This window comes from Aptenodytes patagonicus, chromosome 10, assembly GCF_965638725.1.
Source record: "Aptenodytes patagonicus chromosome 10, bAptPat1.pri.cur, whole genome shotgun sequence".
In the NCBI taxonomy this organism is placed as follows: Eukaryota; Metazoa; Chordata; class Aves; order Sphenisciformes; family Spheniscidae; genus Aptenodytes; species Aptenodytes patagonicus.
In genome coordinates, this window is record NC_134958.1 from 22,827,667 (window position 1) to 22,943,114 (window position 115,448).

At 45.6% G+C, this 115,448-nt stretch overlaps 3 protein-coding genes across 5 annotated transcripts; 1 reads left to right on the forward strand and 2 right to left on the reverse strand.

The window, feature by feature from the left end:
• Window positions 1-5,212: 5,212 nt before the first annotated feature.
• On the reverse strand, window positions 5,213-16,612 carry CD276 (CD276 molecule). The gene is made up of 8 exons (XM_076348553.1): window positions 16,579-16,612; window positions 13,806-13,953; window positions 11,984-12,334; window positions 11,289-11,585; window positions 9,959-10,099; window positions 8,225-8,266; window positions 7,703-7,738; window positions 5,213-6,343 (listed from the first exon to the last, which is right to left on the reverse strand). The coding sequence occupies exons 2-8, from the start codon at window positions 13,852-13,854 to the stop codon at window positions 6,321-6,323; spliced, it is 939 nt and encodes a 312-aa protein (XP_076204668.1). The 5' UTR covers window positions 13,855-13,953; window positions 16,579-16,612; the 3' UTR covers window positions 5,213-6,320.
• An 18,486-nt stretch (window positions 16,613-35,098) lies between these two features.
• On the forward strand, window positions 35,099-91,989 carry NPTN (neuroplastin). Of its 3 annotated transcripts, none has more exons than XM_076348554.1 (8): window positions 35,100-35,225; window positions 63,935-64,103; window positions 68,501-68,595; window positions 77,764-77,897; window positions 79,472-79,745; window positions 89,816-89,837; window positions 90,383-90,456; window positions 90,900-91,989. In XM_076348554.1, exons 1-7 carry the CDS (start codon window positions 35,138-35,140, stop codon window positions 90,441-90,443), a joined length of 843 nt encoding a protein of 280 aa, XP_076204669.1. In that variant the 5' UTR covers window positions 35,100-35,137; the 3' UTR covers window positions 90,444-90,456; window positions 90,900-91,989. The 3 variants fall into 3 exon arrangements, with proteins under 3 accessions (XP_076204671.1, XP_076204669.1, XP_076204670.1); XM_076348555.1 differs by having other exon boundaries at window positions 89,828-89,837; XM_076348556.1 differs by lacking the exons at window positions 89,816-89,837; window positions 90,383-90,456; window positions 90,900-91,989 and adding an exon at window positions 80,076-83,043 and having other exon boundaries at window positions 35,099-35,225.
• A 115-nt stretch (window positions 91,990-92,104) lies between these two features.
• REC114 (REC114 meiotic recombination protein) lies at window positions 92,105-114,346 on the reverse strand. Its single transcript, XM_076348679.1, has 6 exons — window positions 114,173-114,346; window positions 113,567-113,656; window positions 99,583-99,666; window positions 97,056-97,268; window positions 95,136-95,198; window positions 92,105-92,266 (listed from the first exon to the last, which is right to left on the reverse strand). Exons 1-6 carry the CDS (start codon window positions 114,344-114,346, stop codon window positions 92,105-92,107), a joined length of 786 nt encoding a protein of 261 aa, XP_076204794.1.
• Between the last annotated feature and the right edge of the window lie 1,102 nt (window positions 114,347-115,448).

Below are 115,448 nucleotides of genomic sequence, written 5' to 3' on the forward strand. Positions count from 1 at the left end.
AAATGGAGCCAATTTTGGCCAGCAACATGGCAAGGGCTTGGTTAGGCTCCCACAAGCATTTCTCCCCTGGTCTCCCCCATAACATCAGCGTCAGCAATTCCCCAAAACCCAGGTCCTGGAGCACCACTCAAGGTGGCAACGTTCAGAAATGGAGAGCATTTTAACTGCAAAATCCACCTGGGCTCTGGCCCGTGTGTGTTGGCAGTCTGTCCGTGCTCGATTTCATGGGTATCTGCGCTGGGTAATTGTATATCGAGTAATGAAGGCATCATAACCGGCTTATTTGCATAGAAAGCAGAGGTACAAAAGCTGATCTTCCCATAATAGCAGCTGATAAGTGAATGGCAGGCATAATCAAGAGATTAATTGGCCCTCGTGTGTTAATTATGCTAATTGGCACAGCTGCTCGTGTGTCCAGTACGATGACTAATGGCTCTACATCGCCCAGCTGGATGAAGAGGTTGGGGGTCACCCAAAGCTGCTTGCCATGGTGGCAGAGCCCAGTGAGCGGGGTCCCCTCAACACGGGGGTGATGCCCTGCACACACCCGCTCTTCAACGGTGCGGCTGACCAAGCCGGGAGGGGTTTTTTAGCCTGAGTGGTTGTATTCATGGTGTGTTTCTAATGGTGCTTTACGTGGGCGCCCAGGGAGATGGGGTTTACTGGCTGAAGCATCTTCCTCCCGGTCTGCTAGAATCTGCGGGATGGGTTTGGGGTGGGGTGACCTGCACCATTTGCTTTTAGGGGAGACCACAGTGATGAGCTGGATGAGCAAAGCTCCCACCAAGACCAAGGGGGTGCACCCAAATTCCTGGTGGGATCCCCTTCCCTTGCTGGCCCATGCATTAGGCATTTGCTGTTGTCTCCCCGAAGCATGAATAATACCACACACATGCACACCATCCTTTTCTGGCATGATCTCCGTGTCCCAGCCTTGCCCTGATATTTTTATGAGTGATGAATAAATGATACCACAAGAAAAACCTCTCCGGCAGCTCAAGCCCTCTTTATTAATTCAGCAAGCAGTGGGTCATCTCCAAACCCAGCTCATCCCTGCGCTAGGTTGGTGTCTTTTACTCCGCAGGCTGGGTTTGCCCGGGGGGGTTCCTGCAGCCGAAGGCATCCAGGAGGATGGGAGGTGATGCTCGTGCTGCCCACAGCCCCATCACCTGGCCCGGCAGCAGGACACGGCACTGAGGGTCCAGGGGTTGATTCACCAAACCTCCTGCAAACCATCTCAATAAGGAACCGGGTCTACGTGGACGGGTGCCCGCACCCCACGCACCTTTGTTCCTACTCCAAAGGGAGAGGTGCAGCTTACCTAGAAACCCAAGGAGCCGTGTACAGCCCGAGCCCCGTGTCTCACACTAACACAGCCCGAAGTTTCTCTGCTCAAAGGTGTGTTTCTCACACCTTGCAATAGCTCCAGCCAAAAGTTGGCAGGTCAAAGCACCGGGAGCGGGATGGTGCGAAATAAATTCAGGCGTCTGGGATGAAACGGGGATGGGAGATTCACTGGTTTTAAAAGTCTGAACCTGTTGTGTGGGGAACAGCTTTTATTCTCGTTTGGGTGCAAAAAAGATCAACAGCCAGCAAAAAAACCAAACCCATCCACCACCTCCCGGCTCTCGCGCCGCAGCGAGTGCCGCATCCATCACTGTAATCTGTATTTAATAGCTCTGAAGGAATAGCCCTTTCCATCTGCAAAGTCCTCCAACTATTGATTTCCTCCGGGAATGAAGGACACTGGGGGCCATTTGCCGCAGTGGTCTGTCCTTCCCTGGGCCAACAGGAGCTCAGGGTCTTTACTGAGCCCCTGCTAGAAGGGGAAGGCCAGCAGTTGCGTACGCCCCATCCATGCTCCTTGGAAAGCCTTCGGCTGAGCAGGACGAGTCTCACGGTGGAAGTCTTTGATCCATGCTGTAGGAAGCAATATCACGTCCTCCCTTTGGGATGGGTCTCCTCCTGAATTTTTCATTTTTATACACAACTTGACCACCTGAGATGAGAAAAATCATTTCCCTGTTGGGCATGGAAAAGAACTGCACTGTCAGCACTTTTTCTCTAGATGGCACATCCGAAGGCATCTGTTTATTTACCAGGGTGCTTTTTCACTGGAGTGTTAAATACTGTATTAATAAGGGAATTGAATACTTCTCTGGCACTGTTTAAGCAACATCATCTTACCTGAGACACCACATGTTTCTTTAAGGCTCATTAAGCAACACCAACCTCCCTTCGCCGGTCCCCGAGAAAATGATGCTATCACCGAGCCCGCAGCGCAGCGGCTCAGGTCCCACTTGCGAAAGCATTGCCGGGGGGTTTGTCTCACCCACCGTGAGTAATGATGGTAAAATGACATTGAAATGCCACCCGATCGTAAAATGACATTGAAACGTCGCCCCAATTCCCTTGTCCCCACGCCATGCTTCAGCTGCGCATCCCGAAGAGAAACAAACCCTGCTTGGCTAACACGGGAAAAGAGGGGAATTGGAGTTTGAAAATGATATTGCTCATTAATTTTCCTGGTTGGAGACAACTTCTTAATGCCAGGTAGGGGTTTTTTAAGCAATATCACTGTTTCCTTTCAAATCTCTCTTAAATGACTTCTGAGTCACCGTGATAAATACTCCCTGCGCTTCCTTTCTGCTTCAGATCCCTTATAACTGCTGATGGATAAATTGCTCGAGTTACCCGGGATAAATCACACAGGATAGCCAAATCTGTAATTAAAATGTCTCTCAACTCCTCCATTAACTCTGACTTAGCGGGACCAGATGCATTGCGGCTGCAGGGAATAACCCGCTTGGGACTGGGCTCCGAAAAATGGGTCCTGGGAGGGAGAAACTGGCTCTGGAAGTGCCGACTCCCTGCCGTTCCCTTGGGAATACCACGTCGCTCTTCATCCCCCATCAAAAGGATTTGGGTACCGGGATCGATGGCACAAGTGGAGTTTTTCAAGGCCTTTTTTTGCCAAAAAGGAGCTTTTGAGTGTGCCAGCGCTTTGCATTGGCTCCGACTTGCCCATGGAAAGCAAATTCCCCGAGCAGACCTAGCACGGAGCTGAGTGGTTTCTCCATCCCAGTTGTTGCACTGGGAGGAAACAAAAGGGAAATAAAATAAAAACTGGTTGTTCACAACAAATCCTGGATTTTTAGACCGATTTAAATCTTTTTCGGATGTTGCTTCCCAGGAAAAGCTACGAGCAGAGGTAGAAAGTGATTTTTAAAATTCCTTCTCCCTAAGACGAGCTTTCCCCCAGGCTCAAGCCCATGTAGAAAATGGTGCTTCTTGCAAATCCTTCATCTCTGGAAAACAACACTGACCCACGCCACAGGGCCGGGGCACCCATGGGTGCTGAGCAGCTCTTGGGTCCAACCCACCTTGCAGGGTTTCCAGAGCATCCCTGCTGCCTGCAGGGACATGGCCCCATCCGTATACCGGGGCAGGACAAGGGGACAACAGGGACAGGGAGCAACGCTGCCCCAGCACTGCAGAGGCATCATCCATCCCACCCCATCCCATCCCATCCCATCCCACCCCATCCCATCCCATCCTCCATCATCCAGCCCATGCGGTCCTTGGGGGGAGGCAGCAACAAGGCTCAGCATCTCTATCCTCCCCTCCCTCCGTAATTAGGCCAATAGAAGAAGCAGGAGCCCTTTATTATTGATGGGGAGAATCGAGCTGCTATCGATCGGCGCTGGGGAGAGACTCGCCCAGGCGCTTTCTGAAATAACCTGCCAAATGAGATTTTTTTGTTGTTTTTTACCCATCGAGGGTGTTCGGATGAACTCACAGCCTCGCCTGCTCCCAGGAAGGATGGGAGCAAACACGAGCAAGCTCCGGCAGCCGAGCCGCTGCCAGCTCTCAGCGCCAGGTCCTTCGCGCTCTGCATCCCCGTTAAATCCCACTTTCCTGGCTGCCAGGTTTGCCGTTATCTGGGAGTAGGTGGAGAAGGATGTTGGGGCTTTCAGGGGATGGAAAAACCCCGCAGAGTGAGCGCAGCATCGTGTACATGGCCAACCAGCCTCGTCCCTGCCCGGGTCTCATTCACAGGACCCAAAACAATGTGTTGGATTAAGGAGACCTTGAAGAAGACGATGGATGGTTTCCACCCCCAAAAAGACCCATCACCTGGACAGCCCCAAAAGCAGGATGGCACTTGGGGACAAGGAGGACAGCTAAGCTCCTCCTGAGGTGCTTTATCCCATGCCAAAGCACAGCGCATCCTCCCAGGGACAGCAGTGAGCGGCTTGGCCCCGAGCAGCAGCTCGTGGTTCACAACAGCTCATCAGCCTCAACCACCTAAGCAATATTTTCCTTGGGCTGGCACAGCTTAATCCTGATTTTCTCCCTCACCACCCTCAAGATCTCCCTTCCCTGCATGGCCCAGGCTGCATTTTGCCTAAAAAACCCCTGAAATCTGTCCAAAGAAATGCCCGGAAAGCTCCCAGCTGGAGGAGACATCCCCAGGGATGCTGGCACCATCTCAGGACCTTTAAAGACATCCTGGACGTGGGCACAACTCATTCCGCTGCCCACCAAGGAGCTGGGGGCTGTTAACGGCTTCATTCCCGCAGCCCAGTGTCTGGGTGCTAAATAATATTAATGGTACCTCCTGGCACTTCGTTAAAAATTGCACCGGCGCTCAATTCAGGCCGTAGATCAAAACCCCTAAATGAAATCACCATCCATCCCCTCCCTAATCCGAGTTTGATACCAGCACACTTTCCCTTGTCTCCTTTTTAGAAATATTTTTCTATTGAAACGCAGAGCCTGGCTTCACGCCCGGGGAAGGACAGCTAAAAATAATCCTCCGCAGGTGATTTAGGAAGGCCCCTTCCCCACCAGCCCCCATCAGCCCCCACTTGCATCCCATCGCTGGGATTAACCAGCCTGAATTTCAGAGTGATCTCAGATGGATGGCGACGTCCCTTCAGGATCTTGCTCTTCGTTCTGCTGCTCGAGGTATTAAAACAAAGAGGGGGGACGAGGGCAGGCACCTCTCCATCGCTGGAGTGGCTTTCTCCCCGCGCCGGGTGATGGACGAGGGCGGCACAGTGCAAGGCGCTGTGCTGGCAGCAGGGGAATCAAGGGACAGATGGGGCTGGGCTGAAAGGTGGACATAAAGGTTTCACTCTGGGAATTTCAATATTTAAACTAATTACAGCCAAAGCTGCATCCCGGAGACCACACCGAGCCCGGAAAGCATTGTCCAAAACAACCCCCGAATTTATTTGTCAAGGCACAAAAATCCCCTTCAGATTCTGGATTTTAAATAACGACGAAAACCAGCGGAAGAGCCATGGAGGGGCACAGCGAGGACTTCTCCACCCACCGGAGCGGGACCAAGGACACGCCACCCGGTTCACCCCGGCAGCTCGGGTGCCCCCATGCACCCTGCAGGTACCCAGCGGCGGAGGGAGGACCCCCAGGATACACATGGGGGCAAAGACCCCCGATCCCACGGGAAACACAAAGGCTCGACCCCATGCACCGGCCAGGTTCATCCCCACCAGTGCTTTAGACCCCAAAGCATCGGCTTTGTCACTACGGGGAGGACAGGGGGGCTTCACCTGGCCGGCAGGTCCCCCCCCAAGCCCTGCCTTTCACCCCCCCTCAAAAAATCCCCCAGATTAGCTCGAGGCAGGGGATAACCAGCCCAATGGGATTTTGCATTTAAGGCAAAAATAAAAGTCCAGCGGGAACCACAGTGGTACAACGTGAAAAAATAATTGTCCCCATACGTCCCCGGAGCGGTGAATCCATCGGGGCCGAGAGCACCAACTGTCCCCCTGTGCCTGGGGGTCCCGCAGGTCCCATCCGTCTTCCCAGAGCCTCCGGGGCTCCATCGGTCACTCCCAGGGACCTCGCTGAGCCCATCACCCCTCTCGAGGCCTCTGGGCTTGGAAAGGGCACCGAAATTTGCCCTGGAAGGCACTTGGAAGGCGGCTGGCTTGGCTGCGGCCACGCGGGAGCGGGCACAGAGGGTGCCAGCGGGAACGGTTGACCCCGGTTGCTCTAAGCCCCACGTGGGGACGGAAAGACAGACAAGGAGGAGCCTCCTCCCCACAGACACCGTCCCCGGGAAGGATGCACCAGTCTTTGGGGCTTGCCAGGGATAAAGAGATGCAGCCTCTCTCCAGCCCCAGGGTGCCCTGAAGATGTGGCCAGGGTGGGAGGAGGGTGACAGGGCATGGGACGAAGGGTGGCAGCAGGTCCGTGCCCTCCCCAGGGGACCCAGAGCTCGTCCCCACTGGGGACATCTCAGCTGGTCCAGGGCACAGGGCGCTGCTTGGGGGGTGTCCCAGCTCCCATCAATCAATTTCTTGCTCGTTATCTGGGGGAAAAAATAGAAGAAATAAAAATTGGCAAATAATAATAATCCACAGGTCCAAATTAGTGAGTTAATTTGGTCACCGGCAGCTCCCGTCTCTCCCTGCCCTGGAAAACTGGGATCACCCAGCAATCCTCCCCGCTCCCAGGGCTGATGCCAGCCCCAGGCAAATACGACCAGGCACATGTAGGCATGTTTTTATCCCTCCACCCATCCTCCTGGCTAGAACCGCCCCCCGCAGCCGGCAAACCCTGGGAGATGTTATTATTCAAGCTTCGTTTCTGCTGAACAAGTGGTCAAGGAGCAAGCGGGCGATGTCTCGCACATGGGGTTAAGCAAACAGGCTGCACCGGGGATGAAAAGCCAAGGGGCTGGCAAGCCGAACACGGTCTGCGGCGGCTTGCGAGGGGGAGATAAGGGCAGGGAGGAGGGGGAACAAAAAAAAAAAAAAAAAGAGGAAAAGTGGAGCCGGTTGATGCTTCGCTAAAGGTGTAAAGGGGAAGGCGAAAAAAAGCTTTTATAAACCTATCGGGGTGGGGGGAAAAATGGCATTAGAGAAAAAACAGGGCTGTTAATAAAAGAGGAAGGGAGGGTTAAATGAGCAGCGATTCACCACCAGCAGAGGCCAAGCCTCTGTCTTTAATAAGAAAGGAACTAAATTAAAAGATTGAGATCTTGGGAGGAGGATGAGTCAGGGAAGAGCGGGGCTGACCAGGCGTGGAAAGTGCTGGAGCCCATCACCGGGCTGGGATGGGTGACGGGCTGTTGGCAGCACCGAGCCAGGAGGTTGGGAGAAGATACTGAAAGGCAGAAACAGGAGCTGGGACTCCAATTTTCATGAATTTCCACCAGGAATACAGCACCAGGCTGCTGCTGGGGAATTCTGCATGGGGAGGGATGAAGCTCATGCCTCCCCCTCCGCGAGCAATTCCCCTCCTCTTAGCAAACCTATGGCAACGCCCAAAAAAGACCCAAATTCCTTGCAATGACCCCAGTTGGTGGCAGGAAGCTTTTCCCAGCCTCGAGCTGCCCAAGAAAAGGAAGGATAAGAAGAAACGCCACGTTGAAGCTGCCGGCCGCATCGCTCCATCACTGCTGGGAGATACGAGCAGCGGCCAGAGCAAGCGCAGCCCAAATTGGAGTGGAAATGGGTGCTGGGAAATAATTGATCTGGGAAAATTTGATTGACAACTGGGGGAGGAAAAAAAAAGGGAAAAAAAAAAAAACCACCACCAAAAACCCAGTGATGGATGATGGAGATGCAATAGATGCTTTACACTCAGATCTGAGCGTCATCTCCAGTGTGCTTAGCAAGAAACCTTCCTCGCGAGCCAGCCTGCGGTCCTAGGCAAACGCACTCACCGTCTTTGCTCTCTGCGCTCTTCAGTGGCTGCAGGGCTGCAAAAAGCAGAACAGCACGTGGTCAGACCCCACCGTGTGGGACGGGGGGGGGGGGCTTGCAAGGGAATGCCTCCCCGGAGGAAAGAGCTAAGAGCCCCATTTTGGGGAACCCACCCCAATAATTACACCCACCAATTTCCATCGCAAACCAGCCCCCGGTCCCTAAATCTCCCCGGCAGCGAAGGAGCCAGCATCCCAAGCAGGCTTGCTCCTGCGCCAGCAGATAAAGGCAATCACCGGGCATATAATTAACCCGTTTGATGACAGCAGAGCACCAGGAGCGCTTTTTTATTAAGAGATAGGGTGGCTTATCAGGGAGCTGCCAGCCTGAGGGCATGCGTTGAAGAGCGGGCGAGCACAGGGGGGCTGAGCACCGATGGAGGGTGCAAAGTATGCCGGGGTGTTTGCTTGTGTAGAGAACAGTGGCACGAGCACACGCTATAATGCACTCACGTATATAATAATCAAGCATCATGCACCCACCTGTCTTGGGTTCTTCCCCCTCCTCATCCTGCTCCTCCGTCCCTGCAAAAGAGCAAGCTGGAGCATGTGAAACATCTGCCAGGCTTCACCCCAGCACCCACCCTGAACCCCGCTTTCCCGGGCAGCCGGGTTTGCTGGCTGCCCCTTGGATCGCCGCTGTCCCCGGCTGCTCGGAGCCACTCACAATCACCGCACATCCCAGGCTCCGCTCGGGACCAGGCGCTGCCGAGCTGCTGGTGATGCTCAGGGAGGAGGTGACTGGTACCCACCTGCACCCAGCACCCCCTCCAGCACCCTGCGGGGGGTATTTCCCCCAGCACAAGGCTGTGCCGGGATGGCACATCCCCTACAAACAAAGCAGAAAAAGCCAGAGCTCCAGGCGACGCAGCGCAGCCACTCGCCTCCCTATTTATAGCACAGCCGCCGTCTGGAGCAGCGTTTGGCGAGGGGCTTAGCAGGGAGACCACGGATCCCCCGTCACCTCCGGGACATCCCATCGGCACCGAGGGATGAGCATCCCCTTCTCCCTCCTGCAGCACCCAGCAGGCTGCCAGGCTGTCACCTCATCTGGGAGCCCGGGAGCTTTGCACCCCACGTATAGGACCCACTGCGATGCTATTCCTGGCCAGAAAGACCAGCAAAAATTGCCGCTCCTGCTTCCCACAACTGCCAGGCTCACAGGCAGGGTCCCTGCCCAGTTTCTGGCTGACCAAGAGCCACAGCAAAAGGTTATTGCTAAGGGCGTGCAGCCATCAGTGCAAAACATCACGGGCTGGGAGCTGTGTCTTGATGCTAAAGGACTGAGGTCAGCTGGCCTCGGGCCACGGCTGAGTGTCACGGCATTGCAAATCCCTTGGCCGAGGAGAAAATACTCTGTTACAGAGGGGAAAAAAAGAAATATATATATATATTTTATATATATCTCCTGCAGATGATTCTCTGGGATCTGCCGGGCAAAAACCCTCTCGGTCCCCACCGCTGGGGACACCTGACAGCCAGGCATCGCGGTGGCATCAGCACCAACGTCCTCCCCAGCAGAGAGAGGAGGAGCGAAGCGGGAGCCGCCGGGGAGGGAGGCTGTGGGTCCCAGCCCCGCAGCACGATGCTGGCAGGGAAAGGCTTTGGCAGAGCTAGCGCCTCGGGAGTCAGCGAGAGAAAACAAATGGGGAACGCCAGCAAAGCTGCTTCTGCAGCCATTTTCAGAGCACAGCAGCTTTTTTTAAAGCAACAAAGCCCCCCCTTTTTGTGCAAACACCTCTCTATAATAAAAAAAACCCCAAAACCAGACAGGAGAAGGATGCAGAAAACAAGAGCATGGAGCATCTCTCTAATGCTATTTCCATGTGTCAAAGCATTTCCGTGGTGGCAAGTGCTAGAGGCACCTTCTCAGAGGAGATGCTCCACACGTGCCCAGGTGTGGGTACCAGACACACAGAGGATGCTCGGAGCAAGAAAGTGAAAGGGGGAGACACGCTGGGTGGGAGGAAAACCAGGTGTATGTTTGAAAGAGCCGCCTGGAGCGATGCATGCAGCCAGCACGGGCTCTCCAGTACGGATCTGGTGGTGCCCGCCAACCCCAGCAGCTCCGAGCATCCCTTCATCCTTTAAAAGATGCCACCACCCAGGCAAACCCATGCCAGTTAAGACTTGCCCTGGCTCCCCCAATCCGTCACCCTCCATCCATCTCCCCCTGCAAACCCCATCTCTTTTGAGGGGGGCTACCCGCCATATTACCTGCGTTTTCCTCCTCTTCCTCACAGCTCTGGCGGATTTTCTTCTGGCACACGTACGCCAGGACGGCGAGCAGCCCCACGACGCAGACGGCGAGTCCCACCGTCACCCAGAGAGCCACGGCGGGGAAGGCAAGGTGTTGGCCTTGCAGGGAGCGGGGGGCAGAGAAATACCACCACAGTGAGCACCACTGCCCGACCAGGGGGACGCATGCCCGGTATTCGGGTCCCCATGGACGGAGTCGGTGGCACAAGGGGTGGCTTTGGAAGCAAAACCATCGGTGCCTCTAATTACGGCCTCCCCCAGCAGGTCTGGATCCGGCCAGGGAAGCAGCAGGTTGAGTCACTCCCTAAAATACTTCGTTAACCTTTAAATAATTGCACTAATAAATTCAAATGGCAAGCTGACCCTTCACTTGCTAAGAAGCTCAAGAGAAGCATTAGATGATGCTGCACCCACTCCCTTTCCCCTCTCATCTCATGCCACAGGGCCGGGAAGGATGGGGACACCTTCCCCAGGGTCTGGGATGGCCTGGCAGGGACCACCAGGGCTTGGGGGGATATCTCCTGGAGTGCTGGGAATCTGATTTTTCCTTGTAATATTGCTCCTTCTTCAAATAAAGTCTTATCCCAAACCCTGACCCTCCACAGACGTCACCCCAAGGCTGACCATTTGCTCGCGCACTTGGGAGCCCACGCAAAAGCCACCCCCCTGCCCCCAACCAGCAGCATCCACACAAGTTTTCCTGCAAGAGTTTGGTGCATCCAGCCAAAAAGTTTATGCTCCCCCAGGGACCCAATCCAGTAAGTGCTGTACCAAGGGTAATTAAACGCTAATTAACGCTACCAGGGAGTGCACAAGGTTATAAAGAGCTCCAGGAGGGCAGCGGGAGGAGCTTGAAGTGAAGCCACGAGGCTGAACGCGCTTGATGAACTCCTCCAGCCTGTATTTCTGAAGTAAGATTGTTGCAGCTGGGATGGAGAACCCCAAACTGAGAGCGTCTCATGGCCACATGCTAGGGAGAAGACAACTACCGTGCCCTGTGCTGGCTTTCTGGGGTGGTTTAGACTTGGACAGGGCAACTAGCAAAGCTAGAGACTAAGAACTAGGGACGCTTGTTCTAGCTGGGATGCTGGTGTGGGGTGACGGGGGAGGACAGCACAGCCTCAAGTCACCCTTGTAGGTCCATGGGGAGAGAAGTAGAGTGGGGATACGGGGTAGCAACCCCCAGCATGGCTCTGGGCCACAGTAGGGATCCCGGTGCCACCACGGTCACCTCCTTGAGACAGAGCCCATCCCTTCCTTCCCCTAATCATGGCCCTCACTGGCTCACCTGTGATGGTGACGGAGGCTTGGGTCTCCTGCTGCAGCACCGGGTTTCGCACCAGGCAGGAATAGGTGCTGCTGGGCTCCACCAGTACCTGGAGTACGCTGTGCACATCAAAGAGACCTTCCTCATTGGCCACCTGGGACGTGGTGACGTTTTCTGTGATGTTGCTGCCCCGGCTGTCCTGCCAGAGGACACTGGCCTCGGGGTAGCCGCGAGAAGCATGGCAAGTCACGGCCGCCAGATCTCCTGGCTTCAAGTCCTTGTTGGGCTCCAGGTTCATATTGGGCTTGGAGTAGGGAGCTGCAAGGGAGAGGACAGCCGGCATGAGGTGATGGAGAAGACCAAAGGATCAGGATCTGGAGCAACCCAATGAGGTTGGGCAAGCCCCCGGACAGAGTCCTCCAGCTGATAACACCAACCAGCTGAAGCTTCCCCAGCTTTGGTTCATTTATGGTCATGCTTCCAGGTGGCCTCTCAACTGAGAGCCTCTCCATCATGGCAGGGAGGGGACTGCACCATCCCCCCAGCAGTATTTTGGGGAGATGCAGCTGGTTGGTCTCTAACAGAGAGCTGAATTCCTGGGGAGACCACGGCAAGGGTGGAGAGAGAAAGAGGCTCCACGAAGGACCAAAGCGTGATGAAGAACCCTTTCTCTTTGGGGGATACACGCAAAGACACCCCAACTCTCCATCTCTCACCTGCCACCTGCAACGTCACGGCCGCGCTGCTGTAGTCCCGGACCCGGACGAAGCAGGTGAAGCTGCCCTCATCCGAGATCTCCACGCGCCGGAGGAGCAGTGAGACATTGCCCTGGGCCAGCTGGTCGTAGAAGAGGGCCGTACGGTTGGCATAGCCCCCGCCCTGGTCTGCCAGCTGGTCCCGGCCACCGGAGAAGCTGTGGACCAAGCGCTTGGTGTCTGTCAGCTGCCAGATGAGGCTCAGGTCATCGAGGCTGAAGTTGGCCTCAGGGGAGAAGGAGCAGCACAGGGTGGCATCTCGGCCAAAAAGAGCTACCACGGGCTCATCAGGGACCTGGATCTCCATGGCACCTGCGGGAAGGTGGCGAGGGCAAAAGCATGTGGTGGTGAGACCCTGCAGAAGCACCTCCTTAATTCTCCATCCAGAAAACATCTAAGCAAATCAAGGGATGCCCACGGGACAGACCCAAGGGCAGGTGGCATCTCAGGACCCTCCCCAGCACCGACCCCCAGCCAAGCCCACCCTGCTGGCAGGGAGACAGCTCCACATTCAGTGCCAAACCTGGGGCATCACTGCCCTCAGCTGCCAGCTGCGTCCACGGGCACCCAAACCTGCACCCCCCCCCCCCCGGGACACGCAGCCCAGTTTCTCCCCACAGGGAGATGTCAGTGGGTGATGACGGCAGGGACACAATCCCACATCCCCAGGACGAGCCAGCGCCGTGGCCAGGCTGGCAGGCGCTAGATGGCACCAGTGCTCCAGCGCGATGCCAACTGGCGTGCCACGGCGTGATGCCAACCGCGTCCCAGTGCCACGGTGCGATGCCAACCACGTCCCAGTGCCACGGCGGGATGCCAACCCTGCCATTGCATCAGGGCACGATGCCAATCATGCCAGGGCTGCCAGACCCTCCGTGCTTGGAGCTGGTCCTGGGGTCCCCGTTGGCAGCGAGCAGCGACGTCCTCCAAAGCAGACCCAGGGGTGACATCCGCCAAAGCAGACCCAGGGCACCATCAGCGCTTCATTCACCAATTCCACCCAACCCCAAAACGGGGAGGAAAAGGGGGAAAAAAAAAATCTCGCCTCGGACCAAGGATTTGCTTTATATTCTGACCTCAACACCGTTGTAGAACACAGCAAAGCCATTACCCGCAGCAAATACCTCCCTGGGGACAAGGACAGCAATGAGACATTAAATTTTAAGCAAGAGCCCAAGCGGGAAGGATGAGGAGCTGCGGGAAGGAGCCAGGCTGGACGAGACCTGCCAGGGGCCGCAGACGGGCAGACAGGCAGGAGAAGAGCGCTCGGGCAGCCTGCCTGGCTCTTGGCAGACTCGAGAGCGTCACGTCTCCCTATGGCTAATCATAAATGCCAGTGGGTTTCAGGAATATTACCCAGCCTGGCCGGAACCGCTGCTGGCTGCTGAGCATCCCGAAAGGATTCAGTCCTGATGTCTCTCCCAGGTTGAGGTGCTGCAACCTGGGGGGCCAGGAGCTGCAGCGCATGGGGACAGACCCAGGTAAGTAAGAAACCTTCAGGATTTGGTCCTCCCATGGCTTCGCCATTCAGCTGTAGCATGCGGGAGGTGGTGTCCCCTGCTACAAGGGTGGCCCACATGCACCAGAAGCCATCACACCCACGGGGTGATGCCCTGGGCAGCTGGAGGACCACGAAACCAGGAGAAACACTTTGTGGGCGCTGCCACCAGGAACCACAGGTCAAAGGCAGCTTTGTCGGGACGAATGTGGCATTCAGGACATCTTCTTCGGGGTGGTGACACGCAGACCACACCAACCCCAAACCCTCTCCAGCCCCACTCACCTGCCAGGCTGAGCACCAGCGCTCCCAGGGCAAGCAGCGGGCAGAGCATCCTTGGTGTGAGCAAAGCCTGGGTAAGAAAGCAGAAGCGAGCACGGTCCTGGGTGTCCTTGTCACAGGGGGTCTTCTCTCTCGCAACAAGCACCCTGAGCTGGGGAAAAATAGAACAAAACACTGAGATGGTGCTGGGGACCAGGAGCAGAGAGCAAGAGAGGGCAGGAGACCGGCATCAGGCAGGGGATCCCATATACTAGCTGTCCTCTCCGGCTGCCACACGGCAACCAGAGCACCCACCTCGTCGTAAAACACAGGAGGGGGTTTGCCTCCCGCCTGGCACCGGCCAAGGGACCGGTGCATCCCCTGCATCAGGGAGCCGATGGACCCGGAGGCAGCTCTTGTGCCGGAGGCACTGGCCGGTGCCCGGGGGAAGCCACGTGAGCCTCTTCCCCTCCTCACTGCTTCTCCTCCCCTTTTGTTTCTCTCTTTCTCAGCTTTTCCCCGCAGCATTGGGCTGTTACATCCCTGTCCTCCAAGAGGAGGCAACTCGCTCCCGGTGTCCAAAATGGCTAAAAACCAAACATAAGAGGTTTGTAGATTCCTGGCTCCACCGGCAGCTCCAGGGCTGCGAGGTTCATCCCTGCTCGGGGCAGGAAAGTCTCTGGCACGAGGTTGCCCCGAGAAATGGGGAATAAAACCAGAGTATCTCGGAGCTGGATGTGGGGAGAGGTGAGGGCAAGCTGCCCAGCACCGCTGGCTACCGTGGCTCGCTTCCCGAGCAACCCTCCCTGGCTGTGCCAAAAGCTCGCCGGGTTCCGCGTGACCCGCATTCCTCCCTCGTAGCATAAATGAGCCCCGGATATCGCAGCCAGCGTCGCCGCTGCCATGTCCTATCGCTGTCCCAGCACATCCCAGAGCCCTGCTGCTCCGCCCAGAGCCTTTAGCGCCGACGGTTTTCAGTGCAATAGCCGTATTAGCAATAAATCGGTGTCGCAGCACCCGTTTCTCAGGGTGCAGCAGGAACAGCTTCAGTTGTCGACACCTTCCTCCTTAAACCCCCTTTAATCGGGGAAATGGCAGCCCCGAAGTTCTGCCCAGCCCAGCTCCCACGGGGGAAACTGAGGCACGGGGGGGGGGGCTGGGGAACTGAGGCACGGCTCTGCCCCAAGCACGCTGGGCGAGCATCTCCTCTCCTTCCCTCCCAAGCACGAGGCTCCTTCGGGGAAAACAAATTATCCAGCTTTTTTTCTTAAGCCATATCCCCGACTCTCGCCTTTTCCCAAGCGGACGAACCAGGAGCCAGCCCCACGCCAAACCCCAGGCAGCTGGGAAGGGGGGGAGCTGCGGTGGGAGATGGTGACAGGGCATCACTCAGCTGCCCGGGCAAGGGAAACCGTGACTCATCTCCCTCACGCTCGCCCTTGGAGCTCTTTCCTTTTCCTGGTGATGCTAAAATAAATTGTATTTTATAGGTTTTGTGACCTACGAGTCCTGACAGACTGTCTCAGAGGTGTCACAGGAAGGGGACACCCATGTCCCCAACCCTCCTTCTGCAGTCGGGAGTCTTTTGGTGGGCATCTCGCCTTTCCGTGACTCAGTTTCCCGACGGCTGCGGTGTCAGCCCGGCTGAAGGATGGGCTCTGCCCCAGACCTGAGCTTTCATCGCAAGTCGGGATATAACGAACCCCATGAACACGTCCCTTGGAAGAGGGACACCCACGTGCACAGCAAGCCAGGATGGCTGTACCCTCCAGAAACCCAAGGAATAATTAAATCCCCTATTGCAGCGGGACCCCGGGGACCATGCATCACCCATTCCCCATTTAATATTTACTATCACGCAGCCAAAACGTCGCTTTTTTAAAATACCCAGATTCTCAGCTGCCAAATTATCACCCTGAGATGGGTGGAGGCGTAAAGAAAACATCTGCTGGTCCAGAGAGAAGTCCTCGCCCACCCGTCCGGGTCAGTCCCCACTTTGCTCCTCTCCTGCCCGGAATTTCTGGCAGACAAGAGCCCGGCTCTGCTCTAGACTATTTTTAGTCCCCGCTTAACCTCTCGGTACGCAACAGAAGCTCCCCGCTTGCAAAGCGGAACCCTGCGGGGATGTGGGGCACGGCAAAGGAGGGGTGGAAAGGTGGGGTGCAACCCCCAAATCGCAGGCGGGGATTTGGGGTGCGATATTTGGCGGCAGAAAGGAAGGGACGGGTTATCCTTTTGCTCATCCCGAGGAAAAGAGGAACAATCACTTCCCCTCGGAGCTCGGGTGTTTTGTCCCACGCGTGGGGTGGGTTTTAGCTCTATACATTAAAAATGGCATTTTACATCGGATGGATTTATAAGCATCCTGGGATGCCGCCTTCCCTGCAGCCGCGCGGGAAACGGTGGGGACACCGCCCGCCCCCCACACCCCCCAGTAGCAAGAGGAGGGGACCCCCGACACCCCCCTCCCAACACCCGCCCGGGCTCCCCGAGACCCCCCCCCCCCGGCACCGGCTCTGCCCGGCAGCTCCGTGCCGCCCCGGTGGGGCGCGGCTCGGGGGGGGGGGAGAAGGGGGGAGCCTCATTCATTTCGCCCTCCCGGAACAAAGCCCGGGCTTCCGAGCCCCGTCCCGCGGGAAGGGAAACGGGAGCGGCGGCTCCTCCCGCCGGGCGCTGCGGCGCGGCCCCGCTCCCCGGCTGGCACCCCCCGACAGCCCCGGGCCCCCGCCCCCGCCACGTCCCCAGCGCCGCCCCCCGCCGGGCCGGGCCGGGCCGGGCGCGGGCCACGGGCACTTACCGGGAAGGCGGCGCGGGACGGGCGGGAGCGCGCGCTCCGCCGCGGGCGGGCCGGTCCCGGGGCGGCGGCGCCGGCCCCGATTGGCTGCGGCCGCTTCCTGCCGGGGTCCCGCCGCCGCCGCCGGAGGAGGAGGAGGAGGAGGAGGAGGAGGAGGGGCCGCGCCGGGGCCGGCCCGGGGTCTTGCGGGGGCGGCGGCGCGGCTGCGGGGGCGGCGGGGACTGGGGTGCACGGAGCCGGGGCATTGGGGAGCACGGAGCCGGGGCATTGGGGTGCACGGGGCCAGGGGATTGGGGAGCACGGAGCCAGGGGGGCATTGGGGTGCACCGAGCCGGGGGATTGGGGAGCACGGAGCCGGGGGAGCATTGGGGTGCACCGAGTCAGGGGACTGGGGAGCACGGAGCTGGGGCATTGGGTTGCACGGGGCCAGGGGATTGGGGAGCACGGAGCCGGGGGGGCCGGGGTGCACCGAGCTGGGGGATTGGGGAGCACGGAGCCAGGGGGGCATTGGGGAGCACGGAGCCGGGGCATTGGGGTGCATGGGGCCAGGGGATTGGGGAGCACGGAGCCGGGGGGGCATTGGGATGCACCGAGCCGGGGGGGCTGGGGTGCACAGAGCCGGGGGAGCACTGGGGTGCACGGGCCCGGGGGAGCACTGGGGAGCACCGAGACAGGGAATTGGGATGTACAGAGGTGAGGGATTGGGGAGCACTGAGCCAGGGATATTGGGGGGCACCGAGCCAGGGGATTGGGGTGCATAGGCTGAGGGAGTGGGGAGCACCGAGACAGGGGATTGGGGTGCATCAAGGCAGGGGCATTGGGGTGCATGGAGCCAAGGGATTGGGAAGCACCGAGCCGGGGGATTGGGGTGCATGGGGCTGGGGCTTAGGGAGCACCAAGCCAGGAGGATTGGGGTACACACTGAGCCTGGGGACTGGCATTCACGGAGCCAGGGGATTGGGGAGGATGGAGCTGGGGGATTGGGCTACACACTGGGCCTGGGCATTGGGGTGCACAGAGCTGGGGGATTGGGGTACACCGAGACAGGACATTGGGGTACACTGAGCCAGGGGACTGGGGTGCATACTGGGCCTGGGCATTGGGGTGCACAGAGCTGGGGAACCAGAGCATATGGAGCCAGGGGATTGGGGTACACACAGCCTGGGCACTGGGGTGCATGGAACTGGGGTACACACTGACTCAGGGCATTGGGGTACACCGAGCCAGGGGAACCAGGGTGCATTAAGCTCAACAGATTGGGGTGCACGGAGACAGGGAACCAGAGTGCACTGTGCCAGGGGATGTTGGGGTGCACAGAGCTGGGGGACAACGATGTACTAATCCAGAGGACTGGGCTACACAGAATCAGGGGACATTGGGATGCACAGAGGTGGGGGACCAGGGTGCACAGAGCCCAGGGGGCTTAGGTGTACGAAGCCAGGGCATGAACCCCTCAAAGCTGGGAGATGCAGACATGCAGACCCAGGGGACTGGGGTGCATGGAGCCGGGGGATTGGGGTGCACGGAGCTAGGGATTTTGGAGACCTCAAAGCAGGGGGACTGGGTGCATGGAGCCAGGGGATTGGAGCACTCATACCTGGGGGCCTTGGGGTGCACAGAGCTGGGGCTTTGGAGCCCTCAAATTCAGGGGACTGGGGTGCACGGAGCCGGGCCATGGCGAGGCAGGAGGGCTGAGCCATCTCCGGGGAGAACAAAAGGCAGCTGGAGTTTCCCCTGCGGAGACGCAGGCCATTTCCCGGGGAAAAACCTGGCTAATAATTTACCCACACCAGCTGCCCAGAGGCACCAGCAACCCCACGCCGCGCTCAGTGGAAGACGCTGCTGGGGCTTGGGGGGGACCCCCAAATAGTTGAGAGCTGCAGTGCTGGAAGAGGAAACCCATGAGGGTCCCCCATCTGGAAGAGCAGGACCTCAGATGCACGAGGCATCTGGGCAGCCTTCCTCTTGCATCAATCATGCAAAGGGACTGCAGTTTCCTTGGAAAAACCATCTCACCGCCTTTTGGAATTTGCTTTTCTGGGGGTGCAGCCCGGCTGGGCTCCAGGGGGACACCGCCATAACTCCCACAACCCATCGGGTTGCTTTTGGCCGGGGCAGGGCCGTGGGCGCCGAGCTTCCTCCCACGCTCCTGCACACAATGTCTCCTTTTATACAGCCTCGGGCAGGCGGGCACCCAGCGCAGCTCCCCAGCACGCACAGGGGGGATGCATCAGGACTGAGACCGGGGAAGGGAGCACGGCAGGAAAGGAGGAAGAGGAGGGGGAAGAGCAGGGCACCGGGAGGGAGCCGAGCTCTTTGTAAGGGCGATTTTTCAGCAGCACACACAACAGATGTTTCCCTAAAGGAAGCAGCTTCTTGTTTTTAACCTGTTTTTCACAGAGGGCCCCTCGACACCAGCAGCTCTCACCCTGTCCCTGGCAATGTCCCCGAGGCTCTGGTGGCTGCAGTCCGTGCCCCAGAGCCAGGTGTCCGCGTGGGAGGTTTGGGTCTTTCATTGCTCCCAAGCAAAGGAAGCTCCTCACCCTTTTGATTACAGAGCGAAAGCTGGAACAACCAAACCTGGAGAGCTTAAAATTACAAGGCAAATAAAAATAACCTGAAACATGCTACATTTAAAACCATTTGATTTTTTTTTCCCCCCTTGCAGGCAGGGAAGGATTTTGCAGCAACAGGGCTGGTAATAAGGCTGCATATCCTTGACCCGGGCACTGTGGGTGACAGCAGCAAGAACAAGAAAGGATGAAGTCAATATACCTCAAAAGCCTGCAACTAAATCGGGACCCCTGTGCTCCATTCACAGATGTGCCCTGCAAATCAAGAGGATTTCTCTTTCTGTGCCCAGCCTGGCATGGGTAGCGCTGGATGTGCAGAGCGGCTGCGTGATCCCAGCTCATGCTGGCTCCGGCTGAGGAGCTCCTGCAGACGTGAGCCATGTCAACCCTCTTCGCACATTGTCCCCATCCTTTTTTGGGGGCCGATGGAGAAGATCCAACCATCAGCCCCCGATGCTGCAGCAGGGAGACAGGGGTAGGTTGCAACGACCTTCCGCATGAGATGATTCCCTCTCCCAGGAGCAATGGGTCCATGGGCATCTCCAGCATCAAAGCTCAGCAACCCAAAAATGCAGGTGGAACCCAAGGGTTTCACAAAGACACACACACACACCCCCCCGAAAAAAAAAAAAAAAGACACAAACTCGCAGCACTGCCCAGGGCAGGGCTTCACACCATCACGGCTTCATCACTTTGTCCCTTCTCCCAACACTTCACATGATAAAAGCAGCATCGTGGCTTTGATTTCTTAACTGCAAGCGCAATTCTGCTCCTGTTAGGCTTTGAAGATACAAAGTGAGCATCTGAGCACCGAGAGCCTTCTTAGTTTTAAATACAAACGCACACAAAAAAAGTCGAAACTACGGAGCTTGGAAACAAAGGCAGATTTTTCAACATCAAAACTAGCTAAATATTAAAATCCATGCTGCTTGCAAGCCTGCTCATAATTAACAATGAAAGGGCTTCCGGGGAGGAATTTAAATAGTAGATGTTCTCCATCCCAAATGATTATTTTTGGCTAATTTTCCTTCCTCAAACCCTGCAGCACCCAAGGTATGTGCATAAAAAATGTGCATAATAATGAAGCTGACCAAAAAAAAACAAACAGAAAGGCAAAGAAAAGGGCTGCAATTTGCAAGTTTATTCTCATGCTCAGCCAGAATTTGATCAAGGAGAGGAGGGATAGCCAGAGAGGATGGAGGTGCCAGGGCAAATCTGGAGCCTCCCAACAAGGTGTCCACAGCATGCAGGTCAGCTCCATGCATCCCAGGGAGGCTTGCATGGCTGCTTCTCCTTTCCATCAACATCATGGAAATACTGCACAGCACCAGCAGTTTCCAGCTGCTAAAGATGCAGAAATCAAATACGCGATGTCCAGGAGGATCTCCTGCATTTCCTTCCAGCTCAGGGCATCTGGCACACATCGTCTTCACGATCAATTCAGTACAAGGCAGGGGGGTGGAGGGTAAATACCACCTTGGCTACGTGCAGATTTCCATTCCCCAAAAGCTGCCAAGATCATCCATTTTGGAGCACTTTGGAACTGAACATCAGCCAGATCCACGTGTTATCCAACTGTGTTATCTCTGTGGGTGCGAGGCTGAAGCTACTCCACTGCAGAATCCTTGGACATATGGAAAATGGCTCTGGTTCCTCTCACTGCAGACTCAAACGAGTGGCAAAAAGCAAAGGATATGGAAGAGTAGGAATGAGGTTTTGAGGCTGCTTTGAACCAAGAGGCAGAGCAGCGAGACAGTCCCAGGAACAGACACACACCACAACACTAACCTGGGGCTCCCAAACCTTTTTTTGATGAGGCTGCATCTGGATAACCTCAATCCTGCTCACTCAGGAGGAAGAGAGCTGAAGCGTTTTGGACGTGGCCATCCCAAGATGCAGGGTCAGGGCTGGGGACAGTGAGTCACTTGCCACCGGCCAAGCGCAGATGTTTTAGGTCCACGTGTGTGGCAGGAGGCTGCTTTGGAGAGAGCTCAGTGTTTTTGCAGCACACAAGGGTCATTCATAAGCAGAAAGCCCAGCAATGGACTCCAGATGCAGAACCACCCCAGTGGGACGCTAGCAAAACTGGGATGAGCTCCCAGATGCGGGTGCACGTCTGGCTAAGCCCTGATCCTGCACCTGAGCGGCACCCAGGTACGCACCAGCCCTTTCCCTTCTTCCCAAGCACAGACCCAACAGGTCCCCACCACCAGGAGATGCTCAAAATGGGGGCTTCGAGCCTTGGATTGTCCTTCAGTTCAGACCAGCTACTGCAAATGGTTCCCCCCTAAATTCAGGAGGGCTTTATCTGTCTTAAATTCCAGATGGGACCCAAGATGGCAATAGCCGAAGGTGCTAGAGGTCTTGGTTGCCAGTGCTGGTGCTCCCACAACTGCAGACGAACCAATCTTGCTGAACACTAGCCATTTTTATTTGAAGAGTTAGTGATTTAGTGGGATTAGCACCCCAAATTCACACCGGGGATGCCCAGTGCAAGGGAAGGGGTGGGAGCATGCACTGGGGAGTGAGAAAGAGGCCAGCACTGCAACAATCTCTACTTAGTTTTGCCCAGACTGTTGTGAAATTACCCTGAGGGGTCTGCAAGGGGTAACAAGGAAGGGTGAGCAAAGGGTTACCCCACAACACAGGGGTCTGCACCCCCTGGAAAATGCTTACGAAAGCCCATGTCAGGAGAGCCCTGCCAACACGTCAGCTAAGCCCACGCAGCCTTCCCAGTCACAGACCCAAAGGTATTTATTTTTTAAAATGGTATTAAATTTGCAGCAGTGGTGGAAGCAAGCCCTGCACTGGATCCCTTCATTAGACCCTGCCTCTGCTCTGCCGGGCACAACTCAGGCGAGATCCTCAGTGGGACCAGCTACTCCCCAGAGCAGAGCCGGAGCACGTAAAGGGTTTCTGCCTGGATCCGGGCTCCAGGGATGTCTGCCTGCCATTGATACCCTGAAACCACGTCACTCCCTGCCTCCTCACTTCACCCAGGGGATCTCAAGAGCAGGAAGATGAAGCTGCCCTGTTTGCAGAGGTTTTTCTGCAGCCTGCCTTGGAGCAGACACTGCAGGATAAAAAGGCTCCTCTTTGTTTCAGCTGCATTGCCTTTGAGGCACGCAGGGACAAAGCAAGCCGTTAGGCTGAGCTGTGCACCAGGCCCTTGGAGAGGACTTCCCTTCCCCTAGACATGGAAAATGAGTCTTTTTTCTTCCTCCTTTCCTCCCCCTTCGTTTCTGCATCCCTCCCAGGCATCCCCCAGCCCTTCTGCTCAGCCTTGCGGCCATCAGCATCTACAGCATGAAGCACCTCTCTCTCCGGCAGCTACCACCTCTGCTCTCCAGAAACCCCACTGGACTAAGGGAGGCTGGGACTCATCATCACCAAACAGCCAGCAAGGACAGTATGAAGAAGGAAAAAAGGGTTTTTTTTGCCAAATCTGAGAAATATGAGAACTGCTCCCCCAAATACATCGCCCCTCTGTGCTCAGCTCCAGGCATTGCCAAAGCCTTCATCTGTCCCAGAGCCACCCTCATAGCGGGACAGCCAGGGCCTGTCCCCCCTCATCATCCTCCAGCCGGCCTGTGGGTGCCAGCCTGGAAGGGAGCAGGCAGGAGCATTGCACCTGCAAAACATGAGGTCAGAGAAATGCCCCAAGCCCAGCACCGGGACCACGGGACACCCCAGCTCTGGTCCTGCCATGTGTCCTCTTTCATATAGACTAAGACAGAGGTGGGGGCAGAAATGGGAGGCTGCAGAGTCTGCCCTAACATGGGGTTAAGTTCCCATAGCACTGGCAGCTCCCTCCCAAATTTCACATCGCAGAGGCAGGAGGAATTTCGCAGCAGGGATGTCTCAAAGGCACATCCATGCATTTCCCCCTCTTTCCTGATAGATACTCCCGTTAAACCACACAGCTTTCATTGCTTTCCGATGACAGCAACGAGATGCAGCTTTCCAAACGCTGCCACATGGCCACCTCCTACCTGCTTGCCATCATCCCTAGCAAGCACGTTTACCCGGTGTCCCTATACCCATCATCGCTGCGTCATGGGCTGTCTCCCAACCACACCAGACGAATTGCCTGTTCACAGAAAAGCAGATAGGAGCGCAGGGTTTTCTGGTTCAGTTACAAAGCATGTACTGCATTTTGATCTCCCAGGAAATTAATTCAGTTCAGAGCAGGCTAGCTATCTGTAAATATTAGTAAGGTGTTTTCTTATCAGAGAAAAGTCACAAGGCTTTTCTTTTCCCCAGTAACACCTCTGCAAGATTACTTTCACTATGGCTTTCATCAATTCATGATCTGAAAAAAAAAAGTTTTATCTCTAAAGCCTTTCCTTAAGGTGTTTTCTTCAATAAACTCAAAAACCCACATTGCAACAATAAGCAAACTCCATGTAGGCAGCACAGCAGCAACAGCACAGCCAACCCCAAGTGCACACGCAAGAGAAATCAAGCAGAATAAATACCTGGGCAGTGCCAAAGTGGAGCCGCAGCACTGCAGGACAGGATCACCACGTCCCAATGAAAGCGGTGACACCACAGTCCCAGCCATGCAGAACTTCAAAAGATCATGCACCGGTGAAGAACAAACCACACACAGAAACCAGATTTGCCTAGGCCATTAGGTACTCAACCTGCTTACACACAAGATATGCTGCAAAGGATACGTGCCACTCACAATTTGTGAGCACACAAGCACCAGGTTTGCCCAAAAGCTGTGCAGACTCTTAATGGTTGACTCAACACTTCTGTTTACAATTACAAGGTATGTGAAGTTGGCCAAACCTTATAGCAGGGCACAACTGAGTTAATGCAAAGCTTTATGCTATTCCCCCACAAAATATAACTTTAATCAGCCATGGGGCTGACTTGATCTAACCAGCAGGGAGTCTGAGGCTGCATTACATCCTAATACTCTTTGGACCTCAGCTCCTGCCTGGGAGATGCCCACCGGAGACCGCGCAGGACCTGGCAGAGCCATGGGTGGCAGGTCTCACTTGGCAGCCTCCACCACCCGGTCGTTGGTCACCATCTGCTGCATGAGCTCCTAAGGCAGAGCCTGCTGTCAGCCTGCAGACAGACACACAGCCCAGACCTCTCCCGCACAGCATCCCCACCGCTCCAGCAACAACCTCCACAGCACAGCAGCATCCCTAAAGTAAAGGGACCACGATGTCATTAGCGTCCCCGCTGTTAGACACACCAAGTATCCCTTTTAAGCCCAGTTTCCTAGAGAAACTAAGTGCTGGTCACATTGCTGGCTGTCCCTCTTCTCCTCAGCAATGCACTAGCAAACTGTACCTAAGTCTGAAACGAGGTCAAAGCCTAAGGGGTGGTTTGGTTCCTACCAGCTTGGGTAGAAATTCAGCAGAAGGAGTCAGAGCAACGCACACAGCCCGGGGTGGCAGCCAGCTGGCATTGCAGCACATGTCCTGGCTGCCCATCAGCTGCTCCATCCTAGCCATAATCTGTGCCATAGCTGTCCTGAGAGGTCACGGGGGAGGAGTTATTACACCAGTGGGAAAGGGATGATCTGAAGGAAAATGAAGCCTTGCAAAGGAATAACCCCCACGCCGCTGCTCCCGGAGCTGATTTCAGGAAGCCGAGCGCTAGTGCACCACATTTCCAGACTCACCCACACATTTTTGGAGCCCACCCTGTGCTGCACAGAACAGAGCTTTTTCCAAGAAAAGCCCTTCCCAAAGCAGCTCCTCCATCTCAGCACCATCATCTTCCTCCTCCTCCTCCTCACTCTCCTCTTCCTCCAAGAGAGCTGCCAGCAAGGAAGGGAGTACAGCAACTGCAGAAGTCACCATGAAGCTTGTCTGCAGCTGATGCTTTAGGCTTATAAATTGCAGCTGTCCCATGGCAACATGTCAAATGTATCACGCACAAAATGCTGCGTTCACACCATTATCCCCATCGCAGTCCTCCCCACTGCCATCTGTTTGGAGCTGGGCCCCCTCAACAGGTGGCTGGTGGGACGGCAAGAAGAACCGTCAGCTTCTTAGGGGATCTTGCAGCACGGGATACACCGACTTTCTCTCAAATATCCTGCCGCCTGCTTAGGAACAGTCCCACAAGGAGATTCCCACTCACGAAGCCAGGCAAAGACGTTGTCACGACAAACTGAAGATCAGCTGCTCGTTCCCCCACGCTTTTGCAGCAGCTTGATAGGCCTCGGGGGAGGTTTGCAGCACGGACCCCCTTGACCCGCAGCAGGACCCAGCTGGGGATGCGGCCACAGGTCCTACCTGCCCTGCCTGACCCGAGCAAACTGCCCAGTCAAAGCCCCATCAGGAATACAGGTAGCTTCAGGACAGTTATTTGAGCTCATGCAAACACGTTTCCCTAGCAGCTTTTTTTTTTTTTTTTAACCTTTAGCCTGTGGTTTGTTTGCGCTGTGCTCAAATCGAGCCCGAGGAAGGGCAGATGTCAGCAGAAACCTGAAATAACCACATAACCTCTGCACCCTCCTCATCTGCTTTTTCTGGAGACCACATGGCCTCGGGACCGAGGTTTATCTGAAGTTTGGAAACCGTTCCCAAAGCCCACCAGCATCACAGGGTACAACGCCGTGTGCTGGAGCCTGGAGACCCTGAGGAGAGGATGGAGGGTGAAGAGATGCTCCTGGTCGCAGCTGCACAAGCACCCACCTCTGCTCTTAGCACCCCTGCCCTGCCGGAGCAGAGCCGTCCTCCACCACCCACCCAACCACAGGCTTTGAGAGGCAAACCAGCCAGGACTGCTGGCAAGGACCTCCGGAGATGAGATTTCCAGCCTTCCTGCCACTCTTCAGTCTCTCCCAGACTTGCCTCTTGCTCCTGGCAAGCTCAGAGCTGGTTCACTTTCCATGCATACATCATCCCCCAGGCTCAGCATCTCTCTATAAGGTCCATTTTAACACATCCTTTGCTCTTCTTTAAGGGCTGCCCTGCCCAGTTTATCATCTTTTTTCCCCAAACTAGTTCTGCTTTCTAAAAGCACATGGGAAGGAGGTTTCAGACTTTCCACTGAAGCTGGCTTTTCCCTCCGCCTATGCTTCCCTAAAACTGTAATTCAAACAACTTTAATTGTACATTATTTTCTTTCTGAATTGCCCCTATGGATAATTTATCTTCTTTTAGTGTAGCTGTAGGGAGTACAATCTTATCTTTCAGCTCCAGCAATGCTGACAATTTCCTATCTTCTGATGCCTTCTGCTCTTCACTATGTTGGGGCTTTGTTATATAGTTGATTAAAGCAAAATTGCTTTTTGCTGCAATTTTACTGCAATCTAACCCAGAAATGCCCAAAGAATTATAGTCATCTTTCACAATGCTCATCTGTCCGCTGCTGTGTAAGTCCTCCCTGCTCAGTCTGGAGCATCTCTTAATTCTGTACCAGCCATAAAGTTTGCCATCAATTAAACCTCCCCTATTGACACTCCTCTGAGCTTTTGTAGGTGAGATACTGAAGATATTCAGCTGAGCCCACAGTCACTCACTGCTATTCCCCATCATTCATTTTTTCCTATTGATAAAAATTCTGCTTGGAAATTACTTCTCTTTTTGCATTTGCATCCAGAAGCTTTTCCCATCCCTCTCCGCCACACCTTCCTCAGTAGCTTTTGTCTCTCAAAGGTGCAAAATGTCTGAAGCCCAAACATTATCCCCAACAAACACAGCATAAAACCTCCACGAGAAACCCCCGATTCTCCCCTTTTATCTCATTTCCAGGCCTTAGCAGGGCATGGCACTGACCAACACAGCCCCAGCCCTGAATCCAGTTCTTGAGGGTTATAAACAGATACTTTACTCCAGTTCACTCAGGGACTCTGGCTATCCCCAGTCACCTGGGAGGAGGTTTCTGGATCTGGATCGTGCATCACATATGAGTTTCTAGAAGGTTTTCAGCTGCTCATACACCATCCCTACTTTTCCAGCTCCCAGGGAGGGGCAGCCAAATGTGTCATGAAAACACCCCTTTTCATTGCCCCAACAATGCCTTGGAGTCTCACCAGGTGAGCCTATGCTTGCTGGGATGGGGACCCCAAGTTTCCACCTCCAGGGGAAGGGGCACAACGGGCCCCTTGCAGTATACAGGGGGTCCGTGGACAGTTATATTGAGGGGCACAGCTGGCAGACCAAGAGACGGACCCCCCCCCCCCGCCTGCTAGGAGGGGACATGCAAACCCCCGCTTCAGCCACCAGCGCATTCCTCCTCATTGCTCAGGCAAAAAGTCAAGTTCAAGGAATAGCTCCTGTCTCAGACACAAGGGTTGAGGCTACCGACAGCCCCCCAGACCTCACACCACACAGGAGAAAAGTTGGCCTTTGAATGGCAACAGACCCACTGCCTTCCCCAAGCGCTAGCGAGCAACAGCGGTGGGACTGAACCAAGAGACAAAGGTGACCACAGCACAGGCAGGGACCTCATCAAGAGGGAGCATCCTGCAGGATCAAAGCAGCCCCAGGGAAGATGCCTGCGTTGGGGGTCCATCCAGGAGCAGCAAGACAAAAGACAGGGCTACCTACAAGAGACATCTAGATCCCACCCCAGAAAGCCACTCAGGAGCCCAAGCCAGGACAGACTCACCCACCCCCCAGCTCAAACCAAGAGCAACTACCTGGCTCTGAGCTTATATGGGGCTCCTGGAGCTATGGGGAGAGGGTGTGTGCGTGGGGGTCCCAGGTGAGGCTGCTCAAGGCCATTAAAACCTATTAGTGCCCTCACGGCTGGACCCGATTCTTTCTCATGACTGGTATTTATTTTAGGTGTCATATTCTCAAGGGAGAAGGGAGCCTCAGGTTTCATTGAATCACTTTTATTAAACCGTTGCATCACTGGCTAAAATAAATGCACCCCAGGCCAGGACAGACAGCCCCATCTCAGAAAGCCTGACCAGAGGAAGCCAAGAGAGCCATTAAGGGTAGAAAAAAGCACGTCTAATCTGACCTGCATCACACAGGATCAGGAAAATAGGTTGAGCTGAGCTAATTGTATCATTTACCATACTGTAAAAGCCAGCTAATACCTTTAATTTTGATTTAGCTGGTAAAGGCTGACATGTAGGGGATGCTGAAAGTAAGTGTCATGCACAATGCGATAACCAGCACACACGACACATGTGGTCCGACTCTGCCCACCATCACGAGCAATCTGTGCTGCTACAGGCTGTTGTTTGTCAGCCCAGCACTGAACTCCTGGCCGGGCTGTTTCCTCTGTTGTCCTCTCAACGATCCAAGCCTGATCATTTCATTTTAATCATTGGTGTTTAGTCAAACGTATTGGCGTTTCTGCCTGTTTAGCTGTGCGTGGCTGGGACCCAGGGGGAGGCAGTGAGAGGACTGCGGTCGATGCGAAGCCATGACAGCACAGCTGTCATCGACGTTTGGGTCACCGGGCTGCCTCCAGCCCCCCAAAACCAGGCTTGAGCACCCCCACCGTGATGCCCGTACGTGGGTGCTCCTTTAGGAAGAGATGCGTGTCGTGGGGGAGCGGGGACCGGGAACCACGAGCCCAGGACGGAAGAGCAGAGAGCCAGAGTGGCACGGCCAAATACAGCCCTGACGAGGAGATGAGGGACCACGCGACTCACCGAGGTGTCCCTTGATGTAAAAAACAGCGTGCAGCGCTTTGGGGATGGCACAAGCTCTTCTACCTCTTGAGCAACCTGCGCCTGCAGGCTGGGTGACAAGTCCTGGTGGCACTAACAGCCCTGAGCAGCCCCACCTGGGACTCCCACCCACACCTGCCCCATGGACCTGGGAGCCCACTGAAGCTCAGCCCAGGGCCCTCAGTCCTCATTTGAGCTGTGCCCCTGGGGTGCTGGTCTCTAGTTCAGCCCCAGCTACACTTGTACTTAACTATGGGCTCTGTTGATCTGAATCCTGATCCAGACTGATTTCCCAGCTTGAACTCAGGTCTGTTTTGTCCCCTTGGACCTGCCTAAGGATCACCTGGCTGTGTCTGACCCTGGTTGCCCTCACCAGGATTGATCCTGACCTGTGGATTGATTTCTCAGCTTGATCTCAAGCCTACCTTATTGTTGTGAACATGCCTGATGTTTGGGACTCTTGGCTGACCCTGGCTGCCTCCTGCTCTCCTTACTCAGGTATCTTGGGACTGGTTCTCCCCTGCCAGCCGTCACGTCCCCCTTGCTTCCCCATCCTTAGGGAGCAGTGCCCTTGCTGCTCCCTGGCACAACACCCCTGCCTGCTGTGGGTACCCCTTGACCAAAGCCAAGCCTGATCCCAAAGGCTAACACAATGTGATGGGAACAGCCTGAGTAGCCTGTGGGGAACAGCCCCAGGACACAGAGATGTCCCTGCATGCAATCAAAAGAGCCCACTTCCCTGCTCTTCTACCTCTTCAGGGAGATGACGCTAAACCCTAGCTGCAGGCATTGCCCGGCCTGGCTCGCGTTCACCCTGAGCAAGCCCTGCGCTAATCCATGGGTGCCACCTGCCGTCTACTTCTGACGGCGTCATCTGCAACTTCACCTTTGCATCATGCAAATTGCTCCAGATGTTCGGGTTTTCCCCTGTGCCTTCTCGGAGGCCTCTCGCTGGGACCCACAGCCTGCAAGAGCAAGTTGGGGTGCAGCATGGCCTGTCCCCATGCATCCTGCCTGTGGCTGGATGGAGCTGCTCCCAACAAGAGGAGGAGGATAACGTTATCTCTTTCCTCGGGATAATGAGGTCAGGGAGTAGCTCTTCTGTGTCTGTAACTGGAAACTAAGCTATTGGACATGGTTCCCTAAAAAAAATGGGTGGAGAGAAACATTACTGCATGGCTGAGCTGGATGAAAAATTTGCAGTTGAGAGAAATAACTTCGGGGTTGAGTCAGAGAGAGGGGGGAAAAAATCACTTTCCTTTCTTTTTGTCCTTGCTCCTTTTCTGCAGAAAATAAGGTTAGACAAACTTCAGATTTTTGTCATAACAAGATGAAATCAAATATGCCGATATTTCTCATTGGACTCTTTGTTTACATTGCGAATCATTCTGACCAAAATTACCCTTTCTGTCACAATGTTTGTTTTGTGTGAAAAGACATTTCTTCTTAGAAAAAAAATCAGTTAAAACATTTTGACCAGTTCTGACAGAAACATTTGAACATGTAGGAGGATGGGAGATTGCTTGAAATAACCAAACTGCCATTACCCAGTGGGGTTGAGATGTGTAAAGCCAGCCTTCTGCAAAATAAGAAAGCACATCTATATTCTCTTCTCATAACTACCCTAGGGTCTTTCCTCTCTTTTTTCAGAAAGCCTGTTTCTCTATTTTACGAGCTTTTCCTTTGCCTCTCATTCCTCAGAGCACGTTTCTTTATTATTTTACAAGCTTTTCCTTTGTCTCTCATTCCTCAGAGCGCTCCTTCTTTTTCAGTTCAATCTTTCTCTGGCTATTTAAGATGAAAGCTTGTAAGGAGTCCCCTGTGCAGCACACCCCTGTCTGTAAGAAGAGCCAGAGAGCCTTTCTGGTGACTCACTGGGATGGGTGGCACCTCTGTCTGGTGGCTCCATTCTGTTATCTGATTAGGTTAATGGTGTTCCCCACCTGCCATTGTGCCTTTGGGGAGATTAACGTACATTAATCATATGTATAATCCAAAGGTCCTCTCGGGATGCTTCACCTCCAGCAGTACCACTTGCTGCAGAGCCGCGCACCTCTGCCATGCTGCAAGGCAGGCAAGGACCGCCGAGGGCCAGCAGCCGGAGTTTGAGTCTGGCTGCCCTTATATAATCATAGAATCATAGAACCATTAAGGTTGGAAAAGACCTCTAAGATCATCGAGTCCAACCGTCGACCCAACACCCCCAGGCCCACTAAACCATGTCCCTAAGTGCCTCATCTACATGTCTTTTAAATACCCCCAGGGATGGTGACTCAACCACTTCCCTGGGCAGCCTCTTCCAATGTTTAACCACTCTTTCAGTAAAGACATTTTTCCTCATGTCCAATCTAAACCTCCCCTGGCGCAACTTGAGGCCGTTTCCTCTCGTCCTATTGCTTGTTACTTGGGAGAAGAGACCGACCCCCACCTCGGTACAACCTCCTTTCAGGGAGTTGTAGAGAGCGATGAGGTCTCAATGTATATACATGCACACATGTATTGCATTGTGTTTGCTCGTTCATCTCTCCCCCCCACGCACAAAACAAACACAGCGTGTTATCTTGATCATGCACTTAACAATGCAGTCTTACAGCGCCGAGGCATTCTGGTTTGCAAGTACACCGCGTGTGTGTGTGTCTGTCTACGAGCTGATTTGAGCCTGTTGGATACGGATCTGTGTTTTCCCTAGCATGTCGCCCTCGAAGTATTAACCGATGTTATTCAGTGTTTCTCAGCCCTGAGAACAGCTGCAATAGCTGAGTTTCTCTGCTAGACGTCAGCGAGCGTTTCATGCTCCACCCTACGTTTTCAACTTGCCAATAATAGATTCAAAAGAAGGTGACTGCAAGTGAGACTTCTAGAGGCAAAGCTTTCTTCAAGTGCCAAAGCGTATCAATAAATACAGGGATCTCTTAAACACTTCCAGCTGCAAGACGACAGGCTCGAAGACTATACAGAAAAAAAGGATGATGCCTCTTTGCTGTTCTGCAATGCAAGAATTGAAACTCTTTCCTGAATTCACTGCTGCTGTTTTTTTTCTTCCTCTTTGCTCGTTTCGAATCCAAGATTTTCTGTCCTTCTTTTGCTGAAGTCCCAATGAATAATCAGAGAATAATCAAAATTGAGACATCCCAATTGAAAAGAAGTTGGGTCTTGATTGAAGGGAAAATGCAGGGATTTTGAGTTACTGTATTTGGAAACTTTGACATGTCTGAGTTCCCCCTGCCACTCACGAGGCCAGGAATCACCATACCCACACAAGCACCCTATACAAGACTCAATCTGCCTTTGTGAGACACCCCTTTCCTCACTATCAAGCCACTGTGTTGAATCCAGTGCTGGCAAATCCTGTTTTTCTCCACAACTCCACTATAAGAGCAACCTGTTGTAAGAGGATATACTCCTGCATGGTAGAACAACAGGTTTTTACCCTACACCAGCCACAGCTGGATACATGAGTATGGCAGGAATAGATCCTGCTATATATATATCAGGGATCTGTAGGAACTCTTTTTATGTCCCCCAAAAGACTCTTGAAGGCAACAGCAAGCTTCAGATCAGGTCCGTCAGCACAGTCCTCTTCTGGCCAGGGCGATCTTCTGCTTCGGTTTCTTGTGTTGTATGTTCGCAGCACCTCTGCGTCAACCACAAACCCACAGGTCAGCTCAGTCTGTGCGGCACCTTCGTTAACCACTTTGGGCAACCATCTCCGATCAGAGCCTTCGAGGGAAACCCCGGCAGCCGCGGCTCCGCGCTGCCAGCGAACGCATGTTCCGGGGTGAAACCAGCGGTAAGCAGGGCAGCGTGTCCCAGGGTTGTCCCCAGGACGGAGCCAGAGGAATGCGAACGTGACGGGTGAGTTATGCAATTGTGGGGAGAAGATCCAGCAGAACAACAGTGTGCTGAGCTGGTTACAGAGGGAAAAAAAAAGCGCCTTCTGCTAACTTCGGCCCAGGCCTCTGGCAGCATGAGTCACTGTGAGCTGCCATGGTTACGAAACAAGTATTACTGTGCAGATACAAACCATGCTCAGAGGCGAGTACATCGCTAACTAGTTCCAAACTTGGAAAACAGTCGAGTGTAGGTAAGGCCTAATACCGAGTGGGTGTTTGCAAAAAGGAGAGTTATAGCAAAATCCTCTGGAGCTCATATTCAGCAGGCAAAACAGCATGCAAAAAGCAGAAAGGAGGACACCGCCGTGTGAAACCTTGATTTCTGCATCTTTTTGCCTATTCCTTCTGATTTGCAAGGGCTACTGTCAAAACTGTTCCACAGAGAGGGAAAAAGAGGATGTTTCTGCACCATGGCAAGAAAACAAACAGTAGTGTCACAGATGATTCAGCTGGCACGAATAGTGAGTCATGGAAATGCACCATGGAAATTCTCCAGCGCAGGATGCACGGCACAGTGGAATATCTGATGCACATCAAATCTAGTACCACGGCATCCTTGGAGAGTTAGGGGCAGCCAGGATTATGTACAGCACTAGCACATGCCCAAATGTTTCTCGCATGTGACCTCAACCCTGTGAAGCTGCGGTCGTTAAGCCCATGATGATCATCATCAAAGCTCTGAAGCGCTGGAGCAGCGATTTCACTGGCTTCAAGTGAGCAGCAGGGTTTTCATGAAAAAGGTGTGTCAGATATTCCTTTTCAGTCTTTGAGTCACACCAACAATAAAAGGACTCGGAGCCTGTTCGGAGCCTGTTTGCTAGCGATCAGCTGAGAATAACCAGGCCAGGGTAAAGAATGAGGAATGCAAAGTCAAGCGGCTGCTTTGGGGGAAGAGGGGGAGCAAGGGCGCGATCTGTGCAGCCGCTGCAGGCTGTGCCCTGGTCGAACAAGCTCTCGCTGCTGCGGTGGAGTGGTGCAAGGAATTACGACTGGTTGGGATTTTCTGCTTTTTTTTTTCCAGCATCCTTCTCTGCTGGTCTGTCCCACGGTCTCCTGCAACTCTTGTATCTCCCCACTTCGGGTGTGCGTTAGAATGACGAGCTCACGTTCAGCACCAGGCTCCAGCCGTTTGTGCCATCCCATGAGGGAGAACAGTCGGAAATCTGGCTTAAATAGCTACATCAGGCTTACCATCGGCTGGGGTCACCAGCGCAGTACAAAGCAACCAGAGCACAAGGAGTATGTCTGACCCGGTATCTGTGTTTTACAGACAGGGAAATAAAGAGAAAACCTGCCCAGAGCTCATCAGGCAAGCCTCGAGGTGGAACCACAGTGACCTTTTTGGGACGCTTGGCCGGTCCGGTAAACCGGGAGTGAGCTTTTGTGCTTTCTGCCCTCGACTCCGCCACTAACCTGGGGCAAACGCCTTCGCTTCTTGCGGCCCGTTTCCTACCTGTGCAACAAGGACAGAGCCCACCCTATACTTGAAAAAACACGTTAACTTTTGTCTTTTCATATAAATGAGTAGTCTTATATGCTGGCAGTCTGTAGGTCCTAACCACGACCTGGCTCTTTGTCCCAGCCATCAGGCAGACACGCAGGACGAGGCAGCTCTTGTCCCGAGGCTTCTCAACAACGTGACTGCGTGTCTGCCCCCTTCGTTACTCACTTACTGCAAAATTTCATTTGGCCGTGTTGTATTTTTGTAAGAAGTGCAGCACCTCCACCGAGCAAACTCCATACAGGAGCCTGCTGGGGGGAAACATGCTGGTAAGGAATGATTGATAAAATGGTCTTTATTGGGATGGATTTTGCGTTCCTCCCACGGCCCCCGCAGAATGGCACACGAAACTCCTAAATCACCCCTGCAATTAAGACCGGAGCCAAACTACCGGCTGTTGGCCTGCCTAACCCGGTATCTGCCGGTACGGTAAGCCCACGGAGAGCAAAAGCGAGGAGGTGCGTGGCTCTCCTCAGGCCGCAGCTTTCCCGGCAGCAGGAGGGACTCCACTATCCCGCCCGCAGCGCCCCCGAGGGGACCGCAGCCTCGGGCCGGGCCCCCAGCGGCGGTGCGAGGCCCGGGCAGCCCGCCGCCGGCCCGGCAGCTCGGCGCCTCAGGAGGGGAGGCCGGGGCCGCCCGCCGCGGGGAAGGGGAGAACGGCGGCAACATGGCGGCTGAGGGGGGCGGGCGGCGTGACGCGTGACACCCCCACGCCCCCCCCCCCCACCCGGCGCCGCGCGCGCGTCGCCCCCCGCCCCGCGCGGTGCCGCCCCCGCCCCCTGCGCTCTCCGCGCCCCCCCCCCCCCCCCCCCCCGTCAAATCTCGCGAGAGGTGGCGGCGGCGTCGCGAGAGCCGGCGCTGCGCTGCGGTAGGAGGTCGGCGGAGAAGGACGGAGCCGGAGCCGCTTCGCTCCCGCCGCCGCCCGCCTCACCCCCGCCCGCCCCCTTCCTCCTCCTGCTTCCCCTCCCCGGCCGCGGACAGGAGGATGCCGCGCTCCGGGCCGCTCCCCGCCGCCCTCTCGCTGCTGCTGGCGACGGCCGCGCTCCTGCCGGGACCCGCCGCGGCGCAGAACGGTGAGGGCGGCGGGGGGGGGGGGGGGGAAGGAGGGGGAGCGTTGCTACGGGGGCGGCTGGTTGCTACGGGGGTGGCTACGGCGGGGGACGAGGGTCAAGCGGGGGGTGGACTCTGGGCTCCGCGGCCGCCCCCTGGGCCCGGGGTGGGGGCCCGACCCCGGGTTTGGGGGGGAACACTCCGTGTTTTCGGATCCCTCAGGGGAAGGGGGGGGGCTGACAGGGCCGCGCCGCGGTCGTTTCTTCTCGCCCCCCCCCCCCCCCCCCGCTTCTCCTGAGGCGTCTCGTGCTGCCGGTAAAATGGAACATCTCCTCCCGCCTACTAAACCTGCATCTGCCGGGCTGCCTTAAATCATTTATAATGCAATAAAACCGTAGTTCCTTAGCAACTAAAGAGGTCCTCTGATAGGAGCGTAGAAGAAGGAAAAAAAAAAACCCCTTCTTTCTTCCTTGTAGGATAGCATGAGCTAAATCTAGCGCGGCATGCCTCCTCCCTGATGAGTTTGCAGCCAAGTGCATGACAATTAGTGGCAGAACGAAGCGGGGCCAAGAGGCTGGCCCAACAGAGTGCGAGCCTCCTGCTTAAAGGAAGGTCCTGCAGCGCTTATAAAAATGCATGTCCTATCGTGCCATCTGAAGGAGAGCGAGCGAGCCGTGAAGGCAGGTGTTATCCGCTCCAGAAGTGCCCGAGCACAGTCTTTCTGGTGTGGCTTCTTATGCAGCATCATGGTGAAATTAATGTCAGGGATGCTTTGGCCTGTAAATGCTGTGAAGGGCAGAGATCTTGGCTCACAAGAGACACCGGGTTATTTGCGCTGGGAAAATTTACCTAGAAGGAAGGGATACCTTAGTAATATACCAATCCCATGCAAGGTTTCATCGTTTCATCCTTCTTTTTCTCTCCTTCCTTTCTGCTCTGCAGATATTATTCAGTCCTAGCGTTTTCCTTCCGTTGAGGTGAATTTTGCCTTGCTTCAGCTTCGCTGGCTGTTTGCTCTAGAAGAAACATTGAGGCTTTCAGCATATTCGACAATGATAGGATAGACGTAGATGAAAGAAATAATGCCCTGAAGATCCCAGGTCAGAACTATTGCCTTAGTATGTGCAGATTTTGCAGTGTGAAACCAGAACTGAGCCTTATGTCTGTTAAGCAAACAGAAGAAGCTTTGGCATCCACACTATATGAATGAAAACTGTAGGCTTTCTGCAATACGAGGGACTTTTTTTGGACCCTAAAAGAGTCTGGGCAAATTCCGCTGGAGTTCACTGGGAATTAGGGACCTGACTTTCGTGAGCTCCCAGGAATGTGCTAGTTGGGCCGAGTTAAAGTCTGGTTCTCCATTGCAGAGACGCTGTCTGCTTCCTGTGATAGCTGTGCCATCTGAGGATCATCTTGATAGGCTTAATCTGCCTGTGCTGTGTTTCCCTTGTGTTTGGGTGAAGCGAGGTGAGCAGTCTTCTGACATGCAAGTTAAATGGGTTGTGTGCCTGAAGCTGTTCCTGTGCAGAGTTAGCAGGCAAGGTGTCAAATGCCGGCAGCTGGTATAACAATTCCAAATAGCTGGTTGGTAGGCAGTGCAAACATTTGGTATTTGACAGTAGTTATATATTGGGAGGTCAGCAATGAAATAAATTTTGGGGATAGATGGAAGGCTTTAGCCTTTCTGTGTCTTAATCATGACTTCCATTCCTGACACGAAGCTAACCAAGCAGTAGCAGGTCTTGGCCTGATGTAAGACTGCAGACCCCAGGTGTGTCCTGAAAGCTCAGTTTTTATTTGGTTAACTAGGGTCATCCAAGCAATTAAGTGGTAAGGGGGACTCTGAGTATCTGTGCTGCTGTAGGAATTTACACAGATGAGTGAAAACCTACTTGGAAAGGAGTAGAACACTTTCAAGCGCAAGTGAAAGGTAGAGGTCCTTCTGAGTAAGGTTCATTGCTGCTGTTGGATTTTTACCCCAATTTGAATGCTGTTGTAACAGAATTTAAAGATTGTAGGCCCTGCCACAGAGGAACTGTTTTCTTTCAGCAAGTAATGGCCAATGAGATGCTTAATGAAACAGAACAATTCCTCTTTTGCTTTGGCATGAAGAATAGGTACAGCTGTTTCCCGAGCTGTGTATGCTCCTTTTAAGTCATTAGAAAAATGATGATGTGGTTTGAACAGGCATGTATGTCAGTGACAACTCCTTTAAAAAAAAAACACAACAACTTATCTAACACACAGGTGTGTGCTTTGAAGGTACACGGAAGGATCCCAAAGTGTATACGCAAGAATTGTGTTACTTACTGTTGATATGGAGCCGTCACTGTAGTGAAAGGTGATAGTCCAAGAGCTGTTGAAAGTACAGTAACACCACGGGAGTTTACGTTGATAAAGAAGTGATAATGTACTTGTTGAAACTGCAGGGCAGATCACGTTACCGCTCACCTGGCACAGAAAATGCCCAATGGAATCCTGCGTGTCTGTGGGAAGCAGACTTTTTTCTGCTTCTGACGGGAGATCACTGTGATTCTTCCAGAATTAATGTAATTCAGAATATTTTGAATCGGGCTCACCTATAGATTTAAGCTTACTAAAACTGTAAGTAGGTTTTTGACACTTGTATGGATTATTTTTAAAGCTCTTGCATAAACACCTAAAGATCACAGAAAAATTTGCATGTCAGAAATTTAACTTTTCCTGAGTATTCTTCTGAGAAACTTGTCAGGTTCTTTGAGGCTGCATTTCTGATGCACGCTAAGCTTGTCACTTGTATCCAGAGCGTAGTTTAGATGAAGTGACAGAAAGGAGGGTTAGAAGAGAGATGAGGAAGCATGAGGAGGAACAGCTGGAAAAAGCCAGTCTGTCAAGATGATCTGTGTTAAACCTGTAGTTTCCAACTGGTATTTGTTGGAAAATCACTTTAGCGCTTCAAAACAGACAGCATCCTCCTTATGGAATGGTGCTTGACTTGCTGTTTGGTGATGAATAACATGCCTTTTCCAGTTGCTGTTTTTTAACCTTTGCAGTATCTCTGTTCCTCTGGCTGCTTGTTTAAAAATGAAGACTTCAGTGTGCTAATACTTTCACCTTAGAGTGTTCGGATTTAAAGGAGCATGGCTGTATTTTTACTGTTGTCTAAAATAGGCGCTTGGACTGCCCCCATGAAATCTGCAGTGTTTCTTCAGCACACCAACATGAGTTGAATTGCTAGCAATTTTTCAGGTTCTTCCCTTTTCAGAGCTTTTGTCTGGTAAAGTGCACTTAAAACCAGACTTTATCATGTATTGTGTAGAGGAGGGAATTCTTAAACATCACATTTTTAAAACTGTGAATGCTGACTTCATAAAATTGTTTGGGTTAGTCAATGCTAGACATAAGTGGAAATAAAAACTAAGTTAGGTGGTACTTGTTTAGCTCTGCTCTCTTCCTCCTCTGTTTGGATGAATGAGAAGGAACTAACTAGCTGGCTAAAAACAGAACGTGGCTTTTCTGTTGGTAGAAACCAGTATAGCAATCACCACAAAATCAGGAAAGAGTAGCTTCTTAAAATGAGTTTCTTCTTAAAAGAGCAAGTGAAAAACCTTCCTTTTATCCTCGTGATGCTATTTCTGACTGCTGATTCTCATCCATTTTGCACTGACTGTATTCTGACATGACTTTAATGGTCCCCAGATAAAACTAAGAAACAGTTTCATACAGCATTTATGGAGCCTGAGTGTGGGCTGAGCATAGAGGAAAATGTTCAAAGTCCTGTTCTCTTTCCCACCATTGCTATTCTCCCTCCTCCTACAACTCCCGCATAGGAAACTTAAATACAAGCATTACGACTAATGTGTATACACTTGAAAATTGCACCGAATTCTCACAGATCTCGGCTAACTGGTAAAGAGGCAATAACTGCTCGTACTGACACTGCAAACAATGGTTTTAATTGTGTCCAGAAACAGTTCAAAGCGAGGGAACTACTTTTCAATGATGAAATACACTGAGAGTGTTAACTGTCCTTACAACATACTACTGTATGAAGACGACTTCTTGTTAAATTCATGAATGAGGTGCATTCTCCCCTTCACAATGAGCTGTTTCTTTTGCTGTAAGTACTATTTTAGAGGAGGTGATTGTAAAAACTTGCATTGTAAAGGACAATGCTAGCCTGTGATTCATCCTTAGGTTGTAAAGCCAAAGCATTCAAACTCTTAACTTCAAGTGCTGGAGGTGCTGCAGCTCCCACTGACGAACCTGTTAAGATTGGAAGTTAGATAAACTGTTTCTGCTTATCTATTAGCTGGAAAGATCTGTAAATCTAGCCTAAACCTGCTTTCCTATCATCTTAGGCTTTTTATTCTTTTCAGCCATGCAATTTAGAGTGGGGAGGAGGGTGTTACCTTCTCATCAGCAATTTGTGTACTTCTCCAGGTTAATTGTCGGGGTCGTTCTTGATAAGTTGCATTTTCCTGGCTGTTCCTGGTGCTTTTCTGTGGATTTTCTTCAGTCACGTTTTATGGAGTGTGCTGTGTAAAACTGGACACACTTCCAGTTGGGTCCAGACCAAGGTTCAGTGGAGTGGAAGGATCACTCAATGTGTCTTGCATATGGCATTCCCATTTGCATCACAAGACAAATGGTTTCTTACAGTAAAACATTTTTGACTTGTGTCCAGTGGGATCCTTTATGGTGGTCAGATCTTAGATTGCAGGACTGCTGCTTTCCATTCCTTTACTGCCTAAACCAAGTAGTCCTTAGAATGTTCTTATTGAGTGGCATCTCACCCACTTCTGATGTCTTCCCCCCGTTGTCAAAAGTACTATTTTATCCTCTCAAGCACCCACCCCTACTTTTTAGCTTGCTTTGGTTTTATCAGCCTGAAAGACCCTCTAGCCCGTCATCAGTCTTACTTCATTCTGTTTTGCATTTACTTGTCCATGTACTGTATCTCATAAAAAACACGCACGTGGTACACCAAGCTACGTTAATGAGATTTTATTTTTGGTTATGAGGCTCTTGTATAGGGCAGCGTTAAAAGCTTTACTAAAATTAGGAAACCTGTGTCTGTTCTTTCTCCTCTGGAGTCACCTTTGGTTTTTATTAACTTTATAGTAGGAGGTCGGATTGTCATGGGCAAGCTGATTCGAACCACAGGTAGGAGATACAGCTCTGTTCTTCCCTCCCCCAAGCCCTTCTCCATTTTTGTGCACTTCCAAGGAGATTTCTTCTGTTCTTCCTGGAGACTGAAATTGGACTGACTGGTCTGCGATTCCATGGTCTTCCCATTTTAAACATAGGCCCTGTCTGTCCTTTTCCATTCACCCATCTTCTGCAAGTACTGCAGGAGTTGAATTAAACCCAGCAGCTTGACACCCTCAAACTTTCCAAAGCAGCCTGTAATCTGGTTTTAGAGTTCTTCCCTGAGACAGTTTATTGCTATGATCATCCTTTTTTTTTTTTTTTTTTTTTGAATGGCATATGTGATGGCAGGAGCTCCTTCCAGTCTTTTCCACACATCTGAGCTTTCTGCCCACGCCGAAGTTGTGCTGAGGTTGTTCGCAGAAACCCACCAGTGGTTAAGGTGCTGCTCCTGCTGCTGGAGCCAGGGGCTGAATGTGCAGATTTACTGTCTGATACTGCACACAGATGCTTGAGGACAGCCTTTGCGTGTTTAGTCAAACTTCTTAGAACAAGCTGCTTATCTGTATTTCATAATAATTGTAGTGGCTTGTGATTTTTTTTTTTTCCCAGTTAATGCTGGAATGTGAAACCTGACTTGTATAAAGTTGGAGGAGGGAGAATGGCTGTTAAAACATAACTTGGGAGTTATCAAAGCTCCATCTCAAATATAATATCCAGTTGTTCAAATCGTGATAATTATCTGAAATGTTATTTGCATGCCTTTAAAAATCTTACTTGATATGTTAAATTTTTTTTCATTGTATAAGTTAAAGACTTTTTTGATGTCTTGTACTACGTGGTCTTTTTTTGGTGTTGAAGGAGACCGAGTCTGAACTAAATATAATTTCAACGTGGATTGAATGTCTCTATCTGTGTCAAAACTTGAAAGTATTTCTCCCCCAGTAAGAGAACTACTGTAGACTTTTAAAAATTCATGCCCTGTTGATAAGCTTGAAGCTTATTTGGGTTATCTGTGTGGTTGAAGTCACCACTTACGCACTGATGCAAACTCATTCAAGAAAAAAGACAATAACTTTTGAAGCTGTGAAAGGTTCTTCATCATATGTTGTCAGAAGCTGTAGATCTCTGCTATAATTAAGAATGAGAAGTTTTTGGAGAGCAAGATGTTGGGTGTGGTTGGTTTTTTTTTTTTTTTTCCCCACCGTTCGGTTCAGAATGCAATGGAAAACAGCATCATCGTGTCAGCGTAGTATTTCGGCTGCTGGAAGGTGTGTATGCGTGGGGGAAAGCGTGAACAGTGGGCTCTGATCTTGGGAAGCAGATGTTGAGTAAATATGACTCCAAGTGGCACACTGTTGAAGAGCTGTGGGATAGGAGAGCCTTTATGCTTTTCTTAATGGCTTTGATGTTGAAACGGGGTAGGATGGCGGAGATCTCCGCTTTGCAGCTGCTTTTGAAGGAGCAAGGAAGGGGCATTGTGTCTGTCGTCTGCTCTTTGGAGGTGTAGGTGGAACTTCAGTATGTAAGATGGAGTCTCAGGGACACAATGTTTATATCAACTGTGTTAGCTTTTGATATTAGGTTGGAAGCCTTTTGATACATCAAAGAAAAAACAGGGGCAGAGACGCTCTGAAAGAACAAATTTTCCAGGTGAGGAGGAAAATGCCCAAGACAGTAGGTGACTAGCTAAATGGATTTGCATTGTGAGACCTTTTTGTAGAGGAAAATTAGATCATAATGTCCTGTTCTGGTTTGAATAAAGAAAAAAAAGAAGGTCTTACCTTGCTCTAATTTGTATAGGCTTGTTTTACATTACATGTTTTAAAATGCCGCATTAATGAATCTATTGAGCCAAAGTGCTACTTAGTGTAGCTAAATAGTGTAGCTACTTACTACTTCCCACATTTTGTGAATTATTGCTAGCTTTGAGTGCACGTAGGGATCATGGTGGCTCTTGCTAGAGCTTGTGTGTGTGTTTGGAAACCTAAATGCATTTTCTAACAAGCATATTGAAGACATGAGAAAATAAGAGGAAGGGGAATATAATGGACTAGAAAAGGGAAGGCAGGAAAAGATGCCATCAGTCCAAAATTTCAGCAGTAAAAGTGGGTGAAAAAAGGATTTAATTCTGGGAAGCTGATAAAACTGACAAAGAATATATTTTAAATTAAAAAAGAGAAAATTGAACTTAGATGCCTAGAAAAGAGCTTGACAACGATTTTGGCAACGTGGTAGGCTCCCAACAGACATCATGGCAGACCAAAGGCAGACTGAAATAATTCAGTGAAGGCATACAGCAGGAGTTTGAAAACACAGATGCTTGAGTGCATTTTTAAAAAACAAGTAGATACCATATCGACTGATCACTGTTGGGTTTTTTTTTGGCCTAGTTTGTTAGAAAAGCTTTGTGGTAGTTAACTAGGATCATCTACCTTAGCAGGTTCAAGTTGTAAACATGGAAGTTGTAAACATGGAAATACTTTAATTCCGATCATATTCAAAACTCCTAATAATGAATTAAGTGATGCCAAACTGGTTTAAATGCAGTTATAAATTGGAGTTCAGCTGCCCTGTTTCTGTTAGTCTTGTTAAATTCATGCAAGTGTTGTAATGTTAAGAAGCTCTTGTCTTTCCGTGATGCTAAACATAGTAAGTAATGACTGACATAAGTGTTCAAAATATTACGTGATACCTTCTTGCTTGAGGAAAATCTGAAATTAATTTTACAGTCCAGAGCTTGAAAGAGCAATGAAGATTGCTCCAGAGAAGGTTGTGTAAGTTAGGGTTGCTTGGCCTGGAAAGGAAAGGAAGGTGCCTTGATACAGGATCTGAGATTGTGAAAGACATCATGAGGATTGGATATGGGTGTTCTTGTTTTCTGTTTTGTTTTGTTTTTTTAAATCTCAGTACAGTAAAGGATAATTAATAGAACTGTAGTTGAGAAGGACAAAGTAAACGCTGCATGGGGATTACTTTGATCTGTGATACCTAGCTTTCCATGGCACCGTGAAAGCTGGTCTCTTGTCTTGGGCACAGGACTGGCAAGGTTAGCTAGGCTACTGTGTGTGCAAGGATTAACTTTTCCCCTGAATTATCGGTGGTGTGAGGGTAGCCTGGTGGTAAAAATCTATAGTGTTACAGAAGACAGACCGATTTGAATTCCCTGTTTGAGCAGGTTGGAATCATTGTCACCAGGAGGTAATGCAGGCTGACGGAGCAAAGAATTAGAAGATCCATAGCAGACAGTTTTGCAGTATGTTGTTGGTCTTGTATTCTATATATCTTCAAGCAAGGACAGCAAATTTCCATTTGTTGTACTTTCGATTGTTAATTTCTGCTTGAGGTTTTCTAACCTGTATGTACAGTAGATAGTTTGCCTACAGCAACCTTTCGCGGGGAACTTAATGGCGTTTCGTCTTCTCTCCTTTGCTTTAAGCATCCAAGGTTGCAAGCAGCTGACTCCCACTCTCACATTTTATACTATTGCATATCTCTGTGATTTTTCTAGAAGCATGGTGACATATTAATTCACGTTTTGGCGTCTAGTTTGAAATGAGAAAAACTTAGATCACAGTATGTAACGAAATACTTCTTAGTTTTGCATATCAAACTAGATAACTTGCAAAAATTCTGTTCTAGAAGCAAAATTATGCATACAGTTCTTCAGATGTTGAGGAGCTTTGCAGGAGAATCAGTCTCTTCCAAAATTAAGATTTGTACAAGTAGACAAAACTCTTATTATAGCAAAATTTCGTAGTTGAGTCTTAATAATAAAGAGCATGCTGGGATGTTTTGTAGGAGAAGGAGGAAGTCTTTTAACTTCTGGATCCTCACTGGTGGGGATGCCTAAAGTTTCTGAGACCTCAGCAGATGTTGTCCTCTGCCACTTCAGACTGTCACCCCATACCACTGATTTTTACTCTCTGCAGTCCTGTGTAATCTTTATTTAGAAAGTGGGTGATAGAGCAGACAAAGATTGAAAACTGTTCTAATGAGTTTTGAGGAGGGGGTTAAGAGGTTGAGATCAAACAAAACCAAGAATAAATGACATGGAAGAAATAAATATGTGTGTGTGTGTATAGCAAGTCTGCTGAATTTAGTATAGTAAGAAATATGGTAACACGATGTACAAATTGCAGTTTTAAGCCAGATAGTCACCAAATAATGTATCACTCTCAGAAGAAAAGTTTGCTTATCCTGTGTTTCTCGAGTTTGTAGCTGAAGACTTTCAGTGTAGGCTCTATCAGGCAGCTTAGTTTACACTTCTGATAGACTACCTTAACGACTGTAGGAAATAAATAGGAAGCTCAGAATTTGGAGATACTATTTTATTCAGTGTTTGCATATGGTAAAACAAGTTCTGCAGCAAACTTCTTCCTCTTGTTATGACTGCCAGGCTACATAAACAGTGAGTTCAGCAGTTAGTTGCTGTTGAGGCTTACCACTTCACTAGAAGAGAGTTGCCTTGGGGAAGTGTTTTCAAAATCCCGAAGCAGCTGAATGTCGAGGTTTTGTGACTCGGAGCCAGTCTGCACCTGGTCTTTGGAAGTCACCTCTGGATGGACTCTTCCGTATTTATGTATGTTGGGAAGCTAGGGCTTACCTGGTCTGGGGGTTTTTTGTTGTTGTTTTTTCCCCCTATATTTTGATGCTGGGCCGGGGGGAGGGTAGTCTGACAAAGTGAGCAGAGCTGTTACTGGCTGCTATGCCGTATATGACCCATCCTGTTAGAAACAAGTGATTTTTATTTAACCTAATGGTAAAATCTGAGTGTGTTTCAGGTGTACTGGAGGACTTGGTGCAGATACTTCCAAAGGGCAGGTTGAAGAACTGTCTTTGGCAGCTATTTGAACAAATAGACATTTTGGTTATACTTGAAGAGCTTTCCTTTTGTACAATTGCTCTAAATCTGCACTGAGAGAAATACGTTCAGGTTGCTGCTCCCTGTGTGCTTCATTTTGCTTTAAGAAGTGGTATATTTGGTGCCTGTTTGGTCCCCATAATCTAGAAACTAACACTGCCAGTTATTTCCGTCTATCTTATTTCACTTGGGGTACTTGCCCTTTTGCTCTTACAAGCTTCACCCCTTTGCGCAGGCCTGGGGATGACCATCGGTCTCTGGTCTGACACCGGTGTTTTCAGAACTGCCAAAAAAAAGTTGCATTTCACAAAATTGTCTTTTCTCCCTTCTGCTGTACTTGGGTTTGTGTTTCTGTTGATGACTAGCACCCATCATATAATGCTTCAGATCATGTTCACCTTTGGATTTCCCCTTCCAGTGTAAGTGCTATCACCTCTGACCCTGTACTTCTGGAAGTATTTGAGCTTTATCCTATTTGTGCCAATTCTTTTTTATGCAAAAGGGTTGGGAATGATGCTTGAGTACCTAGCTGGGAATGATGCTTGAGTACCTGGCTGTAACCGTTTGGTACTGTGAGAGCTTTTCTGCTTGTTGTCAGACATGACTGTAGTCTAAATGTTTTCATTTCCTTCTATTGTGTTATTTGTGTTTAGATTGGTTACGGTGCAACTCTCCCCATTTTTTCCCCTGTAACTTTGACAGAGAGGACGGCATGTGGTAATGCAGCATGCCCTTCCCGGCTGTTTGCTTCCAGAAACAAACTGCTTGAAGTGGACGGGACAGTTTGCATCTATCCCCAGTTTTGGGGGCACTGAACCTAATATGAGACTTAGATATACAGTATCGATGGTTTGCTTTCGGATTTAATTTGTTAAATTTTTAACTGACAGGTTTTTCAGCACTTTGCTACAAGTTCTGTAGTGCTCAGTAGCAACGTATGGTCTCACTTAAGGGTACAAGATAGATTTAAGCAAAGCTGCATGTTTTGGGTCTCAGACTCCTGAAGCTCCTATTTTTAGCAATACAAGGATCAATTTAGTGACCCCAATCTTGAGCCATATGGAGTAAGAAAAAAAAGTCATTTTTGGTTCTAGGAAGGGAACTAGTTGGGAGAATGGAGCAAAAATGACAGGACAAAGCGAAATAGCTTTTAAGGAGCTATAAATAACGGCCAAGGCAGGAACTGTAAAAGGGCATGGATGAATATGGTACTGCTTAGAGTAGTCTCTTTCCCTGTACACCTCCATCTTCATTTTCTCAAATCTGGCTTTACGTAGATATAATAGGGTGTGTGGCTTTTTAGTACACAGTAAGTGTGCGTGAGTTACAGTTGTTTGTCAGTGCCTACATTCACGTTTTTCAGCAAAGCATTATCGCATTCTTTTTTGTTGTGCCTTTATTTATGCCTCTTCTAGGCAGCAAATTAACTGCAGAGATCATTTATCCTTTTTACAGCACCTACCAAATGTTAACCTGGCATTGGCTGCCCAGTCAGTACCAGTACAGGCATGCCTCATCCTGCATTGCTGCGCTCCTGTTCTGGGGCCTCAGTGTGACAAAAAGAAGTGGATTTATAGTTCCCGAAGGGTTTTCCAAGTATTACACTGTCGTCCTCTTTTTGCAAACTGAACCAGAGCTCTTGCCTCTCAAAGATGGAAAATTACTAAATAAAGCTTTTCAGTTTCTTTGTGGAAATGTAAACTTGGTCTAAGATGGCAATGAAAACATCACCTCTGGTTTAGGAAAACCCTCAGCAGCAAACTCTTGAAGGCTGACAGAAGATCACTACGTTTGCCCTGTTCTTACATTCTTGCCATGACCACCGCTGTTAAAGGCCTGGTACAGGATAAATTCTTTCAGTGCTTTCGTCTGGTCTCTAGTAAGGTGTTTAAAAAACATCTTTTAATGCCGTTGTAAAATGACTGCAGAATTGAATGAATGTGGTCTTTGGTTCAAGAGCATGTGAAAGACTTCTTAGTGTCGTCATCATGTTAAGTACGACAGCTCTTTAACAGTGCTGTGATATAAAGTAGATGAAGTACCTTTTTTACTTGAGTTTAGGGAGATGATTCAAATTAAATTTTAAACATTGTTTAGGTCACCATTTATACTCTTCTCAAATACCATGAAATCTCTAAAATGTAGTTAAACACACTTTTAAATATACCTCGGCTGTGGGTCTGGATCCCCTGGTATCTAGAGTAGGCTGGACGTGAGTTCTCCTAATGGTTCAGGCATGCTGGATCTTGCCACTGACTTCTGTGTAGTACTTTTTTTCTTTCATATCTCATCAGTTTTATGGTGAAGTCATCTCAAACCCTTGCCTTTCAAGCTTCTAGTTTTTACTCCCATCAAGCTATCTGCGTAAATGCATTGTATCGGTGATGTGGTGGTACTGCTGCTGAGTTAAAAAAATCAGAAAAATTTCCGAATTAATGTTTAAAGACCGCTTAGTGAACTGTTAGGGGGCTTCACTTCTTTCATTCCTGCAGAAGCCTTATGGCAGGTACAGTTTTGGGGTGGTTTTTTTTTCCCCTATAATTAGTATTGGTAGCGTGGTGGTGGTGGCTTTTTAAATTTTCCTCTTTATACTGAACAAAGGAACAGGTTTCTGTCAGTATTTTATGTCAGCTCCCTTTTATGCTGCCTACTTGAAGAGTCTAAATCTGCTTGGCCCTTAATTGGATTGCTGCTTTTGCTGCAAATGAAATAGGAGTAGGGGAACCTTTGGACGATCAGCACAGGAGGGCTCCAAGTTGTGCTTAAAGCTATAAGGCTGACTCTCCTTGCTAGAAAACCCAGAAGCTCAAAAATGGACCCCTTTAACCACAACTGGCATTTTTGGGGGTTTTGTTGCCCTTCAGCATGTCATTTGTGTGAGGCATGGGGACAAAGTCAGGAGATCTCAGTGGCTCAGTTCCCTGTGATGAGGAGCCTTTGGCTGCAGGAAGGTGGCTTCTGCGTGTGGGTTAGGATGCACAGTGTGGGTAATCACTAGTTAGGCTTGCATTAATCTTGGCTGATACTGAACTTGAATTTCATCTCATAAATAGCGATATTTGATGCTGTAGAGGAGCTGCCCTCAAGTTTATTTTTGTATTAATAATCTAAGTGGTGTCAGTAGGCCATGTGAGATCAAACCCCCGGTCCAAGGAAGGATCTGATTTATGATGTAACCCCCATGCAGCTGCGTGTGCTGGCACAAAGTGGTGGGAAGGGCAAGGCTATGTCTATTGGCATGTCCTATATACGAGCAATAAGTGTTAGTAGACAGCTTGATGTGGATGTCTGAGTTACAAAGCCTTCCTGTGGTCAAAGGCATGTTCTTAGAGTAATAGACATGTCAAAACAGGGAGAAGCTGAACTGCGCTGTAGAAGTGGCTTGGGGAAAAATATTATTCAAAAATGCAACTTGGAACAAGCATCTCTCAATTTCCGTAAATCTGGCAAACAAATTGTGGTAGCCCTGCTACATTTTAATACATTTCCTTCCTGCCTTCCTCTTCCCCGTAACTGGAATATAGTACAGTGTTCTCCTGGAGAATAGCCTGTCTTTGGGCTGTCCGCTGCTGCTTGTATACGCTGCTTGTCTGACCAGGCAGATGAACACCTGACCTGCTAGAGGCGTGTTTACTGTGAAGTTAGCAGTTAGTAGGCAGTAATTCTCTCCAGCTATGGAGAGCATAAACTTTTGAAGTAAATAAAGCATCCCTCCTCTAACCCCATCTCCTGCAGTGGGGCCAGTATTTTACATAATGTTATTAGGCAGATCTTGCTCTGTTAGAAGTTGAACTCTGATTTACATTTGAAAATGTATTGTACCTTCTGCTAATAGCGTTTCATGTGCATATAGAGGGTTTTTTGTTTTGTTTTTTTTTTTTCCCCTGAATGACTTGTTCTCAGCCCTGCCTGGGATTGTGTGATCTCTTACATAATCCAACAATTCTGTAAAGGGCATTTCTTTTAAAAGGTCGGTGTATTGAAATGTCCTGCTTCTTCATCACGGATGACACAGCAGCTCGTACTTCTGCAGAATGCATAAAAGGAGAAAATAGAGGTTTGCCATTCAGTATGTGCTTCCTTTATGCTAGAGAGAAGTGTAATCACTCTCCTTTCAAACACACGTTTGTTGGATCAGGAAAGGTCAAAGCAAAATTGAGGAGTACTTTAAACCTTTAGCTCTCTAATGGCGTAGTCTAAGGATTTTAAATAATCTGAACACAAGATATTTTTTGTTATCCTCACCAACATTTTGCAGTGTTTTCAATAGCTTTAGGGTGCAAATCTGGTGGTCTTAAAATTTTTTGAGATCTTTAGCATGCAGGCTTCAGTTGCTGTGTTACATGTGAACGCTGGACAAATTTAAATTGCTGTCTACTGTAACTCAGCTTTTCAGTGTTGCGAAGCTGAATTCCTTCCCGCTTATTTCCAGGGAGTGGGGTCCTAGTTGTTAACAATTTTTTTTTTTAAATATACAGGAGCTTTTCTGCTCCTGTGTGTTTTTGCTTTAGAGAAATTCTTGTATATTCCTTAGCTACAACAGTAATATTTCTGTAGTGACCTAAAAAAAGGAATTAAAACTAATAAATGCTGGCTGGCTTGCTTATTTTTTCTCCCTGCATGGATGATTGTAAGTCTTTTGTCCCTAAGTTGTGCCAGGGAGAAGCATAAATGGAATGCCTTTTCTGAGGATGATGCAGGCTTCATCTTTGGAAAAACCTTAGAGAAACTAGTCTACAAATTCTCCATGGAAGGAAATCTCTTGTGATAAATGCTTCTTGATGCGTTGAAACCAGCTTCCTGACAGCGTGCGCTCTTTTGAAGAACCTGGCATGCAAAAGCAGCATTTTGCTACACAATTACATAGTTTTAAAAAGGCTTGGTGTAGCATCCTGGGCTATGCCAGCATCAGGCAAGCCAACGGTCCCAGTTGGTTCAGGTGATTAGGTTGGGTGCCTGATACCAACAGCCAGTTTGAGCGTTTGTTCTGTAAGCGTCTGTAGATGAGGGGATGTTTTTGCCTTCAGATTAGAATAGTTTATAGCTCAAGGTCTTACTAGAGGGAGAGCGTGGCTACTTAGTGAACCTGATTACCACTTATATGTCTGCTTTGAATCCTTAATCAGTTGACTAGAGAATGAAAACTGCCTTAAGTCACCTGACTCTTGCATCAATCCCACAATGCCGAGCCCTTCAGTTTGTAGTCAGCCCAGGGGAACGCTTTCTAGCCATACGTGTAGCATTCAGGAACGTGATGATGACAAACCTCTTTAGGATTTTAAGGTATTATAATATTAAGACTGGCTTGCATTCTGCTGGCGTTGCCCTGAGTCAAGATGCGTGTCCTCCGTGAGGAACGACTTGTTGTTTTTCTGGAATCAGTCAAATGGCGTTGTCATCCACATTTGTTTAAGTGGTGTTATGTAAGTTGTTGGTCTCCACGAACTGCCAAATGAAGTTACCCAGACTTGCCTTTTTTTAAAGCACGTGATTGAAATACCACATAGCTAAATATAATTCCGTTTAGGATGTCATCTTCTGTGCTACTTGCGGTGTACGTGAGCTACTCTAAAGATGGCTAGGAGTAGTTCTTGACTGATGTCCTTTAATGGTTTCTTTGAAATATGAAGAAATGTGCTTTTTAAGGCGCTGAACAAATGAATGCACTTACTGTTGATCTGGATACCATTAATTGTTTCACAGGCAAGTTGACGCGTGCTTCAGACTGATCAGAGCTGGCTTCATAATGTCTCCATCGATCTATTGTTTATTTGGAGAGTGGTGGTCCGAGCGTTACAAGCAAATGAGGGACTTTCTACACTTCCTATAGAAGAGAATGCTACAATATCATGTCTGCAGTGATATTTAAAAATGTCTCTCCAACCAGGATGTCCAAAGCAGAGAGAATCACTTTAATAAATAAACTCACAGGGCAGAGCGGCTTGGAGCTTTTTAGTTTATACTCCTTCAACGCCTCTAAGCAGATGGGCTTAAAATAAAAAGCAAACTTTCATAATGAAGAAGCTATAAATTGAAAATAGAGCTTGCACTCAGTGGAAAATGAGCTATGATAGGGACTGCAGGACACACTTTAGGGAGAAGCCTGTTTAAAAATAGCATCTTTTTACCCCATGTCTGCTCCTCAGGTGTCATCTGAATAGTTAGTTGATACAAGTAAAACACTGCTTTAGTTACCAGCACTTTTAAGTCCTTTGCAGAAAAATATAGGAGTCGGTGAGTTATACATCCTTAACAAAGTGAGCAATTAAATGTTGCTATCGAGGTTTGCTTACCGTTTTAAAGTGGAATGTATTTCAGGTTTGTTCCATTGTTTTTCCAGTAACTAAGTGAAATAAGAGTTTCCCAGTTGTTTGTGAAAGACCTAAGTCAGTGTTCCAGTTACTTCTTCAGACTATATACCAGAGAACTAGAAGAACTTCGTTCTTTCCAGCTAAAGAACTAGGAAAAAAGATCTGTGAACTCCTACACTTCAAAAGGTGACTGTAGCCAGCAGGCTGACATCAGCATGGAGCCAAAATGAGGGAGTAGATATTAATTTCTTGTTCTGACTAATCTTTTCTTGCCGGATATTCAGAGTCAAAGGGAAACAAAAAAAGGGCTAGCTTAGCTCTACTTTATTCAGTCTATAAATAAGTGGAATTGCAGGCAAAGCTCTCAACCAGTGCACAGAAATAAAATCTCCAGAACTGTGCTAAAGGCCTGAGAGCAGTAGAAAAGCAGTGAAATACAGACATATGGTGGGCTAACAGGACAAACAGGAAGGAAACATCAGCCTCTTGCTGTTCACATGCTGGTTTTCATTGTAAATATAGACAATCTGTAAAGCATTCCGTCCCTAAGCAGTCTATGTCTTATCTGTGTATTGTGGGTTCATTCTGAAAATTGGGTTTATTTTTACACTAGCTTTGCAAACTTTTTTTTTGACGCTTTGAACTGTGTTTTCTTTCTTCATATAAGTGGAATTCACCACAAGATAAAAGATAGGATCAGGACGGGATAGGAGCATTATCTTGCTTGACAGAGATGTGCACTGCTTTTCCCCCTGACTGTAAAATTGCTTTGTTACAGCTTTATTCCTTGTGGCTGAAAACATTCTTGGAAATAAGTTGCATTTCCTTCATTTGGGTCACCTTTGTATGTTCTTGTGCGTGTGTCCTGCTTTGAACTGCTCTGATCAGCCCCTTGTGCCCTTGGGCTGCATAGCTTCCCGATCTTTGCAGATTCCGTTTTCAAGACGGTCTCCTCTTCCTCTTTGATGTTGATGGTCTTGTGCTTGTTTTCAGCTTTAATCTTCACACTTGATACAAATAAAACCTAGAGAAATTAGTTTGTTCTGCATTGTTAGGGCTTTTTGCAAAACCTGTATTTCATTTAAACCTGGTTGCTTCTATCTTTCTACTGGGACTGGTTTAACATTTCTTCAGCTAGTACTTATCTACATTTTCTTAAGGCAAAACCTAGCTTTATTTTTTAAACCCCTTTCTTTAGACCAGACTTTAACTTGGGAAGATCAATATTCTCCCTGCTTTGCTTCTCCAGTGCAACTGGCGTTGATTCTTTCGCAACCTAGTGCATCTTGTGTTAAATTTCAGTAACAAAAGGATATTTAAATCAATAGCGCAATAATTTCTGCAACTCAAGGATGATTTTTGTCAGGTATTGCTTTCTGTATATTCTTAGACTGGTAGATCGCTGCTAGCATATTTTATAAGAACTGTTGATCTCTATCAAGATCCTTTTTTGTGTGTTCATTCTAGCAGATGAGGAACTTGGGAAGCTCTGGTCGTTGCGATACTGGTTTTAAGCTATTCAGGAATTGTCTTTTGTGTCGCTTTTTCACTTGGGCTCCAGCCAAGGTAGAACACAAGCTGCTCTACAGGCTTCAGAAGTTGGTCAAAAAGACAGTTAAATATTTCCATGTGCTTCTAATATGTATAAATTTCTAGTTGTATGCTATATTTAATCCTACAGTTACATGATCACATCAGCAAGAGGATAAGCCTTGTTCCTTCTCCCAGAGGGAATCTGTTGCTGACTCTTCTCTGGCTTCTGTCAATGAGGGAAATAGCTGCAGTTGGAAAGGGTGCTGCTGCCGTGTGAAGTTGGAAGGGGTATTGCTAGTATGTAAAGCTGCGATTCATTTATATGCCAAAGCTGGAATGTAGCTTGGCCTGGCCTTGCTTGCTTTTGGCCAACAGGTAGCTCATAAATATTGGCAGAAGAAAAATTAATCTGAAATGGTGTCTTTCATTGATAAAGCCTCATTAATGAAAACAGGTCGCTCAGGAGTGGTAAAGCTAAGCTTTTACGCTCGTTTAAACTCTCCGTCTTTAGGCTTCCTGTCCACTCTCCTCTTCTGAACTCTAGATTTGTTTAATATGGAGCTTTTCCAGCTTTCTGGCTCAGGGAGTCTGCTGTACATGTTTCTCTTACTGCATACGGAAATTTTTGGCTGCCCTTTTGAATAGCTCTTAGCTTCTCCCCCACTCCCAGTTCAAGTGCACCTGTCTTTCAAAATGCCTTTTTTTTTAATCTGGATTTAGTGGTTCTTCACTACAGTACAGATTTTAACATACAGATTTTGCAAACGTGAAGAGCCCTGCTGTGCTCTGGATTTCATTCATTGTTGGCAGAGTTTTATGTAGAGATTAATTTGTTTCTCTAATTTTAGAGCATTAGTCCATTGCTTTCCTCACCTTTATCCTCACAACTGGTGGATGAGATCAAATCTTCAATAAACAAATATCATTTACAGAAGTGATTTAATATTGTTGCCACTTGTTCTTCATTCTGTCCTTCAGGCAGACAACCATCAATTGTTAACCAAAAAAAAAAAAAAAAAAGGGTTGGAAACATAATAGTGTGCTTGACTAGCTACACCTTCTGGACCATCATGTGTTCTTTCTTGCATTCTGGTATGTCATGAAAATTTGTAAAGACCTTGTGAGAGATATTTAACAATAGATTTTTTTCCCTTGTTCTTTTATGCATGAAAGCAATTAGCCTTTAAAAAAAAAACAAAACACAAACCAACACTTTTTTATTTTAATGAGGGAAACTGTGTAACAGAATAACTTACTGATGCCTATAATGAAAGAAATACAGCTGTCAATATTATGAAAATAGAATAAATTATAATATTCATAAGACTATTTTCATGAAAGCACTTGAAGGTGCTTATTCCTATTGTACTGGACATTAAGGGTTCACTTAAGATTTGGGCTATTCTGCTGCTTCCCATGGGTCTATATGATCTTAAGGTATGATCTATGGATTATTGCCTCCTTCCTCCACCCTCCCAAGACCCCTGACCTCTGTGAGCTTTTGAATGTTGGCCACAGTTTTGCTCTGCTATCCTGTACGGGGCTCACACTCGCAAGCTGAAGCTGAAAATCGTTCTTGGCAACCAGTGCTTCCTACAGTTTACACCTTGGAAATAAGACAGCTATAAATTACAATAAGGGCAGGTTTTCAGTTTTAAACAGAGTATAATCACTTTAACAAAACCTTGACCTCTTGGCTCGATCTGTCTGTGTTTTGGTATGTATTTGTTCGTTTGATGCTCCTGTCTCTAGAATTGTGCAGAACGTGGTAATAACAAAGCAGTGAGCACTGTGCTTGGAGAAGACCAAGTAAGGAAACTGTTGGGCTCCGAAAACCTCTTATGTAAGCAATGAAATCTGTATAGTGTCATTTTCTGTTTGGTTTTGAACAATTATGGAAATCACTGACAATTGCCAAAAAGCAGTACTTAAGTTTCCAGACTCCTGTTGTGTTACAGGGAGCTTTCTCTGTAATGTTTAGCCTTTTTTCTTTTTTTTTTTTTCTTTAAACATGTCTGCTTGGTACTGGCAGATTTCAGCTCTTTTTGTAGCTTCTGGCTGGATATCTTAATCGGAAATGGCCCTCTGGCAGATACGCAGTAGCTGGAAGCATCGCCTCAACTTACTGATGCCGTTTGATGTATTGCCTTTGCTGTTTCTGAGCGACTGAAAATGCAAAACATTAATCCGAGACTCTTGTGTAGAGTTTTTAATAGCACTGCCAGTCCTTTGTAATGCTAAGTTTTTATTAATTTGCATATGGAGGCTTTTCTACCACCTTCATTCCCGTTTGTCCTTCCAGAATTTTATTCTAACCTGCAATACCTTTTTAAAGAGCACTTTTATCTCTTGGTGGGGCGGGGAGGGCCACCAAATCCACTTTGTGGTTTTTCTTTGCCATCATTATGGAGTTATCTGTGCTGATGACATGGTTACTCAGATGAAGATAGTGTTGCATTGAAATTTATCATAATCTAAGACATTGTTTTTCAAGAGGATTTGAAACTGATGGAAATGTAGGGTTTAAAACTTAAACCCAGAGAATATTTACTAAAGAGACCTTCTGATGCAGTCAAAAGTCCAGTTTAATCTTTTTAAATTACTTTTAGGCTCTGTGCAAAAGTTATAATACTTTTTAACAGTTTAGCGAATGAAGAATCAGATTCAAAACTGAAAGCTTTTGACAGCTTGTTTTATTCAAATTACTGATACTCCTTTTAATAAGAGGATTTGCAGTACTCTTTCATACCACGTATTCTTTCATACCACATATGTGTCTTGTGTAGCCCCAGCAGCAGTGCGACTAACAGTTGTTTTAAAAAACGCAATTACACCCCTTCATCCCTGCCACAAAGGCTAGGTAAGAAGCCTTTCTTGCAGAAATGGTTGCTTAGTAGCCAGGACAGCTGGAGAAGTGGGACTGAATTGTGGCCTTTGACTTCAGGGATGCATTTCACAACAGGGGAGTTCATCATCTTTGTGCATCAGTGTTTAGCGGAAACTGGGAACCTGTGAAAGGGGGATCGCTTTCTGAGCCATCTTCCCTGAGCTACTGTCATCTCTTCGGCTGTGAGTGGCATTTCAATATTATGGCGGAAGGTAGGGGAAAAAAAGGCTATAGTATGGGAGAGAGAACCACTAAGATTTGGAAAGAAGCTAGCCTATGCCATATGCTACTGCTTTAGCCTTTCGTGTCTAGTAAACCACGTTGAGGTAGATGCCGGTCTCGCTGTTTGATGTATGCCTCTATGGGAATACAGTCTTCCTCGCTCAGCATCCCTTGAAATGTGGACGGTCCAGCCGAGCAAGCTCGTAACCCCGTCTCCTGTGTTACCTCAAGGAGCAGTGTGAAAACAGTGTGATCCTTGTTAACCTCAAGAAACGGCAATGGTGGTCTTAGTGCGGTTTATAACTGCTAGTGATTAGGGCACTTCTAGTGCAATAGCTTTTCCTCTCTCTCCCTGCAGCAATGGATTATTTGCTGTGGTATTTCTACTGAGCGTACAGCTCGCCTTCTTTAGTGCTGGAATACAAGGCTGGAGAATCTTTGTCAAATGACTTTATAATTGAAACAATTTCTGAGGTTAATATTTTTTATTTTTGAGTGTTTGTATTTGTAGCTGTTATTTGCAGCTACTGCACAGTTGCTCTTCAAACAGGACTGTGCTGGCAAGGGACAGTTTCTGCCTGTGCTCCAGAGACTCTCAGCCTTGTTTTCTTGTCCAAATGATTCTTTTGAGATGCATCTATAGTGCAAACTTCCCGTGTACTTGTCTGTCAATGTACAACTGTTTGTTTCACTGTTTCATGAGTGTGGCCAAACGATGGGCAGGGGGAATGCTATTTAATGAGCGTGCATCAGAAATTTTACTAGGGCTGTAAGTCCACCTTTCCCTCTTCTGAAATCTGTTGAATTGTCTTTCAGTCCTCTTCCTGAAAATAAGCTGTGAATTTGAGGAGAGGGATGAAACAGTCTGAGTTTTATCAGCTGTGTGGCACTCTAACTCTGCTTGCTGATGAGAAGTCCTGCTGCCCAGGGAACATAGCAATATGACGGGTTTTGCTGCATAATCTGTCTGGCCAGCTGTATTCTAATCTTTTCATATTAGGGGGGGGCCTGGTGGGGGAAGAGACTAGCTTTAAGGCAACACTGTTTTCAATACATACCTTTGAAAATAGGATTGAAGGACAACTTAGTGTGTCTGTGCTCTTACACAGCTCTGAAGCTGGTAAGTATTGAAGGATTTCATGCCATAATAAGGATATTTTGGCCTGATCGCGAATGTCAGCACGGCATCTCGTTTCAGAAGGCAAAAATCGTGTGGCCTGTTGAAGCACCTTTGATGCTGTCCATTTCCTAACTAACAACACAGTCTCTTGGCCTGTGTGTGTATATACCACTGAAATTCCCTTTACCTTAGAAGGTTGTGAGATTCCTGGAGCTGTGGTGATCCAGCTACTTCGGGAAAGTAGGTCACTTGTAGCTTGGAGAATTCCCTGCCTCGGAAGTCCTAAATAGATTGAAGAAAAGGTCAAAGCAGAGTTCACAATTGCGAGCTGCATAGGGCAGAAGGTTAGGGGTTTACCCTTTTTTTTCCCCCCCTGTAGATAGGTCATTTAAAGCAAGAAAACTCTTCAGAGAAAAGACATCTGGCCGTGAACACTTAACACTTGGCAATTACAAGGTCCACGCAACTGAAAAAGGCTTGAAAACCCATCAGTCTGCTCTGTGGCTTGGAGGTACCTCCTAGCTGGTGTGCGTTGCAGCCTGTGGCTTCCCAAGTACAGCTGCCATGGTTGGATCCCCCGGAGTGGCGAGGATAAGCACTTGGTGCCCTGAAGCTGTGCCTCCCGTGAATACTCCGAGTGGGAGTGCACTGCTCTCAAACTATCGACATCCATCCACAAGTGCTCCGTGTTGTGCTTTTTCTATGAAAGTTGTGTTATTGTAGATGCTAATGTCTTATCTAACTCTTTGTTTTCTGCACCTCATTGCTTTGTTCTTTATAAGATCTTTTGTTTTCTGCTGCTCTGTCACTGCGTTTCTGCTGCCCCTCCCTCTAGCTGGGTTTGTCAAGTCGCCCATGTCAGAAACTAAACTCACGGGGGACGCCTTTGAACTGTACTGTGATGTGGTTGGGAACCCCACTCCAGAGATCCAGTGGTGGTATGCTGAAGTCAACCGGGCTGAGTCTTTCAAACAGCTGTGGGATGGCGCTCGGAAGCGCCGTGTCACCATTAACACTGCCTACGGGGCGAATGGGGTGAGTGTGCTGAGAATAACCCGCCTTACCTTGGAAGACTCTGGGACTTACGAGTGCAGGGCCAGCAACGATCCCAGGAGGAATGACTTGAGGCAAAATCCCTCCATAACGTGGATTCGAGCCCAGGCTACTATAAGCGTCCTTCAGAGTGAGTCCAGCACCCTGCAGTAGTGGTACTGTAGTATCTAGAGGCAGTCTAGTGACCCTTACCCTCCCTGTACCCCGATAAAACCCTCTCCTACCTTCTCCTGTTGTTTTGAACCCAAGACTGCTCCTCCGCCTGTCACGCTGACATTGTCTGCCATCTGTGTCTCTTCTCCTTAGGATCAAAGGACTTGGGAAAATCTATGGATCTATTTTATAGCTTCTGTGTGAAAACAAGCCCAGTGTTGAATTTGTTTCTTCCCTACCCCCTTTAATTTTGTAGTAGGTTTCCAGCCACCCTAATGCTGGCTTCTCCATGAGTGCCTTTATGTTTGATTTCTGTGTTCTTCCCAGGTCTGACCGTTTTATTTTTATTTCTTCTGTTCTCTTGGAATGTCTCTGAATGCTTTCTCACATGGTTTTGGTTGCATATATGCTTCTGTACAAATCCTTCCCTTTCGGTTACGTGTGACCTTTAATGTTTAGATTTTTCCATGAAGTCGTGGTGTTTCTTTTCCTTTCTGAACAGCAGCGTGTTCCTAATGAGTTTTCTGATGCAGCAGCACTGAACTGATGCAGCTATTCTTAATCCAGCCTATGAAAGGAAGGGGGGGAATATCCTCCCCCAGTGTTGGACTAATAACTTTAGCTAAATGACTTTCATCTGAGAATGCAACTTTTGGCAGCAGCAAAGCTTTCAAAAGCAGAGAATATGGTTGACCCAGAACTGCTTTTTGTTCTCTATTGTTACAAGACTTTTCTGCGTTCAGCTCACTGTTAAAGCAGTCCCAGATGAGTTTGGAAATTTATATCATCAGAGTCAGTAGAGAAGAACCCCGTTTCATTTTGTGTAATATGCAAACCTCTTGCATTTGCGAACAAGATGAAGCAAATGTCTAATGAGTTATAGGTAGAGTGAATTAAATCTGCAACATGAATCTGCTGCCCAGAGGTACAGGAGAAACTTGCTTTCTCGGTGATTTCTCAATGCCCTAGGGTGGCAAAGAGTAGAGCGTAGGTGTTGTCTTGCTATTGTGCTCTGTGCATAAATAAACCTTTTATGTACCACTTTGAGTTTTGTTGGGTACAAAAATGTCAAACTCTGTAATTGTCTCAGTTATGTTTTTGGATACCTTAAAAAAAAATTAAAAAAACCCAAACAAAAACCAAACAAACAACAAAAAAACCCCAAACAAAAAACCACCCAAAACTCTCCCTAAAGCATGGTGCTGCAGTCGGCACTGCTGGATCAGAGACCTTCCGTCTGGAAAATGGAAACAACATTGATATATGTGGAAAAATAGACAGTGAACCCAATGATGTGGATTGACTTGAAAATTTAAGTGGCATTGGGTCGTTCAGCTCAAACCTGCTCCTCGGCTTTCAGTCCTAATGCCTGATCCCTCCTTTGTCCTTTGAAGTCCCAAAGGACTCAGGTCAGTAGGTTGCTTGCATGACCTACAACAGCAAAAGCCATGTAATTTTAGGAAATAATACTACCTTAAGACAAAGCTAAAAGTTCGTCTTGTCGGAAGTAATATCTCCTGGAAATTCCCACTGCCCCTGTTAAGCCCTTTAGTTTTTCTTGAGTGTGGCAAGTCTGTGGTGGTCCTGTGCTCCCCTCTGTGTCTAGTCAGCTTTAGTAACCTACTGAGGGAGAAAATCCTTTTCATATGAAAAGTCACCATTTGGGAATGAATTACTGTGAAGACGTCTCCATATGGAAAGTGGGTTTTTCCTCTCTCCTGCTCTAGGCGTTGAAGTTTAACCTTGCGTCTTCCTCCCCAGTTAACATCGTCTTGTTGCATCTGGTGCTACTAATTCTGGAGTGTGTATCGTGACTTCATTGCTAAGTGCCTTGTGCCCGGGATAATTCTTCTGCTCTTGTGTTTTATTCATAAGGGGGGAAGTGTTGAACAGAATACTTTAATGCCTTTACTCTGTAATATTGTGTATGTTAAGAGATCTGACCAGCTACTGCTTGGGAAACAGACCACTTCGACATCAAACTGCTGCGTGGCCATTCTGGAATCGGAGATAAGGGGTGAAGCAGGTTTCCAAGCCGTCCTTGGAAGATGGGGACCATCTTATCTGAAGCTGCCCAAAATGTCTCAGATGCTGCATTGTGTGTGTGAACGCAGTTTGTCTTTGAAATGAGAGTTTCCTGACTAAATGGTGTCGGAGTTTCCAGCTGATGGTGGCCGTTTTGCTTCTGGCCTTATTTGACATCAGCATCACTGAAAGGGAACATCAAATGTATCAAAAGAGCACAACCTCTTTTCACTGTCCTTTAAATCACAGCTTGTCTCAAATACCAGAACTTGAATGCAAAGAGATCAAGTGCGACTTGATTTTTAAAAGTTAGCACCCAAGAACTAGCGTCTAGCTTCTATCTCATTCCTAGTTTGGATAAAGAACTTCAATTATGGATGTATCTTTTTTTTTTTTACTTAAAAACCTGATCCTACATAAAATGGGCAGTTTAAGTGGTGTGTAAAAAGACTCTTCAGCATCTTGCTCTTTCAAGTGGACAGCCTTCTGTGGATGTTGCTGTCCCAGTAGTATTCCATTTGCAGTTTGTCTTCTAGAATTAAATCAGGCTAGGACTGCCCGATAGCTTTTTTTTTTTAAATAAACAAATTAAAGTACCATAAATGCAGGTAAGAGATGTAAATGAGACTGCAGTTGCTTCCAGTTGCCTTTTTTTTTTTTTTTTTTTTTTAATCCTAAAACTTCAAAAATTTGCAAGTTGGACACAAAAGGCCCCAGCAAACTCCAGCAAAGCAAGCTTGAGACAGCTGTAAATGTTTTCTGGACATCTCAAGCTTAGCAGAGACGTAGGTAAGAAGAGGTGTGAATTAGCAGAAGTAGTCATTGGAGTTCCAGGCAGGTTTTTCTTCATGTGTTCTGGTTCATCAATGTTAGAGGTTGAAGAGTCCATTATCAACAGAATATGAAAGCCAGAAGATTACCACTGTCAAAACCCTTCTGGATTAAGTCTTTTAACTTTCTGGTTTCTGTAGGGACTAGATTCAGATTTTCTGGTGACTTTCCTGTTGCTGGGATTTGTGTAATGCTTTTTGATGGCAGCATGTATGCTTTCCATTTCCAGGATCGCTGCCGGCTGATCACCGCTTTAGGTTGCATCTTGGCACAGCACAGACAGCATCAGCATCTATTATAACAGCGCTCATTAGATGCGTTGCAGTCTCTGTTACAGCGGCCTGAAGCCTGTCCTGCCAGCATCCTCCTAAAAGGAAAACACTGCATTTATTTTGCAGGCTACAGACTTGAAGACGCTGCTTTCATCATCAAAGAAAAACGTTTAAAACAAAACCCAGTATGATCAGGGAATTCGAGCAAAAGTTGATTTCTTTAGATAAATGTTCTGACACTGAATTGCTATTTCAAACACATTGCTAAAAATATTTCCAGAGCTCTGTTAGTATTTTTCTGAGAATGCACACAAGCTTTTTGTGGGGGATGGAAAAGCATACAGGGCAGTCCCGTAATGGTATGGCTTTAACAAAATAATTTTGTGCCCCATAGGACCCAAACAGATCCCTGCATGGTTAAAATTCCCAGCATGGGAACAGTGAGGCAGAAACACAGTTGAAAATGTGTGGTAATAGCAAAGCATCCAAGAGGAGTGTCAAAAAACCCTCCATTGCTACAGTACCTGCCACTTTTTCTGCCATTAAATGATAGTCCTAGTTTTAAATAGCTGTCAAAAGAAGCTATGTAGCCAGCCTGCTGAAGAAAGGGGGTAAGGATATATAGGAGTTGAGTGGCTTTGTCAGGTTATTAGTAGGTAGATATTTTTTCTCCCTGCCTCTCTGGGCAATAATCTAAGTACTGTACTATTGGATAGATGAATGTTTTATGTGATGAAAAATGCAATGTTTCTGACAGTACTGGTATTTTCTGCTTTCCCTCGTTCTATTTCATAATTTGTTTTCCAAGTGCTTTGCAGATGAATATCCAAAAGACTGCATGGGTATGACTCAATTTGTATTCCAAATATGTTACCATAAGGCATAACAATTTACAAGATTAAAAATCGTTTGCTGACTTGCAAAAATCACAGAGATGTTCATTACTGACCGACGTCCTCACCTTCCTGCACTTTGCTGCCAACCAGAATGCAGAGGAGGCAGCCCTTGCGTTCAGAGAGGTTGGCACTGCAGGAGCGTGGTCAGTGAAATGAGCGGCTGGCAACAGCTACCTCTTTGGAATTGATTTCACCCTTTAAAGTAAGGGAATACATCAAAGACAGAGGACACGGTAGCTTTTACATGGTAAAGACTGCTACAGCAGCGGCCTTTAGTTCGAGCTGAAACTATAGCCAGTACTAAATCTAGATATTTTTAGAAGACTAATAGCAAGAATTCTTAAATTTCCTTTAAGCTCTGTCATCCTGTGTTCAAGGTGGGGTTTTTTTTTTTTACAGAATACTTGAAACCAGCTGTAAGCCATGAGACCTTCCACAGAAAGGTCTTTTTTCCGAGTTTGGGAAGAAACTTGTCTCTGACTATTCTTAAAATTCATCAGCCTTATTTGTTAGAGAGTAATGGCCATCTGCACAATCTTAAGAAAATGTGGTTATTAAATGTAGGGACAGTGCCCTCATACTAATCTTATCACTTCTGGAAGGCTTTCCCCTAAAAAAAAATGTGAATTTGATGTTACCAGGTAAGATTGTAATGTGAAACAGCCTGGGTTCAGTTCCTAATGCAACCAGCAGAGTATGTAACTCTTGTGGTCTGTTTATGCAATAAGGCTCACTTTTTTTTTTTTCATAAATGTTTATGTTTAAGGTTACTTCAGAAACGAAATAGTTCCTGACTCAAATTTTAACAAGGTATATATTCTTACTTTTTATTGTTAAGCATTAAGGGCTGCTTTCAGCCATTCTTCATCAGACTTGTGCCTTATTCACACTGGCTGCTTGCTCGAATTTCAGACATCAGGAAAGTTGTGCTACTTGAAATATCTTGTGTGCGCAAGGTATTTTCCTTAGGTAGACGTTAGTCTTTTTGCAGGGGGAAGTCCGGAAATATTATTCAGAAGACTGTCTAACTTTGAGGGCTATTCTAGATAGAAAATAGGTTTGTTTTAAACCTCAAAGCAGAGGAACCAATTAATAGCCAGAAAGAAGTTGCTTCCAAAGGACCAGCTGATCTCTTATGTATAGTCATAGGACAAGCGTTTTCCCATGTTATGGTCAGTAGTGATGTTAAATATTAAAATAAACAATCTAAAATAAATCTCTTTTCCTTATAGGGGTGCTGATCCATAAGGTGTTGCCTTCACTAGTAGTCAGCTGTTTTGTTGTGACTTTCTTGATGTCTCCCAAATTAGTGCAGTGACATTCCTTGTGTAGTCTTTTTCCCTTCCCGATTCCCCTTTGAATTTTAGACTAGTGTGGCACAGTTGCCAGTGAAGGTGTGAAGGTTTGTTGCTATTTAATGTGTCCTTTGTTTCAGAGCCCAGGATCAACGCCAGCGAGGATGTAGTCATTCATCTGTATGGTCCGGCCATCACATTGCAGTGTAACCTCACCACAAGTCCCAGCCCCCTTTCTGCCAGTTACTGGGTGAAGAACGGAGAGGAGATCCCTGGCACTAGAAAATCTTCAAACACTACAGAATACAAGTAAGTCTCTTTGGAATAACTTTCACGTTACACTGGAGAATGACAAACCTGGTAGACATACGGCTTTGGAATTAGACGGTGGGATGTTGGGACTCCAAGGTCCCTGGTTCAGCTTCACAGCAGTCAGACAAATTGAGTTGATCTGCATTAGAGGCTCCACAAAAAGTATGTCTGTGAATAGCGTTAGAAGAATGATTCTGGAAAAATTGTTGTCTATAGCTGTCCCAACTAGCTCATGTAAACATAATGTCAACAAAAACATACAGTAAACTTCTCTTTTCAATCTGAACACATTTAGTTCTTCTCTAGAGTATACGTGATGTGTGGACATAGGCACAGACACACAGTCTAGTTTTCTTTTCCTCTGAGTATATTGTGCAGTCTCTGTCTTGCTTATGTCTACATAAAGACGGATCTGCAGCTGTGCATTTTTATCGTGCAGGGAAATGCAGCACATAAATCACTGCTGAAATCAGCTGTTCTAGTAATTTTCTGGCCTTGGGAGATGAAAGACGGCATTGTCTTGAGTTGTCACTGATGAGTTGTCAGACCGCTACTATGAAATGATAGCAAATCTTGATTAAACCAATATGGCTGTATCACTTGTGCTTTTTATTTGTCGGTACATCCACATTTTCAGCATTAATCTGTTCCACGTGCACATGCTCTGGCTTTGTTTCTACCTTCCATCTAAGGGTGTGAAGGAGAACAGAATGCGTACAGCCACCTCTTTCATTTCACTGTAGCTTGCATCGAGCAGAAATCCTTTGAGGGTTTCTGTATTCCTGAAATGGGGCTTTCTTGCCATGGAGTTGATGAGAGCATATGAAGCTTGCTCAGTGATGCCATCAGAGATCTGTTTTGTACGTGTAATTTTCTTGCCTGTTTCTCCTCCCCCCCTCCAATTTTCTTCTCTCGATGTCAGCGTGGATAGCAAATACAACTTTCTGTTCAGTGTTAAGCGAAGATGAAGATCACTTAAGGAATGTCTTAACCACTGGTGGTAACATAACTCTCTGGAGACATCAGATCACTTCTGACCCTCTTACTCAGCTGTTATGTCAGAAAGAAGTGGTTGTGTCTGGGCAAGGCCCACTGTATTATAATGCATCTGGTTTACTGTGCCTTGTCTCTGCACTAAAGCAAGGAAACATGCCTACACACTCAACTGGCTTTTTTCTGTCTTCAGCAGAGTACTGTGGGCTCTTTACCACACTAACGTTGCTTACTGGCAGAGGATTAAGAAATATTCAAGGTTGTCATTGCTTTAGCAAAGCATGTTTTCATCCACAGGATTATGGAAGTTGTGTTTGATTCTGATAAAGATGCGTTCAAGTTTTTCCTTTTGTTTTCCACTTTAGCTCACTTTGCATTATCTGTTCAGTTTTGCAGTTAAAAAAAGTCTCATTTAGTTCCATAATTACGTCCTGTTATTTCCTCAGTACAATGTTTAACACTGGGTCTGAGTTTTAAAGGCTCTGCTTTCTTATCTAGCAATTAACTTGATGAGCAGTCTTGTCCAAAAGCACCAGCGTGAGTGGTACAAAAGGTACGTTGCATCAAGATTACTAAAAATGGCACATTATTATTCAGGAAACTAAGTATCAAGGCTGACTTCTCTATAATCTGTTCCAAACTAGGGGTGGATTTTTCCTTTCAACTTCCGCAGTAAAGGAAGAATTAAACTTGCTTTCAGTTTTAACGTTCTGGAGAAGGAAGAAGTAAGGTGGGCAGACTGTAAGACAGTCACTTTGTTCCCAGTGAATGAAGGGTTGGTAGAGCATGCTGCAATCACAGGACAGCTTGAGAATTTAGGAAAATTCGCATTTGCGATGTAGACCTCAAATTCCTGCTCATTTATAAGCTGCTTTGTTGTATATTGTGGTTACAGGCTTTCTGTGGCATTTCTTTGTTGCATGTGGTCACATTGCATTTGATCGGTTTGTTAACTTCTAGCTTGATTTGGTTACTTTTTTTTTTAATCCAGAAATACCAAATTCATGCAAGCAATGTCACCATAGCCGTAGTTAAAAGAGGTTATTTAACTTCAGCATTTTTTTACATGATAGTCTTCTGCATTCTACTTATTTTCCTTAAAAAATAAAAATGTTTCAGGTTCTTGGCGTGTCAGTCATTAAGATGTGTTGTTTTGCTATGAAACAGTTAGTTCGTTGAAGTTCAGTGTTGTTTACCATTCAGAAAGCTTCAGAATTTGTAAGTTAAACTATGTACCTTAAAAACCCTGCTTCATACAACATTAGAAATTAAACACATCTTTCCTAATTCTTCATTCAAACTTGATGTAGCTGTCCTTGCTGGAAGGCAGCTGTAGTTGGAAAGCTCAGAGTTAAGTATAGCTTTTTAGTTCACCATTTTAATTAAAAATGAGCAAGAATTATTTGTAGTGTATTCTTCTACAAGCAGAAAATGCCTGGAAATGGTTCTGGCCATCCTGCGCTTTCATTCTGGAGACCTATCCCCTAGTCTACATTCGTAGCGTGGAGGAGAAAAGTAGTGATTTCTTTCCAAATTCCTCATCAGTTAATTCAGGTAGTAGCAGGTTACTGAGCTAAACTGAAGAAAATGGTTTTTTGGGTGTTTTTGTATCTGCTGAGAAGTCTACATCAACGAAAAGCTGGGGTCTTCCTAAAACCACAGGACTGAGGGAAGTTGTTGGCTAAGCAAACTTGTTTCAGGTGCTTGTTTGTCTATAAAACTTTGCAGCCGTATCAGCTTACACTTGCTGTAATGATTTATGGTAACAATACTGTAGTAGAGGCTGCCATAGTTTCACGCTTTAAAAAGAAGCTTATGTAGAACTGGCAGAATACAATGTCTTACTCCCCCCGTCCCCCCCCTGCTTAAGCGTCGACTATAGTGAATAAAAAGCAGTGGTCAGAGTATGATTATTTAACTATTGAGGTCCTAAATGCCATTAGAGAAAGCCAGGTACTCTCTGCTTTCCCTCACTATTGCAGAGTCTTGGGATAGCTTAGTAATGGAAGCAGCTGGGTGGAGTTGTCCCGTTGCAGCTAGGTGAGGACTGCACCTTTGCCAGCAGCGTCGGCAGGCGCTAATGTTCAGGGTTGCGCACTTCCGAAGGATACTTCACCTGCCTACGGTTTAAACACAGGTATTGCTTTGATGTTTGATACCAAAGATCAATCGTTCTTTAATTTTAACTCTGCGAAAAGTGGGTATGTTATCGTTTATCTGAAAGACATATTAACTTTATAACTAACTTCAGACTTTCACCGGCAACTCTGGAAAGTAAGTGCTGTAAACATAGTCAAGACTTGAGTCAAAGTATTGTGTTAAACAGAGCAGCTTTTTCCATGTGTCTAAGCAGTTTCCATGTGTAATTATTTTATTGCAGTGCTCTTCTGCGGGGTTTCTGTTCATCTGCATGCTATTTACTTAATGTGTTTTAAAAAAATTAATAAGAAGGAAGCCAAGAAGCCTTTCAGTAAAAGGAGGGAGGAATGGGGAGAACTCTACCTTATTCTGTGCTGTGTGGAGATGTAAATTCTGCGTCACATCGTCATATGCTTCTCTAGTCTAAGATGTCTTTTGTAGGTCAATATCTAAAAAACATATGTGTAGAGCTTTTAACTTGTATCCAAAAGCAAAAGCTGGTGGACTTGGAAGTTAGCACCATCTCAAGTGTAAATTCATCTTGGTTTTGTTTGTTTTGTTTTTTTTTTTTTGCATTTGTTGCAGCTCTGATTTTCTTCTGGCTGGCTTCCATCTGTTTTTCCCTCTACTAGTTGTTATTGCATTAGTCTTTCCTAATTTTAAGTGGCAGCAGATTCCTGTGTGGTGTCTTTCTTCATGAGTTGACCAGCTTTTGCAGTTTTTCCACATCCAGTCTGGATCAGAGAAAACTATTAATGGACCAGTCTCATATCTGTGATGGAAAAAAAGAAAACAGCTCCTGAGATGAGTGTCAGCCTTGATTGTATTTGTAGTCTGTCGCTTTCCAATTGGACATGTATGATTTTTTTCAGTGCAGATAGTACATACAAATCATGTTTCTCCCTCAGTGGGAGGTGACATCTGCCTAATAGGCTAGTGACTTGAGGATGACTTGCATCAAACTAACTGTAGTGCATAATTAACAGGTGTCGGGCTCCTTCTTTGCTTTTAAACTAAATGCAGCTTCTCCAGCTAAATTGGTACTGACTTTCCAGACTAGAGCTCACCCTTTTTCTAGGCAAACAACATGCTTTATTTCAAGTAGGTACGTCTGCACAACATGCCTTGAATTAACAAGTAATAGCTATGAAATTCAGTTAAAAGGTTAAAGTATGGGGGGAAAAAATAAATTCCTAGCCTGCTCATTTTTGGTTGCTAACACAGTACTTAACACGGCTCATGTGTTCTCTCCCTGTCTGCAGGATTTTGAAGCCCAGAGCAGAAGAGTCAGGGGAATACTTGTGCGTGTTTGTGTTTTCAAACTCTCCTATAGCCAACGCCACTATAGAAGTGAGAGGTACTCTGTTTTGTTTTTGTTTTGTTTTGTTTCCTCTCCCTGGAAGTCAAGTGCTTGCACTGCCTCTGCCATCACGCTCAGTGTCTGTACAAGAGAGCTAACTCAAGAGGCCTTTCCTCATGATGCAGAGCCTGTGTCCAATCTGTGGTTATAATTTCAAGGGAAAGTCTTGCACGCAGTCGTAGGGGAAAGATCTCACAGATACGGGAATATGACCACTGCATTTGTGGCCCACACAGGAGATACTAAAACACCTTCTAGCACACGCTTCTGCACTCCTCTGGTAAAGCTGGCTATCGCAAGAGAGCATGCCTGTCCAGCAGGATAAAGATTGCCGTAGAATATGTCTGTGCTTATGCAAAGACAGCTGTCGTTTCCTCCCTGCTTCACAGTAAATGAGGCCATCTGAATGTATTCAGTGTACTTTGAATTTGTCTGTTCTGAATAGGAAAAAAGTAAGAACCAGCATCTCGCGTGTGGCAGCTTGGAACTGGTTTTTGTTTGCAGAGACTATTTCAGTTGCCGAGAAAGCCTGGGTTCTCGTTAGGACAGATGCCCTGTACCAGATTGGGGTTTTCTACTGTCATGCACCTTTTTTTCTGTCTTGTGCATGTTAGTAGTCTTCTGGCATCTTTAGGACCCTAAAATCGTGGCTGGAAACTGCAAAATGTGAAAGGCTTACACCAAGTTCTACTGTAGTTGTTGAACAAAAGAAGAGTGTTTCTTTTAGATGTACAACATAGAAGTAACATGGAGATGACGGTGTTTTATACAGCGTTAAGCTGCTGCCACAATGCAGTTGTTTGTTCATTGAATAACTGTGGAAATTACTGGCCCACTGCTTTGCAGTAGCTGTGGCTTGCCCCTTATGTGCTGCAGTAAGATAGAATTGACGCATTATGGCAGCTTTGTTAGTCAAAGGCAGGCGAGTTTACGCAAAAATGTGTTAAAAAGTCTTGCAACCAGCCTATGCGTGTCTGGGACTATACTGATGCTTGTTTTATGAAGGTGTACTGTAAACTTGGTTGAAATCTAAGTTAGCGTTACTTACCATCTTCCTTACAGCCTCGGCTTAAATGTAGAGCTTCCTCTGCTGCTGTTTGAAAATAGCAAATGGGAAGGAGGATGCTTCACGCTATTTCTTAGCATCCCTGCACCAGTGACGCAGCCTATCCTGATCTATATTGTGATCACTGCTGTTTAAATTAGGTACCACAGATCTGCAGCAAAAGCTGAAAGCTGACCTCTGTCCTGGGAATTTCTGGTGCCTCACTGCGTGGTCAGGTTCTTGAATCCGAAGTGAGGAAGTGGGAGTAATTCAGCAGTCTGTGTGAAATGACAAATGAACAGTGTTATTCTGAATGCCATCTTTCCTCTCTCCAGAGAACAGCGTCTTTTGAACCATACAAACAGTTTCCTGGGGAAGAGAAATACTGCCATATAAATAAGCATTCTGACTGATACTGTACCAAGAAAAGCTTGCTGATTGCCTGTGTCAATTTTAAAAGTTTTTTTCCAATGATCTTGCATAAAACAACCTATCAAAACATACTCCGTGTTTAACCAAATGTGGGGCAGAAGCTATCTCTGCAAGGAAAAAGGACATCTAAAATACATGCTCACGTGAATGCACCACAAGTTCCTGTTGGCCCAGCTAAGAGGTGTACGGCACGTGTACGCATGAGAAATGGACTGTTATTGATTAAAAATCTGACTGCACCTCTAAAATAATTATTGCCTTGCTTACAGCAAGTTGAATTTAAACTTACGTTGTACTTCTGGTGAGCTTGTCTTCTGGGTGTTCAAGGTACATGGGTGTCGGGTTTTTTTTTTTCTTTTGGGGGTATTGTTTTGCATTCTGCTCTTACGCTCTAATTGCTAAATCTTCTAATATTATCTTAATTAAGATCTTAAGTCCTTTCGGCCTTCCTGGGCTGCTTTGGGTGACAAACCACTTCTAGAGACGGGAAATTTAACTTGGGTAATATATCGAGTAAGACCTTTTTCAGCTTTGTATAATTTCTCAAAAGACCTTTTAGAAATGTTTGGCTTAGGGCTTCTCTGCTGGCTGGTGCCAGGCAAGGACACCAAGAGAACTTGGCAGAGAGGTTTCCAGGGACATAGGATTTAACATTGTAGAAAGAAAAGCCAACATATCTGATTGAAGTACTGGCACACAGAGCAGAAGGAGAATAACAACTAATCCCACCAACAACTTTTCACAGGTAATTTATATATAAATACAAATGAGTAGCTGTCAGTTAAAAGTTACTGACTCCAGCACCACTCTTGGGAGGTATTACACCTGCAGCTTGCTCAGCAGTCACAATTCCAGGACTCAGTAAACCCTATTCTCCAGCTCCTCCTTACAGCATCACAAGAGTGGCTGATGGGCCTCAAATTCCTCCTTGGCAGAGAGAAGTACCAGGGGTTGTCTAGAGTGGGAAGTACCTCGTCAAGTCTTCTGCAAAGCAAATTGGAAATGGGAACGCATGTATACTTTTAAACTGAAAAAACTCTTTCCTATCTAACTCCTGTTACTTGGGAACTTATGTAGTAATAAATTTGGACCGCATTTAAAGCGTTAGTTAGAGAACTTTGCAGTCTCCTTGCAGTCCTAGCGCTGTACCTAAATTCATTCCGATCAGAGAGTGCTCATTTGAGTTAACTGCTCCTGGAAGAGCCATACAGCTAAACTTGTATGGTATTGCACTTATTTTCTTGGATGTAAATGTCTCTGAATAATATCTATGCTAGTTGCAAAGAATACACAGGCTTTTTTTTACTTTGCAGAGGAAGGCATTCTCTGCGATTCCTGCAGTTTGGTGTAACTATTCTACACATTCTGCCAAAGTAGTTCTATTCTCAAAGCAAACAGATTTTTGATACTACTTCATGTGTGGCGACGTTACCTAGTTGTTAAGGCATATGTGGTGTATCGGTGATGCATGAATCTTGTTTGACCATGCAGATGCCCTAATTTAATGCTTACCTGCATGTGTGGCCTGTCACAGTATTTGTGGTTAAGCAATTGTACACAAATTTAATTGCTTAATTGCTAATTGTAATTATATTGCAATTTTTAACTGCTGATGCACATAGAAAAGATGGTTCTGAATGCAAAAGTGCTTGTGGACCAAAATAGTGACTTTCTGACAACTTGTGAACAACTTCAACAAATGCCTCGCAGCAGATGTAATCCAGGATATAACAGTGCCATTTGCCTTTTATGTAATGTTGCCTATTTTCTTCCTGAATCTCTACATGTGCTATGTAAGAAGATAAAAATGCAGAAACACGAGCATCGCTGTTAGAATCGCTAGGTGTGCTTGCATATTTAAAGCAGATTATCTTGGTTAAAAACAATTACTAGGGCAGCACTAGTACAACCGCAGTTGAAGATACTGGGGTTTAATGTCAGTCTGTCAGAATTCCCAGGAATGGCATAAGTCTGGCTTCCCTCATCCAGTTGGCTTTTGGTTCGAGTGTCTGGTGGAGACTGAGTATTCTTGCTCAAATTCTCAGAGCTCTTAGGGGCGTTGTGTGAGTGCAGCTCTGACCCTGAAACAACAGACTGAGCAAATGCTGAGATTAGGAAGATTCTGCCTTGCAATAGGGATCTTCTTCCACCCTTTGCTTTTGCAGTGAAATCAGCTGACCGAGAGCGTTGCAGGTAACCAGGCTGTGATGTATGATGTGGTTATTTTCAGCAGGAACAGTGATGATGATCCTGCCAGGCACTAGCCAAGATGCAGTGTGCTATCCACTCCCCATCTGGAAGCAGGCTTTTTTAACTGCTCTGTTGCTACACAGTGGAAATACCTGCAGTGCTTTTGCTGTGTTGCTGTGATGCTAGAGCTCTGAAAACTTGAAGATTAAAAGAAAGAAAGAAAAGGAAAAAAAACAAAAAAAACCAAAAAAACCACAAAAACCAAAACGTAACCCTGAAGAATTCTGCCTCTGCGATCTTTCTGCTCTTGTCAAGATCTTGGGAGAAGGAGGAGGAAACAAGTTTGTCTTTCTGTCTTCTGATATTCCAAACCATCGTCCGGTGCAGAGCAGCAGCAGGGAGAACCAGGTGGGGAAGAACATGCTTCCAGTTCCCTCTGGCTGTCCAGAGGTAGTGCAAGCATCAAGAAAGATACTGATGTATGTAGCATGGCTGATGGAGGGCGTCTGTTCTCTCTGCCCTGCCTTCCTATCAAAGGCTCCCTTCTTTCCGTGCACCTGGACAGACGGATTTTTAATGCCTCTTCCTATAAGGCCTTTCTGCCATTATCTCATCAAGGGGATTCTTCTGACTTCCCTCCACATCCCTCGCTCGTTTTGCCCCTTCCTCTTCTATCCTCCCCAGTTGCTATTGATTTCCCAATAGCAAGTGCTCAGACCAGTCCCGTTCACTGCTTCTGAGAGACATAAAACTTACCACTTTTGAAAAATGCTTATTATACCCCCTAATTTCAGCTGAGCCAGAGTCTCTTCTTTCACATGCAGTACCTGCACATGGAATGTTACTCTTCCACTTTCACTCTGGCTCCAGCCCAAGCAGCATGCTGGAAAACAAGTGGTTATTTCAACAGCCTGGGAAGGTCTTGGTTTCTTGACTCCTGGCTGTCTTAAGAAACCTCTGCTGCAGTTTCACAACGCTGTACTAGAAATTAATTAAGAAATCGGGCATTCTCTTAGCACAACTGCATCTTAGAGTGATCCTAAGCATTACACAGAAAATGCATGTCACGTTCTTCCTTCTCGCAGTACCTTTGGTGTCTTAGCTCTGTGCCCAGGCTATAAAGGTAGACATGGATTAGAATTATAATGCAGAAAAATAAATCTTCCGGAGCCCTTTTACTAGGTCACCCATAAGACACAATAGTTTTTACATGCAAGAATATTTTTAGGTGCTTTTGCCCTTGCTTTAATTTTGTCTGTTAATGGGAAAACTCGAAGGGGTTTTGTTAACTGGGACATGGTTTGGAGGTGTTATGCATATTAGTTCTCCTCTCCTTTTTAGTAATGCTAGTAAAATATCTTGAAAATACCTGGAAATTAAGGGCTGAACACCTCCTATATATCAAGAAATGACACTGCATGCCCTGTAACAAGAAAAAAACCCACCTCTCTTCAGGGCTGTATTGAAAGCATACCATTCAGAAAGTCACTGCACAGTGTATTTTGTGCCTGTTGGGTACTTGAAGCATGGAGGTCCAATGTTTACCCTGGCACAAACCCCCTTTCTGTTGTGATTCAGTTTAAAACTATCAAAAGAATGATGCTTGTCAGAAGCTTACTCTCGTGTCAAGAACGGCTAAATCTGTATTTATTTTGTGGGGGGTTTTTTTGGTAGCAATTAATTTAAACTAGCCCTGCTTCTTTTTGCTCTTCCCTATGCTGTTTCAAACAAACATTCAGTATATAGTTTTCCTGTTTCGCAATGTAAGAATAAAAAGCTTGCTTTCTTTTATCAGGGGCATTATCTTGGTTTCAGTGAGGTAGGAGCTGACATAGCATGTTGTGCCCACGTCTCCATAGCCAACTGTATCTGAACGGAGATGTGGATTCTGCTGCTTAAAAGCTGAAGTGAAACCTAAATCCTTTCTGAACAAAACCTGCTCCATTCTGTGCTTTATCTGTTACTGGCACTGGAGCAGAATGGTGTAAGAAAAATCTTGACTTGAAAAGCTTCACAGGAAAACATTGCTCTGTTGCTAAATCTGTGACTGAGGTCAGTTGCGGCGATATTTTAATTGCGGTTTGTACAGTGGAACACAATTAGCCAAACAGTTTGGTAAAATAAGTACTGGATGAATGTCTCGGCCATAGCTTGAAACCGGCTAGCATCATGCCCTGAAATATTAATATTCCATGTAGTGCTCCCCTCAGACTGCGTACAAAAATAGTCCCTGTCCTAGTAGAGCTGGAAATGGCTGCTGCATAACTGTGCCCAGCAAGGAAAGAGCAGAATGTATTCTTGTCGCTTGTGCTCTCATTGGGCTAACCTGGCGAAGATGTCCTCTTCTTAAAGAAATATAATTATTTCTTGGCTGTAGGAGAACACTAGGTCACACTGTGGTAAAAGTTAAGGTGTCCTAGAAAGCTTCCCTTCTTTCTTTCTTTATCTGTCAGCAACCTTATAGAAAAAGTGGGCCAGCTGCAGAGTGCTGACTTACTGTACCCTTTTCCCCTGCAAGGTTCTGCTTTGACTCACTGTCTGCTGGTAGATGGCAGTGAAAAATGAAGTGCTGAACAGATGGAGACTGTGCGGGGCTTCAACTTTAGGCTGATGAATCCTGTTTCTTCTTTTCCTAACAGGGGTAACTTGCAATCGCTTCTGACAGCCCGTCAGTGCCGGTTTTGGGACCGTCGCCTTGCCGCCTTAAGTCTGTCCCTCATGCTCTGCTTTTGCTGGCCTTTCATTGTCATTAGGTTGGATGCGATCTCTGCATACCACCCTTAAGTAAGCAAAAACCACGGGGGAAGGCACTGGGCTTACCTAGCTCCTCTCTAAAAGAGAACTTTCCAAGCCTAGCGAGGAAGAGATGACGCCTTTCAGTAGATCACGAGAGGAAATTCATTTCTTGTTGAACCACCATCTTTTGGAATAAATGTTACATTCCTCTTTGAGGCTGCAGACAGTGGTTTGAAAGGACGTTGCAGGTGCATATTGGTGCTTAGTATCCTGAAGATGTAGTGCAGCACGCTCAACCCTAAAGCTGGTTTATTTTCTGCCTGGAGACCTTCAGCTTGAAAACTTTCCTCCAAGCATTATTGCCCCTTGTAGGCACAGGTAGTATGTGATCACTTAGCAAGTATGGAATGTTCTTTCCTTTCCAGCTTGCTTCAGTTTCTATACACGGCAGCTTCTTTTTGCACGAGACCAGAGAACTATTACGATCCAATGTCTTCATTCAGTTCATGTTTTATGTCTCTCAAAGTATTTTCATATTTGATGTGTAAAGATACATTTTAGGTGACAGTTTTCTTAAAGATAAATAAAACCCCTAGCGCCTTGTTCTTAGATATCATGGTTATGGTTAGCATCATCTTGCAATTAGTCGGCATTTGTCTAGCTTCATCCATTGGTCTTGCTGTATGACCGTGTATATTGAATATTGTTAGCAAAGCCGTTACTTGCCTGTGTCGATACTTACAGACTTTGATCAAGTACTTCCTTTACTTTCTTCCTTATGGGATGATACAATCGTATTTTTCTTAGGTAAGGGGCTCTTCTTCAGCTCCCTGCTGAAAAGATGTTCACTTAGAAGTCCGGGGAAAAAAAAAAGAGAACATGCTTAACATATTAAAATATTTTAATATGGCATAACTTCCTTAAGGGTTCTACCAGAAGTCCTGGAGTTAACTTTAATTTCTGGTGGGCAATATCTCTGCAAAGGAACTGGCCTCTGCATCCTCTGCAGCAGCGTCCAGCGTGGGGGATCTGTTCAGCTTGTCAGTGCATACTGACAGCTCTGGCTCTTGCTGAGTTGGAGCAAATCATGCGTTAGAAAATGCAGCTAAGCGTTAAGAATTCTGTAAGCGGCAAGTGCCTGTTCCTTTACATGGCAAACGGTCAGAACTTCTGCAAAGCTCACGCGTGTGTTGGAAATCCTGTTTGAATTCACATAGGCGTTTTGAGAAAAGCCTGGGTTGATCAGCCTCTCCTGGTGGTGTCTTTTCAGGCGAATACACACGTACTAAGGAATGCTGTAGCTTAAGTATTCGCACAACCGTGATTTTTCTGTTGTTCAGAAACTTATTTTGATTCTGCTTCTAACAATATTATCAGTTACTGTCCGAAAAGAATCTTGCAGGAGTGAGGCGTGGGATGCCTTCTGCATTTGAAAAGCCCTTGCCTTTGAAATATGATAATTCCTGTAGCACTTAAACTTGCCGAATGTTTTCCCAAAGAGTTGTGATGTAATTTTTGGGAAGAGCAGGTTCAGCTGATCTTGTCCTGTTGCACAAGATGTTTTGCTTGTTGTTGTTCGCTGCGTCTGATGACAACTGTGAATTTTGCTTCATTCTTTTAGCTTGCAGCTGCAGATAAGCTGTCACAAACCTGTGCTCCCTCTCTATGCCTGTCTGTAGGGATTGCTAGTGGTAAAGGGAACTCTCCTTGAATAGACCCTTATAATAAATTCCAGTGCCTGGGGATCTTTTCCTGGAGCACTCAGATTGGACTCTGACTGGATTAACAGATCGGTCTCCTGCGATCACACAGCAGGCCACGTGTGACATAATTAGCAAGCTAGAAAGCGAATGGGCTTTAAAGGTGGTCACTACGGCACCAAAGCCATCTGCTTAAGCGAAGGTTCAGCTCAGGCAGTCCATTGATCCATCGTAATCTCTCGTGAGGTATTAGGCTGCAACGGGCTGCTGTGACAAATGTGGTGAACGGCAGTGACGTTATTTATAGACAAATTAATTCAGAAGACCCTCTGCTGATATTCAGGGCTGTGTTTTGCTCGCGGTTGCCCAGCTTCACCGCAACCCTCCTTAGAATATATGTATTTGCAGGTAGGCTGAATGAAACGATCTTTGCTGGAGGGATTTTGACTTCTGCTGCATTGCAGATACCCAGTGGTACCCAGGAGTAGTGTCGCTGTAAGGTATAATGAGCGTGAAGTGTAACAAGTCATAGCATGTTTGTGGACCAAATCTAAAATCTTGCTGCAAGGAGGAGTACATTGATTCAGCTTTCAGAAATTCACATTAAGACAGCATCGGTTCAGAGTCCTGACGCGATGGGCAAGTTGTAACCAGAATCTCTCGACAGCTCTATTTCAAAGCTGAAGGTACTGCAGAGCTGCAGGGACCTCCTGGGCGGTGGGGAGGGGGATGTGGATGTTTCTCAGCTTCCTGCACTGGGAAATGGCTGGGCCATCTTGGTTTTGTAGGTTTGTGATAGATAACTCGAGTTCGATGTTGCGATTTCTCCCTTGTCCCTCAATTTGTCTGGCAAACCAAGCCTGAAGGACATTCTTGCAGATCTTGAGTTGAGGTGCTGCTTGGAGAGACATGGGAATTGCAATTTTTCTTCTGTAAGATGGGCTCGGTGTGGGAAAGGCAACAGCTTCCAGGGAACTTGTCACACGTATTTTCAGAGCTTGAAATAACTCTCTCTTTAATGAGCAGCTTGTAAACAGAGGTTTGTTTTGTTTTGTTTCATAGCTACTCCTGACATCACTGGCCACAAGCGAAGTGAAAATAAAAATGAGGGGCAGGAGGCACTCATGTACTGCAAGTCTGTGGGCTTCCCGCATCCCGAGTGGGTGTGGCGCAAGAAGGTCAATGGAGTATTTGAGGTAAGAAAGCTGGGGCGTCAGGCATGTATTAACCTGCCAAAACCCCCAGTAAGGAAGGAAACGAGCACCTTGGTTTTAGGGGTATATTATTTACAGTGCCTTATAACTTCTCGAAATGCAGTTCCTCAAAAGTCTGATACGTTAGTGAGTGAAGCTGAGATTTTTTTTTCAGCAGCAGTGAGTATAAAATGGATATTTATATTGTTGCTGCGTGAACAGAGTTGCTCATTGCGTTGCTGTTGAGCAAAGTTATGAACTGTCCAGAAAGATATGAAGTTCAGGGTATTTGCTATAAATTGCAAAACTTGAGTTGTGAAATGTGATTTTAAAAATGCATTTGGTCATAAATTTCTTAAACTGTTTTCCAGTTTTTACTGTTTGAGCTCACAAGACTTAATATGAGGATGTGGCAGCGATACCTATTAGTGTTTAAGTGATCGTATTTTTTCCATGTGGCAACTGATCTAGTGAGCAAAAAAACTTGACCAGCAATTGGAATAGCAGAAGAGAAGCTGGAGGTTGCTAAATCCTCAGCCCACCTATTTTTACGTTGCTGTATGATCTGCCAGAGAGGTAGGAATTTGATTAATAGATGAAGAAAAAATGTTAAGCAAATAATAGCATGGGTTGATTGTTCACTGTTAAGTGCGAGTTTAAATTTTTAAGGGACAGTGCTGTATGAGGGACTTGCCAAGTGCTGTGAGTCATCGGAGTCCTGTATGGTGTTCTGCAGATTTCCCTTCACGCTGTCTGTCATTCTGGTGAAGTTACTTGATAAATTCACCCAAGATTAACTTTCAGGACGATCAAATGTCCATACTTCGTCAAAGTTTTGCCCCTTTTTAATTCTTTAAACGTAAGCAACTCTGGAAGTCTTTTTTTTTTTTCAAATGTAGAAAGAATATGGTGCCTCGAATTCCAGCTTCTCTAAATATTCTTGAAGTCAGTGGCTTAGGCTGCCCTGACCACAAATCTGTGAGCACTGCGTGTTTCTTTTAAAAACATAGCAAAGGCAAAAACTTATTAGGGCCGTCATACCTTAAGTAGTTAGAAAATGCTATCTAAGGCGGTGTAGAATAATCTTAACTGGTACTGCTTTTTCTTTTTTTTTTTTCCCCCCTCTACATTGAAATCGTTTTGTCCCCTGCTAGGGACTGTATTCTCTCTCCTGTTACTTGTCTCATCTGTTTAGGTCGACCTGCTTCATCTTACACTCCACTCACCAGTTTACATCAGTAACAGCTTCTCTTGAAGCAAGAGGCTGAGAACATGGTAGCTTACACGATCACAACCACTGGCATATTTTGTGGCTGATCCTGTTAAAGTAGGATAAAAGTACAGCTTGTCAGTCAAGCTGGCATTTTGGTTTTGTTGTTTTGAAGCACAGCTCACTTTAGTGAGAGATACAGTGAGAGATACCACTGACAGTGGGCTTTTCTGTTGTGTTAAGGAACCAGCCTCTTTGAAGAATCCCTCAAATCTCTTCTAGTTTCCATGACATAGAAATGAAAAGTCACCAGAACTTACTGTAAAGCTCTTGCTCTTTTCCTCTTCCACTTTTCTCCTTTTATCAGGACATCAACAACTCCTCCGGCAGATTCTTTATTTCAAATAAAGACAACTACACTGAGCTCAGCATCACAAACCTACAGATAAACGAGGATCCTGGCGAGTACCAATGCAACGCAACCAACCAGGTCGGCTCTGTCTCGGTCACAACCATCCTCCGTGTCCGCAGCCACTTGGCTCCCCTCTGGCCCTTTTTGGGGATCTTGGCAGAAATCGTTATCCTCGTTGTCATCATAGTTGTTTATGAGAAAAGGAAGCGGCCGGATGAAGTCCCAGACGGTAAGTGTGCTCAAAGCCACTTGTAAGGAGGTGGGGGGGGGGCGGGGGGGGAAGGCAAAGCGAACTTGTGGAAGCAGAACAGAGGGGCTTTGTGGCAGGAAGGCTCAGCAGCGCAGTGCGTTCAGCTCTGAGCTCTTTGCTTTCTCATCTGTTCACTCTCCAAACATTAAGCCCGGCAAGCGCAGAGGGTCCAAGTGCTGTCCGAAGTCCTAACGCTGGATTTCCCCAAGGTCTCAGACTGTGGGGTGGGAGGGCGGTTATTTCATTGTCTTTAAAGCTTTTGTTACACAAGGTGGGTCTAGCGCTCCCATCTCTTTCCTGCTGTATTAGCCCTGAGAAATCCTGCACGTCAGCCCTAAGGAGCGTAGAGCAGCACAAGGGGAGAGCTGGAAACACTAATCCCTGATGGCACTCCCTCTTCCATGTGGCATCTGGATTGGACACTGGGCAGGTTTTGTAAGGCAACGTTACGCTTCAAGGGATTGGGACTGCAGAGATGCTTCGGAAATAAAACATGTTTTCAACGTTAAAAGGGCGGGGGGTAGGGCCCTTATTTTGGTCTGTAACAGAATTTGTATTTAAAGAATGCTCTGGAAATGATATCTAATTGTAGCCACTGAGTTATATTTTCTAAAGATTAGGTATTTACTATCAGGTTTGATGGTAGCACTAATTAGTTACACTGTGTTTGGTACACAAAAAAGTAGTAACTCTTTCATCTTTGAGCTGCTTCTGCATACCTTCCTCTTTTAAAGATGGGGAAAGGGGCAGTTTGAGGCTAAAATGAGTATTTGAAAGAACCACATCGAGAAACAGGCTGCTTACTACAGTGTTTATTAGGAAAACCTATCCAAGGAATCCTCATGAGATACACGTGGCTGGTGTGCCATCGTGCTGTAGGAACATGACGTGTCCAAGTAATGGAGCAGGTGCTTTAGAGTACGTGGAAGGGCAACATGCTGAATCAGCACGGGGAGCACTGAATCATCAGCGTATTCCTGGGTTGGACGAGCCCTCTAGCATGGTAGATAACTTCCCAAGGCAGCAGTGTTGCGCCTTGTGCGGCAATGACTAGTTGTTGTCGAGCTGCTCAAGGGATCGGTAACAACACAGCAAGACGTTTGCCCTTTGGGATGAAAATGTAGGTGCTGAAACACTGATCTGCTTGTGAAGTTTGGGCAAAAACAGCTTCACGGTTCCTGAGCTATATTTCAGAGAATGAAGAAAAAAAAAATTATGAAAGAGATAATAAATATTAATACTCCGAGAATGGCTGAGGCTTGGATCACTTCCGTAGCAGATGAAAACTGTCTGAAGTAGTGCATACCTAGAGGAAACTAGCTTTTGATCTTAACCACTTGAGTAGCACTTACTAACTGCTTATAGAGCATGCATTGAGACTGGTCTAGGTGTGTATCCAACAAAATTTAAACTGTGTAGTGCATGCTCCTATGCATAACTAACAGCTTCACAGTTGCTAAGGGGTTTATACTGCCAGCAGTTTGTCCTCAAAGTGGCTCTCAACCAGCCCAGAAAACTTCAAAAAAAGACAATTTAAATGTTCTCTTGCACTTCTCCCGTATTGCTATGCCACTTTGGCCTAACTTTGATGTCGGGATGGCCGGAGAGAATCTCCCCTCTGTGTTGGTGGCTGTTCATAGTTCCCCTGCGTTTCAGACTTTCACTTGATGAAGTTTCACAAGGACCGAAACAAGATATCGGATTGTAATTTGACATGTAAATATTCATTGCAAGCAGCCTCAGATGGACTTAATCCAATAGAAATTGGCTTTGACTTGACCAGATCGCAGTGCAACCGCCATGTTAGTGTGATTAAGCACACGTTGGAGCTGAAGAGTTCACTACCTGTTTGTTTCAAAGGCTGAAGTTTTCCTGGCTGGCCTGGCGCTCTTCAGGTGCCTGAGGGACCCAGGCTTATCATCTCTGATGGAGACATCCAAGATGATGAGCCGAGTAACTGAGGCTACTAAATTTGCTTGCTCAGTCTGCTGTTATTTTGAAGGCAGCTAAGCTTGAGTCCTGGAGAGCGATGCACCTCTGTGGTGGACAAATGTTTTCTCTGTCCGCTTTCTTGGAGGACAAAATCCGATACTGAATATCACAGTCAATATCTGTGTATTAGGTTTGCCTGGATGAAGAGACACAATCGGCGTAATACCTTCTCAAGTGAAGGCCGACTTGAGTCCTACATTCCCTTGGATACTCTTGCATTTTCCGTAATGGCATTTGAAGCTTTCTGTGATACCGTGGTGGGGAAACACCCTATAAGCAGGGGCATTTTACAAATGCATATGTGAGAAATCGTTGATAGTCTGCTGATTTCCACACTTGGATGTTTTATTTAGGTTATTCTTAATCTTATTATTTTAAATACATTGTTACGAAATGCCAAAGTTAATGTTTTAATGCAATGGTGTGCTTATCGTTTGGAATTTAAACTCTCTGCTTCCAAAATCATACATCCGCCTCCGCATGCTGCAGCGAGCTGTAGCGGGTAACATCAGTGAGCCTATAGCTGAGCCAGCAACTCGTGCAGATATTAGTCTAAACACCATATTACTTAACTTAAATATTATTTGGCAACAGCCGTGATCTCTCTCAACTATCAGCTGGTTTTCCAAAATTTTTTTTATTGGTTTTGATGTGTTTAAGCTTTAAGGACAAGGGTTATGGTTGTGCCAGATCTTCATGTGAAGCTGCTGCAGCAATAACGAGGGAGCTGTTAGTGCCGCCTAGCTAACAGGGATAAAAACTGGTAGTAGTAACCTCACTAATGGCCCTTTGTGCTGGGATGTGAATTTTGCCCTTGGACCTCTCCAAATTTTTCCTTAGACACTGAGATTCCTTCATGTTCCCCACCGTCACCCGTCTCCCCGTGGCGGAATAACTCTGGACCTTCCTTAGTCACCAGATTTCTCCAAAGTTCTTCCTTTGCTCTGGAGTAGCAGGTAGAAGCAGCCAAAAAAACCCCAGCCACGTTTGAGGATGGATGGCCATTTTGCATCTTTCTTTGGACCACTGCCTAGTGGATCATTATCGTTCAGCTTGGCACGTCCTTCTGCTGCAGGCTGTCTGTTCCTGCAGATAAGGTGACTGCTACCGGTAAACAGCCTAAATGTTGGGGTGCAAGCCTTGTACCTGTAGTCTCGCCCCCCTGCAATGTGTTGGGGTGGCCCATGGGGTGCTGTAGGTCCCACCTTAGGGAGAGGAGGGGGGATGTCTCCCAGAGAATCCTCTGAGGTGCCGGCTAATGTCTGTCCTGTTAAGATCTCAGGAGTGAGGATTTCTACATAGACCTAGTGCAAAGATGACTTATTCAGGACACTTTAAGGATTTCTTAAAAAGTTTTGGAGAAAAACAGCGATGCTGAATGTGGTAACATCCCCTGTATACAGAAAAATCATAGCCTTTCTGGAGCTGAAGGAACTGTTAAATCGACAGTCTAGAAGTACACCCGTAGCCTGTGCAGAGCCTGAGTGATAACAGCGTAGGACGAAGTGCCCTTCAGCTGCATTTTTCTTGGGTGCTGCTGGGAGATGCTGGTGCCCACGCTGAGCTCTTACCTCGCGCGGGACCCAGGTGACGTGGTTTCCAGGTCTGGCTCGGTTAAGCCTACACAAGTAACAGGCAGCCCTTCGGAGTGTGCTGTGTTCACCCCCTCGGACGAAACCAGCCCAAGCTGAAAGCTGGAGCAGGATTGCTCCAGACTCCACTAATAACAGGCAGACTTAATTTGAGTCCTTTTACCTTTCTCAGCTGTACTAGCCTGCCTTCGCTGAGGTGCCACCTTCCAGAAACTGCTCATCTTGCTGCTCTTTGAGAACTGCATTGAACTCTTTTTAGCATTTGCACATCTCCAAAGAATCCCCCGATTCAATGCTGCATAAGGTGGTGAGACAGCAAATCCTGAGGGTCCCCCCCACTCCACCCTGACTGATTTTTAGAGGAGTATGATGTTTCTCAGGCAAACCTCAGAAATACGTAACCCTTTGACAAACCAGATCAGTAATTTCAGTGTTTGTATTTGCAGTGTGCTTGTGTACGCACAAGAGGGTATTTGTAAGAACTTCATAGAGAAGTGAGTGGTCTTGCAGCTGCATCAGCCTTAAAAAAAAAAAAAAAAAAAAAAAAAAAAGCAAGGCTTGAGGGCTGTACCTTTTTGGTGAGTCTAAACAAAGAAGTGCCAAAAAGGACTTTTGGTAACTGATGCTGAACGGAAGCACCCCGTTGCTTGTGGGGGATGTGACTGTTTGGAGAGAAACTTCTCTATCCTGGAAGGTGTCTGGGATGCTTTCCAGAGCGCTTGGGAACTCTACCCGGCCAGCCAGAATAAAGCCGATGGAATGAATTCCCTTTTCCCTCTCTCTCATCTCCATGTTCCTTCCACAGGCTAAAAACTACCTGTCTTAGTGTGCCAACTACCTCATCTCTTGGCGGATGAGTAGAGTGACAGATAACCCGGTGAAACTTGGAGCGGTTCTTCTCAATTTGCTGTTTAGCTGCAGAGTGAGGCCGCTTAGGTTTCAGTCTGGGGGGATAAAGGGCTGTGCGCTACGAGACGCTTTCCCAATGTATTCGCTGGCCTTACGAAAGGTGTTACCTCCGTCTAGAAGCGCTGCCATGCTGGGAGGGCGAGGACACTCATTTTAACTTTGGCATTTCCTGACCGCAGGTTTTTTTTTTTTTTTTTGCATGGACCTTGCTTTTTGTCTTCAGTTTATTTGCTTTTTATGCCACGGAACAGGGCTGCTCAGTAGCTCCTTTGCTAGTGTTTCCTCCTTCACATAATTCAGTTTATTTTTTCCTTCTGCTGCTGTAGAGCAGAAAAAGGAACTTTGCACCCGTGAAATCCGCATTTCCACCAGAAATGGTGTAAGGATGGCATTAGCGGATGCCCAGTGCAGGTTCTTGCTGTCGTGCCTGTGGACTAGGGGCGTTCTCGTCCTCCTGGGAGGGGAGGTGACTGCAGTGAGTACCTCCAGTAACCTGCCCGCAGGTGCGAGCCCCCTTGCATCCAAATTATGCGCTGGAAGGAGGAAGGGGAGGGCAGATCGCCCTTGAATTTCTGCATCCTTTCAAAATGAGAGTTTTGACTTGCTTTACACGTGGTAAAGCACTATACGGATCACATACCTTTTTCCAGAGAGCGGCTAGGTTTTATAACATCAAGAGCGGGTGAATAACGTGCAGCTGCCGGTGGCTTTTGGTGATGAAAGCTGCATGAATGTGGCATGTCGAGGCCAGAGACGCTGGCGCATCACTGCATGTACGACGGGAAGCGGTTTCAGCAGGGGACTGCTGATGCATTTTGCTCAGAATGCAAGTTGCTTGGGCTTCCCTTGACAATAAAAGGAAGCAAATAGCTTTTTATTCCTCTGTGGTATAGCTTAAGCTGCTTATTTTTGATAGATGTAGCAATCAGCCATTGTGACCCGAATGTAGTATATCAAAGATTCCTAAAGAAAGTGCTTTTTCTGTTGTTGTTGGATCAAATAGCCTAAAATTAGCAAAGACGCTGTTTTAAAGGGTGTGTTCTGGGGTAAGTAGAAAGTAAAAACTTCTTGGCTACATTCCCCCGCAGGAATGTAAACAGTTTTTACTTTGAAATCCATATTCTATGTGATCTTTAGTTCAATGCCATGAGGTGACTGGGTTATAACATGTCCTTTTTCATTCTTCCCTTCTCATTCCTCAGCTTAATACAAAGACTTCCCATAACTGTTTTTCTGCTCCGGCTCTGCAGAAGCTCCATCCATATCCCCACATTCTTTCTAATACTCACTTTTTTTTTCTTGACTTTCCCTGTTCCTGCTATTACTGTAAGTAATTTAAAGAACAAAATGTTTTCACTGAAACGGTTTACCTTGTAACAAGTTAATTTGGGTTTTTTTTTTTTTCCTCTTACCCGCACCTTTCTCTCCCACGCTTAAAATTCACCAAGGGGAGAAAATTGTCAGACAGGCACACTGCGAGGCTGTGTAGCTGTCAACTACACCTAACAGCGAGCATCGTTGTATCACAGTGGTAATCGAATAGCCTGGCTCCTCTGGGCCTTTATGTACTGATTTTGTTAGATGCTATTACAGGATCAGAATTCCTCCAGTCTAATGTAAGTAATCTTGGCCAGAGAGTCTCCGCTGCCGATCCGCTTGTGCCTTCATTCCATTTCAGAGCAACTGCTTTATTTTTATTGGTTTGCTTTACGGAGCAAGATGAGCGTCTCCGTTCGCCTCTTCTTCCCCCTCCCTCCAAACTATTCCTGTTAATGAAGCCAAAGAGAAGAGCGTTGCTCCGAACCCGACGTGCATCGTGGTGGTAAATGCCGCCTTCGAATCTTTGCGGGCAACCAAAGCCCTAAATGGTTAATGCAGGTTGTAACGCTTGCGTCCCTGCGAACAGCTACCTGGTGAGAAAGCATCACGTCCTGCCTGGCTGCGGGCTGCTCCGAGTGCTCCGTGTGGAGCCTTCTGAATGTTTTACCAGTTAAGAACTGAAAAATTAGTAAAAAAAAACTTTTAATTTTTCCAACTTGGGCAACCACATCTAAATTCTTATAAATGTTCTTCTTAAAAGTTTTCAAGCTGCTGTCAAATTTTCTCTTCCCAGAAAGCAAAATCTTAAGCTAGCTTTTAAATATAAAAATTCCCCAGCGGTCTCTGTAATAGTTCCAACAAATTGCTTTGCAGACCGTAGAGGTTTGTATTGTAACACAGCACCCCGAAGCTGCCACAGGCGCTGGCTTTTCCTTTCGAGCACTTGAACAGGAATTGAACATAAGTTTCATTTTAATAATGTTCCAGTTCGCTATCGATCTGTAAAGGCAGGTCTGAGGGTTGCCACGTGCCAGTATAAGAACTGTTGCTGAAGCTGCTGGTCTTGACTCCTCTCTGTGTAGATTTCTTTCCAAGTTTTAAAGCACGAGCAGAACTGTGGAGTCCCTTCGGATGCAAAAATTTGAGTTTTAGTGCTGGAACTACCTGTTGGTGTGTGGTTTTTAACCTCCACCAGTCATAAGAGGCTACGCAAGATTTAACTGATATTAAAAATAAATACTGTAGCTTTCCAAAGGTGGTAAAAGAAACTCAGTAACATCTAAAATGCCTTCTAAATTAAGGCTGAAAGTAAAGGGGGGGGGGGGGTGTGCGCCACAAAACACAGCCCCCTTCTCGGACTGCTGAAGCATGAGTTACGTTCCCAGACCATTAATACCAGTGGAGGAGCTAAAGCAAATCTCTTTGTCACCACCTTGCAATTTTAATGTCCAGATACTTTTGCCTGGAAGGATTGATTACACGGGTTACACGATGCGTTGCAGACAGCAGCAATTCTAACCTTTCAGTTCAGAAGTGCGCTATTTCAGGGCAACGCTAAGCAGATAACCGCCGTGCCCACGAGAAAGGCTTGGCCGGTTGGGGTTTTCTTTAATCCGGTATTCTATGAACAGTGGGGGTTTTGGAGTCCGCAGACCCCCTCCAAATTCAAAAGGCAATTCCTGCAAAAGGAGGGGTTTAGTGTGGTCAATTATAAAATTACAGCTCGCCTGGCAGCGTTTCGGGAGCCCCGCGGGTGCGGAATGGAATGAAGCAGCACACTGGGAGGATGTTCTCTATGGCCGGAGGTTTTACATGCTGTTGGAGACAATCGGTTACTAGGGCAGGTCTTCTGGCATAAAGGTTTTGAGTTATGTTGATATTTGTCGGTTACTATGACTTCTTTTTTTTTTTTTTTTCCCCCCCCCCTCCCTTCAATTGCATCATACCCTTAAAAAAATGGTGGTAAGTGAGAGATCTGCATGCTTTGGAGTTTGTTTAATCTCCGCTTCAGTCTATACAATGCACAAGTCATAATGTTAACACTTTTTCTTAAAACTTCTTCATTCACGTTCACAACTAATTTGGATTTCAGTTTGCTGTTTTTAATCTTGATTTAGTCTAATTTTGTACTTATTTTTCTGTTGTTCTGTTGCCCCCTGATTTCGCTAAGGTTTCGGTCTCTGTCTGTACTGTGCTGGGGATGCTTTTCCAGCAGTTAAATGGCTGACCAGGATAGTAACGCACAGAGCAGCTTTCCTCGGTCTTATTTTATCTCCGTTCAGGTTATAGATGGGAAAGGGAGGAGCGGTGGTGATCCACCATATAATCTTAAGTATTCTAATAGGCATTTTTGTTGGATCTTTGTTAGGAAAACACCGGATGGCAGCCTTTATAAATGTGAAGCTTTTTTTTTCTTTTTTAAACACACAAAACTACTTATCTGAAATAGGCGTCTAAATATTTTCACAGAGAAGGAAAAATGGTTATTTTATAGCGAGAGAGAGCTTGTATCTTAACGGTGCAGTCTGATATTTCTGAAGTCCAGCCAAACAAACTCCCAAAGATGTCGATGATGCTTGCTAGAAAGCTGAGATAACCGAGTAGCAGCGCTGATCTGGGGGTGGGGGGAACCAAGGGCTTGCTGTCTGTCCGAGGCTCTTCCCAGCCAGCGTGCCGAGTACGTAGCGCAGCCTGCTTTAAGATCTTTTGTGAATCAAAAGATGTTTGTGGAGGGAGGTTCTAGATTTACTCTGCTGTGCTTTGTGTTTCAGTACCTGATGTGTCTCTGTATATCTCCACTGTATATACAACAGCACATTGATGTCTGGTTGTCCTTACTAGTCCTAGTTCTCTCTGTATCTTGTCCGATAGTGTACTGTTGCTGGTAATGGACTTCTGTGGACACTGGTGTGTCGCTAGTGTGTTATTTTGGCTGTAAAGCTCTTGGTTTGTGGTTAGTTCTTTATTTTTTTGAAATATTTCTTTTTTTTGTTCCGGTCACTGTCTGTGCTAGCGGTGGCTTTGCCTATCCGTTGCCTTGAAGGTGCAGGTGGAGTAATGTCCCCTTTGACCGACATTACTCCTAGCGTGTGCTCATGCGGATGCCTACACTGTTAAGACTGTAATTTCCATAACTGCTTCATGTGCACTAAGCACCCTTGTGGAATCCTGCTGAGAGTTTCTTAAAGACTTCAGTGAAAAATCCCTCTAGCACGTGGTGGGAACGGCAACTGTTGAGTGCCAAAAGCAGCAGGTCCTGAATTGGTCCCCCCAAAACACTTCTACAGGAGCGTTAACTTTCTGGACTGATTTTTGTACTGCTGTTTAACTGCACTTCCGTCTTCTGTACTGCAGCTTGGGGGCAAAATAAGGTGTTTCACAATTCAAAAAAATGTTCAATTGGTCACGAAAGAGCTAACGCGAAACATTACTCATTGGCAGACCTTTTACCAATTCTTAAAAGAGAATATTTTTGCCAAGAGACACAGGCAGAACAATGCTGTCAGTCTTCTGTAGCTGAAGTCTGTTGTGTCTGGAGGTATTGCAACACCCCCAACTCTTTTTCCTGGTGTTTGGAGCCCTGTGCTCTGCCGGACACACGCACAATGCCTGCTGCTATCCAAGGACTGCGTTTGGATACTTGAATCAAGTATTGCACCTTCAACCTCCTCCTAACCTGGTCCGTTCTAATTAGACATTGAGAAAAATGGAGTATGTAGAGGTTGTATCATCCGTGGGGGGAGATGAGCGTATGGTGTATATACCCTGGTGTGTATATACCAGCGATTACCCATCAGCAGTTGAGGAACGGCTTAAAAAAACCCCCCAAAACATTAAAAAAAAAAAAATCAATGCAAGAAAACAACCAGCAGGATTTTACAACTGAAACGTTGGTTTGTCTTCTCATCTATTTTTTACGAGATTGAACCACTGGAACTTGGGGACAAGATGAGTCTGACCATATTGCAACAATCTGTCCGCTACAGTTGCAGTTCTTCATGACAAGCATTCAAAGTGTTAACTAAAACCATCGAAGCAACATACCTGCCATTAAAACTCGAATCCAGAAAAATAACTCCATGAACCTTTGCACTACCAAGTGGAATGGCCTTTAATGCTGTAGATAGATCGGGGTGCTGTTTGCGGGTCAGCCGGTGGTACGCTGCAAAGACTGACTCTCTTTTTTTCTTTCCTTTCCTTGTCTTTCCCTGGATTGCCTCGGAATTCTTGCTGCAGATGATGAACCAGCTGGGCCAATGTAAGTGCATTTCAAGAGAAAAATATTGCTGGGCTTAATCTGAGGGTTTATGGGAGTTTGCAGGATGTAAGATTGATATTGGGTGTGACATTACCAATGGTGACGGACCCTTTTGTCGTTTGTTAGCGTTGGGGTGATGAAAAGTGGTACCTGCAAGGTCCCCGCTAGAAAAAAAGGGTATTGCTGAAGGAGTTAGAAACAAGTATTTGTGCTGGAGCCACCACGTGGTCTCCCCGACGGCCTGCTGTAGCAGATTTGAGAGGGGTTTTGTACAAATATCTTAAGCAATTGGCAGGGGAGGGGCGGGGGGGACGGCTTCAGTTGTAAAAAGGCAGCGGCAAAACGGGGAAGCAGAATGACGGATGTAGGAGGTGAATTGCACGGGGCAAGAAGGTGGCAACGTACAAACAGCCTGAAAGCCATGTTGTCTTTAGCCCCTTGAGTTAAACAGCATTTCATTCTTCCTCCTCCCAACTTAGTGTGTACAGAGACTTTTTTTTTCCTACGGTTGTGATTGATTTTGGTGCATTTCTTTATTTTGCCAGGAAAACCAATTCTACAAACAATCATAAAGATAAAAACTTACGCCAGAGAAACACAAATTAAGAATGCTTATCACGTAAGTATGACTCGCCCACATCTCAGAAACGGTCAGGCTGAAGTCCTCCTTTTTCTGTAGTGGTTGGGGTGCGTAAATGTACCCTGTTCCGTGTATTAAAAAGTCACTGGCTGCTCAGAGGATGGCACTAGCCTTCCTGCCGCCTTCCGAGAGCACTGGGGGTTATCAAAAGATTTCTTTCGTAAAATAACGCAGGTAGTTTAATGATCCGGTAGCTGTCAAACTCCGCATAATCACGCTACTGCTAATTAAAAAAAAAAAAAACAAACCCCAAACCCCTCCTCGTTCAGTCTTAAATCTGGAAGCTAGCCTTGGCTGGGAAGCCTTTGCCGTCGTTTAAGACCGAAACGGATGTTAAGCGCTTTGATTGCTCGCTGTTATGGCACGTGATGTTGAAAATGCTGCCAGGCATTGACTAGCGCCTTTTCTCGTTTCTTTTTTAGAGCTTTAAGTTTCTGAGAGACTGATGGCAATAGGACCTGCTAAATTTAAGGGTTGGAACTCTTGGTTCTAGAACTCCAGTTCTGTCTGGTTTTTTTGTTTTTTGTTTTTTTTTTTTTTCTCTCCTCCTTTTCAAGTGAGCAACAATATGACTGTCTAAAGCATGCCTTATTTAGCCTCTCCTGTAAGGATGACCTAGCCAGATAAATTTTAATAACGCTTCAGTGTAGAAGGTGTAAACTATTTTGGGCTTGATGTGCTGTGAATGCTGCTTTTTTTTTTTTTCCTCCTTAATCTATTTAAACATTAGAAGTAGTAAGTCGGTTCACGCATGCGCCATTTTTTACTTCCTGTAGCTGTTAAAATTGGCAAAGCTCTAAAACGCACCGCTGCCATCTAGTGATACTTTTTGTAAAGTACAGCAAAACTTAAAAATATATACAGTATATATTTATATTTTGGGGAGGGGGAAAAACCAAAATACAGTAATTGTGTTTCATTTTTAAGCTGCTGATATTCATTCCTTACTGTATGTCTGAAAGATGAGAGAATTATACTGTTCTGGTACTTAGAGAAGTAATATAAACTGAAATTATCTTAAGGGCTTAACCTATACAGAGAGACTTGGGTGTCCTATAATCAGACTTCAAAAGCTGGAATGGTTCGACGTGGTGGAATGCAGTTGAAAACAAAAACAAAACTTCAGTTTATAAATATATATATATGATTGCTTTTTAAGTGATTTTTTTTTTTTGTTAACTCATGTAAATTCTCAAATCCTTTTGCACTGACGTGTTCAACATATTCTTGTACATTCAATTCAGGCAAACTTTTATAATTTTCTTTTTTTTTTTTTGTTTAAATGATGAAATGTTACAGCATGGTGATATTCTATGCAACTAGTTATACTCTTTAGTTTAACACTGTAATTTCTCATGATTTAAAGATTGTAGAAATAGACCTAACAGGGTTCTCATGATGTGCGTAACTGTAGATGCATGAACTTGTGTTCTGTGTATTTGTTGAAGTGCAATGATGTATAAAAGTGGATTCACCTGTTTTTAAAAATAAAACACTGACAAAAAAACATGAGAGACTTTTTGTTTTGGGTTTTTTTCCCCTGAATATTTAATCGCGCTTAAGCTCGTGTATCCCGAGCGCTGGGTATCCTAGAGCCTGCATTCCAGTGGTAATGAGCTGGTATTTCTCAACTTTCCGTGAGTTTTTTCAATTCCTTCTCCACATCTTCCACAAAAGCTGGGAAATTCTGATCCATGAGACATAAGCGAATGAAGGGCCCCAGCTCTTGTGCGCGCCACGCTGAATGCCGATACCCAAGGGGGGGCTCAAACTTCTGTTTCAGCACAGACTGCGAAAGTCAAAACCCAAAGGTGTTGCGCTAAGCTCGTGCAACGTTACCTTTTACGTCCGGTTTTTGTAACAATGCAGCTACATCAAAGTTTTCCTTCGGTATTTAATAACGATGTATCTGCCTTGTTGTTACGCTGTTTGACTACTTTCAATCAGACATGATTTCGGTATGTACTCTTTTCTCCAATACCTAGCTTCGATTCCAATATAGCTTTTATGCAACTTTGAATTCCTTAGCAATTATTTAAATCAGAAATGCCAACTTCCTGGGTAGCACGGCTTCCTCGGGAATATCCATTCTGGGTAAGAGAAGAGGATCCTGCATGAGGCGTACGTACTGCCACTGCAGTTGTGTACGGATAACCAAGTATGTGGTTCTAAGCTCTTAACTATGGGTTTTTTTAAAGAGTTAAATCACCCTTTTCATGCCTCTCTAACGCCATCCCCCAGCTTTTTCCCTTGGCGGTGGGCGAGCTAGGTGCATCGCATCACGCTTCAGTGTAAAACTAGCATTGTGGAATGTGGAAGATGCACATCATGCGCTGAGGGCGAGGAAGCCCTGACCGCCTCCCAGCATCCATAGGCAATGCCGCGCTCATCCATTAGATGTGCTGGAGAAATGCACAAGTCTAACGGACCGGTAGGTTATCGGGCAACTCCTGAGCGCTTTCCGCGCTGCTGTTCCTGTGATGACAAGCCGAAGCAGCTCGACTAAAACTTTCTTGTGGCGGGCTGCCAGCTTCCCTGCTGGATGTAAGCCACGTTAAAGAAAGAGCAACTTCACAGTTCAAAGGCCCTACTGCAGCCAGGGCTGCTGCTCGTTGTAAACCACGTTATTCATAGTGTGTGTTAATGACCGAGTGTGTGTACCAAAATTTTTCCATCGTTAGGGCTGCAAATGTTCTATAGACCTCGCCACCCACTCAGCTTTTAACTTTCTTTACCCGTCTGTGCTGAAGTCATTAAAGCTGCAGCATCAGTTATGGATGCTTTTTGGATACTCCGCATGGGAGAGCAAAGAAAATCACAAGTGCTACTTTCATGATGAGGTAGGTATGATGTGCAGAGGCGATCCAAGGTGAATGGCGTTATTACAGGGGGAACGCCTAATGCTAGTTAGTCTGTATCTGGCTTTAAAAAACCTCAAATGCCTAGATTGGCTTTTTTTTTTTTTCATGTGCTGATATGAGAGGCTCGAGTTAAACCAAGCCTATCCACCTGGGAAAGGCAGAACTGCTGTTCAGTTCAGTCAGGCCCCAGCTACTGCTGCTTGAACCTGAAACAGTGCAAAACAACTGGCAGATGGACCAGGCACGCAGACAGCTGGAGCATAGCTGTGTTTGACTGGGGGGGGGGATCCCAACCCTTAATATTTTTGCTAATCTTATTGTTGGTTTACATTGCAGTATTGCTCTTTTCCTGGGTCGTGCCATAGTCTTGACTGGAGAAAAATATCATTAAACACAAATTGAAGATGACTGAATATCTTTAAAAAAAAAAAAACAACACAAACAAAAAACAATAAAAACCTGAAAGAAAATGCTTAACACCAGGGCTTCTGCTAGCTTCCTGAAGAGGTGGAAATGGAGAAATTTAACTCCAGAGTGTGCCAGAGCACCAGCTGAAAGGGTGTGTTTCTGAAGTTCAAGTGGGGAAAAGCAGTTCAGCTGTGATCAAACTTTGTATGGCAAGCCTGTGGGCCAGGGCATGGGAGATCCCAGGGCTGAGCACAGTTGCGTTAGGCTGACTAAGAAGAGGGGAAAGTAGAGGAAGATGTAGGAAAGAAACTACTACAGCAAGGAGTCTTCTTGTGCCGAGGAATTTGTTAGTTAGTCATTTGAGCGAGAGATGGATGAATGTGTACAGCAAATACAGGCCTCGCTAGCAGACAGCTTTGTTGGAAGCAGGTATCATGTTCCCATCCTGTACAGGGACCACAGAACAGCAGTTTTTAGAAGCTAAGTTGTTCTTTACAATGTTGGTGCTAATTTACACTTCCTAGTATTGCCTCTTAAAGAGAGATTGGTCATTAAAAACACAGTTGCGAAAGGTAAACTGCCTTGTTTGATCACTCACTTGTTGATGCGCTCTTGCTGCATTGTACAAGCCAGTAACGAAACTGTTGGGAATGAAACCACAGGGTGGGTAACACTGAGATGAGCGTACAGGGAACTCTGCTTTCTGAAAATAGAGGTGTTTAAAAGGCTTTTTTGGGTTTAAGAGAGGACAGATTTGTAATAGGGAGCATAGTTGTCATCCCTTAAACCACTGACGTGAAGAAACAGTGACTGGATCATCCTATCAATACAGAAAAAGGGTAAGGAAGACCCATAGAAGCAACTGCACAAAAACAGAGGCTGGAGAGAGTTTTCTCCTCAATCATCTGATTCTGTACTGTCCCAAATTCACACAGTAAACAAGCAACAGTTAACTTCCAGTTATTTTTAAGCATGGCTTTACCCTGGACTTCTCAGTGAAGCTGTCAATTGAATTATGGGATCTTTTGTTGTGGGTCAAGGATGATTGGTATTTTCAGACTTAAGCTATGACTGCAGAGGTCATTTCTGCAGAGTCAAGGAGTGATGAAGCCATTTATTTGGATGTGACCTCTGGGTATTTGTCTGCTCTCGGTGGGGTGGTTTGTTCTTATACAAATGGGGTAATTACACCATGAAATACCTGGGTTGGCAGCTTACTTCCTAGCTCCAGATCGTTACACAAGATCCTGCGTTTTTGTTGGTGTAGATGATGGCATCCTGATGTTGGTGAAGACATTAGCCAGATGTTGACAGCACATGAGAGAGCTTGCGCTCTCTCCATACCCAAGCAATTCAGTTACAGGATCTAAATATTTTATTTTTTTTTACCTGTGCTAGCTGTGCTACAGATCTTCTTTCTCCAAGGCAGGAATCTGGTAGAGGCTCATCTGGCTAGAAAATACCAAATGCAAATAAGGGCTTGTTACCAAGCAGAGTGTGAGTATGTGCAAGAAGGGAAGTAGTTCCATTTTTAGAGATAACGGAAAGAGAATGTGCTCAGCTACCTTATGCAGTAAAAAGGCATCTTTTTATGGAACCTGAATGCACATCTGCTCAAGTCTTGAAAAATGAAAGACATGAAATAATGGGCCTGTAGTTAAACTGTCATGTCTAAACTAAGATTACTTCCAGTAAGTAGTTTAAAAGTTACTTTAAAAAAAATGCTGTGTGTGAATGCTCACCAGGAGCATGCTTTTTTTCCTTCCCGCGGGTCACATCACAGAAAAGATGGCTTAAGTTGTCAATTCTATTTTCTGAGCAAGGTTTTCAGTCTTAACTTCTGGAGAAGGAGCATCATTAATACCAATAGTATGTCTGTTGGTGTTCAATAGCATTCTGCCATGAAATTCTTTACCTTTCATTCTTTGCTTTAGCTTATCAGGAAATGAGCAGAGCCCAAAGTGTAGGTAATCTGCTTAAAGAGCAAACAATAAATCTTGAATATCAGCTGTTGAAGGTCTCCCATATGCCTTCCTGGAAATGGTGTGAGTCAAATTAGCAATATATTTTTTTCCCCGCACTTTCTCTACCAAATATGATTCCGCTGTCCAGTAGAGTAGGACCTTCCTAGATTGTATCATGAAAATGATGTAGCTGAAAGCTTTGCCATTCCTTTTTCAGGGCTCAGTCTTGGTCCTGATATTTTTATCATCTACCCCAGAGCTATCCTGGCCAAGTTAGTTGCAGGGATGCTTTTTAGAGCTGGTAAATGCGATCCTCTGGATACCCAAGAGAGCATATATTTAAGAATTAGTCACCCTCAGAAATACTATCTGCCTTTGCCTTTTCAAATTACCTTACGTCTTTGTCTTGGAGAGGGGAAAGATTCTGTTCCTACCTGAAATCACTTTTAAATGTGTCAGGTTAAGCTCAAATTGATACAATTGCTATATTTACCATTACTAACGCTGCAAAACAGGAGTAGGTAGATACAAAAAGGAGAACACAATTCATGGTTACTTAAATGGCTCTGATCATTTTTCTTACCCTGTATAATTTATTTGAAATTCTGCCAGGTGGTTCCCAGCAGTCTTAGCTGAAAACCACACTAATGAAATTGTAGACGTGGTTTTTTGGTAACTATTCAGCTCTCATCCTCTGCCCCCTGTTCTTGTTTATTAACCTCAGCAGAAAGCATCTAGGTCTTCCACCAAACCGTACCACCATCTGACTGGGAATTGGTAAATAACGCTTGGCTGTAGCCTTTGCTGCCATTTCTTTTACTGGTTAGTAACTTCCTATGTTTGCCTGAGCCCTGCATAAATTGTTCTCTTCGTTTCCAGGGTCCCTAGCTAAGGAGAAGTTGAAACCCCAGAGCAAAGCTTTTTCCACCTATAAATCTCATACCATATGCTTGCTAATATTCTTCCTACGATAACAGGAAATGTGTATATTAATCTCTGTTATTAGTGACTTTCTGGAGGCCAAAACAAAGGCACCTGATTGCTCTGAGGTATATTACGATAAGCTTGAGGGGTTTGAGCACTGTTCTGTTAACTTTTTTTCCAGGCACACTAAGAAAATAGGAAGACGATCGCCAGCTTCAGCAGCTGACTTCCTGAATAACTCTAGCCCTGTTCACTAACTAGGTTTGCCTGCATGTAAACTGAATTTTGCGTTTCCCAAATCGTATTTCATATAGATGGTCTCATACTTGCAAAAACCTCTCTTCAGAAGTAAAATTTGTCATTTACAGATCTAACACTAATAGCTGATTATTTTTCTGTCTTTATGTTCTTGCGTACTTACTGTATGTAGTACTGATGCATTTTGTTCAGTATCCTTCACTTGATTTTCACCATTAGCCAGCTGATCGAGACTGTGATAGAGCTGCTGGCTTCGTTCATCAGTTACTTGAACTGGGAGGTACTCTGCAAGTTTCTGAACGCAATTGCAGCAGTGTTCCAGCATCTGTTCCTTTGAATCTCCACCAAACTGAACACGAAACATGCGGCATTCGTTCTGCTCAAAAACCAAAGGGGAATTAAATTAACTGTGAACCCCCTCAAACTATTTTGATTTAATTAAATTCCTATTTGTTATAGTTGGGAAAAAGGCGATAAATTGTTGGATCACTGCACCAACTTAAATACATACAAACAAGTTTTCCCTGCTGTATCTTCATTTATCCCAGCAGCTAAACCAGAAGTCTATGATTCCCAGTTTGAAAATCAGTTTAAAAAAAACAAGAAAATGGTAAGTGAGCAGGGCCACTTGTCAACTAAGTAAAGGTCCAGCCAAGTGAAGAAACCTTGCCACGACGACAGAGTTTTTACAAGTATAGCAGGGAAATTAAGTTCTTATTGTTGCTGCAAGTAGTATTCTATGAGGATATGCCAACTCTGAGCAGTTATTTGTGACAAAAAGTGAAATGACTAAGCAGAAGTTAACTTTGGAATCTAAACTAAAAGTTCTGGGAACCGTATGTTCCATTTAGGATTTACGTTACTCTCTGCATCAAACCCAGCCTTCCCTACCTACCCGGTGTGCCTGTGCGTAGCTGAACATACAAATTCAGTTGGGCACGCCAACTGAATGCTGCTGTAACGCCCTTACACGGTGTGGCTGGTTTCCTGAATTTTTTTGAAATATTTTTGAAGATTAGCACGGAAGCTATATACACTGACAGCATTTAAGGAATCACTTCAGCTACAATTTAGGATATAAAGTAGAGAAGCTGTATGATAGGACCACTGCAGTGCCACTAAATCCAGTTTAAGTCATGTGAATTTATGGTAAGTAAACATTTAGATGCACCAAATTCATTTAAGACTATGTTCATATTTCTCCTTTCCTGAACTGTCCCTCAGAGGTCTGTTCAAGCCTCAAAGTGATTGTAATGTTGATTTTGTTTCTTGTGAGATGCAGCAGAATCCCTTAACATTGTGCTGGGGAACTGGTTCTATTAACTGTAAAGGAAACCGATGATCTACTGATTCATCAGAACTAATTACTGCAACAGCTCGATAGTCATCTTCAGTGATACTCCATGTTTTATAAGAATCTGACAAAAATCAGAGCGCAAAGGTGTTTTGGTTTCAGGCCAGCATAACCCATGAATTTAAAACAGTTTAAGATACTTATTTATGCAGTTCCTAGTGCCACAATTAGACTAGGCTTATTCTGAAACAAGATGAGTCCTTATATTTAAGCAATGTTTATTATGCCTCACATCTGCTTTTATCTTGCAATTAGCAAGGCATTCTCCCCTCTGCAAACGATATTGTTTGAACATCCTATAAAGAAATACTTATGCGTCTTTCATAAAAGAGATCAGACAGAAGATCGAAATACAACTAAACGGCCTTTTTTACAGTTTTCAGCTATTCTGGATATTGCTATTATCTGCAATTACAACAGCCCAGTCTGTACCAGAACTCCTGTCAGGGGAGAATGCCAGAACATCTCAGAATACTTGAGATGTTTTTATGCCTTAATAGTTCTGTGAACGGGGCAAAATGTTAAAACTGATCTCTAGCAGCTACTGAACAGGGGGCTCATGATCTTTTTCCAGAATTCCTGTTTCTAACTTAGAGATGAATTCTCTTGTCAAGTAGAGAGAGTTAAACTAGAGGCAGCTGTTTCTCCTGAAACAATAAAGCCTAGAAACTATCAGGGGAGAAGGAAGAGCTCTCCTCATTTCGAAACAGGCTTTGTTTCTGAAAAAGCTGGTGAGTGCTCAGTGTAGATGAATAAGAAACTTCTCAGAGTTCATCTAAGAACCAAGAAAACCAAGATTTATACGTAAGTTGGTAAGAAGCAAGTGCTGTTTAATTATTTAAAGGCTAACCAACTACTTTCCATGAGATCTGAGGGGAAGACCAGAAACCTAGGTCCCTTTCATTGCCTTGAATACCAAATGCCTGAGTTGCCAGCCTGCCACTACTGTGCCAGGTGTCAGGGGCCACAAAATGGCTAAATAATGGTTTGTTAGTTCGTTTGCCAAAGTGAAGTAGGACTCATAGGTAGCATGCTTCTGTACAAGAGAATCGCTTCATCCTTTTAATTGTTAATCTAAAATAAATACTGGTCTAGCTGTTTTAGTAGCTTAACTCTCAGAAAGCAGTCTAAAAGACCTGAATATTAGCAGTTACAAAAGACATTAAGATGATTCAATCCATTGTTGTTTTAATATCTAGAGTAAAAAAAAAAAATCTTTTTATTTATATAGGCAATTTACAGTATCTCAGAACTTCTGGTTTAATTTACCCAGTATTAAGAAATCTTATACAGAACTGTGCTAGCTACTAGAAATATTAAAAGCAACGCAACCTACCTTTGACTGTGCACGAAGCAGCAGGCAGTCTGCTCTTCTTACTATCTTCAACCAGTTGTGGGAATCAATTAATGAAAAGCCTTCCTGAAATAAAGCAGAACACAAGCTACTGGCACAGCAAACATGCAATGCTCAGAAGTACACACTTAAGTTATGTGACGGAATTTAATCTCTAATGAAGATTAGTCACCTGCATACGCGCAACTTCTGTATCTGTCAAACAGTTGCCAATATGTAATTTTTACCACACCAGGAATTAAATCTGAATCTGTAGCTCCAGTAACAATGCTATGTCAAGGTACATTCTAATTTCCACATGTATTTTACATTTATATTTGTGCATGTTAGGAAAGTGTCCATGAAATGCATAATAAAACAGCTGCAACAGAGAGCTTTAAATTCTTCTGCATCCCATGAAGTTGCCCGAGAGGGCAGCAGAGGGCAGGCAAACCTGAAGAATGGGATAGCAGTTGGTTTATCTAAGGCCCAGAGAGGCATTTTCTCCACATGGAATTCAGGTAAACAAGAAGCAGATTTGATAACTTGATAAAGATGGTTTTATACTCCAGTTGCACTAACTGTCAGTCTCTTCAAACAAGACAGACTGCTCAGCATTCTGTAAAAATACCCCCAGGAAGCTGAAAACGTCATATAAAAATTGCAAGGCAATGGACTGTGTCTCCCAAGATACTCCACATAGTCATTAGTTACCAAAGTTGGGGGAGGGGGGGAACAACCAAACAAATGTAAGGGTAAGGGAGGGAGTTACCTACCTGTTATATCTGAACTCATAACACTTTTAATGACCATGAATTTTCACACAGGCTGCTTTTCATAGGTGTCCTAAGGGTCAAGAACCGCAAGTCATGTCCATCCTGGACCAACAGCAGTGTGTTTTTGCCAGAGTTACCATCTATCTTACGCAGGTCCAGGCTGGGAAACCATCTGCCATTCTATTTGGGTATAAGAAGTCACCTCAGTAAGATACTGCTCTTTTAATGTGCTGGCACTGGCTTTATAGTCTCATGCAGCAATTGCATGTAGATTTTTAACTGAACTTTTACGAGAGGAATGTCTAGCAAGCATTGAATTGTTGAACCAAAGGCAAACTGGATCACAAGACACACAGCTGATCAGACACCTGCTATGATAGACTCAAGAATGTAAGATGGCATGCAAGTGTCATTCCCAAAAGATTTGGGGTCAGAGGGAGAAAAGAATTTCCCTCTGTACTGTAAAAACAGGTGCTGACAGCAGGTAAGATGGGCCAGTCACTTGCAGCATGTATGTTTGCAGAGTGCACTCAAAATGCCTCCAGGGTAGGACTTGCTAAGGTGTGAAAGGCCTCAAGGTCAAAAGAATAGGAAGACCTCACTTTGTGACCGATGGGAAGTACCAAGCTATCCTCTACTCTTAGAGGAATTAGTAAGGGAATCTGGATCCTAAGAGGGACAAACTGCAAATGAGAAAAAAGAGCATCTTATCTGGTAAGTCGGTGTTCTCCGGCCATACTACATGATGCAATTAGACTGCTGAAGCAGTGGAGCAGGAGGCTGTGTCCAGCACCCTGAGGGCACCCTCCTTCCACATACAGACAAAATCCTTTCTGATGTCAAATAGTAGGAAGTCTCTGAAGAAGGTCAGTTTGTCATGTAGTCTGAATTTATGCCTGACACAGTAAAGGAAGCCTGTGAAATACCCTTACTCCTCTGTACACCTGGTATTTTAGCACCCCTGGCTTTGGGGGGGTGCAGTTTTAGCCTCTTTTGATAGACCTGCCTAATGAGAGCTTGGTATACCGATACTTGGGATGGCGGGGGGCAGGGAAAAGATACTGAGCAGAATGCCTGAGGAATGAAATGAGATTATTAGGCTAAGAAAAGAGCGCAGCACTGTTAGAACATTTCTAGAATAATCAGTAGCATTTCACATGTCATATTTTCAATTGCACTGCAGAATATATTACTTTGAAATTTGGCTAAGGACATTCATAGCTGTGCAGAGTTTGGCCCCAAGATACTGTTTAATGCTGAAAATGGAAAAGCATCAGCAAGTTTAGCTAGTGATTGTGCACAGCAGAAAGTTATGTCAAAAGTCAAGAATTTCAGTCATGCCAGCATCATGGAAATAGAGAGCAGCATCTGTCACAGGAAAAATCAGCATTAATTGTGCATGTGCATTGCAAAGAGGTCTTAGTACATGGCTGTACAAAATACAAAAATTCAGATTTGTTTTCTGCATGTGAGAAGTACGTTAGAGGAGACGTGGAGTGACATCCATCTATAATGTTTATCGGCTCGTGCTGTGCTCGTGCTGCCATAGTTGCTAGAAGGGATCTACTAAGGAAGCAAGCAAGGAAACCAGAACTGAAGTTAGAGGAGTAAGGTACAGCCTGCAGTCCGTTCAAGAAGGGAAACAACTGGCTGCAGAAAACATACACAGTGCAAAAGAGTTTGAGTGGGGCAGGGGATAGGCACTCAAGTCAGAACAGAGAGAAAGTCAGGATATGTAGACCTGGAATATATAAAGAAAAAAAAAACAAACACCTTTAAACTGTCCTTTCAGAAAGGGTATATTCTTGATGTTTATACAAATAATCTGAAAGTAAATCTGTTTGGAATGCAGTAGACCAAGTGCGTTTATATTTATTTCTGTGAAATAAACACAAACTAACATAGGGTGAATTTCATCTCAGCACAAGGACTTATTTCTCTCATTTAAAGCTGTAAATGCTGAACATCTTTTAACTTACTTATATTGAGGGGATTATCCATACCTTCTCAAGACACGTGGGCCAATTCAGAAGTGCTCACTCGGGCTAAGCAGCCAGGCTGAGTCCTGGACAACCAACCAGCCTAGGAAATTGTGTTGGAGTATGACGGCTGCTCATACTTCCATGCTTAGTGCTTCCTGCCATAGGGAATTTCTCCATTGCCACTTGGTCTTCCTCCGATTCCACTACCAAGCACCAAAATGCTGTTAGTGAAGCAATTCTAATATCCCCTTCTTTCACTCTGCCACTTTACCTTGTGGCCACTTACGCTTATTCTCTTTGTTTCAAATAGTTACTGTTTTTGATATGCACCAACTGTGTCTATTTAAATATAGCTGTTCCCATATTAAGTCTATTTTTATAGTGTTTTTCCTCTCACTGTAAGACATAGGTAGAACAGATGTTGTCTCCTTAAAATAACAACTGTTTTCAAAGAAATCATAAAAGGCAGCCAATGTTTAACTTTCCTACCAACTATTTTATTGATGCTTCCCAGGTTGTCATCCTTTTGTGTGTCCTGTTTCTGAGGTAAAGAATGCTGGAAAAAAACCAGCATTTGGAATTTTTATTTATATACTCCTAATTATTCAACTCCATACCAAAAATTTAATTAACTGAAATTTAATTTACTTCAAGTTTAATTAACTGAAGAACAAAGCAAAAGGTATTTCCTTTCCTTTTGCACCTTTGGTTGGCTGTACATTGCCAAGCAGAAACAAGTAACTAAGAATAGCTAAACCAAACAGGAAAACTCAGTGCAGTACTTGAGCAATACGACAGACCTGATTTGACACAAGCAAGCTACCTGAAAAGGAGAGGGAATGTTTTAGACAAACTCAGGTCTGCAGAACTACTCAGACTGAACTCCATCGTTAAATTCTTTACATCAGTAATTGTCATTAGAGTCAGGATCCTCTAGATTTTCCTCAGTTCTAAGCAGCAAATAAGCCCTATTTTGCACTATGTTAAGAAGGTCTATTCCGTTCCTCGTGGCTTTTCCATGTTAACTCAGCAGAGGTTTAATTTGAGGCTGCCTGAATTAAGACAAAATAAGATGATTCTTAACAATGACAATTCTCTCTTGTCAACAATGAAATAGTTATGAATCTGCATATAAAGTTAGGTAAGTGAATTCTGAGCAACAAGGAAGACCACAGTATATCTGTCCCTTGTTCCATCGCTCGAAGTCGAGAGGATCTCTGCCAACATCCAGGAGCTAGGCATGGGGTAAAAAGAGAAAAATAGTAGTTCCCTCCAAACTGCTGCCACCACACCGACAGAAATACAGAGAATAAAGCAGCTGTGGTCACTGTTCCCCTTGAGCAGGCACCATCCATACCTGCTTTGCATTCAGAGCTGGGTATTGCTGAGCAGTATTGGGCATGAGCAAAGGCAGATGGCAGTATAAGATTAATCAGGAATATAGACAAAAAGGCAACTTAGAACTGGGCAGGAACATAAGACCTCAAATGTTTACAATGTGAAGATATAAATGGCAGCACTTTTCTAAGTTGGATCATTAACCTTCAATCATGCATATACTCCTTACATCATCCTCCAGGATCATAATTGTAAGAATACTGTATTAAAGGAAAACAGTTTCGTACATCTCCGACAAAAATCTAAGTCTCTCAGAGGGAGGACCCTGAGAAGAATTAAGCTGAAGCAGAAAACAAAGCAAGACATTTCCCAAACATTCTGGAAGCAGGCAAGGCGTGACCACACCTTACGTGAGGCGGAGGAGCCAATAATGCCTGTCTAGCCTTACAGACATCTAGTCCGTCATTAATTGGGAAATACTTTTGTTCTGATTTTACATTTCAGCGTTCAAAAAGCTGCTGGATAATGAGGCCTATGATCTATGTTGGAAGGTATTGGATAGTATTTATGAATATTTTTATTATTGTATCATCCAGAAACCCTGTGGTGCTAAGCAACATATGAACACAGGAACAAATTATCTGTTTTATGTTTGATTGCAAGGCCTTTAGGCAACCCTATCTTAACTAAAAATTAATATATATTTAAGAAATGTTATTTATGTAACAGTTCAGCTATGCTGGCTTACATCACTTAGTTTGGATTTATGCATTCATGAGACAGATGTTTTCAAATGAAACTGAACTATGTGTAAACAATAGCTTAGGAAGGAAAACTTTCTTCTTGCCACAAACATTATATACCCTGCCCTTAAATTACAACCAATATTAAAAAAGACAAAAAAAAAAAAAACCACAGAATGCCACACACAAAGACATACATTCTCCAGTTTTGGCTGCCACTTACAATAGGTTCACAAAATGCAAATAAAACAGTTTGTTCTCAGAGTTCACAGTTCAGAATGAATGTATGCATCGTATAATGTAATGGATTAAGGAGTCTGCTGGGTATCCCACAGGCTGTGAATGTGCATTTGCAAGAAATGATGAGTTCAGCATGAGATCAAAGGAATTTTATTGTACTAATTAATATCCCACTGCATAGCTGCCAGAGTGGTCCTGTCTGATAACTGAAGCAAGATGGCAGAAGAGAAAAGCTAAAGGCCTCAGACAACATCCTGCTTGCACCATTCTCATTCAGGCTGGGCAGCACCGTGGTACACAATTCCCCAGAAAACAGAGCAATCTTCTACTTGCAAAGGCCATGCTCAGTTTCCAGGGAGGCACCTGTGAAAGTTCCTTAATCCAATCATTTCCCAAGGCAAGCTGGTAGCCTTGTCTGTGCCTTGTCTCTCCAAGGCACAATTGGGGAGCAAAACTAGCACAGTACCCCTCATGATGCCTTTTCAGGGCAAAAGAAGAGATTTGGGAAAGCACTTTTCCGGGGAAGGGTAAGGTGCTCTGCTGCTCTGAGCACCCCACCTGCAAGCTCGTGCAACAATGCACAAAACCAGTAGGGGTGGCTTCAACAACCTGCCATTTCCCCCAGATGGAGAGAGGCACTGCCCAGGTACTGTGTCATCCTATCCAGAACTCCACTCCATGGGTCTACTCACCACGCTAAGGATGTAAGGTACAGCGAGAAATCTTTTCAGAAATAATATTCACTATCTAGATTTTAAGTGTGATTTGTTAAGTTACAAATACCAACATTTTTTTGACCTCTAATATTCTAGGTACTATCATTACTTAACATTTATGCTGAAGAACATCTTGTTTATTCTTAAAAGTGACTAACTGGGAAACAAAGGAATGGTAGTATTATTTCCAGGTACCTACACAATGTGGTCAATACGTCTAGTAAAAGTCTGTAACAGAATAGAGATACTGTAGTTGAGAAGACTGTTATTAAGCATAATCTCAAGAGACAGTAAAAATAAGGATGTGACAACGGACAGTCTGCAAAAGCTTGTAAATTATGTTCAAGTATTATACTGAACAATAGAGGCAAAACTGAGATGCTTTCAGAAAAATAAGTAAGATTGGAAAACATGTTGTTCACAAGTGTTTACTTGAAACTTGACATATAGATTATAAAGCAAATGCTTGCATATATCTGAAAAATACTGATTTTTAACTCGTTGCCTTCCCAAAAGAGAATGTGAGTTGCCATTTTACACTTTTTAAATTAGAAAACTGCTTATTCTATAAAAAAATTGAAGTCTTCCTTTCATTAAGGACTGTAGAATAAAAATGTAATTTCAGCTTAAAGGTAGAAGTTGTGAAAATTAAACTTTGAACATAATTCCAATCAAATCTTCATTATTACCTTGTAACACACCTAGAAGTAGAAATTTTCCTTACTTGTATCTTTCTTCAACATCTGAGTAAGGCCAAATACATTAGTTTTTATTCCTGCGGTATAAAATAGCTGTCTTGAAAACCGAGTCGAGAGTAGGAGTGTCAGCGTGACCAAAAAAAAAAAAACCCCCAAACATAATAACTTGTAGCATGGGGGAAGCAGAAAGTTGTCCCTGCAAAAATTTCCAAGCTACACATCAGTATCCAAATGTGTATAGCATCGTTGGGAAGATAAAAGCACAGCAGAAACCATGTGCTGTATGTAACTTAGATCTTAGTGTAAGCATTAGCCGTCTCAAACAGATCTGCAGAATACAGAATAGGAAGTGGAAAGAGGTGAAAGGCAAAAAAACCCCAAGGCAGACAGACAGCAAGCTAACTGGAATAAGGCATAAAAGGATGTTAAGCTCTGCATTATCTTTTTGCATGCAAGTTTTTTTTACCCCCAATCTCTTAGAAGCCGGATCTTAAATCTTGCTATTAAGCTTGTTTGACTGTGGAAAAGAACACATCAGGGTTGAACTCATTAAACAGAGTGCTCTGTCTCTACAGAGGCAGGAAAGCAAAATGAAGAGCAAATACAGGACACCGCAGCCCCCCTCGAGACAACCATGCCCAGGGGATTCAGCAACTGATGAATGTCTTTTGCCGAAGTGCAAAGGAGCACGTGCTGCCAGGTGTCAGCTTTCTAGAAAGAGTTCCCCCAGATGGGTTCAAACTACAGCCCCCTTGAAGGAGTGAATAGCAAAGGTAAGCCCCTAACTCAGGACAAACCTTAACATTTCATAGTGAGAACCTGAAGGGTTGTTTTTTCTCCTAAACTACACTTTAGAACAGTGACACTTGACGAGGGACCTAGAGAGGTGAACCGGATGCTCATGGGTTTAGCTGGCTAAAGCTCTTCAGGGCAACTCATTAATAAGTCAAGTTAAGCAATTTCTTCTTTAATTCCTGATACAAAAGATGTATTTCCCTAGATCAATACCATACCTTAAACTCTAACTTCAGGGTAAATACATTCCATTAATAGACATCACTACTCTTTAAAAACTATTCTAATAGTTGGGTTTAGAAGAATTGAGGCAAGAGAAAAGTAAAGATCAAAACCCCTTTGAACTCTTTACTGCTGCCAATCACCAGTACATAATCATTATACAACAGGAATGTATCATTATATCAAACATAAATGGGGAAGCTAATGCAGAAAGGTATTCAGCTTGTCCAAAACAATCATGTCAACAACACATGTTGAAATAAACAAACTAAAATTGAAATCTTTGAACTATGATTGTGGCAGTGAATAAGTCCATAAAACTAAGATTCCTTCTACTCTTTCAAACAGCAATCATAGGACGTTTAATAAAAAGCCAACCTTCCTCTAGCTTTGCAATGTACTACCACTAAGCAGCATTAGCAACCTTCTCACTTCCCTAGGTTTCCATCAAATGTCCTCATTTATTGCACAGGGACCTTCGTCTACCCAAGGCACTGTTGTGAATATCATCTCAAAAATTTGGTGCATAAGTTTCAGGCACTGCAAAGGGAGCATCAAGAACATCAGAACATCTGCTGAATGCTTGCCTAATTAATGAGGTTAGAATCTACTGTATCCTAAGCACTGTTAGCATATTAGAAGTCACGAGGGGACCAGGAGGGCACTAAGGACATTTAGTCTACACTTTAAAAGATCAGGTCACAAATCAATTATTCTGGATTAATTTTATCCTATTAAATAAGTCCTCTTCACAATTTCAATTTGTTTAATTTGTAGGATATTAAGAATTGTAGCACCAGAATTAATTGCATTGAATAAAACACCAAAACATAATTTTCATGATGTGCTGATTCAAAGGAGGGAAAGGAATTAAGAGTTGTTGTAAACAGAACATGATGTATCTTGAGAGTATGGCCAGAAATTGACAGAGATGCTGTTGAGATATTCCTGTTAAAATTCCATTATCTACAGTATGCAAGAATGAGATTTTTCTACCGTAAAATATGCAGTCTGTTAGGCAACACTTGCAGCAAAAACAGGTCCTAAACATATGTTATGTAATTTAATTCCAAAGGAAGAACTTTGTTTAAAACAAACAAACCAAAACACCCTTTGATTTGCATTACACATTAAGGATTTTTATGTTCTACGCTCTGAAGTTCCATTTACCCTCCATTCGACTTGGCTGATCACAAGAAGTAGATTGTATTTTAAAAGGAAAGCAGTTGTTTCCTTGTTAAGATAGTTTCAAGTATGTCTCTGGCAGTGTCATTAAAAAAACGTTTTAAGTGATCTTGAACGCGTACCTATTCCCCAAAAGTTTACCCATTAAAATAAATAACTTGTTTTCTTTGAGCAACTGATGGAAACACTGAACATGTCCACAATTATCTGTTATAGTAGCATGGAAGTACTTTAATGACCGGTTCTGGAGCATTCTCAAATACTGTAATCAATTGTTTCAAACCTATGGCACCTTACCACACAGCAGTGTACGCAGCGTGAAGTATTTACTAATCTGCCTGGTTTAGGAATGCTGAGACTCAGTGCATACATTGTAGCATTCTTTTTGGCAAGAAAATAGTATTTCAACTTCCATTAGTGAAAAGACTGCTAGAAGGGAATTCATTAAATATTCTACTATTTTATTGCTCATGAAATTGATTCTGTAGTCTACCATATGTATTAAGAAACAAAAAATCACTTGTTAGGATATGTGAATATTTTATTACCATTTTATAAATGTTCTTCTTACAAATGGATCATAGTCATAGTCTCACTTGGCTCTAAATAGCTAGAATTCTTTAAGAAAAAGAAAAGTTTTCTTAACAATCCTTTAAGAAAAAAAAAAGGACTAAGAGAATACATAAATACATCCATTATAGAGAAAATGTTTTCATATCAAGTCAGGAACACTTGAATATTCTTCCTAGAATGGATCATGTTAATCCAACCATCAATGAAATAAAGATTTCTATACAACCTCAATTTTGTGCAAATGGAGTTGTAGTGAAAGTTGTATGTAGATGAAAGGTAGACACCAAAGAGGAGGATTCACTAAGTAAATAATTTACACAAAAGCTATCTCCTCTTGTTTTCACACTGACAGGAGAGTATGTTACAGAAAATAGTTTATGTATTTTAGTATTTCATAAATAATCACTTGACGTGAAAAAAGGTTGATGAAAGAATCACTAAGCAACACAACAAAATATGCCTTCATCCAAAAAAAGGTATTTGCAGGGCCCATGCTCACTAAGAGAGCAAATATTGGGAGCCATCACTAGCATTTTGGCCAACCGAGATTAGTTTAGCGGAAAACTAACTATGAAGCTGATCAGCACCAAGCTCAGGCAAGCATTAGTTCAGTTAACATCACTGTTCGCTGCAGAAGAATGAACAAAGAAAAGTTCTATGTGAAATCCAAAACAGCCGAAGTCTGCAAGTTCACACTTCTCAGTATGTGACTTTGATTTTTTGCTGGACTTTTTAAAAAGCATCCATCCACAGTATTATCAGCATAACACAGAGCTTGCTGGCAGCTAAAAAGGTTCATTTTGGCTTTTGTAAAATGTACACACCACTAAAGAACAGATGCACTCTAACTTTTGCCTTCCTAAAGAAAATAGAAGGTACAAACCAAGATAGTTTTCATCTATTAATGCACTGATTTTACTACATTCTATCCCAATTTTAAACCAGAAGAGATAAGAATATATCATACTACCATATTACCCATTTTAAAAGCATCCCATTAATAAGTTTTCTTTGTTACAGATGCTGGATGAAAACTTTTTTTTTTTAAACTATTACCTAGGATGATCATGTTAAAATTGTTGGGATGGAGCAAGGGTTCCTGCTCTATCATTACTGCCGCAGTCAAAAAAAAAAAGTTAGGAACATTCACCACTGAATGAATTCTTGGATTTAGTTAGCAGTTCAGTTCATTCTTGGATTACTGTTAGAGGGGAAAAAATCCCTTTATTATTCATCCACAGAAGTTTTAAAAAAATACAATAGTTATTCAAGTTGAGAAGGAAATGGTGTCCCTGTGACACAGATCCTGTGCCTCACTGTGTGCCTACACAGAGGTACAAGGTACAAAGCTAAGATAATTGTTATCCAGTTCCCTCAAAACCAGGAGCCTGTAGTACATCAAAAGATCTGAAGAGTAGGGATTAGAAGATGGATCAAAAGACTAGGCATCAACAACTTAAAGGATGCAGTTACTACACAGCAAGAAACAGTCTGCAAGTACCTCAGAGGGAATTTCAATGCAAGTGAGTAAGGCAGCACCTACATGTTGGAGAAGACCTTAGCAATAAAAAGGAAATACTCAGCAGTGCAGGCCCGCAAGCAGAAATGAACGTACACAGTGAAAACATGAGCTGAATCATTCCAACAATTGCAGCATTCTATCAAACTTGACACATTCCCTCCGGAGCAAACTTTCACATTATCTTCTGTGACAAAATGTCCATTATAATATACCCCCAGTGAGAGGATTCGGTCTGTGACAGATTCAAAAGAACTATATGTACTTAGTCATGCAAAGCCTGATTAAATATTGTGACAGGTTTCTGACAACTCCTGAGAGCTGGAGACTAGAGGGAGACAGAACCAGTGAGATTAACCATTTCTACAGTCTGATTATTTCTACAGCAATAACAAAGACTGCACAGTACTGCAACTTTTTTGTTATATTGCATCTCCATAAGGAGTTGGCAAAATTTCACCAGTGGCCTGTGCAGTTCTGGCTAGCTTTGAGTCTACTGCATTATAAGCTGCTCCTGCTGTCCAGATCCTGTTGTCAACAGGCCTTAGAAGACTTCTGTCCAAAGACCGTGGTGTAAACTGTCCTTGGACAATGATACGGAGTTTCTAGTGTCCCTGTCTGCTAATTGAAGAAAACCATTCAGAGATCCAGTAAAGGTCATGCTTACTTTGATATCAATGCTGTTATCAGCTACTGGCCAACAGTATCACTGCCTGTGCTGTCTTCTTCAGCACAATCCCTGTGCATCACCTTTCTGTTTGATGATACCGGCTGCTTTACTAAAGAAATTCCACAGACTGTTCTTCAAAGCCTGAAGGGATACCTGTAGATTGGGATTGTCCCAGGAAGAATAATTTTATCACTGCCTATCAGTCTTGCACAGTGTTGGGAAAAGCGACGCATTTCAGGGGGGGCACGTGCTTAAGGAACAGGCCTAAGCAGTAAAGCTAAGCCAGATGTGCTGGACCAAATCCCTTGTAAACAGGAAACCTAACATAGTTCTGAAGATGCCCGCCCATGTTCAGAATTAGCAGATTGGGTATTTGCTAGGTTTTTCAGTGAGTCAAGTATGTTTAAGAGGAACGGTGGGAGGACTGCAACTGCTCCAATCTCTGATAAATACACATAGGCATAGGGCATGTTGTACCAGTGCACTTCACGCTAGTTTAGTTTTGTATGCACAGAACACACCTGCAGCAGGATCCTAATTACACGTGCTCAAAGAAGTGCACCCAAAGGAATTGACAGTCAGGTTTTAAAATGCATACGACACCAGTTTTGTATACCTTTTCTCTAACAATAAAATGTTGTTGGTGGCATCCTTAAGGTTGGTATAGAAGCATTGCCAAAATAAATGTGGGGGGTTTTAAAAAAACAAAAACCAACATTTTTTTTCTTTTAAACTCTCAGTATTAGATCTCGGTCACATTTACCAAGCATGTCTGTTCCACCTCTATTCGGCCCTATTCTTAGGCTGTGATTGTTACTGCAATATCTTAGTGTCTCTTAGAAGCTGAAACAGACCCGATAGATCTCAGAAATGCCTCATCTGGCATTTCAAGCAAGGCAGCTGCCTGAAAGCTTCACTTAGCCACTAAACCCAAGAGCTGCAAGAAAGTGCTTTTCTCAGCCAAGTCTTTATAAAGCTTTTCTTATACTTCCCGCACTCATCCCTTACGACAGCAAACTTATCTGCCCGTTGTTACTTGCCAGATTCAGTCTTTGCCAGACCCAGTCTTTGAAGGGCTACAGCTTTGTCTGTGACTTTTTTGCTCTTTAGTGAGTTATTAAAACTTACTTTCAGTTAGCCTTTATTTGGTTATTTCAAGGACATTCTACACAGTAATGTAAGTCTACTAGTTACTAAACAGTGACAGCTGTCTGATTGGGATACTGAAAACAGGACCAGTCCCAGCGAGGTGCATTCTGCACTGATTCATTCCAAGCAGAATTTGACAAGAGATGGCAGCAAGTCTCATTTCAGTTGCGTTTCTTTTAACTACCTAGACTTTCAATTACTCCATCCCTTTTTCTTATTCAACACAACTGCTGAAATACTTTCCATCTTCCATTTTTACCTTGTCCAAGAACATTCAACTTCTCCTTACTAAATACGTGAGCCAAATACCATGTCTTGTATGAGGGGTATCCAGACTGACAGCTGACAGCTCTCTGTTAGCTCATTCATTACCTATTCAATACTCTTAACAGACTCACAGGCCAAAAAAAAAAAAAAAAAAAAAAAAAAAAATCAAGGACATCCTTGGTTCTCCCCCTGTACTTACAAGGTATTTCTGTAAGTTTAAGACCTTTTAAGAGGTACAGCAAAAACTAATTTATAAGCTCATACATATTTAAAGCTACAACATACTCTCTTATATATTCTGTATTAAAAAAAAAATAGTCTTTATTATCTTAATACTACAGCATCTTCCAGTGGCTTGTAATAGCTTTCTAATATATTTATCAGCCAGTTCCTACTTGATATCATGACTGAGTACCAGCGATGTGCACTGAACACACTTGATTTCATTCCACTTGCCAGCACAGGCCTTCTCTGTCATGAGTATCAAACCAACTGCTTCTAGATGGAGAGTTTCTGTTAACCTCTTTGGTGTCACTGTGAAATCTTTACAGTTTAGTAGCTGGTCATGCTTAAGTACAGGCTACAGGAAAATCAGCTGACACAACTTTGAAGTTGTTATTTTGTCTCCATGAATGTAAGTTGTATGTTAGATCACATTACCCAACATAGAAAAAAATACCCTTTGATAAACCAAATTATCAAAATCAAAATACTAACAGGTCATTGGCAAGAAACTGGCTGGATCATACAGCAAATCTTATAGGAAATTATAGTTATATTTTTATCTATTTCTTAACAGTGTATTTTCTCTGTTTTCTTAGGCAGAAGAATCATAAAAAACCCCACATATCTTTCAGCAGCAGCAGCATTTAGTTTTACATCTTAATCTAGATTTTTAGAACCACAGAAGAAACACTGTTCCTCAGTATGAAATAATGCATTTAGTATTATTCTGATAAATGTAGAGAGAAAGCAGCACATGACAATTTCCATGAGCAAAATAAAATTGGTGGTTTCCTTTCAGTGGGAGAGAACATGAAGCTGAGAAGGGAAACGAAGTTAATGCTGATGCTAACATGAATGGAGAAGTGTTCTTTATACATGAGAAACTTACCAGTACTGTTCGCCCTTGGGAAATAAAGAAATGGCCAGATACAACAATGGTAAGGATAAGATAGCCTGATTCTTCATTTGATTCAAAAACCTTTAAAAAGATAGACAAAATAAAAATCTAGCCCTGTAAGCACAGAATCTACATTTTCCATTTCTAGTGAAAATAAAAGGTTTCAAAGCTTGATGCTTGAAGTCAGGTGTATAATTTCCCTCTCAATAATGCAACTTGCCCTCTGCTCCCACAGACAGGAGGCACATTTAAGAATTTTTTACTAATTACAACTCCATATACAGATTTAACTACTTTAAATCGCCATCTGGACTCTTCCAACTTGATTTATAGTTTTTCATACCACAGGTCATTGCTGAAGATAGGAATAAAAAAAAAAAAAAAAAGTGGGCCGCTAACTATCATATCATCGATGTGTTTACATTAATAACTCATGAGGCAAAATCTCTCCCGATTCCTGCATTAGTTCTGGAGTTGCAAAAAGATACCTGCAAAGGCATACTGCTTTGTACACAGCGGCCTCCTAGACCCCACTGGAGCCAGTTACAGCAAAACCAAGCAGCCAGCCCCCACCCCAGCCTCGCCGCGCCCCGCCACCTTCCAAGAGGAGGTGTTTTGCCCTTCATCGTCGCCGTCCGTCGGGGGTAGGAAGCGGCCGTAGCGCTTCAAGGGCCACGTTGTGGCGCTGCTGAGGAGGGAGGTGTCGCCGGCGCCGCCCGGCGCAGAGGCCTGCCCCGGCTCGGAGCTGCGGCTCCCGCCCGCCACCGCCATCTCTGCACTGAGGGGAACGCGGTGCGCAACAGCGAGGAGCTTCGCGCCGGCGGCTCGCAAACAGGAGTTGAGCGGGAAGCAGGAGCCAATAGGAGGGAAGAGAGAGCGCGTGGGGGGACTTGTTCACCAATCAGCGGGCGACAGAGAAACGAGAGCCAATGAGGTAGCGCGCTCGGGCTCGCGCCCCTCGTTCTCTAGCGGTCGGTCGCGTGAGCCACGGTGCTGTCGCTCCGCACTCCTCAGCGGTGCTCCGTGCCGTGCCGTGCCGTTTGCTTTCGAGGGTGTTACTTCTCTGAGGGGAGCGTGGCTACTGCCTCCCCCCTCTCCCAACAGCCTCCGGGTGTACGGATGTGGCGGGACTGCCCGACGGCGCCGAGGGAGAGAAGCGCGGACCCCGGGGCACGCGCGTCCGCCATTTTGTGGGGGCTGAGGGAGTGCGCTCGGGGCTGCGCAGTGCGAAGGAGGCGGCGGTGTAGCCGCCCGCGGTCCGTTACTGCGTTCAGAGGAACGCCTGTGGAAGCCGGCCGCGATGTCAGCATGCCTCCTTCCTCAGGTGAAATACGTCCAAGTCCCTGTAGAAAAGTTGTCCTAAATTCTAAATTGCCTTTTCAGTTCTTGATGCAAGGTGCTGTGCTCGCTTCACATAACTTCAACAGCGCTGTTGTGGTACCTGTGGTACTCAATTTTAAGTGTGTGTTGCCTGTTGTTAGCCAGCCCAGGTTTGTACAGCTGGATTAATTTGAAATTGCACTTCTCTCCCTTCCCATTCTGCTTCCTTTCTGCTATTAGGTTGCTCCTAGAATTATGTAATACTACACTTTCTCTAGAAAAAGAGTGATGGTGAAATGACTCATAATAAGACTGCACTTAGGTATTCCATTTGTAGTACGTATCTTGGCCCATTAACAATGAAAACACATGCATTAGCCAGTCAAGGTCATTGAGGGGGCATGGAAGAGCCAGTTGCTATTCAGGAAGATGTGCATGAGAGTCTGCTGACCTGAACAGACTTAGGGATGCCAGTCACCACTAGTTAAACCCATCTGCATGCTCGTGGGTCCTATGCCAGTAGCTTTAATCCCAGTTCTGGGCATTGCCTACT

Coding starts and splice junctions, on each gene's coding strand:
- REC114 (XM_076348679.1), bottom strand. CDS start 114,346: ATGGCGGTGGCGGGCGGGAGCCGCAGCTCCGAGCCGGGGCAGGCCTCT. Junction 113,657..114,172: donor AAAACACCTCCTCTTGGAAG/GTGGCGGGGCGC, acceptor ATCTTTTTAAAG/GTTTTTGAATCAAATGAAGA. Junction 97,269..99,582: donor TGCTTCGTGCACAGTCAAAG/GTAGGTTGCGTT, acceptor GTTTTTGAGCAG/AACGAATGCCGCATGTTTCG.
- CD276 (XM_076348553.1), bottom strand. CDS start 13,854: ATGCTCTGCCCGCTGCTTGCCCTGGGAGCGCTGGTGCTCAGCCTGGCA. Junction 8,267..9,958: donor GGAAGAGGAGGAAAACGCAG/GTAATATGGCGG, acceptor GCTCTTTTGCAG/GGACGGAGGAGCAGGATGAG. Junction 7,739..8,224: donor GGGGGAAGAACCCAAGACAG/GTGGGTGCATGA, acceptor TGCTTTTTGCAG/CCCTGCAGCCACTGAAGAGC.
- NPTN (XM_076348554.1), top strand. CDS start 35,138: ATGCCGCGCTCCGGGCCGCTCCCCGCCGCCCTCTCGCTGCTGCTGGCG. Junction 68,596..77,763: donor CGCCACTATAGAAGTGAGAG/GTACTCTGTTTT, acceptor TTTGTTTCATAG/CTACTCCTGACATCACTGGC. Junction 79,746..89,815: donor GCCGGATGAAGTCCCAGACG/GTAAGTGTGCTC, acceptor TTCTTGCTGCAG/ATGATGAACCAGCTGGGCCA.